The sequence below is a fragment of the Aotus nancymaae genome, unplaced genomic scaffold (genome assembly GCF_030222135.1).
Source record: "Aotus nancymaae isolate 86718 unplaced genomic scaffold, 86718_ANA_hifiasm-v0.15.2.pri h1tg000016l, whole genome shotgun sequence".
Classification (NCBI taxonomy): Eukaryota; Metazoa; Chordata; class Mammalia; order Primates; family Aotidae; genus Aotus; species Aotus nancymaae.
Genome location: NW_026988428.1, coordinates 49,657,710 through 49,801,888, shown reverse-complemented (window position 1 = coordinate 49,801,888; position 144,179 = coordinate 49,657,710). Strand labels below are relative to the sequence as shown.

The window sequence follows — 144,179 nt, the reverse complement described above, 5'->3', positions numbered from 1 at the left end:
CTACATTTACTACAGACCTCAGCTTAACTGTGTGACAAATGTCACACTTACTGTCCTCTTTGTTTCAAAACCCAGTGGATACTTTTCAGCCTTTGTTTCACCTGACCTCTCACAGTATTTGATACTGATAACTATTTTCTTCTTGTAGCATTCTGCTGCCTGGGCTTTTGTGACTTGCCTTCTCAGATTTTTCTCTTTCTTCTCTATTTACAGTCTTGGACTCCTCTGCTTGCCTCCTAAGTACTGGTATTCTCCAAGCCTCCATCCTAAGCATCTTCTTGCTCTATAATCCTTTCCTCAGTCATCCTTCACCTACATGCTAATGACTCAGCCTAATCTGATCTCCAAACCATTCAAGTAACTGCCTAAAACATTGCCAGTCACTGCTGGATGCCCCTGACTCAGCATATCTAAACTGCAACTTATCAGCTTCCCAAATCTGGGTCACTTATGTGTATATACATGGGATATTCTTGCTACCAACATGTTGACTTGGACACAAGACTCGACTAGATATCTAGATGTTTCTTCTTCTTCTTTTTTTTTTTTCTTTTTGAAGACGAAGTTTCACTGTTGCTCAAGCAGGTCTTGACCTCCTAAATTCAAGTGATCCTCCTGCCTCGGCCTACCAAAGTGCTAGGATTACGGGCACGAACCACCACACACAGCACAGATGTTAAACTCCCCCTACTTTTTTTTTGAGACAGGTGGTGCCATCGCAGCTCACTGAAGCCTCAACTCCCAGCAGGCTCAAGTGATCCTCCCACATCAGCCTCTCAAGTAGCAGGGACCACAGGCACCACTGTATCTGGCTAATTTTTTTTTGTGTGTGTATGTATATGGTGAAGCAACGGGGCTTCACCATATTGTCCAGGCTGGTTTCAAACTCCTGAACTCAAGTGATCTGCTGGCCTTGGCCTCCCAAAGTGCTGAGATTACAGGCATGAGCCACTGCGCCCAGCCACTAGATGTTCCGCTTCTGTTCATATAGTTCAATTGCATTTTATTGGATAGTGTAGGCAGAAGTTTAGGACGGTAAGAATCTTACTTCTTCACTTACTGTTTTCTCATTCTTTAAAAAAAGTTAACAATTCTGGCTTTCTGGATACCATTTTTACCATGCACAGTAAGCACTGGTACTCAAACCTGGCTGTGCATCAAAATCACTTGGGATGTGTTCTAAAATTGAGATCCCTGGATCTATCCTGAAGCTATAATTCCCAAAACACAAAACAACATAGACATAGGTTATCTACTGTCTGATTCTTGTAACAGCAAATGATTGGAAATAGCAGAGATGTTCAACAGCAAGAGACTAATGAAATAAATTGTAGTACATCTGTATAAGGGAGTATTCTTCAGCTAATTTTTATTAAAAAAAAAAGATTGCTACAAATTGGTAGGGAACAGTTTCCAAGATACTGTATTAAATAAGAGAAAGCAAGATGTAAAACAATGCATATCATTTTATTTGTATGTGTGAGTGTTGGGGGAAAAAAAAGCACAGGAAATATAAACCAGAAGTTAATGAAAATAGCCAGGAATGGGGATTCGTGCCTCTAATTCTAGCACTTTGAGAGGCTGAGGTAGGAGGATTGCTTGAGCCTAGGAGTTTCAGACCAGGTTGAGCAACATAGCAAGACTGTGTCTCAAAAAATAATAATAAATTAGCCAGGCACAGTGGCATGTGCCTGTAGTCCAGCCACCTTGGAGGCTGATATGAGAGGATTGTGTGAGCGCAGGAGACTGAGACTACAGTGACTCATCATCATAAGAAGAAGAAACTGATGAAAATAGTTACTCACAGAAGGGATGAAAACAGGATAGGATGGACAGGGGCTAGGAATGAGATCTCTGAGATTAACCTATTATATAGTTTGACTTCTGAATCATGTGTCTTACACATTCAAAAAATAAATAAAAGAAACAAAAGCAAAACAGAAAATTGAACACAAACAAACAAATCTATTAAATGAATTGCATAACCACTAAGAGACAATGATTATTTCAAGTTATGTTTGAATACTTTGGATAAATATTTTAAGTTACTCTAACAATATACCCCTAGTAGTTATACTCTGAAGACAAAAGATCTACAAAATGATCTTAAATTTCACTCATTATGATTAATGTTTGTTGTAATATTGTTATTGTAATTTTGAAATTATATATTGTAGGATAAAGAAAATAAGTAAATATATCATATTTTATCAAAGGTTCTAAATGTACATGGAAAGAAACACAAATATAAAATAAAATAAGTTGGAAAAAACCTCCTACAACATTAAACTGGAATTGAAAATATCAGTATGGGCTTGTGATTTCTTAAAATGTATTTTCTAGTTCTGTGTACCAAAAGGACCTGAAAGCAATGTCACCCCAGGAACTCTGATCATACCCACCATCTCAATTTTGTTTGTTTGTTTATTAGACAGGGTTGTGCTGGAATTCAATGTCACAATCATAGCTCACTGTGAACTTGAACTCCTGGCCTCAAGTGATCTTTCTGCCTTCCCTTTCCCAAAGTGTTGGGATTACAGCTCACTGCACTCAGTCTAATTTTGGTTTTGGAATCTGGGTGATTTTGTGTTTTCTAAAGCAAGGACCAGCCAGGCGTAGTGGCTCACGCCTTTAATCCCAGCACTTTGGGAGGCTGAGGTGGGCAGATCATTTGAGGTCAGGAGTTTGAAACCAGCCTGGCTAACATGGCAAAACCCCGTCTCTACTAAAAATATAAAAATTAGCCGGGTATGGTGGTGTGAGCCTGTAATCCCAGCTACTTCGGAGGCTAGGTCAGGAGAATTGCTTGAACCGGGGATATGGAGGTTGCAGTGAGCCAAGATGGTACCACTACACTCCGGCAAAAATAAATAAATAAATAAATAAACATGAGGAAAATTTTAATATCAAAAGGAATAATGACTGCACTTGATTATAACATACTGAGTAAATAAAATTGATGTGTTAATTGTGAGAGTTAAAAAAAGAATGAAATGCCAGTTAATAGAAATAATTTTTAAGAAGAAATTCTAAAAATAGAAACAGCATTTTCAAAAACCAGCATTTTGCAACCCCCAGTATAATAACTGATTCAAGCAAGTATCACCAAAGGATACGAGCACCATTGGGGAACTGATAGTCTCGTGGCAGTAGTAGATTATGAATTGCAAAGGGAAAAATGTACCTATACAGTAAAGGTACTTATCACTCACCCCTTAATCAAGTTATCAAACACAGTATCAATAATGAGACACAGCTGATACGTATTTCATGCTGTGATGCAATAAGATATACATAAGATTAGCTATTAAGTATTCTTACCAAAAGTATTTAACCTGATTTTAATCAAGACTCTAGATCAGTAGTTTGATAGAGATATAATATGAACCACATATGTAATTTAAAAGCATCTAGTGGCCACATTGAAAAAAGAAACAGGTGACATTTTAATGATACATTTTATTTACTCCAACATATTCAAAATATTGTTTCAAGGTGGTAATCAACATAAAAATTATTAACAAAATATTTTACATTTTTTCATCCTAAGTCTATAAAATCTGGTCTGTATGTTACCCTATAGCACACTTCAATTTGAACTAGTCACATTTCAAGTGCTCAAAATCCATGTGTCAAGTGACTACTATTTTGGAGAGCACAGTTGTAGACCTAATTTCCGATTTGCCCCAAATCCAAGGAAGTGAGGTACCAACTAAATGATACCATAAGGAAACAGAAAGATCTACAACAAAGGTGAGAAACCTTTCTTTTTCAAAGGGACGGATAGTAAATATTTCAGGCTTTGCATGCTATATATGGTCTCCATCACTCCTCCACTTCCTCCTTCCTTCTCTTCCTCTTCTTTTTTAATAATCCTTTAAATATGTAAAGGCTATTCTTAGCTCTACAGCTGTACAAAAACAGGCTGTAGTTTGCCCACTCCTGATCTAGAAATATGGGACATTCTACAAGACAATTGACCTGGACATTCCAAAAAGTCAATGTCATAGAGAAATAAGTTGGGAAAGAAGTTAGATTCCAGGATTGCTGGTGGCCAGTGAGTGAAGTTGAAGGTATAAGGAATGGGTGAGACGAGGCTAGTAGGAAGTGGGTGACAGCCAGAACTAGCAGTGTTTCAGGAGGCCACGACAACGTCGGCAAGATGCTACTAGAGGTTTTAAACAGAAGCTTAACCATTTTCTCCTCAAAACATGACTGTTCATCTCACATAAACTAAACTCTCACTGCAATGCCCCCATGAAAGTTATCCTAGGAAACGGTTATTAAATAAATCAATTAATCTGAATCATGAAGCAATATCTTTCAGTATCTCATACATAATCCTTCTCACTTGGAAGATTTTTTTCCCTTTGTTATATAACGTGTTTTCTAGTCATGTCTGAAATACATTTGTTTTAATGTGCCTGGCTGGCATCAAGGCAAGTAACACACTGTGAAGTGATCATTAGTAAAACCTAAACATTGTTTTGGGGGAATGGGGAGGGAATAAGGTTTAGTGATCTGTTTAATTACTGTGATGAGGCAAAGGATGCAATTAAGGTGCAGTCATGATGATGACAGTTTGACAGTTATGCTGAAAGCTCTACAAATTAATTTATCCTGATAAATGTTTAAACTAGTATTTTGTCTGTTTTGTTTGTAAAAGTGGGGTCCAAAGGGGTATGATAGAGTTAAGACAATAAATGAGTCAATAATACAGTACCATAGAGACACAATTATATACAGAGTAGAAATTATAATAAAGACATGTTAGATTTCATTGAGTCAATACATGTGCATACGAACAGCATGCAGTACTAGAATCCACTGATACTGAACGGCATGTAGTACGAGTATCCACCGTGTTCTTTCTAGGCACACAGTAGGGCTGGACTTCCCCATCTATTTGAAATTCATTATGACCATCTGACTTGCTTTGGCCAGCAGTGAGTCATTATATAATGGACAACTTCCCTGGAGAGTTATGTGAACCACAGTAGATTTTGAAAAAATGAGAGTAAATCTTTGTTGTATTAATGCACTTAATCCACAAAGGTTGTGGAATTGTTTCTTATGTCATCAGAACCTAGCCTATCCTTCCTGACATAATACTGATCATGCAATAGTTGTGTTTGGTGGATACAGTTGAAAGACATAAGGAAACAGTAATGGCCCTTCCTAGAAAGTTTCTATAATTTAATTGAGAAGCCATGTATAATGAAAGTTAATTAAACCAGGGACTGGATAACTGCGTTGATTCAGAGGAGCTTTGAGTGCTAAAACACTGTGATAGTATTGTGCAGTACTAAAAGGGATATAAGGAGGCAGAAAGCCCTAGTCACAAAAAGCTGACATCTACAGTCATGTGTGGCTGAGTGCAATGGCTCATGTCTATAATCCCAGCACTTTGGGAGGCTGAAGAGGGAGGATTGCTTGAGCCCGGGAGCTGAAGATCAGCCTAGGCAACATGGCAGAACTCTGTCTCTACAAAAATTAGCCAGGCATGGTGGCGTGCACCTGTGGTCCCAGCTACTGGGAGGTGAAAGGTGGGAAGTCAAAGCATTGCTTGAGCCCAGGAGGTTGAGATTGCAGTGAGCTGAGATCACATGATTGCACTCCAGCCTGGGCGACAGAATAAGAACCTGTCTCAACAAAACAAAACAATACAGTCATGTGTCACTTAAAGATCGGGGTACATTCTCAGAAATGTATCCTTAGGTGATTTCATCATTGTGCAAACATCATAGAGTGTACTTACACAAACATAGCTCTATAACCTGCTACACCCCTAGGTCATGTGGGATAGCCTATCATTCCTGGGCTATAAACCTGTACAGCATGTTACTGTACTGAATCCTGTAGGCAATCGTAGGTCAATGGTATTTGTGTATCTAGATATGAAAAAGGTACAGTAAAAATATATTATTATAATCTTATGAAAACCACTATTAATGCAGTCCATCATTGACCAAAACATTGTTATATGTGGTGTATAACTTTCCATAATTCTCTAACTGGGCATACAGATTCCTAGCAGTAAGTGGTGATATACCTGAAGGAACAAAAAGACTCAAGATAAAAGCTTTCTGGTGTCCAGTTGACTTATACTGTATTATTCAATACATTGTTGTTGTTTTTTTGAGATGGAGTTTCGCTCTTGTCACCCAGGCTAGAGTGCAATGGCGCGATCTCAGCTCACTGCAACCTCTGCCTCTGGGGTTCAAGAAATTCCCCTGCCTCAGCCTCCTGAGTAGCTGGGATTACAGATGCCCGCCACCACACCTGGCTACTTTAAGTATTTTTTTTTTTAGTAGAGATGGGGTTTCTCCATATTGGCCAAACTGGTCTGGAACTCTTGACCTCAGGTGATCCACCCATCTCAGCCTCCCAATGTGCTGAGATTACAGGCATGAGACACCATGTCCTGCCAATACATTGTTTTTATATTAAAACAAGTAAGGATATATTGTGTAAAATGAAAAACTGACATGGATATTAAGGTAAAAAATAAAACTTAAAAGTAAGTCCACCTTTGAGAAGACAGATTGGTTGGGCAATACTTCATGATTCCATAGGGCATTCATGCCTTCTTCTTGGACATATGTATGTTTCAGTGGAAATGTTGATATAATTAATTGGCACTGATGTTAAGCTTTTGCCTTTAAATGTTACAAAGTAATGACCCCAATCCTCTCAATTACAATTCATTTTACATTATTACATATGTTTTTACCCATGCTAGAATATTTGTAGGGCTAAATTCATGTCTTTATATGCATATGAGTTTGTAAGTTGTAGGACAGTATGTTCATTAAAAATTACTACCTTGGCCGGGTGCAGTGGCTCATGCCTGTAATCCCAGCTACTAGGGAGGCTGTGGCAGGAGAATTGCTTGGAGGCGGAGGTTGCAGTGAGCTGAGATCACGCCATTGCACTTCAGCCTGGGTAACAGTGAGCTGAGATTATGCCACTGCACTCCAGCCTGGGCGACAGAGTGACACTCCGTCTCAAAAAGTAAAAATAAATTACTGCCCGCCAATGAGCATGGTGGCTCACAATAGTAATTCCAGAGCTTCAGGAGGCTGAAGTAGGACTGCTTGAGGCCAGGAGTTTGAAACCACCCTGAGCAACATAGCAAGACCACATCATCACACACACACACACACACACACACACACACACACACACACACACACAATAATAAGCTGGGTATGGTGGTGCAAATCTATAGTCCTAGCTACTTTGGAGGCTGAGGCAGCAGGATTGCTTGAACCCAGAAGTATAAGGCTTTATTGAGCTGGGATTGTGCCACTGCACTCCAGCCTGAGTGACACGGTGAGACCCTAATTCAAAAAGTAAATAAAAGAAAGAAAGAGGCCGGGCGCGGTGGCTCACGCCTGTAATCCCAGCACTTTGGGAGGCTGAGGCGGGTGGATCACGAGGTCAAGAGATCGAGACTATCCTGGTCAACACGGTGAAACCCCGTCTCTACTAAAAATACAAAAAATTAGCTGGGCATGGTGGCGCGTGCCTGTAATCCCAGCTACTCAGGAGGCTGAGGCAGGAGAATTGCCTGAACCCAGGAGGCGGAGTTTGCGGTGAGCCGAGATCGCGCCATTGCACTCCAGCCTGGGTAACGAGAGTGAAACTCCATCTCAAAAAAAAAAAAAAAAGAAAGAAAGAAAAGAAAGGAAAAAACTTACTGCCTTTCTAAATACATTTTCTGGAAGCTCCTTTCCTAACAAACATGCCATGGTTAAAGTGAGCACTGAAACAAAAACACATCAACTCTGCCGCCACGAAGAGATGGAGCTGGCCATCAATTTCTAGTTGATCATATTGGTCTTTATTAGGCATTTTATGAAAATTATTTATCTCATCTTATATGATAAGTGCAATTTTTTAAAAAGCAAACATCAGGAAAGTATTATTAAGAAGTAGATGACTACAATTCCTTTATTCAGTCAATTCATATTTTAGGATAGTTACTGTTCTGGGCACTGGAGAATAACAGTAAACAAAACAGACCAAGCCCATGTACATCCTAAGAAGAGGAGATAGCCAGGGAGCAAGTAAATATAAATATCAAGTGATGCTGAGGACTAGAAGGAAATATAAAAGAGAGAAAGGGGATAGAGTGTGCTATGGTTTGAATATTTGTCCCCTCCAAAATTCATGTTGAGGGCTAGGCGGCGTGGCTCATGCCTGTAATCCCAGCACTTTGAGAGGCTGAGATGGGTGGATCACTTGAGATCAGGAGTTCCAGGTCAGCCTGGCCAACATGGTGAAACCTCATCTCTACTAAAAATATAAAAAGTTAGCCAGATGTGGTGGCACACACCTGTAATCCCAGCTATGAGGAAACTGAAGCACGAGAATTGCTTGAACCCAGGAAGTGGAGGTTGCAGTGAGCTGAGATGGTGCCACTGCACTCTAGCTTGGGTGACAGAGCGAGACTCTATCTCAAGAAAAAAAAAATCATGTTGAAACTTAATCCCCAATGTGGCAGCATTGAAAGGTGAAGACTTTAAGAGGTGATTGGGTCATGAGGTATCTTCCCTCATGACTAGATTAATCCATTCATGGATTAGTGGGTCAATGGATTAATGGGTTATCATGAGAGTGGAACTGGTGGAACTTGAGAGCTTGTTTGGAGGTTCTAGCAGGGGAGTGCAGCTACTCGTATACCCTTAACCAAGACCAGTTCTCCTCTGTTGGGGATGGTTGTCCTCTTCGACCGAGCACGCAGCTCTGGGAGGGACATGCATAGAGTAGTGAGGGCGGAAGCAGACACCTGCCTAGCCAGCCAGATCAGCAGAATCAACGGGGTGACAGATGTTGCAGACAGATTGCCCTCACATCCAGGAGTGGTGGCTTTATAAGAAGAGGAAGAGAGACCTGAACTAACATGTTCAGCCCCCTCACCATGTGATGCCCCGTGCTGCTCCACCAGCAAGAAGGCTTTCACCAGATACGGCCTCTCTACTTCAGACTTTCCAACCTCCATAACTGTAAGTTATAAACAAACTCCTTATCTCTATAAATTATCCAGTTTTAAGTATTCTGTTACAAGCAGCAGGAAATGAACTAACAGAGTCTGACTGTAGTGAGGTTTTGCCATTTCAGATAGAATGATGGATTGAAACCAAGGCAGAGATATTAAAAATTGACAATGATGAGATATTGTGTTATATTGGCTATGGAATGAATTATTGAATAGAAGGAATGCAAATCAGGAAACATGTGAAAAGGCCTATGCTGATGCAATCTATAATCATCAATAAATGAAGACTGACTTTCTGGAATAGAAATATATTTGAGCATTCCACAGTTACTCTTGTTGCAAAAGAGAGACTGCATTCAGGTCAGCAAGTCTGTTTCCTGGATTTATTTTAAATGGCTGAAAATTTCCTCCATTTGTGACAAGATTTCATATGCAACATCCGCTTCTGGCCAAGAAGGGAGAAAATCATCTGGCAATGGAGAAAAGCAAGATATGAAGAACTAGGTTGGAATGATCATGAGCAAAAAGGGAAAGAATGACTGAAAGAGAGACAGGAAGGAGAATGCGGAAAGTTGATGTGATGAAGATATGGGAAGCAGATGCTGGGGAGTTTGAAAAGAATTGGAAAATTCTCCTTTAAAAAACAAAGCCATAATGCAGTAATAACTCATGTTACACAATGGCAGAATTCAAAAACCTCTGAAATTTTATTTTTGATGAAAGAAAACACAGACTGAGTGTGGTGGCTCATGCCTGTAATCCCAGCACTTTGGGAGGCTGAGGCATGTGAATCACCTGAAATCAGGAGTTCAAGACCAGCCTGACCAACATGGTGAAACCCCATCTCTACTAAAAATACAAAAAAATTAGCCAGGCGTGGTAGCATGTGCCTGTAATCTCAGCTACTCAGGAGGCTGAGGCAGGAGAATTGTTTGAAGCCAGGAGGTGGAGGTTGCTGTGAGCTGAGATGGCACCACTATACTCCAGCCTAGGCAACAGAGTGAGACAGGAGAAATGAATGCTCTTTACCTCTTTCCTGGGTGGCTCAGTTTTAGAGAGATTATTGTTGGCTGACATTTTTTCCATAATATTTGGCCATAAGTTTATATTTTGAGGGAAACTACTTTTGTCCAAGTCTTCAAAAAGCTCCACCTATGATCTCTTTGCTACATAAAATCATTGTTGAGTATGACATTACGTAAGCACAAGATTTAAGTCTTTCTGATTTAAGCACTACTCCCTGAATTGTGTTTATTTTTCTTATTTTTTTGAAATATCTTTTTGAGGGTCAGGCACGCTGACTCATGTCTGTAATCCCAGTATTTTGGGAGGCTGAGGTGGGTGGAACACCTGAAGTCAGGCATTCAAGCTGACTGGCCAACATGGTAAAACCCTGTCTCTACTAAAAATATAAAAATTACAAAAATCAGCCAGGTGTGGTGGCGAGTGCCTGTAATCCCAGCTACTCAGGAGGCTGAGGCAGGAGAATTGCTTGAACCCAGGAGGCGGAGGTTGCAGTGAGCTGAGATTGTACCAAGGCATTCCAGCCTGGGCGACAGAGCAAGGCTCTGTCTCAAATAAAAAAAGAATGAAATATCTCCCTTTGTGTGCCCTTTCATTACGATGTCACATTCAGGGCCAACCCTGGGGATATTTTGCAGGGGCCCTATCATATAAACAGCTTAAGCCACTCCAGATGTACATGTCACTATCATTTCAATAGCTCAAGTGCACACAAGCCTATAAATAAATAAGACAGATAGATGATAGATAGATAGATAGATAGATAGATAGATAGATAGATAGATAGATATTATATTACTCAGTAGAAGTGAGGTAACCCTTGCCAGGTCACCCTTCCAAAACCTGGGCCAGGCCAGAGAACACCAGAATGACTGCATAGGCAGCAGTCATGGAACTCTTCAGGGTATCTGGTGGATCTCATCCATGGGACAGAGGGTTAGAGAGCACCCCAAATGGAAGACGAACAGGGATGGGGGCCTACAAAGGGTTCCAATCCAAGTTTGAGACACCCACTCAGATGGTGCTGCCAATCTCAGCTTGTCCCAAGTACTAGAGGAGGTCTTAGAAGATTTGAGGAAAGCACTTCAAAGAATGGGGTTCCCTGAGGCCAGGTTAAGAACCCTGCTTACCCCAGTGTGAGAGTCATACCAACACTTGACTCTACACCTTTCTTCCCTGACTTACTGTGACTTCCTCCTGATTGGCCACACAACTTCTATATTCTTTCTTTTTGTATCAATCAACTTCATAGTACAAATGTATCATTAATATTATTAATACATCACTAACTTACATTGCACCGTGTTCCTTCTTATTGATTTTATCAAACATAACCTCCTCTGCTGTAGTCCTCATTTAGATATGGTCTAGACCCAATCCCCTCTCATCTACTCAAGGATGCAATTCTCCCTTCTTTCTTATATTATTTACTTTTCTCTTTTGAATTATTTCCATCAGCACACAAAAATACAGTTGCATTCATCATCTCAAAAAAATCCTTTCTTTGGGAGGCTGAGACAGGCAGATCACTTGAGGTCAGGAGTTCAAGACCAGCCTGATGAACACGGCAAAACCCCATCTCTACTAAAAACACAAAAATTAGGCCAGGCACAATGGCTCACACCTGTAATCCCAGCACTTTGGGAGACCAAGGCAGGCAGATCACCTGAATTCAGGAGTTCAAGACCAGCCTGGCCAACATAGTGAAATCCCATTTCTACTAAAGATACAAAAAATTAGGCAGGCATGGTGCCATGGGTCTGTAGTCCCAGCTACTTGGGAGGCTGAGGCAGGAGAATTGCTTGAACCCAGGAGGCAGAGGTTGCAGTGAGCTGAGCTTGCACCACTGCAAGCCAGCCTGGGCAACAGGGTGAGACTCTGTCTCAAAACCAGCAATCAATAAAAATAAATAAATACATAAATACACAAAAATTAGCCAGACGTGATGGCACACACCTGTAGTCCCAGCTACTTGGGAGGCTAAGGCTGGAGAATCAGTCAAACTCAGGAGCAGAGGTTGCAGTGAACTGAGCTGCCACTGCACTCCAGCCTGAGTGACAAAATGAGACTCTGTCTCAAAAAAAATACCCTTTCTTTGCCCTCCCCTCCCCATCAGCTACCTTCTCATTTCCTTGCTCCTGCAGCAAAACCACCTGAAAGAGTTGTCTGTACACATTATCTGCTGCTCCTCTCGTTCAGTGCTGACTTGGCTTGAGTTCTGGTTGTACTCTGCACAGAGGCATTTGGTAGAGAGAGGGCACAGGTACAGACTAATATCCACTCCATTCTCTGCTTGCCAGGCAGAAAGCTTGACATAAGACTTTGTCATCCTTGGAGAAGAAACATTTGAACTTGGTCTATCCAGAAGCACCACCTTTTTTTGTCAGCCCGAAGCAGGCCCATCTTTTCTGATTCTAGAAAATGTCCTGCATGTGTTTAGGATAGACTTGGTCTCCTGGTCTTTGTTAGCCCATATCAGTGAGGCTTCCAACCCACACATCCCTGAAATTCCTCTGGTGCAAGGTTACCAGTGACCTCCACATGGTTAAATGCAGTGGTTAGTACATTAGCTTCCTATTGCTGCTATAACAGATTACCCCAAACCCAGTGGTTTAAAACAACACACATTTTTTTATCCCACAGTTCTTACGGTCAGAAGTTTAAAATGAGGCAGCAGGGCTGCTTTCCTTCTGGAGGCTCCAGGGGACAATCATTCCTTGCTACATTCCTCAGACCTCTGTTTCCACCGTCACATTGCTTTCTCTGACTTCGACTCTGAATCTCTTGCTTCCCTCTTATGAGGACCCTTGTAATTACAGTGGCCCACGTGGACAATCCAGAATAATCTCCCCATCTCCAGATCCACATTGACCACATCTCCAAAGTTCTTTTTGCCGCGTAAGATAAAGTCACAGGTTCTGGGGATTGGGATGTGGACATCTTTGTGGAGGTGGTAGGACATTACTCAGCCTACCAGTTAGTTCTCAGTTGTTCTCTTATTGACCTGTCAGCAGTATTTGATGTCCCTGATCTGTCCTTCTGCTTTAATACATTTGTATCTCTTGGTTTCGGGCATGCCGCAGTCTCTTGGTTATCTCCCTCCCTCATGGCTGCTCTGTCTGTGTAGCCTCCGTGGCCTTCCTTACTTTCCATGACCACTCGGTCCTTAGTCTTCTCTGTCCAAACTCCATTTATTCTTATGGCCTTGATTGTTATCTATATTCTGTGGTCCTTAAATTTGTATCATTGACTATACATCACTTTTTCCTCTCTTCTTTTTTAGATGGAGTCTCGTTTTGTCACCCAGGCTAGAGTGCAGTGGCACAATCTTGGCTCACCGCAATCTCTGCCTCCTGGGTTCAGGCAATTCTCCTGCTTCCGCCTCCTGAATAGCTGGGATTATAGGTACATGCCACAGTGCCCAGCTAATTTTTGTATTTTTAGTAGAGACAGGGTTTCACCATGTTGTCCAGGCTGGTCTTGAACTCCTGACCTCAAGTGATCCACCTGCCTCAGCCTCCCAAAGTGCTGGGATTACAGACGTGAGTCACTGAGCCTGGCCTTATACATCACTTTTAAACTACAAACTTGTATTTCCAACTGCCTGCTTAACATCACCAGTCAGATCTCTTTTAAAATTTGGCATGGCCAAACAGGAATTCCTGACCATTCTGCCTCCCCAAATCTGCTCTATCTACAGTCTTCCCCATCTCAGTTAATGGTAACTTCATCCTTTGGTTGCTCCAGCCAAACTCTTTGGAGTCAATTCTGACTCTTCTCTATTTCCTACATCCCATGTACAATCCATCACCAAATCTCATTGGCTCTACCTTCAAAACATAAACATACCCAGAATCCAACCACTTCTCACCACCTCTGCTGCTCCCACCCTGGTCTCAGCTGCTTCCCTTTCTGTTCTGGCTTACTGCAATAATCTCCCAACTGGTCTCCTGGTTCCAATTTTGCTTCCTACAGCATTTTTTTTTCCAATGGAGCTGCTATAATGATCCTTTTACAACAGGTCAGATTGTATTACTCCTTTGCTCAAAACCCTGCAAGAGCTCCACGTTACACTCATGGTAAAAGCAAAGCCTATTAGGCCCTACATGCTATTTATTTATTCATTTATTTACTTATTTATAGTTGGAACCTCACTCTGTCACCCAGCTGGTGTGCAGTAGCACAATCTGAGCTTACTGCAAGCTCCATCTCCCAGGATCAAGCAATTTTCCTGCCTCAGCCTCCTGAGTAGCTGGGATTACAGGCACACACCACCATACCTGGCTAATTTTTGTATTTTTAATAGAGACAGGGTTTCACCATGTTGGCCAGGCTGGTCTTAAATTCCCAACCTCAAATGATCTGCCTGCCTCAAACTCCCAAAGTGCTGGGATTACAGGTGTGAGCCACCATGCCCGGTCCCATTTCCTCTTTGACTGAGGCTCCTTCTCAATTCTCTGGTCTCAGTAAGTCTCACATCCTCAGAGAGATTTTCCCTGGCATCTTAAACTGAAAGGCAACTCTCCCGCTGCCTGCCTTCTTCATGGTACTTACCACACTGGGCAGTGTTTCATCTGTTTGTCGCCTTTTTTATTATCTGACTCCTACCCCAGCCGGTAAGATCCTGGAGCACCAAGACTATGTTTTTTCCTTGTCTGTTGTACTTTTGGCACCTGGTAAACTGTCTGGCACTTTCTAGAAACCAAGTAAAATACTTGGTGAATGACTGACTCATCCTCCAAAGAGCTTCTGACATACAGCCCATTTCACAGATCAGGAAACAGGCTCAGCCAGGTCAGGTCACTTACACAAGGCCCCCAGCTAGTGCCACGGATGACCTGGAATCTAGCTGGGCCAAGGCACAGCCTGACTCTAATGTCCTTTCCACTCCCCTCCCCTAGCCCTGTCCCCTTCCAATTAAAATGAGTATGTCCAGTCTGGGCAACATAGGGAGATCCTGTCTCTACCCAAAAACTTTTCTTTTAATTAGCCAGGCATGGTTGTATGCACCTGTAATCCCAGTTACTTGGGAGGCTGAGGCAAGAGAATCATTTGAATCTGGGTAGCGGAGGTTGTAGTGAGCCAAGATCGTACCACTGCACTGCAACCTGGGCAACAGAGAGAGACTCTGTCTCAAAAAAAAAAATTAAAATTAAATGAATACTGCTGTCAGATTAATCTTGTGTTTAACAGTTTTAAGTCATTCATTCTTTCCAAAATGTTTAATTCTCCAATGCCTAACATTACATCTATATGTCTAAGCTGGCCAGGCACAGTGGCCCACACATATCAGCCTAGCACTTGGGAGGCCAAGGTGGGTGGATCACCTGAGATCAGGAGTTTGAGACCAGCCTGCCCAACATGGTGAAACTTCATCTCTACTAAAAACACTAAAATTAGCTGGATGTGGTGGTGCACGCCTGTAATCTCAGCTACTCGGGATGTTGAGGCAGGAGAATTGCTTGAACCTGGGAGGAGGAGGTTGCAGTGAGCCAAGCTAGTGCCAGTGCACTCCAGCCTTGGTGACAGAGTGAGACTCCATCTCAGATAATAATAAATGATAAATAAATGTCTAAGCTTTCCTGCCACCACAGTGTGGCCTTACTGCTCCCTCATATGCAGTGCTTTTCCCCTGGCTCCTTTCATTCTCTTCACTTTCTTCTCCTTCCAGATGTTCATACACCCAGTCTCCCTACCTGGGAAATCACAGCCTCATTAACAGCTCAGCTATCGTAAGTTCTGTTTCCTCATGAAGTCGAACTCAACTGCTGCAACCTCCAAAAAGCAATTTAAATCAGCTTCAGCATAACTGTTTTTCTCCTTGTTTCCTGTGTTAGTATTATGTCACCAACTTTGTGGGAATGAGGCCATATGCCCCCTAGAGCATATCATAATGATGGAACATCTTTAGCTATATAACCACCTAGATCCCAGCCTCAGGCTACCGAGTAGCTGGGACTACAGGTGCTTGACACTGCCTCCGGCTAATTGTTTTTTTTTTTAGTAGAGACGGTGTTTCTCCATGTTGGTTAGGCTGATCTCAAACTCCTGATCCTCCTGCCTTGGCCTCCCAAAGTGCTGGGAATACAGGCATAAGCCACCATGCCTGGCCTCTTTTAGCTATTTTATAATATACAATACATTATTGTTTACCATTATCACTCTGTTGTACTATCAACTACTACATCTTATTCTTTCTAACTGTATTTTTGTACCCATTAATTATTCCTGTGCACTCCCTCCAGCCCACTACTCTCCCCAGCCTCTGGTAACCATCATTCTACTCTCTATCTCCGTAAGTTCAATTGTTTTTATTTTTAGCACCCACAAATGACTGGGAGCATGCAAAATTAGTCTTTCTGTGTCTGGCTTATTTTAGTTAACATAGTGATCTCCAGAGCTGGGTGGATCACTTGAGGTCAGGAGTTCAAGACCACTCTGGCCAACATGGTGAAACCCTGTCTCTACTAAAAATACACAAGTTAGCTGAGCATGCTGGTGCATGCCTATAATCCCCGCTACTTGGGAGGCTGAGGCAGAAGAATTGCTTGAAACCATGAGGCAGAGGTTGCAGTGAGCCAAGATCTCATGCCACTGCAGTCCAGTTTGTGCAACAGAGCAAGATTCTGTCTCAAAAAATAAATAAATAAGTAAATAAAACCATAAGGAAGACACATTTATTGTATATTTACATGCCTGGTATTACGTGAAGCACTGTAGCATGTTATCAAATCTTTGAGATAGATCTTCAGTTCTCACAACCACAAAAGAGCATACTAAGGCTCAGACAGGATAAGCTGACCTCATGATCTGCCCGCCTTGGCCTCCCAAAGTGCTGGGATTACAGGCATGAGCCACCATGCCTGACCTAATACCGAATTTAACAAAGCAGATAAAGAGAAACAATTAGTTAAAAAGAAAAACAATATTAATTAAATCCCCAAGATCCAGGGCTTTGCAATAAATATGTAAATAAATCCCCAATATCCATGCTGAAAGTTTAAAAGAAATGCTAACCGATAATTTAAGAGATACAACTTTTCCTTAGCTTTGCAATAATCTAGAAACAAAGAATGTTTCTCATATTTAGACAGACACTACAAGATGAACAGTGACTCCACTGTGTAAACACTCATGAACAAAGTATTACAGGACTTTTCCAGTTTAGACATATCATATTTTCTTTCAGATAATTCTTCAATGTGTTTACGTAGATCAGTGATATGATCATTCCATTTCTCTGAAAATTTAGCAAAGATTGATTGTCAATAATATGTCCCTATATCAGAGCAACATTAACATATGATGACTTTTATTTCCTGTATTTTACATCTCAACAGTCCATATCATTTTACTGCTTTTGAAAAAATTTTTCCCTTTTTTGGTGGTTCTTATAATTAGTTTAATTGGACACTGTAAGAGAAGTTTTAAAGTCTAGTACCTCTTTTTATCCTTTTAATTTCTGAAAAGGAGGAGGGCAGAAAAGATCAATCAAATTAAATAAGACAACAAGGAGGCCACAATGAGAATGTCTCCAAGGGTCTTTTAGCAAACTTCCTAAAACGTGTCTCAGCTGTGTGGAAATAAGACTTTACAGCAGCCAGCGAGGTCATGCAGGCCTGTAATCCTAGCACTTAGGGAGCAGAGTTAAGTGGATCGCTTTGAGCTGAGGGCAACATAGCAGAAACTTCTGTCCCCTCCCCCACCTTCCACTACCCCCTCCATTTCCCCATCTCCTCCAAAAATACAAAACTTAGCCAGACATGGTGGCAGGCACCTGTAGTCCCAGCTATTCAGGAGGTTGAGGTAGAAGAATCACTTGAACCCAGGAGACAAATGTTGCAGGGAACGGAGACTGCAGCCAGCCTGTGCAAAAGAGCAAGACTCCATCTCAAAAAAGAAAGAAACAAGTTTAAGAGGAACCCCAAAGCAAAAATCCCAACCCTTTTTCTCCCAATCACTGAAACACCAGGAAGGTGTAATAGTTTTGCAGCATAGCTGTAATTGGCTGACAGTGACCCCCCAAGATGCTCATAACCTAATCCCAGGAACCGGGGAACATGACCTCATATGGTAAAAGGGACTTTGCAGATATAATGAAGTTAAGGATTTTTGGCAAGGAAGATTATTCTGGCTTGTCACAGTGGGGTTGATGTACTCACCCAGATCCTTATCAGAGCAGAGCAGGTGATGGAGAGTGATGGGAAGTGTAGTGATGGAAGCAGGAACCTCGAGTCATTCAAGAAGGGCAGCACAGCTGGGAGTGCAGGATGCCTCCAGGGCCAGGAAACTCATTCTCCTACAGAGCCTCAGAAGATATCTGCCCTGCTCCCACCTTGAGTCAGTGGGACTGACTTTAGAATTCTGGCCTTCAGAACTGTAAGGGAATACATCTGTGTTGCTTTTTTTTGAGACAGAGTTACACTCTTTTTACCCAGGCTGGAATGCGATGGCACGATCTCAGCTTACTGCAACCTCCGCCTTCCAGGTTGAAGCAATTCTCCTGCCTCAGCCTACTGAGTAGCTGGGATTACAGGCATGCACTACCACGCCCAGCTATTTTTGTATTTTTGGTAGAGATGGAGTTTCTCCATGTTGGTCAGGCTGGTCTCGAACTCCCAACCTCAGGTGATCCGCCCACCTCACCCTCCCAAAGTGCTGGATTACAGGCGTAAGCCACCACGCCCAGCTACCTCTATGTTGTTTTAAGCCCTAATTGTGTGGTAATTTGTTGTAACAGAAACAGGAAACTAGTATCGTAGTGAAGCCTCAAAACCCACCTGAAGGGGCTGGGTGCAGTGGTTCATGCCTGTAATCCCAGCATTTTGGGAGGTCAAAGTGGGTAGATCACTTGAGGTCAGAAGTTCGAGACCAGCCTGGTCAACATGGTGAAACCCCATCTCTGCAAAAAAACTAGCTGGTGTGGTGGCACATGCCTGTAATCTCAGCTACTTAGGAGGCTAAGACACGGGAACTATTTGAACCTGAAGAGGGGGAGGCAGAGGTTGTAGTGAGCCAAAGTTGTGCCACTGCACTCCAGCCTGGGTGAGAGAGCCAGACTCCATCTCAAAACAAACAAACAACCCCACCTGAAGAAAGTTTCCAGTTCTGTCAGCAGTCCCCCACCCAACCCCCAGAAGTAGACATTTCTTCTACAGGGTTTTCTTTTCTTTTCTTTTTTTTTTTTTGAGATGGAGTCTCACTCTGTTGCCCAAGCTAGAGTGCAGTGGCATGATCTTGGCTCCCTGCAACCTCTGCCTGCCTGGATCAAGCCATTCTCCTGTCTCAGCCTCCTGAGTAGCTGGGATTAGAGGCAAGTGCCACCACACCTGGCTAATTTTTGTGTTTTTAGTAGAGACGCGGTTTTGCCATGTTGCCCAGGCTCTACTCAAACTCCTGGCCTCAAGTGATCTACCTGTCTCAGCTTCCCAAAGTGCTGGGATTACAGGTGTGAGCCATGGCACTCAGCACTCACCAAGGCCTTTGATAGCATGCTTTTCCAGGTGATCAGTCCTTGTCTGGTCTGGCTCTGCCACACTCTCCACCACACCAAGGTGGAATCCTTAGCTACTTTTCAGAAGAGGAGAGTGTGTACTATAATCCCAGCTCGGTATGGTTCAGGTCTGCATTTAACTCATGGAACCTGGCTGCTCCCCAGACCCTGGAGAAAAAAAGGGTCTCTCTGTGGGTATGATACAGGATGAGCCAAGATCATGCCACTGCACTCCAGCCTGGGCTACAACAGCGAGACTCCATCTCAAAAAAACGAAAACAAAACAAAACAAAACAAAACAGACTCCATCTAAAAGAAAAACAAAGACAAAACAAAAACAAATGTGGCATGGCAAAGAAAATAATTACTGTGTTCAAGACAGTTTCACAGAAAATAAAAGACAATACAATAAGCTGTCTTTTTAGATTAGTATAATTGTTATTCTTATTTTACAGTTAAAAAAATGAGCTCAGGGCAAGTGTGGTGGCTCACACCTGTAATCACAGCATTTTGGGGGGCTAAGGCAGGTGGATCATGAGGTCAAGAGATCAAGACAATCCTTGCTAAAATGGTGAAACCCCATCTCTACTAAAAATACAAAAATTAGCTGGATGTGGTGGCATGTGCCTGTAGTCCAAGCTACTCAGGAGGCTGAGGCAGGAGAATTGCTGGAACCCAAGAGGTGGAGGTTGCAGTGATCCAAGATGACACCACTGCAAAGGAGCAAGACCCCGTCTCTAAAAAATAAAAAATAAATAAAATAAGTAAAAGAGAAACAGGCTCAGAGAATGTTATTTGATTGGACCATGTTGCATCTCTGGACAGTGAAGCTGAGATCAGACTTCATGTGTAACTCCCCTAGCCTACCAGGGTACCTCTCATAAAGGGAAGACATATAAATTTGGCCTAATATACAAAGATGCTGGAACAGTCAATTCTACATACAGTACTTCCATGTTCATCAAGGGAAACCTTAAGGGAAGGTGAAATGCTTCTAGAAGGGCCTGGATACCAGTGCCCTTCCTTGTTGCCTTTGTGCTCTTCCTCCAAGGGTAACAGTGACAAATTACTGACTGTTCCAATCAATGGGAAAAAATGGTACCAAGGTCACCAACATCAGCCAAATTCACTTGAGGACCTATCTGTGTGCTTTGACAGACAAAACTGCTTTTGTAAAGAACACTGTATTTCAGAAAAACAGAATCACATTAACAACTAATAACACTGTAAAATGCTGATGTGTTGAATGTTACTTTAGAAAAATATGCTCAAATGTAGGAAAAAATTCTGATAGAAAACTACGTATCAATTATCTAGCTAGCTATCTAGAGACATGGTCTCATTCTTTTGCTCAGGATGGAGAGCAGTGGGATGATCCTAACTCACTGCAGACCTGCTCCTGGCTTCAGGTGATCCCCCTGCCTCAGCATCCTAAGTGGCTGGGGCCACAGGTGGACACAGTTACACCTGTCTTTTTTTCACTACATTGCCCAGGCTGGTCTCAAACTCTGGAGTCTCGCTCTGTCACCCGGGCTAGGGTTCAGTGATGTGATCTCGACTAACTGCAACCTCTGCCTCCTGGGTTCAAACAATTCTCCCATCTCAGCCTCCCAAGTAGCTGGGACTACAGGCATGTGCCACCATATGCGGCTCATTTTTGTAAAAACTGGGTTTCATCATGTTGGCTACACTGATCTCAAACTCCTGACCTCAGGTGATCCACCTGCCTTGGCCTCCCAAAGTGCTGGAATTACAGGTGTGAGCCACCAAGCCGAGCCACGGACTTTGTAATTAAATAGCCTAACCCAAGTGGGGTGCCGTGGCTCACACCTTGAATCCCAACAACTCTGAAGGCCAAAGTGAGAAGATGGCTTGTACTCAGGAGTTCGAGACTGGCCTGGGCAACATGGGGGCAAGACTCCCCCCCGAATCTCTACAAAAAAATACAAAATATTAGGTCAGGCATGCACTGTGCCTGGCTAATTTTTGTATCTTTTGTAGAGACGGGGTTTTGTCATGTTGCTCAGGCAGGTCTCACACTCCTGATTCCAAGCCATCCTCCTGCCTCAGCCTCCCAAAGCGCTGGGATTACAGGGCCCAGGCAGCCTCAATTTTTCTGTAAGCAGTCCCCCAATGTCGCACGCTTGAACAGTTTTTTTTTTTAGTTTTTAAGACAGAGTTTACCTCAGTCTCGCAGGCTGGAGTGCTGTGGTAGGATCACAGCTCATTGCAGTCTTGAACCTTGGGGGTTCAAGTAGCTGGGAGGCTGAGGTGGGGCTACAGAAATGGGGGTCACACCACTTTGCCAGGCTGCCCTTGAACTCCTGGCCTGAAGGAAACTTCCCACCTCCCCAGCGTCCGGACACACTTTTTCTATTTTTGACCCACATAAACACTATGCTGGGTCGGAGTTTGTTACCTACCCTTCTCCAGCCAGCAGCACACAGGACGCAGCAGGAGGTGGAGGTTACCAGGCTCTGCTCTGCGGAGAAGACAACCCAGCTACTAGACGACACACCTCCGCGTGAAGTCGCCAACGGTCCGCCTCCAGTGACGTCGCAGCTCCCAGCAAGGGAGGGGGTGTGTCCGAGCTCCCCCGTGAGGGAGGGGCTGTGTCCGAGCTCCCCCGTGAGGGAAGGGGGTGTGTCTGAGCTTCCGGCGAGGGAGGGGGTGAGGGAGGGGGTGTGTCCAAGCTTCCAGCGAGGGAGGGGGTGTGTCCAAGCTCCCGGCGAGGGAGGGAGTGTCTCCCAGCTTCCCGACAGGGAGGGGGTGTGTCCGAGCTCCTGGCAAAGGAGGGGGTGTGTCCGAGCTCCTGGCAAGGGAGGGGGTGTGTCCGAGCTCCCCGCGAGGGAGGGGGGGTGTGTCTGAGCTCCCCGCGAGGGAGGGGGTGTGTCCGAACTCCCCGAGAGGGAGGGGGTGTGTCTGAGCTCCCCGCAAGGGAGGGGTTGCATCTGAGGGGATGCGTCCTCATCTCTACCAAAAAAAAAACAAAACTACACAACAAAATTAGGCATGGTTGTGCATGCCTGTAGTCCCAGCTATTTGGGAGGCTGAGGTGGGAGGATTACTTGAGCCTGGAAGTTGAGGCTGCAATGAGCCAAGATGATGCCACTGCACTTCAGCCTGGGTGACAGGGGGAGATCCCCATATCTTTAAAAAAAATGGCCCGGCGCACACCTGTAATCCCAGCACTTTGGGAGGCCAAGATGGGTGGATCACTTGAGGTCAGGAGTTCAAGACCAACCTGGCCAACATGGTGAAACCCCATCTCTACTAAAAATACCACAAAAAATTAGCTGGGCTTGGTGGCAGACACCTGTAATCCTAGCCTCTCAGGAGGCTGAGGCAGGAGAATTGCTTGAACCCGGGAGGCAGAGGTTGCAGTGAGAGGAGATCCTGCCATTACACTCCAGGCTGGGCAACAGAGTGAGACTGTGTCTCAAAAATAAAAATAAAAATAGGCAGGGTGTGGTGGCTCACCCTTGTAATCCCAGCACTTTAGGAGGCTGAGGTGGGTGGATCACAAGGTCAGGAGATCGAGACCATCCTGGCTAACATGGTGAAACCCCATCTCTACTCAAAATGCAAAAATTAGCCAGGTGTGGTGGCATGTGCCTGTAGTCTCAGCTACCTGGGAGGCTTAGGCAGGAGAATACCCTGAACCCAGGAGGTGAAGGTTGCAGTGAGCTGAGATTGCACCACTGCACTCCAGCTTGGGCGACAGAGCGAGACTCCATCTCAAAAAAAATAAAAAAATAAAAATAAAAAAGGGAACCAGTTGTATACTCAGGTGTGTACTGCATGTTACTATTTTGGTTAGGTTAAAACTTGCAGCTGTGGCATGTGTCTGTCGACATGTGGTAAAAATCTAAAGATGTGTCGGGGATGAGGGTGTAGGTGCAGATAGAATTATTTGCAATATTTTCTTTCTTATAAAAAGAGCATTCTGGAGCAAACATGAGAAAATGCAAACATTTCCTTATTTGTAGTCTTCAGGGACATTTATTTTTTGGTTTGATCTTTTCATTTTTACTTTTTTTGAAGCAGGGTCTCACTCTGTCACCCAGCCTTGAATGCAGTGGTGTAACCTCGGCTCACTCCAACCTCCACCTCCTGGGCTCAAGTGATCCTCCCACCTCAGCCTCCCAAGTAGCTAGGACCACAGGCACACACTACCACACCCGGCTAATTTTTCTATTTTTGTAGAGAAGGGGTCTCACCATGTTGACCAGGCTAGTCTCAAACTCCTGGGCTCAAGTGCTCCTCCCACCTCGGCCTCTCAATGTGCTGGGATTACAGGCATGAGTCACCATACCTGGCCTTCACAATTAAAAATTAAATAAACTTGTGTAAATGAACTTCCCATTTCAGGTGATATATTAGATTTTCAGAAGTAGAATTTATGGGGATGAGGTCCTGAGATTTTTGTTTTTATGAGGCAACGTCTCACTCTTGCCTGGGCTGGAGTGCAGTGGAGTGATCATAGCTCACTGCAGCCTCCAGCTCCTGGGTTCAAGTGATCCTCCTGTCTCAGCTTCCCAAGTAGCTGGGACTACAGGCACGCTACCACACATGGCTAATTTGTAATATATTTTGTAGAGGTAGGGTCTTGCTATTTTACCCAGGCTGGTCCCAAATTCCTGGCCCCAAGCAATTCTCCTGCCTTGGCCTCCCAAAGTGCTTGGATGAGGTGTGAGCCACCGTGCCCAGCCCCAAGATCCTGAGACTTAAGGCTTCATTGGGTCTTTCCAGGTCATGATGGCCCAGGCCCCAGGAGACAGTCCGAGGCCAAGTGCTCCTGACATGGAGGACTTCGGCCTGGTGAAGCCACCTCATCCACCAGCCCATGTTGCTGTGAAGAGGAAGCGAGTCCTTTGGGAGAGCCAAGAGGAATCCCAGGACCTCACACCAACTGCGCCCTGGCAGGAGATCTTGGGGCAGCCTCCCACCCTGGGAACCACCCAGGTAAGGTGCACGGCTGTGACACAATCTGTCTCTGAGGACTCTGCTGCACAGCCCAGGGAGCCCGAGACATGTCCTGACCCCTCGGGAGGCTGCTTTTGAGAAAGTTGCTGCAGGCATTTGTGTCTCACCACTTGCACGTTGGCTGTGCACACCAGCATGTATTTTACACGTAGGCACATCCCTGTTCAGATTTTTCGCCTTTCAGGCGCTCAGCAGCCCTGTGTGGCTAGTGCTGCTCTAGAACTGAGCCTGGCACGTGGCAGGTATATAAAACGTTTGCTGTTGCTGTCCTGGTCAAGGCTGGTCCCTCATGGGCCTCCACTGCCTGACCTGGGAAGGTACACCTAGGCCTTTTTGCCACTGAAGAGAAAGGCAGGGGCTGGCAAGTCGCAGGCCAGGGCGTGCTGAGGAGTCTTGACCTCAGAGCCAAAAGGACCTGAATTCGAATCCCAGCTGTCTACCCAGGGCCCTTGTGTATAAAATGGGCTAGTCCTCTGAAATCCCAAAACCAGGAATAATTAAATGGGTAGCTCTGGCTGGGCACCATAGCTCACACCTGTAATCCCAGAACTTTGTGAGGCCGAGGTGGGCGGATCACTTGAGGTCAGGAGTTCAAGACCAGCCTGGCCAATATGGAGAAACCCCATCGCTACTAAAAGTACAAAAATTAGTCAGGCTTGTAGGTGCACACCTGTAATCCCAGCTGAGGTAGGGGAATCGCTGGAACTGGGGAGGTGGAGGTTACAGCGAGCTGAGATCACACCATTGCACTTAGCCTGGGGTGGCAAAGCAAGACTCTGTCTCAAAAAAAAAAAAAAAAAAAAAAAAAGAGGCAGGTAGCTCCAGGCCAGTTAGCATCAGCGGGATGCTTGTCAAAAACCCAGCTGCCTGGGAATTTGAGTTTTTTAGCAAATGGCCTCTGATGACTCTCATGCCTGGCCAGGTGGCCCTGTGTCAGGAGCCTGGAAGGTAAAAGAGGCCGCACTGGGCTGACCCTGCAGAGGAAGCCGCCATTTCTTACCTCTCTGCCCTTAGGTCTCGGAGGCCACGTTGCAGGAGATGCTGCCGGAGGTCCTCAGCACCGACTTGGATGCGATGCTCAGCTGCCCTGAACAGCTGCGGCTCTTCCTCCTAGCCCAGCAGGAGGTGCCCTCTAGGCTCAAGAAGCTGGTGGGATCCGTCAACCTATTTTCGGATGAGAATGTTCCCAGGTGTGAGGGAGGTGGGTGGATTTGCCCTCCCTGGGGCCGTGGGACTGCATCTGGCCAAGCCCAGATTGGCCATGTGGCCTGGGGGTGCCCCGGCTGCTCTTGGCACCCTGGCCCTTGCCGGTGAGGCAAGCATTCCCTGAGTCTCCTGTCCCCCACAGGCTGGTGAACGTGCTGAAGATGGCAGCCTCCTCCGTGAAGAAGGAGCGTAAGCTACCCGCCGTCACTCTGGAGCTGCTCTGCCTGGCACTCAAGGAAGACAAGTTTCTGAGGTTCTGGAAGAGGGTGGTGGAACAGGGGCTGCTGAAGCTGCAGTTCTGGCCAGCCAGGTGCGTGCGGCACGTGGCCTCTCTCGGCCCCCTTCCCTGTCTGTGAAGTGGGGCTGGGCCACCAGTCCTGAGGTCCCTGCAGGGGGGCCAAGGGCTCTGACCATGCTCTGTCCCACACCTCCTCTTAGCTACCTGTGTTTCTGCCTGCTGGGTGCCACCCTGCCCCTGCTCACTGCTCAGCCCTAGGTCACGTGTCACTCAGTGACTAACACGGTCCTTGGTCCATCCCTGTGTTCTCCTGACACGTGTGAGCGGTGCCCTGGAGCTGAGGTCCATCCTAACCCTTGACAGTCTCCAGTGGGGCTGTGTGTATGTGTGAGGGGGGTGGGGACAGTGGCAGCACCTGTGGCAGGGGACACCCACCCAGTCCTTGGAGGTGCAGTGTACCTGGGAGTTTGTCAGGCTGGGAGGCCTTGGGGAGTGCAGAAAGGGGAAAGAGCAACCCGATGCGAGGCGGTCAGACCTTCAGCTGGGAGGTCAGGCGAGGCGTGAGGCCACAGGCCCCTGTACCCTCACAGGCCCTGACCCTCGTGGGGCTGGGGCCACAGAGGCATTTTCAGCAGGAGCATCGGCGTGGGGAAGGCTGTGGGTCTGGGAGGCGATGGCAGGCCGGGGAGAGCCAGGCAGGCGCCAGGTGCAGACCTGCCTTCAGGGCTCAGGTGCTGGTTAGTTGAAGGCCTGGGCTCCTGGGCACTGTGCGGATGGTCTGCAGGGCGGGGGGTGTGACTGGCGGTCATCCTCCGCTCAGCCCCAGGCCACACCTTCTCAGACAGTTCTGCCAGCGTGCGTGGACAGTGTCGCTCATTGAGCATCCTGCCTCTCGTCCCCACTCTGTCCCGGCCTTGCAGGCCACATAGGGTTCTGAGCACAGAACCCTCGCCTCGCTTTACAAAAGGCCTGGAGGCCACTGCCCCATGAGGGATGAGTATGGACAGGAGAGGTGCGCCAGGTGGGTGGTTGGCCCTGGTGCAGACCCCCTTGGGGAGCTGTTCTGTTCTCCCCTGGGTTGCCCCCTCGCCCAAGCATGCCAAGCCCACATAGCTCCCAAGCAACCTGCAGGCGGCCCTGCCTTCCTCGGTGGCCTCGGTCACGTCTGTCTTCCAGGTCTGTTTCCTCACCTGTAATGTGGGACTTGCTTGGCGCTGCTTGGCAGAGCGGGGTGGACCGAGAGTGTTCTGACCAGCTCTTGTCCTCACCACCCACAGGCACCACCTGTGCCGTGGCCGTCGCTACTGCCACAACTTGGGTGACCGCGTCGAGGCCCTGCATGGCCAGGTGGCGCGGCTGGTGGAGCAGGCTGGCCGCCAACCTGACTCCTCCACCACCCTCTACCACTTCAATGCCTCCCTCTACCTGCTCCAGGTCTTGAAGGGCAGCACTGCCGAGGGGCGGGTGCACGAGATGCAGGAGGAGCTTGAGGCTGGCACCGACCCCAGCCCACCGCCTGAGGGCCCATAGGTGAGCAAGGCCTGGCCCAGGCGGAGCCCACGCACTTCACACTTCCCCAGGACCCAACCCTCCGCCGTCCGAAGCTAGCCCAGTCTCTGCTCCCATCCCAGAGGCCCTCTCCTGGCCTCAGCCAGTTCTCTCACCTGGCCTAGGCTGCCGCTGTCTGGACTTGAACCTCGCAATGCGCATCTACTCGTCAGCACTGAGTTCCTTCCTGACCAAGTGCCATAGCCCCCTCACGGTCCCCATGTTCCTCAGCCTCTTCTCCCGGCACCCGGTGAGTGTCGGGGCCCACCTTGCCCACTTAGGGTCCCTGCTCAGCCCCACCCATGCCTCACAGCCCTCCCCTCCCTGCCAGGTGCTCTGTAAGAGCCTGCTCCCCGTCCTGGTCCAGTGCATCACAGGCCCAGGGCAGCCCCACCAGCAGGTTAGAGACTCCCCGGCTCCCAGCCCAGGGCCTGTGTGAATTAACCCGCTTAACCCGCTTCCTGGTGAGCTGCTGCCCTGGTGAACACGGGCACAGCCGTCCCTGCCACGCCATGAGCACAGAGGCGCTGAGTGGGCAGGGCCAGCCTCACTCCTGCAGCCACCGCTGCCCATCTGGCCACACAGGACACCCCGGTAGTGTCTGCTCAGGTGCCAGGGCTGCTGGGGGCAGACTGAATGAAGATGGCATTAGCCAGGAATGGGTAGGAATTGTCCCACCTGTGGTCCCACCTCTGTCCAGCTGGGAGGCCTTGGTGCCCCCATCTGTACACGAAGGCATGAGAGCAGGTGGTCACGGAGCCAAGAGCAACAGGCGGCCTCGCACGCCGCCCACACCCATGCCTGGCAGGCCCCTTCGCCCCCCTCAGCCTCTTGCACCAGATGTGCTAAGGCTCCAGGCACCCACCTTCAGTCAACCACAGGTACAAGCCTGCCTGCTGCTCCAGAAGACCCTGTCCGTGCGGGAGGTGAGGTCGTGCTTCCAGGAACCCGAGTCGAAGCAGCTGATAGGCCAGGTTCAGACAAAGGTCACGGAGGTAACAGCTGGGGGACGCCCCTCCTCCCCACCTGCTCGGGATTGGTTCTCTGGGAGAGTACCAGCCAGGATTGGAGCCTGAGCCTTCTGGAGTGTAGGGGGTGGGGGGACAGGGAATTGGGATTGTCCCAGGAGATGGTCCCTGCCTCTGGGCTTTAGTCCCTGCTGGGAAACAAAGGCTTTGACAGCTCTCTGGAGTGCCTCAGCCTGGCCACCCCTCCCCAGAACCTGCACACACTGGGGGAGGCACAGACCAAGGCGGAGCACCAGCAGGTGCTGTCCTCCCTGGAGCTGCTCAATACTGTCTTCAGAACCTGCAAACATGAGGTGAGGTGGGGCCCGGCCCGGGGCAGTGTAAAGTTCCTCCTGGGGCCCTCGGGGCCTCCCGGGCAGCAATGCCATTCCCCGGGCCGGACCTCGGGGGCGGGGGTCATATGGGGAAGGTTCTCAGTGCCTTGGTCGGGGCTCTGGGCTGTCATTTGGGTAGTTACAGAGCTGTGGATGGGCGAGTGACTAGGGAAGGGACTGTGCCACCCTTTCCTGCAGGGCGGGGTGCAAGGGTGTGGTGCTGCCATGTCCAGTGAGAAAGCTGAGAAGGGGTTGGCAGGGCTGGAGACAGTGAAGGGTGGGAGAAGACTCAGGGTGGGAGAAGACTCAGGGTGGACATACGTTAGGGAGGCCTGGTGCAGGGTGTGGGCGGGCAGAATATGACATGTTGGGCAGCCACAGGGCAGGGCCGGGAGGCAGCTGTACGTGGCCATCTTGGTCCCCTAGTGTGGCCCAGAGAGCAAGGTTTGGGAGGCCTCAGCATAGGTGCCAGGCAGCCCTTATGGAGGGAGAGCTTGCCAAGGCTGCGCCAGTGGGCAGAGTTGGGGCCCAGGATGGGGCCTTGCAAAACTGGGTGATAGCAAGGAAGCCAGGAGAGCGGGGCTCCTGGAAGCCAGCAGATTCCAACAGTAACCCATTCAGGATGTGCAGGGAGGCTGGGGGGAAGGGCGTTGGCAGCCCCACAGTGATGGAGTGGTGGGGATGGCCCTCCTGGAGGTGAGCGCGCCAGGGCCACGGCGGAGAGTCTGAGACCAGGCCTGTGGCTGTGGGGAGGAGGAGAACCAACACCCGGGCACATGTTTCCTCCAATGGTGAGAGAGACACAGATGCCTTAACAACAGGCAGAAGGAGAGGCTGAGGCCCAGGAGAGTGCAGGGGTCGCTGGCGAGACAGCAGCGGGGCCAGGGTGGGAAGACCACCGGGAGCCCCAGAGAAGCCTGCCCCCTGCGGCCACCACCGCTCTGCCTTACCACCCTCTGCAGAAGCTGACCTTGGACCTGGCGGTGCTCCTGGGCATGCTGCAGGTGCAGCAGCAGGGCCTGCGGCAGGGGGCGCACTCCACCGGCTCCAGCCGCCTGCTCGACCTCTACTGGCAGGCCATGAAAACCCTGGGGAGTCCAGTAGGTTCTGGGCGGGGCTAGGATCGCCCTCACACTGCTGCGCACACTCAGATGTGGGAGCCCTGGGCCTCTGGGGCCCCACGGGACCCGGGTGGAGGTGACCGCTGCCCTCGCTGGGCACCTTCTTACCTGCTCACTCCCCTTCGGGCACCCCAAGTTGGAGAAGAAGGATACCAAGGAGATCCCCAGCACCACCCAGAGCCCCATCAGCAGGAAGCAGAAGAAAAAGGGATTCTTGCCAGAGACAAAGGAGTGCAAGAAACACATGTCGGAGGATGGCATGCTTGCAGCCACCAGCGGGAGCCAGCCCCTCAGCACAGGCAGGAAGAGGAACAGGACGAAGGCCAAGATCCCGGCCTGGGCCAATGGGATGCATACCACCAAGGGCCCAGCCCCTGGCGCCCCCACCTTGGCACCCCTGCCAAGTCCCCAAAACTGCAGAAGAAAAACCAGAAGCTGTCCCAGGTGAATGGAGCTCCCGGGTCCCCCACAAAGCCTGCAGGCCAAAAGCAGCACCACGAGGTTCTTCCCAAAAAGGGGGTCTTAGACAAATCACCACCATCCACACTGGCACGGAAAAACGTAAGGCTGCCTTTGGTCATCAGGAGCCCCAGCCTGCTCCAGAGTGGGGCCAAGAAGAAGAACGTGCAGCTGAGGAAGGCAGGGAAGCCCTGAGTGCAGGCCACCCTCAGCCTCCATTGGCCCAAGACTCCTGTTTTTCCACCATGATTTGAATATGCAAGCCACTTCTAAGTCTTTGTCCCCAGGGAGGGTGTCACTGCCTGCCCAGGCATCCTGCTCTGGTAAGCACAACCCAAGCCGTTCCTGCAGGGGTCCCAGGATGCAGAGACCCCCCTGGTTCTAGGCTGGGACTGTGGCGTCAGGGCCCTGTGGGCCGGGTCCAGGCCTCTGGGGTTCGCCTGGGTGGGTACAGGGTGACATGCTGGCTGCAGGCTGGGTACACGTGTGACCATCTCTCGCACCCCCCTCCCCAGGCTTTTTCACTGAGGAAGCCACAGGGGGTGATTTAAATAGGTTTATTTCTTCATTTACAAGAGGAATATATTTGGCTTCTCTCTTAAGACTCTGAGATTCACAATCAGCAGCTCTAAAAAATAAAGGAGCAGTTTGGCTTCCAGAAGGAAGAGGAGGCAACACTTGGACCTGGTTCTTGTACAACAAGAAAACATCGCTGGGGCCCTGGCTGAAGCTGGGGTAGAGGCCGGGCTTCGGGGGTACTACCCCCACCCCACCCTTGTCAGGCCTCCCCGGGTACCCCAGAGCTCGGTGGGTGGGTATTCCACTAGCTTACACCCACTGAAGCCACAGCCAGCCAGTAACTAAGGGGTGGGAAGAGCACTGTCCAAGCCAGCTTGGGGTCTCCTACTGGCCACAGGGGCCCCCCACACCAGCACCACCTTGATGGCAGCAAATGTGCAGGGAGAGTGTGACACAGGGGCTAAGCTCCCCTAAAGGGGTTTGGGGCTGGTGTGATGTTGGCAGCCGCATCCTGGTGTGCGCACAGGCGTGAGTGGGGTGATCAAAGCCAGGGTGAAGGCCTGACCTCAGGGGTCATTTGTGTGATAGGGGCTGGCCTCTCCCAGTGCCTCAGCCCATACAGGAAGCTTTGTGGAGAGCTGCTTCCTCCAGCAGCGGAGCCCTGGTGGCTGCCCCGTGGATTCTGGGAATGGTCTCCTGGGCCCTGGCCCTGGCTAAGGCTGAGCCCAGCCTCTGGAGGGAGTGGGTTCCTGGCTTGGGGTGGTGGCAGGGAAGGGCTAGACAGCAGAAATATTCCCGGGGCCACCAGGGGCCCTGCAGAGGTGGGCTGGTGTGTGAACCCCTGAGACCACAAGCCTGGGGCCCAGTGGTGCGCCGCTGCAGCCAGGGCCTTCACCCCTGGTGATGCCAGCTTGTCAGAACAGTCCCCGCCTGGGAGCTCCAGGCCAGTGGCCAACCCAAGATAGTGAGACAGTGGCCTCGAGAGAGACCAGCCCGGCCGGGGGTGCCTAGCTTCATCTGCCAGGTTGAGTCTGATGTCCCCAAGGTCAGAGGCCAGCTGAGAAGCAGCAGTCCTGCATGCTGGCCCTCACCTGGGCCTCAAAGCTGGGACTGCCACCCCAAGGCATGGGCCGTTCTCTCTCCGTATGGCCCAGGGCCTGGTGAGTCTTCAAAGCTGCGGATCATGCTTTGCCCAGCAAATTGCCTGGGAGAGTCCAGCCCCTCTGGCCCTTCGTTCTAGGGAGGGCAGGGACTTGCCCAGGATCACATAGGCTGGTGGCAGGCCAGGCTCTCGCCGGACATCCACTTCGGACTGCCTTCTTCCTTGGCCCCAGGGGCCCAGCAGCCCAAACCTAGGGCCGGGAATCTGTCCAACCTCACGGCTCCAACACATACAGCCTTCCGGAGTGACTAAGGACACCGCCTCTTCCTGAAGTCAGGGCCACTTAGCAGGCCCCGGCCAGAGCGGGTGGGCACCTAGCTGTGCATCACACAGAAAGCCGGTGGGCAGCCCAGGCAGTCCCGGACGCTGTAGGATACCTTCCAGACTAGGTGGGAGTGTGGGTTCTTCATTGTCCCAGTGGCACCTGGGGAAAGGGGCATCAGGTCAGAAACGGGGTCAGTGGGGCCCTCTGTCAGGCTGCCCTCCCTCCTCCACTTGCCGTTGGAGCAGCAGGCCTCCCCCTGGGCTTGGGGCTGTGACCCTGGTTCTCATGCTACTGGGAAGCTCTAGCTCCCACAGGGAAGGTCCGAGGAGCCAGACCCTCGTACATCCAGGAGGACCCGGGAGGGCGGAAGTCTGGATAGAGTGGGGAGTTCTGGTCAGGCCCCACCCAGCCCTAGGAAGGAAGGAAGGAAGGAAGGAAGGAAGGGAGGGGGAGCTATTTACTGGAGGCAGGAGCCCTGACCCATGGCTCCATCAGTGAATTCTCGCAACATCAGAGTCCAAGCCCAGGGTTGATGGGAGGTGCTGGGGCAGGAGGGGACTCGGGAGGAAGAGTGCTCCCTGTCACCTAGCCCTGGCCTTCCCCCTTCCCGAGGGCCTCTCTGCCTGCACTCACCACCTCAGACTTTCACAGATTCGGGCGGCATCACCAGCTGGTTCACCCTGGGGGAGAGACGGGCGGGGGTCAGGGTGGCGCATCAGCAGGGGCCCGGGCACTGCTCTGGCACATCGCGTTGTGGGGGCCAGCTGACCGGAGGTGCTGGGCAGGGACCTCGTCAGCCCCAAGGGGAGGTGGGAGAGCCCAGGGGTGGGGAGAGGAGAGAGAGGAGTAAAGAGGAAAGGAGAAAGAAGTCAGAAGGTGAGAGGAAAAGGAATGGGGAGGGGTCCCAGCTTCGAAAACCACCAAGTCCAAGCCTGGACCCACCAGACACCCCTGTGGCCCCCCACAGCTCCAGGCCAATGCTGGCACTGAGCCCCACAGGTGCGGGGAGGCCCGGGGCCTGGACCCCAGCAACCAGGCCACCCACTGGGTGCACCCACGTCTCCCCTCCGCCACCCCCGAGCAGGGCTCCCCAGCAGGCCTCCCCTCAGCCCCACTCACTGCTGCTCAGCCTTGGCACGGTCGCTGAGGAAGAAGAGCACCATGGCGAGGAAGAACATGCCCCCCAGGACCACGACGAAGGGGCAGAGCATGAGCGCATAGCCCAGGCTCAGGAACTCCCAGAGCGAGGAGTCCTTGGTGCTCTGGAAGATCAGGTCTGAGATCTTCGAGGATGTGGGGGTGGGTGTCAGGGCACAGCCCCCGAAGCCCCCAGCCTCCTCAGGCCAGCCCCCACCCAGGGCGACTCACAAAGCCAATGAGGTAGGGGCTCCCGGTGTCCCCCAGCAGGTGGGAGGTGAAGCTCTGCAAGGCCACAGCCGTGGCACACCGGGTGGGGATGACCACGTACTGCGGGAGAGGCGGGCAGGTCAGCGGCCCCAGGAGACGGCCCCAGCCCAGGGCCTGGCACCTCCGAAGCCCCACACCCTCAGACTCACTCCTCTCTCCCCTGGACTCTGCCCTCCTCCCCGCCAGCCTGGCTGCTCTTTCCCGTCAGCCACCCCTCTCCTCCCTGAGCCCCTCCACCCACACACAGCTTCAGTCACCCCCTCAGCCCCAGGGGCTTCCCCACCTCCAGCCCAGACCAGTGCCACCTGCCCCAGACCGAAAGCGTTATTGGCCTTAAACCTGATGTGCCCCCGGGACGCCCCTCAGAAATGGGAATCTTCACCTCCCTCCCAGCTACTTGCAGCCAAAGGAAGGTAATTTGGGGGCTGCCCAGGTGCCAGTCACTAGAGGCCATTAGCCCAGAGCCCTCCGAGCCTCACAGGACCTGGGCCGTCGGGAATGGCCACACCGCCACCTCCCCTGCTTGGCTCTCGCTCTGTTCCTGAGACCAGGCTGCCATGGCTTCTGCCCTTGGCCCATAGTCACCGGGACACTGAGGCCCATAGTCACCGGGACACTGAGGCCCAGAGAGGCACACGTTCCAGCAGAACCCAAACCCCAGCTGGGGCCGTTTGTCCTCACTCCCATCAAGCTAAAGACCCATCTTGGTTCCCCTCCCTGAGGACCAAGTAAGGCCTGACGCCTGGGACGGGAGCTGGTGAGACAGGCCCCTGGCTGGAAGAGCCTCTGCTCACACCCGTGGACACCTCAGCACTGAATGCCAGGCAGGCCCCTATCAGACCAAGCAGGCCCGAGCCACAGGAGGCGCACTTCAGAGCTGGGCAGGCCAGAGTCGGGAGGGGCTGAGGCGGGGTCGGGACAGGCACGGCCATCTCTGTGGGTGCCCCGAGCCCCTGTGCCCTGAGCTCCAGCTGCCTCACCTCTTCGGAGTGCCAGCCTTAGTGGGCATCAGCAGCCAGCACCCATGAGCACCCCGTTGCAGGAGAGGTGGGGGCGGGTGGAAAAAGGCCTGAATCTGGTTAAATGGAGTGGCCCCATTTCCAGCAGGAGTAAACAGACACTGAATAAACTGGGACACAATTTCCCTAGGACCTTGACCCTGCCGGCAGCCGTCAGGGGCTCCCCCGGGGGTGGTGGAGGCAGGGGAGGAGGGGTCCTGGCCAGCACCAAGGGCACTTGATCTGCACAGACTCACTCCTCCCTTCACGCTGGGCCTGAGCAGCAACCCCAGCCCACCCCTGCCACTGCCTGGCTCCATGCTGAGGATCAAAGCCGCATCAGACCTCCCCACCACTACCCCAGCCCATGGACTCAGAGGGACAGAGAGAGACAGCCCAGGGGAAGCGGATTCACCAGGCTCAGGGTGGGCAAGGCAGGCTTCCCAAAGCACAGGAGCCAGCAGGGGCCGCGGTGCCTGGCAGACTCATCTCCTGGGCTATCCCATGCTGGGCACCAGACCCCGAGCACCCTGAAGGCCCACTCATGAGTCCTTCCTCTGTCTGCCCCAGAGCCTGCCCTGACACCTCCCAGACACACTCCCCTGTCCCCTGCTGACCCTGGCCAGGCTGATCCCTGGGCACGGGACCAAGTGTCACACCCTTGCCACCCCCAGATGGCCATGAGTTCTTAGTCCCCTCCTGGCTTCTCCCAGGGTGCTCCTGTCCCCGCCCAGGGACACAAGCCCCTGCTGGCCGCTGAGACGGCCCTTTGTCCCCGGCTGGCTGGTCTGGAGCCCATTGTTGGCCCCATGAAGATGGCCTCTGTCAGCCGGCCCCAGCCACAGGCACTTGGGCAGGGGCGCCTGAGAGCCAGCCTGAGCAGGGAGGGGCAGAGCCCATGAACACTCAGACCCGGGGGGAGGAGTGCTGGCAAGCAGCAGTACCTCAGTGCCAGCCTGGCACTGCCAGCCTCCCAGACACTAACCTGAGCCTTGAGACACCCCTCCCCACCCAGTCCCCACATCTCGCTCTGCCTGCCCAGCCCTCTGCTTCCTGGCCCTATTCAGACGCAGACCCAAAACTCTGATCCCCTCCCTGCCTTTGGCTTCACCTTCCTGGGAGGCCTGCCTTCCTGCCCACCCGCTACCAGCTCTTCCGCCTTTCCCAGCCGCCCCTGTGAGGTCAAGGCCTGGGTCAGTTGCACAAGGTGACCTTGGCCTGCCTGGCTCACCATGAGGATGTCGACGGTGATGGTCCAGTTGGAAAACAGCAGTGTCTCCCCGACGAAGATACAGATCTGCCCAGGAAAGAGCAAAGCAATCATCAGGGGACCCTCCCCCTGCAGTGGCCACAGGCTGCTCCCTACACACTGGCTGCTGGCAGAGAGCCCACAAAACCTCATCCCCACTCCCAGGCCCGCATCCATTCGTGGGCAGTCCAGAGACTTCAAGCCATGCCCACTGTCCCGAGGCACCCAGAGGCCCCAACAGGCCAGGGATGCGCACAGGCAGCCAGAGAACAGGAGCCTCCCGAGGGAAGGGACCGTCCCACAAGTCAGATGGAATTTCCCATTCCAGACCCTTCCGTGGTCCAGGCCCAGCTCCCCCAGCACCCCTCCCCACAACGCACTCACATAGGCCCTTATGATGCTGCCCTTGGCAGCCACGAAGATCAGGCAGATGAAGATGGCAGAGCCCAGCATGCCCACGGCACACACCAGGGGGTTGGCCCGCTGGGTCCTCAGGCGGCACCAGTGTGTGGCTCCCGGACCTGTGACCACGCCCAGGAAGCCCGTAAAGAAAGGGGATGGCCCCGAAGATGAGACTGTGGGGACAGAGAATGGGGGCATGAGTTGAGGGGGGTCAGGGCTCAGGCTGAGGGCCCCTCCTGTCCGATGTCCCATCTCAAGGGGCCCCACCTGTCCTTGGCCCCGCAGGGTGGGCTGCTGCACAACTCCGCCGTCTTCTGCACGACTTGTGCGCGGTGCAGGTAGAGTGGGATCCACATGCCCAGGGCCCCTGTGGCGAAGGAAACAGCCGATGTGGCCAGCGAGGAGAAGACGTAGCTGCAGCTAGGGAGAGGCCAAGCAGTGGCGCTGAGCTGAGGGACCTCCTCCAGCTCCCACGGGCAGCCCCGTGCATTGGGGGGACAGAATGCCCCAAATGCCTCATCTTACAGGCCCCAGGGGTGAGGGTTCAGGCTGCAGGAATAATAGTTTCTTGGGGCCAAATGTCCCTCCCATCACTGAGACAACAGAGCTGGCGGATGACCGGCTGAGGGTGTCGGGGGCTGCCTTGCAGGGAGAGCCCCTCACCTCAGCACTCCTCTCCCTGCCCGCCAGGCCCTTCCCAGCCGTACTCACTTTCGGATCAGAGCCTTCATATCTCGGAGCCATGAGGTCCGGGCCTTGAGCTGGTCCCCAAGCTGGTGGGCATGGCCTCTCTTGGTGGCCGGGACCAGGATGAGGATAAGCGTTCCTGTGATCATGCCCAGGACAGGGGACACCTGTCAGGGAGCAGGAAGTTAGGACACCAGGGCCTGGCCAGCCTTGTCTCTGCTGCAGAAGGGGGGTCTCAGGCAAACCGCGCCTTCTCCAGGCCACAAGCTTCTCCTCTGAGCTGGGGTCTGCCCAGCCTTCCTAACTGGGCTGCTGAGAAAAGCTGGGGCTGAGGTCAGTCAAGGAGCTAGGGGCTTGAGATGGACCTTCCAGACCAGGGGCAGGACCGGAGCGGGGAAGGTGCAGGGAAGCCAGACAGACTGGGGGAAGAAGAAGGGGTGGGTAAGTGGAGCAGTGTGTGGATGGACAGAGGAGGAGAGATGGCTGAAGAGATGGATGGAGAACGGAAGGAGGGATGGAGGGAGGGAGGGAGGGATAGAGGGATGAATCAATATATGGATGTATGGACAGATGGATGGATGGATGGATGAATGGATGGACAGACAGATGGACGAATGAGAGAAGTAGATAGCCAGATGGGATGATGACTTTGAGGGAGGGAAGAATTCCTGAGGCAGGTTCCCAACACGGGTTCCTCAGCCACAGCGCACTGGGAAGGTGCTGTCTGGGCATGGAGCATCTGACTGACAGACCAGGTGGGCTGGCATTTAGGGGGGTGGCCCATACAGGCCCCACAAGAAGAGGCTCACTGGCCCTTTTGGGTCTTCCCTGTGTCCAGCACATTTTCCAGAAGAGAACCTCCAAGGCCCCAGGTTTCTCTCCTGATGGGAGGGTGACATCCTGGCAGCCTGGATTCCATCCCACCGGCCCCTCAAAACAGTCTCCGCTCGTGCCTCCAGGACTGGGAGCCCCTGGGTTGCGGAGTTCCTCTGCATGCCACCTCCCTCTTGCCCCCCCATTAAGAAATTCCACGGAGGCTGCTTCCTTCCTGCTTTTAGGAAAAAACACTTTGTCATAAGCTTCCGCTCCTCCGAGAGACTGGGGGCCTCTGTTTCCTCTGATTGCACTGTCCTGGGGCCTCGGTAACTTGCCCCAAACCCAGTGAGACAGGAAGTGACTCCAGACCCTGGGGCCTCCATGCAGAGGTCTTGTCCGAGCCTTACCCTAGCACAGCGCCAGGACTTGAAGCAGGAAGCAACACCATGGACCTGGAATTTCTCGACATGGTGGGAGAATCCTTGGTTCTCAACCTGGGACTCCCGGGCGGGAGATTCCAACCCTCAGCCTGGGGGCCCTGAGGGTGGTGGGACTGTGTCCGGCTCCCTGCATGCCTGAGCATTCTGACCTCCATCTGCACTAATCTGGAAGGGCAGGGATTTCAGGGTCCAGGCAGCTGGGGAGGAATCCTGGAGGCCGATGTCCTAGCCTGGGCTCCATCTCTGGGCAACCCTGGGGCGAGGTCTGGACTGGGGGATGTCCTTGTGGAGGGAAGGGACGTAGGTCTTACCCACAAGGCCCAGTGCCAGTCTCCAGCTGCCTGCTTCACGCTGGAGCCAGTGATGTAGCCCAGGCCGCTACAGAGAAGAGACACATGTCAGGCTGAGCAGAGACGGGCTGGGGACAGGGAGTGCCTGCTGGTCTGCAAGGAGGCTGCCCACCCTCACCACCCAGCCAGCTGGCCAGGGAGCGGGTCCAGGTGTTTCTCAAAGGCTGACCATCCACCTGTGGAGTTCCCTGAGGGTGCAGGGAACCTTTCCGAGATCCTCAGCCAGACCCTGGTGTCTCGGCTCTCACCTGCCCAGCGGGATGGCAAAGTAGAAGACGGACAGCATGAGCGTGTGCGTGTTCTTGGTGAAGAAGTCGCCGATGATGGTGGGCGCGATGGTGGAGTAGCTGGCCTCACCGATGCCCACCAGCCCCCGGGACAGGACCAGCAGCCAGAAGCCACAAGCGAGGCAGGGCCGTGGCAGGTCATCTCCAGGACCCAGACCAGGGACTGTCACGATTTGGGTGTTGGGTGGACAGAAGAATGGGTGGAGTCAGGAGGAGGCAGGAGGGTCCCCATCCATAGGCCAAGGGAGGGACATGGGTCTGCATGACTGCAGGTTCCGTTTCTGGGAGGGAGGCCATATCAAATAGCCATTATGGGCCGGGTGCAGTGGCTCATGCCTGTAATCCCAGCACTCTGGGAGGCCAAGGCAGGTGGATCACCTGAGGTCAGGAGTTCAAGTCCAGCCTGGCCAACATGGTGAAACTCCATCTCTACTAAAAATACAAAAAATTAGCTGGGCGTGGTGGCAGGTGCCTGTAGTCCCAGCTACTTGGGAAGCTGAGGCAGGAGTATCGCTTGAACCCGGGAGGCAGAGATTGCAGCGAGCCGAGATCACACCACTGCACTCCAGCCTGGGTGACAGAGTGAAACTCTGTCTCAAAAATATATATATATAGCCATCATGACCATGTCCTGTGTGCACAACAAATCAAAACACTCTCATTTCCTCCCTGCAGCACATCTCAGCCATCCAACTGCACACTTCCCCACCCTATGACTTCAAGGTCCAACATTTGCCTCTGCCTCCAGGAAGCCTCCCCTGACTTCCTTTACCACATAGAGCTCCTGGTAGAGGGAGAAACATTCCTCCACATCCAGATGGGGCATCTAAGGTCTCTGGGAAGTCCTGGGCAGTTCCCAGGACACAGGAAGCTGTGGATAACATGGCCTGTCCCCACCCTACCACTCCCCAGAGCCTGGCCTTGGGTCCAAGGCCAAGCTCCAGGAAAAAGACCAGAGAGAGCCTTCCCAGGGAGCAGGGCTTCCTGCAGGCTGTGAGGCCCAAGGTCAGACCCGGTCTCAGCCTTTCTGGCTTGCTTTCCCTCTTCCAGGCCTGGAAGTGGCCTCAGCCACAGGAGGGTGAGATCCCACTGGCCGCTGGCACGGGAAGCATGTGTCACAGCAGCTCGGCTGTCGCCTCCGATTTTCCTCTGGGCTCCAGTACCCTCCCTTCTTCACCACAGCCTTATTTTCAGCCTCTTTCCTGGAGGCTGAGGTTTGGTGGGTCACAGGATGGGCCTCACGCCCAGGAGCAGCCTCCCACAGCTCAGGCCAAGCCCACCTCACCAGCCCCGGAACAGGCAAGGTGGGGTTCCCACCCCAGATGCAGACCTCAGCCATCACAGCCACAGTGCGGTCCTCTCCAGGCGGCACCCCAAATCTACAGCCAGAATCGTCCCCTGGCCCCAGGGTCCTCATCGCCCAAGAAAATGGGAGGGCCTGAGTCTTCTCATCCACTGACAACAGTTACGCACCTCCCAAGTCCCAGGAGGTGTCACCTCCTGTCTGAGGCCAGTGTCCCCTACTCTGGGCCAACTGTCTCTCTCACCTGGCAGGGATGCGGCGCTGGGCCACTCCTTGGCTTGGGCCGGTGCGTTCAGCCTCTCCCTGCCTTTCAGCTCCTGCACAGTGGCCCACACACATGCCCACACCTCCCTCGTCCTGGTAGTGAGAACAGCTGTCTTGTCCCCTCTGCCAGCGGCTCCTTCCCTCTCCTCCTTTCACAGGTGATGGTATTTGTTGTCGCTTTGAGACAGGGTCTTGCTCTCTGACCCAGGCTAAGGTGCAGTGACACAATCACAGCTCACTGCAGCCTCGGCCTTTTGGGCTCCAGCCATCCTCTTGCCTCACCCTCCTGAGTAGCTGGGACCACAGGCGTGTACCGAGTGTTCTTAAGAACACTCGGCTGAGACGTTCTTAAGAGTTCTTTCCCCTTCCCAACTCAATATCCTCACCCACTTTCCTCCTCTGAAACCAGCCACTTCCTGGAGACTCAAGCCCCAGATGCTCTCATCCCCGTTTCCCAGACCCCTGACTCTGATTCCCCAGTTCACCACTGGGTCCCCATTCCCTGAAACACTGCAGGACCCTGAGAGTCAGCTGCAACATCCCCCGACTCTCTCCACCCCATGAGCGTGTCCCATTTATTCTCCATCTGCTTCGTCACCCAGCCTCCTCCCTGGGCTCCCTGCCTCCGGCCCCTGCCATCTGGCCAGCTGGCCTCCAGCCCCTGCCTCCCTCCTGCTGCCTGACCTCACAAGCTCTTATGAATCTCCTACTGGGTTCTAGGTCCTGGCCTGGGGCTCCAGAGGCCACAAGAGCGTTCCTGGACTCAAGGAGCTAGTGCTGTGGCCCACTGGCTGTCACCTCTGGCCAGGCCTCAGAATCGCCCATCAGTCCTTCAGGGTCCACTGGCCCACGCCCCGGTTCAGTAATGGTACCGACAACAAGGATAACACACACATCCATGGGTATCGGCCAACTACTTTATGCCAGGCGCTCTTCCACGGGCACGGTTGCCCACTCACACAGAGCTGCCCAGACTTCTAGTGTTTGAGGTCTCCACAATCTGGCCCTAAGCCAGCTCTTCTCCCAGCCACAGTGCCCACCACAGACACACACGCAGCCCCTGACTCCAGGCCAAGGGGAGCGCCACTAGCCATGACTCTCCACCTCCCTGGACCCCTCCTTCTTCCTGTGAAATGCAGAGACCAGGCAGATCAGTGGCTCCAAACTTGCCTGAGAAGCCCAGTCACCTCTAGGGAGGGTGCTTATTAAATACAGCTTCCTGGGGCCCACCCCAAGCCCGTGGAGCCACCCTCTCTAGATGTGGGACCCAGGTATCTATAAACTCACTGGCCGGGTGATTGGAAACCCTGGCCCGGCTGCTCGGAGCTCCCTGGGGAACCACACAGCACAGGCTGCAGGCGTACCCTCTTCCTAAGACAGTCATCTCTAGCCATTAACAGCTGTCTCGCCCTCTAGGGCCCAGACCCAAGGTCACGTCTGTCAGGACACCTGCTCTCTCTCCTCCGAGGCTCTTGGTGAAGTGGTGCCCGTAACAGCAAGGGCACCCCTAGAACTGGATGAACTCTGGCCCTGACTTACTCAGCAGCGGGTCCCAGACAGTCACAGTGATTCCCCATTACTGCTAGGCCCTCCGTGGCCCCCAGAGGAGTCAAGCCCAGATTCCAGGACTCCTGGCCGCCGCCTCCCTCCTCCAGCCAGGCCCAATCTGCTGACATCACAGAGCCCTCGAAAGGCCCAGGTGTAAGGGGAAGCCCACACTGACCTCGAGAACCCTCGGCTGAGGCCAGCCTCAAATGCAAGATGCCAACAGTGTGACCCTGAGGTGTCTTCCTTCCTAGGCAGCCCAGACAGGCCATCTGGTGGTCAAGCTTGTCCCCGCGTGCCCCCTGCTTTCCCCAAGCACGGTCAATATCACCCCACCTTCACCCTGCCCAAGCCTCTCAGCAACAGCGGCTTACCTGAGTCCTCAAGAGCATGGGCTCTAGAACTGGAGCATCTGGGTTTAAGTCCTGGTTTTCCCACTTTCCTGCTGTGTGACCTTGGGCAAATGACATAACCTCTCTGTGCCCATTTCCTCCTCTGTAAAACAGCTCCATTTGAAGACCTGCTTCATTTCATATGGTTGGGGTGAGGTTTAAGTCGCTTAATCCACGTACCGTGTTTAGAACAGTGCCTGGCACACAGTAGGTACTCAACAAATGTCATAAATGTCAACCGCCCCAGGGCCTAGGGATCTGAAGGGATGGGCCCTCATGCTCCTGGTGAGTCCCTGTCAGAGGGACCTGGGTCCCCGTGTGGAGGTCTCAGTGCTGGCTCACGCGGGGAGTCTTTCTCCTGCTCCGGCTCAGCTCGGCTTAGCTCCCACCCCGGTAATTACAGGGGCCTGGGAGCCTGGCTCTGCTGACCTGGCGCTGGATGGCTAAGGCTGGGAAGCCACAGCATGGCCCCACCCCACCAGCCTAGGGACCGGGCCAAGGCCGTCCCTGAGCCAGCGCCCTGCACTCGGGCACACTCACTCCTACCCATCCCCAGACTTCCACAGGGCAGGATCCTGCCCCCATCTGCCCGAGAGGAGGCTACATGACCTTCAGGAGCAGCTGGCCCCTACTCTGAGCCTCAGGTTGTCCATTTGAGAAGTGGCCCAGAATCCCAAGACATCCCTGCTGGGTTCATTTCTGAATCTCAGTCGGGTTTGTTCTATGTGTGCCAGTCCCCTGCCCCCATGCCACCTTGCAAATCTGGGTCATTAATGGCAGAGCAGCTTAGTGACCATCTCTGCAGGGACCACGAGGATGAGGCCCCCAGCCCAGAGCCTTGACCCTTCAAAGAAACACCCCTCCCCACCCAAAAGTCCTGCCCACAGACCCCACCAGCCCTAGAGAGACACCACCCCCGGAGCCCAGAGCACCCCCCTCCTCCCTGCTGTGTCTCTATGCCCAGAGTGGGCGGGGCCGGGCGGCCGGGCCTCTGGCCTGTGGTTCTAGTCTATCATTTGGGGCCAGCTTTACTGGAAGCAGGCACTGCCTTAGCAATTTGGGGGCTTTGCACAGCCACTCCTTGCCCAGCTCAGCCTCCCCAGCCCTGTCCTGGCCCAGGGACTCCAAAGACCACCAGGGGCCAGGGACAAGGTGGCCCCAGCCTTATTGTGACCCATGGGGGTGTGGGCTGTGTGCCCACAGACACAGGCTAAGCTAGGGGCCTGGGGAAGAGGGTGGGGAAGAGATAAGAGACCTCCGAACAGCTCCCCTTGAACCCACAAACCCTCAGCCTTCTCCCGCATGCTGCTTCAGTCACCAAGGAGGCCGGGACTGCTGCTCCCCACCTCAGATGGAAACTGAGATGCAGAGGCTGCAGGAGCGAGGCCGGACTGGCCCCCAGGCTCCCACATCTGGCCTATATTCCCCACCTGCACCCTAACACCCCCCAAAAGGCTGCAACCAGTCTCCCCTCAACATCCACGCTAGTCATCCTCACATGGGTGCTAGAAACAGTTGAGCGACAAGTAAGCCCACCCCTCCCCAGGCACAGCCCTTTTCAGTTTACAAAGCCTCATCCTGCTGTTTGCCTCCTGGAAGCCTCCTTCAGAAACCCCAGGCGTGACAGTGAAGGAATCCCGAAGACCTCGCAGCTCTAGGAGCGGAAGTGGGGAGACCCTAGCCAGGGCTCCAAGAGGGCAGAGGAAAGTGGGAGGCAGGACCAGCCCCTGTCCGCAGCCTCCAAGCTCTGGGTGGTGCAGCATTCCAGGTTTGTTCCTCCCTCTGATACTGATGCTCACCCTCATCTCCCCCATGGCCCCGTTCACCAACCTCCCAGCCAGCAGGCAAGGACCAGGCCCAGAGAAGACCAGCGCTCTGCTTCACACGGCCTCCCTGTGTGACCTGGGCCAGCCCTTTGCCTCGAGTGCCCTATCTGCAGAAGAGACGGGGCAAAGCTGCCGTCTCCCATCAGAATTCCTCCCTTCCACTTGACACAAAACTCCATTCAGCAGAGGGGGAGACTGAGGCCTGGAGAAGGGCACCAGGTGGCGTGTGGTTTATGCCAGGGCTCTCTTCTCTCAACTGCCACAAAGTTCTCTTAGAGTCTGTCCAAAATAAATCCTTCTCTCTCTCTCTCCTCTGCCCTCTCTCTCTCTCTCTCTCTCTTTCTCTGTTGTGTGTGTATTTGGTAGCTCCAGATTTCACTAGGCTATAGTTAGGCAGGTTCTGGGCCAGCATGCCAGGCACACAGTACTGCTCTCCTCCTGCAGGGAGCCCCTACCTATGCCAGTCTGGCCAGAGTCCTTCCCTCTCAAGGCACCACCATTCCCAACCAGTAGCAGCTCAGTCTAGGGCAAATTCCTACCCCTAGACCCACCCCTAAGAGCTGGGGAGGGGAGCCAGCAGAAGGAAATTCCAGAACCACGTGCATCCCCCCAAAAGCCCAAGGATCAATCAACTCACAAATGGGCAAAGAGACCTAAACACACACTGAGACTGGCCCAAGGTCACACAGCAAGCACATTAGGAGCAAATCTGGGACTAGAACCCAATCCCGATCCCAATCCCGTCACCAAGGCTGATTCCCAGAGATGCTCCCTGAGGATGAGGCTCGAGGTCTCTGGTTCCAGAGGCCTGCGCCCTACCCTGCGCCCCACCCTGCGCCCCACCCTGCGCCCCAAGTGCTATGGAGCAGGGGGAGGCGTCTTCAGGCCTCTGTACGGGGCCAGCTGCAAACCGCAACCCCGGTCCCCAGGCGCTGCGGACCCGCCCCGCCCCTCCCTCCGCTCCCCGCAGCCGAGAGCCTTTGTCAGCCACGCGCTCACACGCTCTCACACACAACCGGGCCGCCACGCGCGCACACACCCGTCTCCCTAGCGCACACCCGCAAGGGGCGCGAGCACTCGCCGCACGCACGCTGTGGGGTGGAGGCGGCGGAGAAAGGAACTGACGGGCCATGGACGGACAGATGGCCTGGGCTGGGGGAAGGGAAGGAGGCCCGGGAACCTGCGGCTGGGGTGGGAGGGGCGCAGAGAGACGCAGAGGAGACTTGGAGAAGAGGACAACGGATAGGCCGCCAAGGGCTGGCGAGGACGCGCGGGCTGCTCCGGGGTGGGGACTCCTCCAACACCTGGCCCCCCGGGTGGGTATTAGCGCGGAGGCTTACCTTGCCCAGTTGTGCCTGAGCAGAGGGCCCGTGGGGACCTCACGTAGGGCCTGGAGCTAGGAGGCTGGGGACGACAGCTCTCTGGGGTCCCCCGAGGCGGGAGTGGGCTGGGTGGGGTCCTGGCCCCCGGGCGGGGTGGGGCCCTCGCTCACCTGCCACGGTGTACCTGTCCAGGTAGTTGAGCACGTTGCCCAGGCTGAGGATGGTGGCGGCTGCCCCCGGCCCGCGGCCCAAGCTGGCCGGTTTGGGCTGCTGCGCGCCCGGGTCCTTGGCAGCAGCTGCGCAGCCGGGGGAGGGGGGGCCGGGGGCTGCGGCCGGGGCCCGCCTCACGCTGCCCGACAGGGTCTGCACCTCATCGTCCGCGGCCGAGACTCTAGCGCCGCCCGCGCCGCGCGACCCGCAGCAGCCGCCACCGCCAGCCCCGCGCTGCGCCCCCCGGCGCCGCCGCCGCAGCTCCGCGTCCGTCTCCTTCTCCTCCTCGTCGCCCGCCGCCGCCGAGGCGCACTCCAGGCACATCATGCCGGCCGGGATCGGGGCGGTGGGGGGCGCGGGGGGCCTGTTATGGCCAACAGTGGGGGCTGGGAGGCATCCCACAGAAGGCAGGGACAGACCAAGCCAGGGTCAGGGGGTGCGCAGGAGTCTCAGTCACTGCTCTGCCTGCAGCTGCTGGGAGACAGGCACAGCTTGGCACAGCGAAGGTGGCCATCAGTGAGTGAGCAAGTGATCGCCTGGCTGGGCACCAGGGGAGGCGGAAAGAACAGGAGAACAAGCCTCCTCACTGCTGCCCGCCTGGAAGCTGTCGATCTCCCGCAGGGCCCGCTGAGCCCAGCGGCTCATGCGTGTAATCCCAGCACTTTGGGAGGCCAAGGCAGGCGGATCACTCAAGCCCGGGAGTTCAAGAGCAGCCTGGGTAACATAGTGAAACCCCGTCTCTACAAAAGAATACAGAAATTAGCTGAGCGTGGTGACTCGCACCTGTAGTCCCAGCCACTCAGGAGGCTGAGGTGGGAGGATCCACTTGAGCCCAGGAGGTCCAGGATGCAGTGAGCTGAGATCGCACCACTGCACTCCAGCCTGGGTGACAGAGCGAGACCCTGTCTTAGAAAACAGGTCCGAGGTGGGGCACCGTGGCTCATGCCTGTCATCCTAGCACTTTGGGAGGCTGAGGCGGGCAGATCACCAGAGGCCAGGAGTTCAAGACCAGTCTGGCCAACATGGTGAGACTCTGTCTCTACCAACAACACAAAATTAGCCGGGCTTGGTGCAAGAGGGGCCTGTAATCCCAGTTACTCGTGAGGCGGAGGTTTCAGTGAGCTGAGATTATGCCATTGTCCTCCAGCCTGGGCAGCAAGAGCAAAACTCCATCTCAAAAAAAAAAAAGAAAGAAAAAAAGAAAACAGGTCCCGTTGAACGTCCTAAGAAGCACCTCAATTTAACATGTCTAAAATGAACTCTCCACAATGAATCGGCCTGCCCCTCCCTCAGTCTTCCCGCCCCTGGAAGGGGCAAGTCCATGCTTCTAGCTGCTCAGGGCAAAAACCTTGAAGCCACCCTGCACCCCTCCCTTTCTTTCACACTTCACACCCGGTCTGTCAGGAGATCCTGTAATTCTACTTCCAAAATACACCCAGAATCTGACCACTTCTCCACACTTCCTCCATAACTACCCTGGCCCAAGCCATCACTATCAACTGCCTAGATTACTAGAAAACCTCCTGAGTGATTGCTTTGTTTCTGCCTTTGTCCTTTTTTTTTTTTAATTTCTGTGTTTTTTTGTTTGTTTGTTTTTTGAGATGGAGTTTCGCTCTTGTTGCCCAGGCTGGAGTGCAGTGGCATAATCTCGGCTTACCACAACCTCTGCCTCCCGGGATCAGGTGATTCTCTTGCCTTAGCCTCCCGAGTAGCTGGGATTACAGGCGTGCGCCACTAAGCCCAGCTAATTTTGTATTTTTAGTAGACACATGTTTTCTCCATGTTGGTCAGGCTGGTCTTGAACTCCTGACCTCGCGATCTGCCTGCCTTGGCCTTCCAAAGTGCTAGGATTACAGGTGTGAGACACCGTGCCCGGCATCTTTTTTTTTTTTTTTAATTTCTTTTTTGTTTGTTTTTTAATGTTTTCTCTCTATGTGGCCCAGACTGGTCTCAAACTCCTGAGCTTAAACTCAAGTGATTCTCCAACCTCAGTCGCCCAAAGTGCTAGGATGGCAGGTGTGAGTCTCCATGCCCAGCCTGTCCTCTTTCATTCTATTCTCAGTGTGGTGCCAGAGAGTGCCTGTTAAACCACGTGGTCCACAGCTACAAAATGGCCCCAAATTAATCAGGCCTCTTGACATTCACACCTTTGTATGAAGGCCCCTGCCATGGTAAATGGGCTGGCGTTATACCTTGCTTTGACCAATAAAATCAGGTGGAAGTGGCCGGGTGCGGTGGCTCACCCTGTCATCTCAGCACTTTGGGAGGCCGAGGCGGGTGGATCACTTGAAGTCAGGAGTCTGAGACCAGCTTGGCAAATATGGTGAAACCCCGTCTCTACTAAAAATACAAAAATTAGCCAGGCATGGTGGCTACTGTAATCCCAGCTACTCGGGAGGTTGAGGCAGGAGAATCACTTAAACCAGAGAGGTGGAGGTTGCAGTGAGCGGAGATCACACCCCTGCACTCCAGCCTGGGTTACAGAGTGAGACCCTGTCTAAAACAGATAGATGGATGGGTAGATAGATAGATAGGTAGATGATAGACAAATAAAATCAGGTGGAAGTGATGCTTTTCAAGCTCCTGGCCTGGGGGTAACAGACATTGCAACTCCCACTTCTGCTTTCTTAGAGCATTGCCCTGAGATGGTCATATAAGGAAGCTGATCTAGCCTAGTGGAGGATGAAGGGCCACACGGAGAAGAATGAAGGGGACCCAGGGGACAGCCAGAGGGGGGCAAGGTCGGCATGGATCTTCCAGTCCAGCAATTGTCCAGGTGAAAGCAGCTGCATGAGTGGGCATGGGCAAAGCAGCAGGAAGCGTTCAGCCAAGCCACTGAATTGGAAATAACTGGGCATTGTTTTTTGTTTGTTTGTTTGTTTTTGTTTTTTTTGTTTGTTTGCAATTCTCCTGCCTCAGCCTCCTGGGTAGCTGGGACTATAGGCGCATGCCACCAGGCCCAGCTAATTTTTTTATTTTTTATTTTTAGTAGAGACGGGGTTTCACCATGTTGGCCAGGATGGTCTCGATCTCTTGACCTTGTGATCCACCCGCCTCGGCCTCCCAAAGTGCCCGAATTACAGGCTTGAGCCACCGTGCCCGGCCTGGGCATTGCTTTAAGCCACTAAGTTTTGGGGTGATTTTTTTTATCACCCCTAAGTCAGAGCCTCTCACCTCTGCGCTGGGCACTTTCTGGTGGCTTCCCATTTCACTGGCATTGCAAGCCAGAGGGAATATATGTACAAGGACCTCTGTAATCCCCACCCTCACTCCCCCATCAGAGATCACGGTCTGCTACTGCTCCCTGGTTAACCCCATTCCAGTCACATTTCCCCAACACAGCAGCCAGGCGTTCTCCCTTAGGGCCTCTGCACAGGCTGCTCCCCACACAGGGACCACCCTTCCCTGCCCCAACCCACACCCACATGGCTCCTTCCCACACTCACTTCTGGAGTGCCACCGTCTCAACAAGGCCTCCCCTGGCCGCTTGCATTGCCCTGTCACTCCCTTTGTCCCCTTTCCCTGATGTTGCTCTCCACAGAACTCGTCCCCATCTAACATGCTATGGTATTTATTTTATTTTTATTTATTTATTTTTTGAGCAGGAGTCTCACTCTGTCACCCAGGCTGGAGTGCAGTGGCGCGATCTTGGCTCACTACAACCTCCACCTCCTGGGTTCCAGCGGTTCTCCTGCCTCAGCCTCCCGAGTAGCTGGGATTACAGGTGTGAGACACCACGCCCGGTTAACTTGTATTTTTAGTACAGTCTGGGTTTCCTCATGTTGACCAGGCTGGTTTCAAACTCCTGACCTCAAGTGATCCTCTTGTTTCGACCTCCCAAAGGCCTGGGATTACAGGCATGAGCTACTGCACCAGGTCTTTGCACACAGCGTTTTTTTTTTTTTTTTTTTTTGAGACAGTCTTATTCTGTCACCCAGGCTGGAGTGCAAAGGTGCAATCTCAGCTCACTGCAACCTCTGCCTCCCGGGTTCAAGAGATTCTCCTGCCTCAGCTTCTTGAGTAGCTGGAATTACAGGTGCTCACCACCACGCCCAGCTGATTTTTGTATTTTTAGTAGAGACAGGGTTTCACCATGTTAGCCAGGATGGTCTCAAACTCCTGACCTCGTGATCTGCCTGCCTTGGCCTCCCAAAATGCTGGGATTACAGGCATGAGCCCCCGCACCTGGCCTTCTTTTTTGTTTTTAGTTTTTTGATTTTTTTTTTTTTTTTTGAGATGGAGTCTTGCTCCCTCACCCAGGCTAGAGTGCATTGGCAGTGATCCCGGCTCACTGAAACCTCTGCCTCCTGGGTTCAAGTAATTCTCCCACCTCAGCCTCGCCAGTCGCTGAGATTACAGACACCTGCCATCATGCCAGGATAATTTTCATATTTATGTAGAGATGGCGTTTCACCATGTTGGCTAGGCTGATCTTGAACTCCTGATCTCAGGTAATCCGCCTGCCTTGGCCTCCCAAAGGGCTGGGATCACAGGTATGAGCCACCGTGCCCAGCCTAGAGTTCATTTATTTGTCCCATTACTTGGAGCAGGAAGTAGTTGTGCTCAGGTTTAAAAACAAGAAAAAAGTGAATGCAATAGAATGCAGAGAATGAAGTTACATTCCTGGTAACTTTCAAGGGTAGGTCATAAAAGGCAATACAGTTCCACTTGGCCCTCTGTCTCAGGACATTAGTCCTTGTTTAACCCAGACACCATGTTGTGAGGAAGCCCAGACCACACAGAGAGGCCACAGATAGGAGTTCTAGCCCACAGCTTCTGCTGAGTTCTCAGTCAATAGCTGCATCCTCTGCCAGGCAGGCCCCACCCCTTCGGTGATCCAGCCCCTCACCCTCGTCCTGCCTAGCTAATACCAGGTGGAAAAGAGATATCAGCCTCCTTGCTCTCAAACCTGGCCCAAACTGCACATTTGTGCGCAAAATTAATGTTGCTGTCATTTTTAAGACATTATGTTTTGTGGCATCGCCATAGCAATTAGAACAGGCTCCAAAGTTCACTTACCTCTTTAATGAAACCGAGAGGTAAGGAGTAGCACTCCCATTCTATTGCTAAGAAAACTGAGGCTCAGCAGGCCGGGCGCGGTGGCTCACACCTGTAATCCTAGCACTATGGGAGGCTGAGGCGGGCGGATCACGAGGTCAAGAGATCGAGACCGTCCTGGTCAACATGGTGAAACGCTGTCTCCACTAAAAATACAAAAATTAGCCGGGCATGGTGGTGCACACCTGTAGTACCAGCTACTTGGGAGGCTGAGGCAGGAGAATTGCTTGAACCCGGGAGGCAGAGGTTGCAGTGAGCTGAGATCGCACCACTGCACTCTAGCCTGGGCAAGAAGAGCGAAACTCCGTCTCAAAAAAAAAAAAAAGGAAAAGAAAATTGAGGCTCAGCAAGGTCCAGATCTTGCCCTAGGTCACATAAGTCACACAGCGGGTAAGGGAAGAAGAAGGAATGATGTCTTTCAGGTCTTTCAGGCACCTCATTGTGTGCCTTCTCCCATGCCCCACTCCTGCCCCTCCACCTTGACCACAGAGCCCACTTGAGGGGGACCGCCAATGTGCACTCACATCCTCCAGCCACCAGGTCAGTGACAGTGGAGCCCCTGCCTTGGGCTGAGTCCCTCCTCTGAGCACAAACGCCTTCTCCTCTGAAGGGCAGCAGCTCTGGGAAGAAGGCCAAGGAAGGTGGTGTGAGCCAGGACCTGCTGTGTGTGTGTCTGGACCCTAATTAACAGCCGGGAAGTCCACTTCCCTTGCCAAGAGGCCTGGAAAGATGGAACACTCTGTTTCTGTAGGTGGCCACAGGGCGTGAGCACCCCCAGGGAAGGCCCCAGATCGGACTTTATATTCTCAGAAAAACTCATTTCCATGAAACCAGCAGCAGGATTTGGCCCTACTTCAGGAAATCTGGGAGCAGACACACGGTACCACCAAAAATCAGCCTGCCCACACAGTGCAGTTACAGCCACCAAGTAGCAAGAGAAAAGCTATACTTAGCTGCAGGCACACATGTGCACACAGGCACATCCCACACAGTTATCTGCATGTCCTGACGTGGGTGTGCACACCCAGGCACAGACCAGCGTACAAAACAACACACAGACACACTCGCACATACACACCACACACACACACATACACACAAATTAAAACATAGTCATATGTACAATATACATTTAGCATTTTTATTCATGCTAAATTTAAATGTACATTCATGCAAAATGTATATCGTATGTATAAGTATATTCTCTTTTTTTCTTTTTTTGAGATGGAGGCTCACTCTGTCGCCCAGGCTGGAGTGCAGCGGCACAATTTCAGCTCGCTCAAACCTCCACCTCCTGGGTTCAAGCGATTCTCCTGTCTCAGCCTCCAGAGTAGCTGGGATTACAGATGCCCACTGCCACACCCAGCTAATTTTTAAAAATATATTTTGAGTGGAGACGGGGCATGGGAGAAAGCATGTCACTCAGGCTGATCTCGAACTTGTGACCTCAGTGATTCGCCCACCTTTGCCTCACAGGTGTGAGCCATCATGCCCAGCTAGTATATTCATGTCTTTTGGTTTTTCTGAGACAGAGTCTTGTTCTGTTGCCCAAGCTAGAGTGCAGTGGTGTTATCTCAGTTCACTGCAACCTCTGCCTCCTGGGTTCAAGCAATTCTCCTGCCTCAGCCTCCTGAGTAGCTGAGATTACAGGCACATGCCACCACACCCAGCTAATTTTTGTATTTTTAGTAGAGATGGGGTTTCGCCATGTTGGCCAGGCTGGACTTGAACTCCTGACCTCAAGTGATCCACCTACCTCGGCCTCCTAAAGTGCTGGGATTATAGGCGTGAACCACTGTGCCCTGCTAGTATGTTCATTTTAATGTATATACACAAGAATGAACATGCACACACTCATATTAGATGCATGCACACACTAGCACACAGGCCCATCTTCCCATGGGCCCTTCCCAAGAAGAGTTTAGAGCCTATCTGCCCAGGACCTACTCCTTCAACAGCAGAAATCCTGCAGGAAGGACTTTGGTTCCTGCAATCTGAGAAGCGAAGTGGTGGGTGGGTGGGTGGATGGATGGATGGACTCATTCCTTCCTGGAATTCATCAGGAAATTCTGATAGCTCTACCTTCAAAATATGTATGTAATCCAACTTCCTCTCACCACCTCCATTGCTGCCACTCTGGTCCAAGCCCCATCATCTCACCTGCATTCTAGCAATAGGCTCCTCACTCCTCTCTGCTTCTGCCCTTGCCCCCAGAGTAGACAGATTCTACTCAACATAAGCCAGCCAGATGGGGTGGCTCTCTCCTATAATCCCAGCACTTAGGGAGGTGAGGCTGAGGCTGAAGGATTGCTTGAAGCCAGGAGCTCCAGCCTGGGAAACAAAGCCAGACCCTATGTCAAAAAAAAAAAAAAGCAAATAATAGAGAAAAATCGATGAAACCAAAAGTTGGTTCTTTGAAAAGATCAGCAAGATGGACAAACCTTTAGATAAACTGACTGAACAAAAAGACTCAAATTATTAAAATTAGGAATGAAACGGGGACATTACTACCGACTTTATAGAAATTAAAAGAATTAGAAGGAACTGTTGTATACACTATTGTGTGCCAACAAATTAGATTAACCTAGAATAAATGGACAAATTCCTAAAAAGATAAAAACTACTGAAACAACTCAAGAAGAAATAGAAAATTCGAATGACCTATAACAAGTAAATATTGAGTCAGAGTAAATCTTGGATTAGGCATTGGTTGCTTTGATGTGATATCGAAAACATAAATAACAAAAGAAAAATGGAGAAATTGAACTTCATCAAAATTTAAAACTTTTGTACTTCAATGGACATCAAGAAAATGAAGACAACTCATTGGAAACAAGATGTAGGGCCCCAACACAGACACTGAGTGGAATGACGTCTTACACAAAAAGGGCATCTTGCCTCCCCAAGGAAAGTCTGAAAGAATTGGAAAACAAGGCAGAAGAGGAGCAGCGTGTCCTCCCACAGTCAGTGTTGAAAACATGAAGATTTGACTTTGGAAGAGCTGGAAGATCATGAAGACGAATTTAGTGAGGAGGATGAAAGCGCTATTGAAATATACAGACAGTAGAGACGGGCTGAGTGGAAACCAGCTAAACTGAAGAATACATCTGGAGAAGTTTTGGAGATCTCAGGAAAGGATTATGTTCAAGAAGTTACCAAAGCTGGTGAGAGTTTGTGGGTAATTCTGCGCCTTTACAAACAAGGAATTTCCTCTCTGTGCCCTGTTAAATCAGCACCTCGGCGGACTTGCCAAGAAATTTCCTGATGTCAAATTTATCCAAAGTCATTTCAACAACCTGCATACCCAATTATGCTGATAGGAATCTGCTCATGATACTTGTTTACCTGGAAGGAGATATCAAGGCTTAGCTTGTCGGTCCTCCGGTGTTTGGCGGCATGAACCTGATGAGAGATGAGTTAGAGTGGAAACTGAATCTGGAGCAATTAAGACAGACCTGGAGGAAAACCCTAAGAAACCGACTGAAACTGTGTTGCTGTTCTCAGTGCAGCACTCTATCCTCAGGAGGAGGGACAGCAAGCCCCAGTGTGACAGGCTGCAACTGCTGTAACTTGCAGAACTTTTTTTATGACAAATTGTCTGGATTTTTTTAAAAGGGAAAAGGCAAAAAGGAAGGTTTTTAGTTTTGTATAAATTATGTTTCAGATCTTTATATTTCAGAAATAATCATTGCTAGAAATTCTGTTAAAATTTTTGGAACTTTAAAAAATTATAGTACTTCCTTTAAAAAAATTAAAACCAGTTATTGGCATGGCAAAAAAAAAAAAGAAAGAAAGAAAATGAAGACAACTCAGAAAAAAAATTTGCAAATCATATATCAGATAGGGGACTAGTATTCAGAATATATAAAGAACTATTACAACTAAACAATAAAAAGACAAACAACCCAATTTTTAAATTTAAATTTTTAAATTCAAATAGCCATTTTTCCAAAGATGACATACAAATGAACAACAATCACATAAAACAATGTTCAATGTCATTAATCAGGGAAATGCAAATCAAAACTATAAGATGCCATTTCATACCCAAAGATTGGTTATATTTTAAAATGAAACACAGAAAATAACAAATATTGGCAAGGAAGTAGAGAAATTGGAACCCTCATACATTGTTGATGGGCTTGCAAAAGGGTGCAACTGCTTTGAAAACAGTTCAGCAATTTCTCAAAATGTTAAACTTAGAGTTACCATATGACTCAGCAATTTCACTCTGAGTTATATATCCAAGATAATTGAAAACATATCCACACAAAAATCTGTACACGAATGTTCATAGCAGTATTATTCACAATAGCCAAAAGCTGGAAACACCCCAAATACTCATCAATGGATAAGTGGATAAAGTATTATATCCATACAACATAATATTATTCAGCAATAAAAAGGAATGAAGTATTGATACATGCTACAACATGGATGAACCTTGAAAACATATTACGTGAAAGAAGGCAGTCACAAAACACCACATATTGTATTAAACATTTATATGAAACACCCAGAATAGTCAAATCTCTAGAGACAGGCAGTAGGTTAGTAGTTGGCTAAGGCTGAGAAGTGGGTATGGTTTTGGGGAAATGAAGAGTTAATGGGTATAGAGTTACTTTAGGGGTAATACAAATAAAATAAAAATAAAAATTGATGGCTGGGCGCGGTGGCTCATGACTGTAATCCTAACACTTTGGGAGGCTGAGGTGGGTGGATAACTTGAGGTCAGGAGTTTGAGAACAGCCTGGTCAACATGGTGAAACCCCATCTCTACTAAAAATATAAAAATTAGCCAGGTGTGGTGGGTGGTATGCACCTGTAATCTCAGCTGCTCTGGAAGCTGAGGCAGGATAATTGATTGGTGGGAGGCAGAGGCTGCAGAGAGCCGAGAATGTGTCACTGTACTCCAGCATGGGTGACAGAGCAAAACTCCATCTCAAAAAACAAACAAACAAATAAACAAAAAAACAAATAAAATTGATTATGGTGATGATTGCACAACTCTGTTAATATACTAGAAAACATTGAATTGTAAACTTTAGTGAATTGTTTAGTGTGTGAATTATATCTCGATAAACCTGCTAAAAATTGAGTTTTTTGTAACAAAAGGAATAGGTTATCATAAGTCATGTAATATTTTCATTTGGGGTGAACATGAAGATTTTGATTTAAAAGGGACTTGTGGGACTTCTCAGATGTTAACAACATGCTATTTTGGGGTATGAATGGTAGTTACATGGGTGTTTTTTTTTGTGTGTGATAATTTAAGCTGTACCCTCATGCTATTCATGCAGCTTCTGTATGTATGTTTATTTCACCAGGAAAAGTTTATGAAAGTATACCAAAATATTGATTTTAAACAAATTTAAATTTAAAACAAGTCTAATGGAATGGGTTAATGATTTTATTTTGTCTTTACATGTCTACCATTTACCAGTGGCGTGAACTTGGCAAGGCAGCCAACCTCTAGAAGCCTCAGTTTCTTCTCCCATTAAAAGGGGACGGACCCTATTATGTCTGTATAATAGGCTGAATCTGTAATTGTTAGAAACCACCTGCTTTTTGCCCAGATCAGTATAGGCTTTTGACATCATCTAAAAACATAAAAAGTTATCTGAGAAAATGCCCATTTTCTGGGCACAAGGTGAACCTACCTGGTCAGTGTGGCACAAAGAAAGCCTCAGTAGCATGGAGGAATGGGAGAAAAATCAAGTCTAGGTGAGTTAGGACACGGGCAGAAAGGCGGCAAAATGGGGATAAGGAAGAATGCTCTCTGGTGGGTACAGGTGTAGAGGCTTCTCAGCTGAGACCAAAGAGAGACTAGATTAGGGCTGGCAGTCAAACACCAATGGGCATGCATCTACCTCTGAGCAGGAGAAATATGTGTTCCCAAATCCTCAGGCCTTCAGGGATTGACCTATCTGTTAAGATCCAAACAAAATAACTCAGTCCTCCCTCTCATATAATTGCAGAAAGTCCAGTATCTCTACAATGTTCATCAGGGTAGAGGGAGAGGGGGAAGCTTTGTCGTTAGTGCTTATTACCTCTTACTGTGCTCAGTTCCCCATCCCTGCAGCTGTCTTGTTTCCTGTCTGCTGCTGTCTTTTCTCTTTACCCTAAGCTAAGGCACAGCTGTCCCTCTTTCCCAAAGCACTGATAATGTAAACCTGCTCCATCTGGTGGTACCTAAGGCTTTATCAAAGACTTGGAGATAAGGGGTCAAAGAAGCGCAAAACAAGAAACTATTTAAATTACCATCAGGCAACACTATCATTACAATGTCTTTTCCTTCCTCAATGCAGGATAGTATAAGAGTAGCCTCATACTGACTGTGCCTCCCTGAATGAGTTACTTAACTCATTCAGTCTTGGTTTCCTCATCTGTAAAATGGGGATAATCCTATTGCTTCCTAGGGTTCATCTGAGGATCACATAAATAGTACATTTGAAAACAGAATAGCTCTTCACATAGTAAATGATTCCAGTAGTAGTAGAAGAAGGAAAACGAGTAATAGTGTTGGATCTCTCACTTGGTGATGTATTTTAGAGGCCCATTCCTCCCCACAGAGTCCCTTTTCACAACTATTCTCTTCCCTGCTTCTAGAATTCCAAATCTCAAGTTTCTTGGGCTGCAAAAGAAAATAGCTAACATTTCTGTTTCTTTATTATGTAGAACATTTTGGCTACCTTTTGCTCAATCCCATCTATCCAGCATAATCCAAGACCTTTTCTTGCCATTCCAAAACTCTCCCAAACACAGAACCCTAAGTCAGGCACAGTGACTCACACCTGTAATCTCAGAACCTTGGGAGTCTGAGGCGGGTGGATCACTTGAGTTCAGGAGTTCGAGACCAGCCTGGGCAACATGGAAAAACCCCATCTCTACTAAAAATACAGAAAATTAGCCAGGTGTGGTGGCATACACCTGTCATCCCAGCTGCTTGGGAGGCTGAGGTGGGAGGATCCCCTGAGTTGGGGAGGTCAAGGCTGCAGTGAGCCCAAATCATGCCACCGCACTCCAGCCTGAGGACGGGAGTGAGACCCTGTCTCAAAAACAAACAAACAAATCCTAGACTCTAGACCCTAGAGCTCTGCCTTGAAAGATTTAGTAGAAACTGATTGGAGCAGTGGCTCACTCCTGTAATCCCAGCACTTTGGGAGGCCAGGGCGGGTGGATCACCTGAGGTCAGGAGTTCGAGACCAGCCTGGCCAGCCTGGCCAACATGGTGAAACCCCCCATCTCTTAAAAATACAAAAAAACTACCTGGGTGTGGTGGTGTGTGTCTGTAATCCCAGCTACTCAGGAGATTGAGGCAGGAGAATCGCTTGAACCCAGGAGGCGGAGGTTGCAGTGAGCCGAGATCGTGTTACTGCACTCCGGCCTGGGCAGTAAGAGTGAAACTCTGTCTCAAAAAAAAAAAAAAAAAAAAAAAGAATTTAATAGAAACTGAAGATAGAGTTTTTTTCTCTAAGCAGAACTCAAAGTCAGAGGACCTCTGCTCACCTTTCTCATAAGTTTCACGGAGAAGAAAGGTTGCCATACATTTGTTCTCTCTTTTGCCCAAACAATTCATCAGTGTGGCAGCTTAAATAATTATCTACTCATCCTTTAGGACATTTATATCATATCTGCATTGATTTATTCAACAAATCTTTCTTGAATGCTTATTTCATGTTAGACACTCTGCTAGGTACAGGTGAGCAGAGACACACCTGGAGCTCTCTTGGAGCTTTCAACTGAGTCTGGGGCACAGATATTCAATAATTACCGGAAACGCAATGCAAAGTGCAACAGTGATAAGTGCTACAAAGGAGAAGTGTCCAGAGGTAAAAGAGCACCTAAAACAGAGCTTCAACCTAATCTGAGAGGTCAGAGAAGGTTTTCTCGGAGGAAAGGATAGAGCCCAAACCTGTAGTCACCCTTCTGTTAATATCCAGAAAAGTGGAAGAGTTTGTGGCATTGTGGGTAGGTAGAGCGTCCAGATAGAGGTCACAGAAATGGCTTCCAACTATGTGAGAAAATCCGTGCTTTAGGGAGTCATCACGGAGCTCATGCAGATCATAATTGCTCCAAGAATTATTTCCAAAATTGGCACAGATATGGGCAGAAAACCAAGGTGAAAACCAGGCATTGTGGCTAACACTTGTAATCCCAGTGTTTTGGGAGGCTGAGGTGGGCAGATCACCTTAGGTCAGGAGTTTGAGACCAGCCTTGCCAACATGGCGAAACCCCGTCTCTGCTAAAAATACAAAAATTAGCTGGGTGTGGCAGTAGGTACCTATAATCCCAGCTACTCATGAGGCTGAGGCAGGAGAATCACTTGAATCTGGGAGGCGGAGGTTGCCATGAGCCAAGATCAAGCCACTGCACTCCAGCCTGAGTGACAGAGTGAAACTCCATCTCAAAAAATAATAATAAAATAAAACCAAGGTGAAGAAGCAAGGCCTTCTTCCAGTTTAGTGAATGTTGAGGTTGTGCCAAAGTAGTAAGAGCATCTCTAATACCAAAATCTCTGTGCACTATGCTCACACACACTGCGTTTACTTAACGTAGATGGAGTTTCCCTGACATACTGTGGAGAAATGGCCCAACAGGAGGCTTCTGTTTGCCTAAAGCATATAGGAAATATCCCTTGCAACCCATTGGGCCAGGAAACCATCCTTACGTAATTCCTCCTATGCTCCCGTAGCACCTGTTACATCTTCTGTCCATGCACTTACCTCATGGTATTTCATCATTTGTTGATATCTCTGTGTGTCTTAAAAGTTTGACAGGGCATGTAGCTTAGTGTTCAACCATTTACTATGCTATTATATGTTCAATGTTGCTAAGAACAATATTTTTCCTTAAAGACAGAAACTTGATACCTTGGCTGCTTGGCCAGTCAAGAATCTTGCATTTAAGGAAGTAACCGAAATATTAAAACATTGTGTCTGTGTTAAATGTCTTTGTATTGCATTTTAGCGGCTATTAATTGCTAGTAAAATCACTTTCTCTCTCTTCAGCTCACCTTATTAAAATCTCTGTGATATTAGGCAGATCAAGATGATCAGTAAGAATACATTATTAATTTTGCAACTGAAATTAAATGAAAATAAGTAGAAAAGAAATAAAGGTTTAGAACAGATGTTTGGGATAATTTAGAAACATGTTTGAAATGAACTAATTAAATATTAACCTTCTCTAAAGTTATTAAGCTAAAAATAGGAAAGTACCTTTCATATAAATTCGGTGATCTGAATTATTAATATGCAAAATTAAATGCCATGTTCAATTTCAGTTTTTTTACACAAACATGAATATTGACATTATCCATAAAACCAGAAAGAGTTAGCAATCATACGGTGCTTCCAGGCGTGTACGACATGGCAGAATTTCGGTTCCCATTAAATAAACAAATGACTTTAAAAATTTTAAAAAGCTGAATTTTTCAGAGAATTGATTTGCTAAGTGCCTGCGCTATTTCTTCCTGGAATGTAGAGAAAGTGACCTCTAGTGGAATTCTGATGAAGCATTTCTCCAGCATTGTTCACTTATTTAGTCAATCAACAGATGCTGCCTGGCTGGGCTCTGGGGCCAAAAACATGATTGAAAGTGAAGTTTAGGATGTTAGTTGAGAAGCAAGCATTTGTAGGAAAGATTGATCAGAGCCATGAGAGAGAATGGAAGTAGTTAACTTGGCAATGGGCTGGAGGAGAGGTAGTTGGGGTGGCTGGACAGAGGAGGGTAGAAGTGAGAAGGGCCGTTCACACAGCGAGCCTGAGCAGCTTGGTGCCTCCCGGAAACTGCCACTAGTTTCATTCACGAGGAATGAGCACTTGTAGGAGAACGGAAGGGCTTAGAAAAGTAGGCAGGGACCACACCATGACACACAACAGGGTCTGGCCTTTTTTCTGTTGGATGATGTCCCCCAAACACTGTTCCCGGGATATTAACAGAAGTAACAAACACTGCCCAAACCCATTCAGAATGCTAGTATGAACCAGGGCTCACACAGATCCGAGAGACTGTTTAAGAATGGGCTTCTTTAACTATTTGCAGCCCTCCAAAAGATCATGTCAAATAGACTAGAAGAGTTTTTAAGTCAGGGAGCAAAGGCAGAACTGGGAAGTGGCTTAGGCATGAGAGGAACTAGAGAATAAGCAACAGCTTAAAATGCTGTGATTGTGGATGGAAAGAGGTGCCAGTGGGCCCAAGCGGTTCTAAAGTAAATACTCCCAGCTGATGGGAGGCAGCATGTGTGGCTGAGATCTTACGAATACCCAGCAGGGCTGGAGTGGCAGTGACCTTCAAACAGCACCTCTGTTCTCAGCAGCGGCAGCATATTGAGTCATCTGTATGTGCCAGGACTGTGCTTTCTCTGTACTATTTTCATCTTCCCCAAAAGCCCATCAGTATTAGTCCCACTGTACAGGAGTGGAAACTGAGACTTACAAAGTTTCACTGAGTTTCCGAAGTTCACTTGGCTGGCAGGTGGTGTGGCTGATCCAGGCTGAACCCAATATGCGACTCCAGTTCAGTGGGCCAGGAGCCCAGCATTTTGGGAGTCATAAGGAGAGAGAAGGTGGTTAAAGGCACGAGAATCAATGAGTTCATCAAGGGAAACCATGAAGATGAGAAGAGGAGGGGCAGAGGTATTGGGTTGGTACAAAAGTAATTGCAGTTTTTGTTATTACCTTACCTTTTAGGTAATGGGGTAAAACCCATAACTTTAATGACAAAAATTGCAATTACTTCTGCACCAACCTAATAGAAACCCAGAGAATGGCAACCTTTGAGGAAACAGAGGAAAGGGAACTGAAAGAAGGCAGAGGGGGAAGGGACAAAGTGATAGAAATAGAACCAAGGGACAGCCATCTCCTAGAACGGGAGGGAGAGAGAGAGAGACTTTCCAGAAAGTATTCAGCAATGTCAGATGCCGCAGAGAAACTGAGTGAGGTGAAGCCTAAATATTGATCATTATGCTTGGCAGCCAGGAGGCCATCGGTTGTCTGAGAGAGAGAAACAGTAATGGATGGAGGGCAAACCCTTTATTAGGAGCTGAGAAACAAAAAGGAAGTGAAAGAAGGAGCAACCCAGCACTTGCTTTATCAAAGAACCTGGCTAAGAAGAAGCGGAAGTTAGATGAAGATACATGATGAAAGAAGAGGTTTTCCTCCTAAATATTGAAAAAGCTATGTTTATGGGTTCAGGAGAAGCAGACGTGAAAAATAGGTGGCTGAAGATAAAATAGGAAAGATGATTGGTTGAGTAAAGGACAGAAAAGGGATCAAGAGCATAGAAGAAAACGTTTGGATTGGCCAAGAAGATAAGGAAGGGAGGCAGGAGGGAGGAATGCATGCTCTGTGGATCTGTCTATAAACAAGGGCAGGAATGAAGAGTTCAGCCCAATACTTGCTATTTTTTTCTCTGCATTTGAAAGCAGAGGCAATGTCTGAGAGCCAGAGGGATAGAAAAGGCAAGGAGGCTTGAAGAGAAGCCTTCTAACAACTGCTGTGGAGTAAGGGGTGATGAATGACTTGGGACAAGCAAAAAAACCCCTAAGCAGCAGAAAGAAACTGACCCAAGGGGAGCCCATGAATATGTAGTGGCATGTGTCTGCTGAGTGCTGCGGTGACTTTAACAGAGCTCAGGCACAGGAACAGAAGAAGCAGATCCCAGGGCCAGCATTTTGCAGATCAGATAAGGCAGAAAAGAAATAGAATGCTGCTAAGATTTTTTAAAAATACAAAATTTAGGGATGTAAAGCCTGGGGGTGGAGGTGAGGATGGTGTCCTGATAAACTAACAGAAAATGGAGACATGGAGGGGCCAGGGGTCTTAGTGTTGGAGGTCAGTTCTGATGGGAGCAAGAGACTCAGAGCCCAGAGACAGGAGTTTGTGATTGAAGAGGAAAGTGCTAGCCATCTGTTGAGAACATCTTAAGTGCCTGGCACCATGCAAAGCACATCGTCCATAGAATTTTATTTAATCCTTACAGAAAACCTATAAAGTCAATATGATTATGCTCCTTGCTTTACAGATGAAGGAACTGAAGCTCCAATACTGCAGCGAGCTTGTGTGGTATCACACAGCTGGCTGATTTACCCAAACCTTCACATTTCCTCCCAGCGCTAAGGGTGAGAGGCGGAGCTGCTGGGTGATAAAAAGGTTAAGGGCGGCTTACAGGAGGGGATTGTTCTTCCAGAGTGGATTTCCAGGTCAGTAAAACAGAGAGGTAGTTTGTTTGTTCGATTGATTGATTGCTTGTTTTGCTTTGCTTTGTTTTTAGAGAGCTAGTTTTGTACATGCACTGGCACATTGATAATGGATGAGTAAACTACAGTAGCTGGCAGTGGGGATAAGGACTCTTGCCAAGGGAGTAGATTGTATGTCCAGAAGCAAGAGTACTGAGCAGAGATAGGGTGAAATTGCCAGAGAGAATGAGCCCTAAAAGTGGTGACCTTTTTCTATGGGACTGGACAGGACGGCCTATGTAATTTGATGGGCCCAGTGCAAAACAAAAATGTAGGAGCCTAAATATAGTGCTGTTAAAGGTACTGAAATATGAAGCTGCTTCCTTTTGCACTCTTTCTCTCTCTTGACCTGTCATCGTGTTTTTGATATTTCATGTCTTGTTCCCTGAGACATGGGGATACTTGCAGAGAGGGTGCAGACTCCCAGAGACGCCCAGTGGGGCCTCTGTTCCCTGACTCAGCGCATGGCCCACGGGCTTCTGAGTTCTACCTCCCCTGAAGTGCTGTACCCCGGCTGGAGACAGGGAAATCCATCTCCCCATTCCCACAGCCTGCCACCCGCACCCACAGCAGAAGGGGAAGAACCAAGGAATGGCAACCTGCACATCAGGATGCCCTTGGGACCTGGATCAGGGGTGGCAAGAGTCTATGTCTGTTTTGAGTGAAGTGTTTTGAGTTTTTCTAGCAACTTGGCTGGTAGCTACTGTTTCTAGTAGCCATCAGTGGCCCAGACAGAAGCACGTCAGTAGTTGTAGCACACAGAAGCACACCTGTACACATCTCGGGGTCACCATCAGGGGTTGCAGGCAAGCTTCAGTGACACAACCACCATGTGAAAGGTTAAGAGTTTTTAGTGCATTCAGCCCCTGAGGGATACACAGCATGCCTGAAGGACACACACACACACACACACACACACACACACACACACACACACGGTCAGTAAGCTCAGGCCGAGAGAGAAGGGACCCAGGGGCCAACAACTTTACTGGGTCCAGGGTATTATCCAAACAGATTTCCTGCAGGGAGTTTTAATTGGTGGGTTTAAAGCAAGCAGGTACTAGTTCCAGGAGGTCACGCTGTGATTGAGAGGCGGTCACTTTGGGTTTGAGGGTCAATGTCTGAATGGTCTGTCATTTGCAGGAACTTGGATGGAAGTGGAAGTCATTATGTTAAGTGAAATAAGCCAGGCACAGAATGATGAATATTGCATGTTCTCACTTATGTGTGGGAGCTAAAATAGTTGATCTCATGGAGACAGTAGAAGGTTGGTTCCCAGAGGCTGGGAAGGGTGTGCATGTAGGGAACAGGGTAGGGGAATAAAGAGAGATTGGTTGATGGGTGCAAACGTGCAGTTAGATGGAAGGAATGAGTTCTGGTGTTCAATATCACAGTAGGGTAACAATATAGTGCATATTTCAAAATACCAAGAAAATAAAGAATGTGGAATATTTGAAATACGTGTATACAATGTGTGAATATTTGAACTACATGTATACAGTGAATCATCCATCACACATTATATACATGGATTAATATATTACATGCATTTCATAAAAATGTATAATATTATGTATCAATAAAAAGGAGAATGAACGTTTTGTTTAAAGGAAACAGTGGGAAAGCTGGGAGCCCAGCCTGCTGGGTGAGAGAGATTCTTCCATGTTCTTATCTCTGGCCACCAGCTGGAACCATTTGGGTAAGAAATAATATTGGAAACTGTGTCAAGCTTGACTGAGCCCTGCTTCTGGAATGAAAAAGTTAAACTTGTATTTAACAACGGAGTTACAGGCACTCACTACATTTACCCCTGAAGAGTTGCCCACAAACACACTGTGGCACTGCCATGTTGGAGGGGAGATGGTGCTGCCATGCCCCACCTGAAGCTGCCACCAGGGATGCTCACTCAACCTCTGCCCTACTTGCACCTGTGTCCAGTCTCCCACCAGGAGCAGAGGGCAATGGTGGAACACAGGTGGGCTTGTTCCACCCGCATGACCTGGTCACTGCCTGGGGATCTGACAGAAAGAAGAAGCCTGGCAGGACCCAGGGAGCAGGGAACCAGAGGTCAAGAACCTGACCTGGAAAGGTGGAGAGGCAGCAAGGGGCAGGACCCCACGTGAGCCAAGGCTTCCAGTCCCTGGTGCATGCTCCAGGGTCCCATCAGACTTCACTGATAAAACACACAAATTGTTGTTTTCATTTTCAAGGGCCATCATAACAAAGTACCACAGGCTGGGTGGCTTAAACAGCAGAAATCTATTTCTGGAGGCTAGACATCTGAGGTCAAGGTTTTGTTTCTCCTGAGGCCTCTCTCCTTGGTTTGTAAATGGCCATCCCTATCTGTCTTTACATGGTCTTACCCGCGTCTGTCTGTGTCTTAACCTTTTATCATAAGGATATCGATCCTTTTGGATTGGAGCCCACCCCCAATGACCTTATTTAACCTTAATTGCCTCTTAAAGGCCCAAACTTCAAATTAAGTCACTGTATTTTGAGGTACTAAGGGTTAAGACCTTATAAGAATTTTGGAGGAGACATGAATCAGCCTATAAAAATTGTTAAGAGTTTCAAGATGGCAACTGCATAGTATGAAACCCCAAGCATGGGGCATCTGTGCACTAGGTCCTGTGTAAATGCACTAGACACATGCCCATGAGGCCAGCACTGTGAGGTCAGTGGTGCAGGAGCAACAGTGTGGAGCTGGGAGGCTCTGGCTCCCTCCTCCCAGACCTAGAGGTGTTGGGCTCATGGAAGAATGAGCACTCTTTGCTGGGCAGAGTGGTAAAGGAAGCCAAGCAGTGTCCTTGGATGAAAGCCAGATTTTGTTAAGACAACAGAGAGGGTAAATGCCTTTTATTTTTTTTTGAGATGGAGTCTCATTCTATCTCCAAGGCTGGAGTGCAATGGTGCGATCTCTGCTTACTGCAATCTCCTTCTCCCAGGTTCAAATGATTCTCCTGCCTCATTCTCCCATGTAGCAGGCAGGCACCACCATGAACTGGCCAATTTTTGTACTTTTACTAGAGATAGGGTTTAGCCATGTTGGCCAGGCTGGTCTCGAACTCCTGACCTCAGGTCATCCACCTGCCTCGGCCTTCCAAAGTGCTGGGATTACAGGCATGAGCCACTGTGCTTGGCCAGAAAAATGCCCTTAAACAGCTTGAGAATGATATGAAGTTTCTTTGCAAGCAGAACATTCCCCTGGACAGAGTAAAAGTGTCTGGGAGAAAGGTCAGCAGTGAGCGAATGAACTCCAAAGGGAAGAGACGTCTATGAGGATGAGAATAGGAGAGCATACACAGAACCAATGGACTTTACATTTCATTACTTTTAACGACACTTTAATTTCTAAATTCCTTGAACTTACAAATTAAATTAACACTTAATTGAACTTTAATTAAATGTTAACATTCCTTGATCTAACTGCTCCTGCACTTCACATACAAGCATGGTGTTACTGACTGACTGCTAGAAGGATATTTCATGCTGATCTACCCTTGTTCTCCTGTGGTCTCGTTCCAATCAATACAACATTAGGAGAGGACGGACTATGAAGAGGTACCTTCTGTAGCTTTAGGGTACTGCCTATTCTTCCACATGGGAAACAAAATCATAATAGATATCACATTATGGTAGTACAAATGAAGCTTAGTCCCTTGAATATTTGCTTGGGGGACGTTATCTTCAATATCTTATAAACATCTCTTCCAGTAAACAACAACAAAAGTCTTGTCTGCATTTATATGAATAGAAATACAGGTGATTAGTAAGTTTAAAGAACTGCAGCAGTAGAATATTACTACAGGAAATTAATAACATGTAAAGTAGAGATAAAATGACTTCCTTATACAGAGCAACATAATGAAAATATCGATATATTGTTGCATATAGTTTTTGTTTCCTATTAAACTATCATTAAGATTATAAGAATTGATTTTTCATCATACTAATAATAGCAATCATTAAACAAAGAAATACATGTTCATTGCAGAAACTTTAGAAAATACCAGTTGAGCATCATCAGTCCAAAGATGTGAAATGCTCGAAAATCCAAAACCTTTAGAGTGGTGACATGTTCATTGAAGTATTTCAGATTTTGGGTTTTCAGATAAGGGATACTCAACCTCTATAGAAAAACAAAAAAGAATCCCAGCACTTTGGGAGGCTGGGGCAGGAGGATCACTTGAGCCCAGGAGTTCAAAACCAGCAGGTGCAAAATAGAGAGACCCTGTCTCTACAAAAAATATTTTAAAAATAGCCTGGCATAGTGGTGCATGCCTGTAGTCCCAGCTACTTGAGAGGCTGAGGTGAGAGGATTCCTTGAGCTCAGCGTATCATGGCTGCAGTAAGCCATGATCGCACGACTGCTCTCCAGCCTGGGTGACAGAGAAAAAACTAGTCTTAAAAAATAAAAAAGAAAGAAAGAAAAGAAAAAAAAGGAGGCTATCACTATAGTCCTAACACAACTTTCTTTTAGATATTTTTATTTTTTCTAGTCTTTTTTCTATGATTATGTATCCATAAACTTTGTCTGCAAAAAGGAGAATCCTATTTTACAGTGTTTAGTAATCTGCCTTTTACCACTTAATAACATATGATGAACAGTGCTGTGTAACATCATGTTAGTGACTGATTTTAGTTATAATTTATTTAACAAATTTCCTGTTGTTAGACATTTGGGTTTTTTAAAGAAAAAACTATTTACTGTCATAAACAATGCAGCAATGAACATCTGTCTAGCTGTAAACTTTTATACCTCTATGATAATTTTCATAGGATAGATTCATAGACATGTCATTAAGGTATAAAAGTATATGCTTATTTTTAAGCCTTTTTAAAAAATTTAAACAGATAGAAAAAGTGAACAACTAGTTTGAATAATTATTAAGTATTTCCATGTAGAATAGTATAAAGGAAATAAGACCAGGGTTGAATTTCTGCCTCTTCTATTGACAATTTGATTAGTTGCTCAGCCCCTTTAAGCCTTGTTGTCATTAAATAGGGTTGACAATGAGGTGTAAATATAATTGTTCTTGGAGTTTAATTAAATTCTTACACAATAAATGTGACTAGGAACAAACCAGGAGAGCATCCATTAATATATGAATGGGAATAATGGGAACTTGATTATGAATATAACAATCATCAGATATTTAGTGACATTCCTTTGGATCCTGCTTGGGCAGAGAGATGTTGGTTGACCACAACTGCACAGGAAAGGGAGTGTTAGCAACCAAGTTGAAGGTGATCCTCTAGGACCTGTCCATGGAGTGGCAGTCTTGGCTAAGCAACCTCAAACATTATGGTTTCCTTGGAGAGCTTATTTCTCTAATGCAGGAGGTGGTCTCAAGCTCCTTTATTGAGAAATACTTAAAATCAAGTAATTCTTCTGTCCCATATCATATCACTTGATATATAGCTTGCCTACAGGGAAATAATGCACTAATAGATTGACTTGAGAATTTCAGTTTTCTGAATAGTTAAATTCACCATTAGAAAGGAGAGGTCTTAGTCCATTTGTTCTGCTACAACAAAATACCACAGACTGGGTAATATACAAACAATAACAACCCGTTTCTCACAGTTTTGGAGGCTGCAAAGTCCACAGTCAAGGAACCAGCAGATTCAGTGTCTGGTGAGAACTATTGTCGGCTTCCAAGATGGCATCTTGTTGCTGTGTCCTCACATGGTAGAAGGTGGAAGAGCAAAAAGGCTAGCTAGCTTCCTGGAGCCCTTTGATAAGCGCACCTCATCCCATTCATGAGGTTGGAGCCACCATACTTAATCATGTCCTAAAGGCCCCACCTCTTAACACTATCGTAGTAGGGTCTCAACATGAATTTTGGAGGGGACACAAACATTTAAACCATAGCAATAGAAAACAGGTATTCTGGTTTTTACTCATCTACATGAACCTGGTCAATGCAAATCTATCATTGAGAGGTAAGCCCATTCCAATGAAATGGAGGAATTCTGGCTTCTGAGATAGCAAGTGTAAGATGGATCCCACAAAACTCATCAAGGTGAATGCCACCTTGATGGAAGCCAGTCAGGGATATCACTCAGTACCATTGGGTGTGGCCTGCTCTCATTAAACTACAGCAAACAATGAACAAAATATTTATTTATTTATTTATTTATTTATTTATTTATTTTTTGAGACGGAGTTTCACTCTTGTTACTCAGACTGGAGTGCAATGGCACGATCTCGGCTCACCGCAACCTCCGCCTCCTGGGTTCAGGCAATTCTCCTGTCTCAGCCTCCTGAGTAGCTGTGAACAAAATATTTCATCATGTTTTTCTTTTATTCAATAGTTAAAGGGGTATCTAAGTTCACAGCCTGGAGGAGATAAAAGTTTCATCACTGGAAAGAGACCCATAAATCATATGGTAATGATAACAAAACAATAGCCAAAATACTAAAGAAACATCGAAATTACTGAGGGAGACCAAGAAAGGGTGTGACTAATCACTTAAAGAAGTTTGTGAAGGATTTATGGAGGACGTGTCATTTATGCTACATCAAGGATAGATCCATCTGTCTGGAGGTGCGGGTGGGGAGAGGAGGCATTCTAAGTAGCCAGAACATTGTGTGCTAAGGCAGTGGTCCCCAACCTTTTTCACATCAGGGATGGGTTTCGTGGAAGACAATTCTTCAACAGACTGGGAAGTAAGGGGATGGTTGTGGGATGAAACTGTTCCACCTCAGATCATCAGGCATTAGATTCTCATAAGGAGCACACAGCTTAGATCCCTCAACTGTGCAGCTCACAATAGGGTTTGCACTCCTATGAGAATCTAATGCAGCCACTGATCTGATAGGAGGCAGGGCTCAAGTGGTAATGCCCACTTACCAGCTGCTTACCTCCTGCTGTGCAGCCCAGTTCCTATGGACTGGTACTGGTCCACAGCTGGGGAATTTCTTCCTCTCTTCTCAAAATAATGCTCTCCCAGGGATTTTTTCTAGCATATCCTGGATGAGAATTCTTCAAAAGTCCTTCTGTAGAGGATATCTGCTTTAATCAAAAGTTGTACAAGGTAACTTTTATGTGCCTATCATTCCTAATATTTTATTTAATTGATTAAAATGATTAAAGTCTTCCTCTCAGATGAAGTGCAAATTATTCAACGTGTTATTCAAAGGGCTCTGTGAAATACCAGATCTTACCTCTCCAAATTATTCACTACTATTTTCTAATTGCTCTTCATCAGTTCAGGCTCATTTACATGCTTGTCTGTGGTTTCCACACTGTTCCATTCTGCCAAAGCCTACTTGGAATTTCCCTTGCCCTTCCATCCTTTATGCCAACAGCGTAATACCTATTGAATGCTTTGTGTTCATAGACTCCTCCCAAGAACAGTAAGAAATACGAAAGTGTACAAGACAATACTTTTCAAAACAACTCGGTGCCAGATTCATTGCCAGAACCATTACGTCTGGTGTAGTGGGTACTAGGTGGCCATGGCAACAGGAATAAAATTATGTGTGGGCTTCTCTGCATCAAAGCTGATGTGGTTATCACTGTGACCAAGTGCTTGAGCCGCCAACAGCAGAAGTCAATGCTGAGCTTGTAACTTAGCACCACTCCTCAGGGGAACTGGCCTACTAATTTTTGGTGACAGGTTGACTGCAGGGGGTCCTTCTACCGTGGAGGGAGCAGTGATTTGTCTTTACCAGATTTGATTCTTAGTCTGGATATGGATTTGCCTTTCCTGCCCACAGTGCCTCTGTCAGGACTTCGGTTGGTAGATTTATAGTATTTTTTTAAACATGAATTGGATGGAGAACTCATTTTATAATAAAATAGGTGAGGCAGCTGGGCATGGTGGCTCACGTGTATAATCCCAGCATTTTGGGAGGCCGAAGCAGGTAGATTGCTTGAGCCCAGGAGTTTGAGACCAGCCTGGGCAACATATTGAGATGCTCGTCTCTGCAAAAAACTAAAAAATTAAAAATTAGCTGGGTATGGTGGCACATGCCTGTAGTCCCAGCTACTCTGGAGGCTAAGGTGGGAAGATCACTTGAACCAAGGCAGAGGTTGCAGTGAGCTGAGATCACACCACTGCACTCTACCTTGGGTGACAGAGTGAAATCCTGTCTCAAAAATAAAATAAAATATAAAATATAAAGTAAAAGAATAAGGCAATGGGGCTTGTACCTGTGGAATTCTGCTGGTCTTACCGCATACTTCATAAAGCAGTTGGCTTTAGAGAACTTTCAAATGGCCTGCTGAGAGCTCAGCTATGTGTCAGCTGGGGAACAACACTCTGTGAGGCTGGATGAACACAGGCTTTGAACCAAAGATGAATACAGGATGGTATTTTATTCACAGCCAGAATACAGAGGTCTAGAGACCAAAGGGTGAAGTCAAAATGGCTCTTCTCACTTTTACTTCCAGGTACCCACTCATGTTCGGTTTTTGTTTTCTGTTTTTGGCTTTTTATCTCTTCAGCTCTGAGTTCTGCTAAAGGTCTTGGATCTCAAGTGAGAAACGATTCCATGTGAACCCAACAGGGTTTATGTACCAGGGAATTGAGACACTGTCATTTTGGGTTCTTCATGCCACTGAACTAAGAAGAAAGAAAGAAGTATTTCCATGGCTCTGTGTACCGATTGCAGCTATCAAGGGGAAATCATGAACACAATGAGAGCAGGGAGGCTTAGGTCTGGAATCCAGGCACCTCTGGTTGCTAATGCTTCTGCATCTGGGAGTGAAAGTTGATGTAAAATAATAACACTCCAGAAAAGGCAGGATCACTAAGGACTTAGATCCTTCAGGAATGTAGGTGTGGTGCCTGCCATCAGGGAAGGAAGCCTAAACAACAGTGATGGTTAGTTTTATATGTCGACTTGACTTGGGTAGTGGGTAATCTATGATATCTGGGTGTTTCCATGAGGGTGCTCCTGGAAGAGATTAGCATTTGAATTGGTACACAGAGTAAAGAAGCCCTTGTCAGGCAGCTGGCCATCACCCAAGCTCTTGAGGGCCCAGATAGACAAAAGGCAGAGGAAGGGAGAATTCACTTTCTCTCCTTGAGCTGGAACATCCATCTTCTCCTGCCCTTGGACATCAGAGCTCTTGATTATCAGGTCCCTGAAACCAGGGCCCCAGTACCCACTTCTCAGGTCTTTGGACTGGACAGAAGTGCCCCACTGGCTTTCTTGGTTCTTCAGTGTGAAGATGGCAGATTGTGAAATTTCTTAGCCTCTATAACTGCGAGAATCAATTCCCATAATGAATCTCCTCTTACCCATCTCTATATATCCTACTGACTCTGTTTCTCTAGAGACAACGCTGACTAATATGATAACCAATATGCCATTTGAGAGCAACAGAAACATGGGAAAATAGTGGAAGAAGCACATTATAAATATAAATCACACTTTTAATAGAAATCATAGAAACAGAGGCTCTAGCAGCCATGCATATTTTTGTTTTACATATATTTTGAATATACTAACCAGTTATTTTTCTCTCTCCTTTTCCCTATATTATATAAGAAATGTTGGTGATTACCTTTATTTTATAAAAGTCAGGTGGAGTATAACTAAACTGGAAGAAAAATTAAGATCACCAAGAGACAGAAAGAAGTGAGAATTTGTGTCACATCTTTCAGGAGAGTGACAGTATTTAAGGCCCACAACACTGTTATCGTTACTGGAAGTTGAAATATCTGGTAGAAGGGTGAGAACAGATGCTAGATAGCCAAGGGTAGGACTTGTCTGTTGCAGCTTAGCTCCATCCTTGCCCTTCTGTGCTTTCCTCTGTAATTCAGTTAAAACTATAGTTTCTAGATGACCTTGCCAGCCCACTTTTCGTTATGGAATATGGAAAGACTTGAGCAGGTTTTCCTTCTCTGCTTTTCACTGGGTTGCTGGCAGTGACAGCAGCAGCAGCCGCCGCAGCACAGGCCACAGATCAGTCCCTGCTTTCCTTCTTGCCAGCAGCCTTCCAGGAGCATCAGCAGCACGTTCTCAGCAGCCCCAGCGGCATGGTGGTCATGAGTTCTTGAATAACATTTTCCCTTATTTTTCTCTTTCATTCGTAAGAATAAGAATGGCTTCCTGTAGTGTCTCTGGATAACATCATATTTTCCTTTTTTTTTTTTCTCTTCTAGCCTTTTCAACAATTTGATAACCAGTTTTCAATATTAAATTCCCTCTGCCTGAGATACTTATTAGGGCTTCTACTTCTCCATAAGTACAACCCATGATACAGACAAACCCATGGCCCAGCCCAGGCAAAGGAAAACATAGAATAGATGGGGAGGAAGAGGACGATGGTTGATAGGCCAGGAAAAAAATGTACGGATCAGATAATAGGATCTTCATGAGGTCATAAAACATACTATTTTTGTTTATGGAAAATATTATGATTTCTAATGTGTAACAGTTGCAGGTGGTGATAGGGTCTAGAGTGTGGCCTTGGAGAGAGGCTAAAGTGAAATGAAGGTGTAGTTTTACTGTAATTGATGAGATCTTTTAAACAGGAAGCAGTGATGCTACTTGGTTCATTCAACTGCTTTTGAAATTAGGAATGACAATACTAGGATATGAGATGGGGGAAAGATGGAGACATGTCAGAATATGTCTTCTAAAATACAGTGATCATTTTTTATTAGGGAAATACATTTTAATGGCCAAGATAGGCTATTCATAATCACATGAATTATTTCCCCTCTTCAAGCTGCTAGACAAATGCATAATGAAAATGTCAGAGATTGCTCTGCCTGCTGTCTCAAGTAATAACCTTAGAGCTGCCAGCAGTGAGTTAATATAAACATTCATATTTGGCTTTGTAAGCATGTTAGAATCTTAAATTTTCCTCTAGGACATACAAAATAAAAACAATAAAAGGTCATAGATTTGTATTTACCCTTGGCTGAAGTGATTGTAGCTCTTTTTTTAAAATCCTGGGTTATAAGCATAAGAAAAAGAAATATCATAATACCCAACGTTTAACGGTCCGGAAACTGTGCTGTAATTAGCCTGTACACATTTAGAATGACATGAAATTATAATTAGTGAATAATGGGATTAAGAACATTAAGAAGATCACTAGAGTAGCCTCACTGTAATGTGCTATTTAGAAATGATCCCATTTTACACTATATGTATTAGATTTCCTAAATTGCTGAACTCTTTGCTGTGAGGGTACAGTTAGTATCAGTTGGCATTTTTCTTCCAGAAAACACAAAGTAGCATCAAAACATTCATTTGGTATCAAAAAAAAAATGTTGTGGCTGTTTTTGTGTGTGTGTGTGTGTGTGGCTGTTTAATGCTCTTAAAAACCTAGCACTCATTTATCTTTTAGCTGGATCTGCCTAGGAACTGTTTTAAAATCATATTTACACAGTTTTGTAACTTAGTTATGTGCACAAAACAGTCCCCCTCAGCTAGAACTCATTAGACTTACTATTTTACCCTGGAGTGTACTTTGCTATTTCCCTTTATAATTAATGCATTGTAAATCCCATTAGCTTTGTTAGATAAGTTCCAGCTCTACCTGCTATAGAAAAACACTGTATTCAGTCAAATTTCCTCTGCACTGTTGCAAGTTTCATTTCCAACTAATAACTACAGCACGATAAAAATTTTATGTAAACTGAAAATGGATAGTGGGGTACACGTCTGGAGAATGAATACTTTGTGGTGGAAAATTTATCTCCCCAAAGATCTTCTCACTTAACTATAGATAACTCCTTGAAGTAGGGATTTGTGTATAAATCTTACGGGTAATTTGAAAAAAGATTTTAGCAAAATCAACTAATATTTAATTACAAAACACTCGCCGTTGTGTACTGTGATCCGTACTCTGCTCTTCTGTATTTCAGCTTATCTGATTTTTGCCTCCTGCATTGCTCTGTCACATGCCCTCTCAAAACCTGTTACTTAAGGGATACTGGACAAATCCATTTCGTAGCTTCAGTTACTAAGGTAGGAAGATAAAAATAATAATGAGCAATGGAACAGAAACATTATTACTAGTTAGTAGTTGCCACCAAGGGCACAACTAAGCAAAGAGCCAGGTAAATGTAGAAATATAGAGAATGACTATTTTTTTCCAAAATTTTTATTCTTTTCTAATAAAAATTATATATGTTCATTATAAAAGTTTCAAATACATAACAGTCTGAAGAATGTAAAGATAACCCACCTACCACAGCCCATAAAAAAAAAATCCTTAACATTTGGTGAAGATCTCTCTATGAAACATGTATTATCTTAAAATATTCAATGTTATAAATGAGCTCACATTAAACATATATTCTGTCATCTGCTTTTTGATTCAATAATATTTTGGGAACACATTTCCATAGCAATAAACATACATCTAAATATTTTTTAATGACAACTGCATGGAGTTTATTTAATCCATCTTCTACTGAAGGATATTTAAGTTATTTCCAATATTTTAATATCATAAACATAATGAAGTATACTTTTGGGCTCACGTTTACAGACTTGGACAACTGTATTCATTAGGATAAATTCCTAAGCAAACTGCTGGGTAAAGGTGTATCAACATTTAGGTTTTTGACGCATGTTGCCAAATTGCCTTCTAGAAAGATTCTACCGATTTTCACTCCTGCCAGTAGTGAACGAGAATGCCATTTTTGTTAGTTGCTTTAATCTTTGCCACTATGAGAGAACAAACTTAATAATAATTAAAATAAAACACACATATCTTTATTAGCTGTTTTCATGTTCAAATAGGGGACACTTTTAATTTTTAAGTTACCCTTTTCCGAGGCAGATATTTCCTGGACTTGAATAAAGTAGTTTGCTTTGTATTCTCATTCCATCAGTAGTGTGACTTAGGGCAAGAGCCAACTCCTTTAAGCCTCATTTTCTTTGATCTAATAGATCAAGGAAATGGAAACCGGCTCAATAGGTTGTTTAAAGCTTAAGAGATGTGTGAATGCACCTAGCAGTCACTAGACACAACAATGAGCCTGCATTTCCTGCAAGTAAGCAGTTATTACTTCCTTACCCCCCATTTCAATTATGTTGGTCTAAGAGAATATTTTAAAATTCAAGAGCCAATGTAAAAACTCAATGGAAATATTATCTTGCTATTTATAGAGATGACCAGAAAAGTTTGCAATGATGCAGATGACATCCATAATGAGTCTCTTAAATGAAGGTTTGGCAGGAAATACAGTTCTTTGGAATAAAAATGCTTCCCAGGAAAATACTTGCAAGTCAAGTCCATGGACCATCAAATATATATAAATGATTTGGAACAGGAAGACAGATATAAAACACCACAAACATCAGTCTATTCTCTGCCAGAACACTGGTTTATCATTGCTTAGACATGGTTTGGGAATATTTTCCACCATAGAGAAAATTTATAAGCAATACATACAATGACTTATCTTCTTTTCAAAGATATCTCAGATACTAGTATTTAAAATTAACAGTTTTTATTCAAGAATGGTGAAATGGAACAATTTCAGCAATGATTGATTACATTCTGAATACTAGAAAGATAAACTTTGGGTGCAATCTAGAGGACATTCTTGATTCTGAAGATTTTTGAGGGACTATTTGATTCATCCCTTTTACAAATATTTGTTGAACCATACTATGTACCAGGTACTGTGCCAGCCATTAGGGATCCAAAAAATGAGCAGGACATAGACCTTGCCCTCAGAAAAGCTGCAGTTCTGTGGAAGAAGAAAGATAATTTAACAGGCAACTCCAGTATCATGTGCTAGTGAGCTGAGGTTTGTTAGGTGCCTCAGACCCCATGGAAGATGCCATCAGTAGCCAAACACATGCCCCGAAGAAACCATATACCAATAGAAGGAAAGACTCTGTCACGACTGCCGGCCACAAAGCACACCATAGACTACTTAGTGCATATGAATAGCAAAGTGAGGGCCACCATGGGATTATCAGTTACACAACAGGACAAGGAGAAAACCTCTCTGAACCCATTTGGAAGAGCTGGCAGAGGAGCCGGGACCTATGACAGGAGAATCCTCTGAGATTTATTTACTCACATGTAAGCTCCATAAGGGTGGTGAGCTTTGCTGGTTTTGATCTGCACAGTAGCCCCAGCTCCTAGAATAGTGCCTGACACAAAGGAAGCCACTGATACATATTTATACAATGAATGGAAGCTTGGATGGATGGATTTATTTAACTTCTATCAAGTAACTGCAGAGGTGGGTACCTGTAGCAGAGAAGTTGTAGCAGAGGAGTAGGATGGTGAAAAAGGCAGGAGACATGGTACCTACTTAGTCTGTAGAATCAACAAATGACTTTTCTCATCCATCCCTTTTCATAGGAACTTGAACTGGCAGTGGTTCCATTGTGCAATGTGGAACACAAGAAAAAGCATGGGCTTTGAAGTCAGACAAATGTGAGTTCAAATCCTGGCTCCTCCAGATCTGAGAGGACCTGATGGAAGGACTGGGAGGACTTGATTTCAGCAAGTTAATTTCCCGACTCAGTGTCCTCACCTATAAGATGGGATTCACACCTTCAGGGTGACTCTGAGGGTTAACAAGGAAAATACATGCAAAGTTCCAGACCCAGTTCCCTTTACTCATACCCCATTTTTCTGGCCCCAAGGATGTTCTGCAGAGCTGCTGTGGACCCCCAATTCCTTGAATAACCATCCTGAGTACTTCTTCAGTGCTCTTTTCTATTTCTCTTAATTCCTTATCTCTTTCGCCAGGAAGCCTTCTTCACCTTCTTCTCACCCTTCCAGCATGTACTTTCGGCTCCATTGGTGTGTGATTCAAATAGCAGATGCCGCTGAACAGCTGACTTGGGTAGATGCCCTATTTTTCTTACTAAACTGTTTGCATCTTTCTTGGTAACCTAGTAGCTAATGCAGTGCTTTGATTCTAGCAGATGCTTAATAAATGCTACTCATGTAAACCTCACTTCCTATACTCATCAGTACTCAGGTCGTAAAAGTTGTTTTACACAGGGTGATGCACCACCCTGTAAAACTACAATATTATGCAGTGATTCACAGATCATTACAACTCTCAAGAAGTCAATAAAATTGATTATGTCAGAAATCCCATACCTATTTTCAAAAACAACAAAATATTTTCTCCATGTGTTTGGGCATTATAAAATAGGATAAAAACCTGAAGAAGCTTAGTAAATAGGATCTGCCTGGAGGATTGCCCATGTGCATTACAAAGATGAGAATAAGTAAAATTATGAATTCATGTTTGTTGATCAGAGGGAACATCCAGAGGCTCATTCTTTGTTCCTTATGTATCTTAGTCTCCACATCATGAAACCATAAAACTATCCTCTTATTACCCAAGAAAGGTGCAACATTTAATTCATATCAACTAACACTTATTAACACACCCATTATAAGGGAAGTCTAGTCAGGAGGACTGGATCACTCAACAGAAGATATTTCCCAACCACAGTGGCATCTGCTTACCACAACATTAATCAGGTCACTGCCAGCTTATCTGACTTCATCTTCAAGATGTCCAAAATAGTTGTACTCTAGAAAGATGATCTTAGTCAATAAGATTATTGGTCAACAATCTTTCTAGAGCTTCTACTCTGTGCTAACCAACATCCCAGGTAATAGGATGAATTTAATAGAATGAAAAGAAATGATCCTTTTCTCAAAAAAACATACCAGCAGATGGAAAGGTAGGATCTACCAATCTATAACAATTTGAGAGCACTTTAAGGAAGTGGTTTTCACTGATGTGAAGAGTGGGCTTCACATCAGTGGCATCAGCATCACCTGGGAACTTACTAGAAAGCAAAATTTCTAACCCCAGACCTATTACATCAGAAACTGGGTGGACCCAGCAATCCATGTTTTTAATCAGCTTTCCAAGTCATTTTGATGCACACCGTAGTTTGAGGAACCCTGCTTTAAGTTGGCTCAGCAAGTTCAAATCAACATAATACTAACAGATTATATGTGCTGAGTAATTGCATGGGCCTAGTGTTAATCAGAGCTTCCTCAATGACCCTTCATTGAATGTATTGGTGGGGGTCCATATTCTAAGCGAAAAACAGTTGTTAACACAGAGTCAATTCCTGTTGATCTCTTTTGTGAATTATTAGTGGAAACTTCACATGATTCCAGGCTAATTTTCCCAATTCAGCCAATATAATCTCAGATTATATCTGTAAATTAAGCTAAATCAGCCTCAGAATGGTTTGCAATACATAGGCCAAATGTCAACGACTTTTGCTGCTTCCTTCCATTAACGTGTGGAATCAGGAGTTGCCAAACTAGGATAGGTCACAGGAATAAAAGTTATATGAAGTTTAGTCCAACCTTTTCACATGTCTGGTGATCAGAGGAGGGCAGAGAGCTCTGGGCAGCCAGGTACCTCACAAAGCAGCAGTGGGCATGGGCTCTCTCAACTGCTTATGCAGGGCCTGTATAAAGCTTGTCAAACAGATTAAGACTTATCAAGTTTTTAGTCTCACTTTGTGCCTTTCTGGAGAATTGTAACTCCATATTTCTGACCTTCATCTGTTAATCTGACCATGATTCCTGATGATTTTCTGCTTTGATTAGTTGTTCTTGAACATGGAATTGAATGTGAGTACAATTAACCCAACCACACTGACTCACCAAAAAAATAAAAGACATGATGAGCCTCTGCTGGACAAGAAGCTGGAGGTTTACCCTTCTATTACAAGCTTCCTGGAGAGGAAGATTCAGTAAATCCTCTGAAAATGGTTTTCTTCAGTGTTTCTATCCATCATCATAGTCATTATCCTTCTTTTTTAAGTTACTCAACAATGTTTTTTATGGTTGAATTATTGATTATGTGGGTTTGTAGGAGTAATTTAATTCAACTTCATTTATAAGGAAACACCTGCTCTTTGTAGGATGACACGTTAGGCTTTGAAGAGACAGCACTTACACACTCAGGGAGTATGACAGACAGAGTAATGGCCCCCCAAAAAAGTCCATGTCCCAATTCCAGAAACCTGTGAATACATTACTTTATACGAGACAACGGACTTTGCAGGTATAATTAAATAAAGAATCTGAGACACAGATATTTTCCTGGCTTATCTGAGTGGGCCCAGTGAAATCACAAAGGTCTTTATAAAAGACAGGCAGGGGGGTCAGAGTGAGAGGAAGAGGGTAGTGAAGATGCGGTGAGACAGAGAGAGAGAGATCTGAAACGCCACATTGCTGGCTTTGAAGATGGAGGAATAGGCCACGAGCCAAAGAATGCAGGTGGCCTCTAGAAGCTGGAAAAGGCATGACAGTGAGTTCTCCCAGACAGCTTCCAGAAGGAATGACCTCCAGAACTGCAAAATAATTAATTTATGCTACTTTAAGTCACAAAATTTCTGATAATTTGTTACAAAAACAATAGAAAACTAATATAGGGAGTTTACAACCTAGTAAAAGAGATGAGACAAGTAGCTTTGATATCATTCTGAAAGTGACAAGTATAAAATAGAAATACAAAAAAATTGCTCTTGAAATACTGATAAAGGGAGTACTTCTGGTTGTAGAGATTAGGAAAGCTTCCTGGAGGCTGGCAGTTTTGTAGAGCTCTGATGATTGGGTAGGATTTCAAAAGAGGGAGATCCAGGAAACAGCAGGAGTGAAGGCCCAGAGTTGGAAGGTATAGACCAAACAAAAAGCTGACCTAAGTCCTTGACCAGCCATTTTCTCAGGAACAAAAATTACTTGATGGAAATTTCATCTAATCTACTTAGGTTATAATAGGTTACTAAGTATGTTTTCAAAAATTTGTAATAATAGTCAATGCTTACATTATATATAGTATACATGATAAGCTGTCCTAAGAGTTTAGGATGGATCTTGGGAAGAAATCCCCTCTCTACACAGAACATGCCATAGCCAAGGGTGAACCTGGCTCATTTTCAGACAAGCAGGCTAGTCAGGGATTAACGGGAAAACATGAGGGGTCAATCAGAATAGCAAGGTGATTCTTTCCAAAGGTATCTACTAACATTTACAAATCAGACATTTCCTACAACCCTTGCAAGCAACTAAACCAAACAATGGATTCAAACTGAATGTTCTTGGCAGATGGAGGCTCTGAGGACTCACACTGAGGTTGATGGAGAAGACAGAATCCAGTCCTTTTCTGGTAGGTTTTGATTGTTTTGTTTGGCTAAAGTCAGAACCAATGATCTTAAGGAATTTTGAATGGCTCTAATTGAGCGTGGGTTTGGTCATGAGGCAATTATCCTGATAAAACAATTTTTTAAGGCACTCTGTTTGAGGGTTTGGGAAAGAAGAAATGGAATTGTCCAGATTGTTTATCTGCATCACCCAAACTCACCACTGATCATTCTCTTGGCATTGCTTATAGAGCCAATGTCTTCCCAAGGTCTTTCCTATACTCAGGTGCCTACACAACACTTGCTTTTTTCTTTATCTTCTGGTGGAATTTATTCCTTTTTGTTCTGTTCATATTCATCCCAGGAAAATTTGGAGAAATGGCTGGTCTCCACTGGCCAGCTCCTGCGAGAATGGCCTGGAGCTTCTGAAGAAGGATCCATATTTACCTCATAGGCCCTTAAGTCCTGGGATGGAACTATATGCTTTGGGAACCAACTTTCTTCACAAGAAGAACTCGGCATATTGCAAGCTTCATCATTTCTCTTGCTCCCTGGCTTTTGGTCCAAGCTCAGAAACATAACCTCAGACTGGCTGCATTCAAAAGGAGTTTTCGGAGTCATTCTGTCTATCCTCAAGCTTTCATCAGAAGGCAGTAAATGGTTATTCTGGCTTTCATCATCTTCCACTGGAATACTTGGTACATTGTCCAGGAATAGAGGAGATGGACACCTGATGGACTTCAGTGACGTGGGAGGATCTTCAGCAAAGTATAAGCTGGCTTGAGTACTTTCAAGAGTATTTAGAACCTAATTAACAAAGAAGCAAACAGACATTGAATTAAGTTTGAACAACCTTTCTTTTTACCCTTTTTCTCTCTACCAATAAAGAATATTCTTTCATTTTCATGAAATTAGCTCAACCATAGAATTTCAAATTAGAATGGATCTTAAAGATTAGCTAAAACTCTTTATTTTGAGGAGTAAATTAAGTGACTTAAAACAAGGTATAAAAGAAACTACACTGAAGTAAATACCAAGAAACCTGACTTAAGCCTCAGATTTGCCATCAACTAGCTTTGTGAACTTGGGCAAGTCTCCACATTTTTTACTTCAACCATAATATGTGGAGGATTGGAAGGGAAGGAGGAAATGGGGGGCCCGACCTGTAATTCTTAAATGCCAGAAGTTTTAGGGAGCTCTTTTAAAGTGTACGTCCCTTGGTCCCAATCTAGAGACTGTTATTCAAAAAATAAGGTGACCAGGGTCCAGGAATCTGTATTTTAGAAGCCTCAGATGATTTGTGTACAGCCAGATATGATAATCCTTGATCTAATGAATAGACCATACAACATGCCTTCATATACACATACACACACGTAATTAAAAAAAATACATAGAGAGAGCTTTAACATTTACAAAGTGCTTCCACATATATTATCTCATTTAACCTGCACAAACAACATTAATTCTTCTCATTTGATAGATGATAAAACTGAGGCTCAGAAAGGGGAATCAGTATCGTCAGTCAGTAAGGTACAGACCTGTTGTTTGACACCAGATCTCCAGGCTTCCAGTTCCCTGTCCCTGCATGATACATCTCATAGCTTCTTCCTGAGTTCTTGGCTCCACACAACTTACTGGTGGGGTCAGGCCTGAAATACAGCTCTCCTGACTCTCAGGCCAGCGCTCTTTATATTCTCATTATGTCAACTCCTAGTTTAAAACCCTTGCATGGCTCTATGATAGACTCAGGATAAAATTTAAATTCCTAGAATGGAATTCATGTCCCTCTGCCATGGAAGCTTCTATTATCTTAACCACTCCAGTCTTTCCCTCACGGCCCCCCTCCATGGTCTTAGCACCATGGGCTCCACCACCTTGGAGTTTTGCAGGTGTTCACTCTCTCTGCCTAGAATGTCTTTCCATCCTTACTGCTGCCTAAATCCAACCTGTTCTTCAGATACTAGCTAAGCTGTCGTATTTATCAAGAAGCTTCCTTAACTTCCACAGGCTGATGTATTCTGAGTCCATGCTCCACAGCAACCTGGCCTTCTGTATATCATTGTGTTTCTTCTGCTGGACCAACATTCTATGTTTACTGATCTGACTCCTCTGAACAGTGAGCTTGAGGGTAGTCATCGCAACTTAATCACTGTTGTATTCCCAGCACCCAGTACAAAGTCTGGCACACACAGAGTGGGCATTAAATAACTATTTGTTTGTTTGTGCAAATAAATAAATAAATGGGTGATTAAGTCTATGGATAGATTAATAATTTTTAAAAAATGGATAAGCAAAATATATGCTGCATTTATAATGAGCTGGATCTCTTAATGAAAACTGAACACTTTAGGAGGCCGAGTTGGGCTGATCACTTGAGGTCAGTGTTCGAGACCAGCCTGGCCAACATGGTGAAACCCTGTCTCTACTAAAAATAAAAAAGTTAGCCAGGCATGGTGACTCATACCTATAATCCCAGCTACTTAGGAGGCTGAGGCAGGAGATTCACTTGAACAGGGGAGGCAGAGGTTGCAGTGGGCCAAGATAGTGCCACTGCACTCCAGCCTGGGCGACAGAGCAAGACTCTGTCTCAAAAACAAAAAAATCAATAAAATATTCCCTGTAAACTGCTCACTTATGTCTTTACATTGAATTTTTTGTGGTGTGATCTTGGTTCCACCTAGAAATGACCTCTACCAGAGTACCAAATAATGTGGCTTTTTGACCTAGAAATGCTAAAACTATTAGGTTGGAATTCTCTGTTAGAGGCTGGATTTGTCTCGTTGACAAAGAATTCACTTAGATACACAATTTGTCTAGTTTAGATTTTCCATGGTCCTGTGGGCTCAATTTTGAATAAAACCATGTACATACTCACTTCATCCATTGATGGTCTTAATTTTGCCCGTGTTGCAGCACATTGCCCTGCCAAACAGAATAGCTTGGCAGAGAAATTCCGAGGGCAGGGAGGCACTTTCTTATCCAGAAATGAGAGACATGAATCCAGGCCTCTCTTCTCCATCAATTCTATAAGGAGATCCCGCTTGGAAGAGAAGTAGACAATTTTATCACAGAGAACTTGATCAGAAAATGACCAAGAGATAGGTGCCAGAATGAAGACAATTCTTACCAGCTGGATATGTTTTGGATCATCTAACACTACTGTACATCCTGTCAGAACTTCCATTATTACCTACAAGGAATATATAGAAAGTCAGCTACATATCTTAAAAATATACACACAATTTGTTGCAACTATTAACCATGACTATGAATATAGTTCATTCTAATTAATGACTTTATATTTTATTAATTGCTTGATTATACAAAATTAAAGTATAAGATGGGCTAACAGGAAATCAATGAGTCTAAAAGTTAAAACTCTTAAAAATTCTTAGAATCTAGAACATTCTTAGCAATAAACTCTCCTCCTTTGTTAACTGGTAGTTGGTACTCACAATTCCAAAGCTGTAGATGTCTGTTTTAATGGAAAGTTTCCCCTGTCTGATGTATTCTTCCGGCATGTACCACAGATGTTTACTGCTGCTGCTGGTCGTATTTATGGTACAACTCTGATGTTCTAGGTGGGGCCGGAAGTGTGCCATGGCAAAATCAGTTAGTTTGGGTTGAAACTGATCATCCAAAAGGATGTTTGCACTAAAATTGTGATCAGGGACAAACAAGACAAAATATCATAAAGGCACTTCAGTGTAAACATGCTAAGCTCACCTTTTTCATTTCTGATTAATTCAAAACGCTGTCAAAATAAAGCCAAACAATTTTCCATGAACTACAGAACATTCTTTCATTTTTCCTAATGTATAAATCCAAGTATTTTCTGCAACCTAGAATAAAAACCTGACCTAGGAACAGTGGGTATTTCAAACTTAAAGATACATATGTGAAGTTGCTGGATAAAGCTGATGCTTTCTCACTAAGAGGAACTGAAGTTAACCAAAACAGCTTTCCTTACACTTAAGGAGAACACGAACTGAGTTTTAATCAGCTGATTATGTATCTGTTATGTGCAAGAGCTGTGCTGTGAAATGCTTGGCATATGAGCACAGAGCCACTAACTTGGAATGATTTCAGGAATCTTTGGTAGTCCTGCCCTCATGACTGCCCTATCCCATGGTTTTATCTCTATGGTTTTTTTGGTCTTTGAGTCTTATTTAAAATACCAATGCTTGCAGAGACAAAGGCAAAGTACTTATAGTCAATTTAAACAGTTGTCACATTAAAACCTTAAGCATCATCTGACATTTTGGCTGTGGGTAGGCATCAGATTACTTTTACCTTCAAAGGGCTGTCAAAGCAGGGATGGGAAAGGATAAGCCAAGAGAGAGATCCATTTCCCACAACGTACAGTCAGGAGCTCTGCCTTTCCCTGGCTCCATTACCACCCACAGGTTCCTTCACCGTGTAAGCCTCAGTGCACTCTCTCCTCCCATGTGAAATGAGAAAAGAATTCTGGCAGGGGGAAAATGAAGTGCATAGCATCCTCCCCAGCACTTGGTAATGCTCAAAAAACTGCAGGTAGGAGAAAGATTAGTAACCAATTCTAAGAGAGCAGATGGACATTGAGAAGGAGGTGGGGCAATGAAGAGAAAGCCATGCACTTCTTGGCTTTGCTTAGGGCTCTTCAGAATTTGCTATTTATCCCCTGAAACCAAAGCATCTAAGAGTAGACCTGCCCATCCAAAATGCCAAGAGGTATATTTGCAGTACGACATGTTGTTACTAAAAGTGCTACAGCAACAGCTATGGGATATCAAGAAGTTCTTAATTCTGAACAAATTTTGGATCTTACAAAACTCCAGAAGTTTTTGCTATCCCTATACAAGCAGGTCAACAGGCATGCCCTAGTTCCACAGGTCAGAACTGCAGGTGTTCTTACTGTTCAGAGGACTCAGAGTCCTACTAATAAGAGAGTTTGGGGGAAACAGTCCAATGTATGAAGCTAAGGCCTCAAAGAGTCTAGTCTAGACCTTGTCTAGGACTGAGTTGACAATAGAAAAACAAAGGGACTTCCTGTGGTCTTTTGAGGATAAAGAAAGACACATTTTAAACTTTATTTCACTCCTTCTTCTGCTAAGGGTGGCAAGGGAATTGTAAAATCCAAAGAGCCCACCTTATGGGCTCTAGGGCCTCTTATCGGCTGTGTGTTCTCAGTATTTACGGAAGGAAAGTCAAAGAGGCCCAGTTCCCAAGGCTCTCATCAATGAGCACAGCTGTCATTTCTCCCCTTGCCTTCTCCTTTCTCCCTGGAGAACCCAGCAGCTGCTAAAGCCAGCCCAGGCTTCACACAGCCCCATCTGTCACACCTCACCCACTCTTTTACTTTCTCATTTGGAGAACCGTTGACTATCCTGACATACCTCAGATGAGGAACAGACTAGAGTCAGATCCAACTTCTCTCCAGCTCTAGATAAGAAGAGACTGTCAGTTCATAATCACTTCTTCCCTAGGTTGACTCTTCAATGGATCAGATCAAGTCTGAGGCTCCCAGAGGTGCCCTGAGGGTTTAGAGTGCTGGGAGCATTTGAATGCAGGAGTTTGCCAGGTGGGCCAGGAGGCGAGGTGAGAAAAAGTTTCCCCAACCTTCATTTCCAGGACGTCACCTTCTGCCCCTCAATTTCAGAGTCACTTCTGCATGCCCCACTTCATTTCAGCACAGGGGGAGGGCAGGAAAGATCTGAATGGCAGATATTCAATGTCAAACATCTAAACATCTTCTTCCTCTACCCCAGCTCTAAAAAAGGCATCGAATTATAATTGACAATGCCAGAATCATGAGAATCCAAAATCTGAATTTGTGAAACGCTAAAAAAAAAAAAAAAAAATCCCTGAATCTTTTCTAAGTACAAAAAGGGAGAAAAAAACAACAATAATAACAACAAAACCTTCACTCTAATTTATTTATTTGACTCGTAGCAAAGCTGATGGGATGCTTTCAGCAAATGATGAGTCAGCTTCTGTGAAAGTTGGGCAGAAGGGAGTTGAGTAACCACAAACAATGCTTCCACCATAAAACCCACAGAGGACTTTGGGTCAGTGAAAGGCCGTCAAGAAGATGTGAAACTATTCTAGGGTACTGAATTTATAGTTTGAATAATGACATTCGGTGAAAAGACAAGTCGTTTTCCAGCTGACTTTAGTGTATAACATAAATTTTGAGTCCAGTGATTTATTCTGTTCTAAATAAAGGTTAATGGTAGCTGAGGAAGAAGGATGTTCTGTTTTAGGAAAGCGGAAATTGCAAAAGGCCCTTCAACAATCAATTTCTACCTTAATTCTTTTCCCCTGCCTCAACCTTAAATAGACTGTTCAAACACAAAGTGCCTTCAGCTGCCATGCAGGTCAGCTGAGTAAGTCTAGCCTGTGTGGCAAAAACAAAATAACAAAATAAAGAACCTAAAATAACTAAAATCATAGCAATAGCATGCAAGAGGGCAACTTGCAAGCAACTGTGGCCACCAAAGAGATAGACAAAAGACATCTTTGACCCATAGCCAAGGTCCGTGTCCTCAATTTCGTGTTCCTGCAATCTATTTTTTCTACTCTTTAGTACAAAGCTATTTACCTTAACAGAGAGGCCATTCGCCTCTCCAGATAGAATGCCATGATCATTGGTTACACACTGAGGAAGTATGGAGAATCCTATACAGGTTAGGAGTTTGTAACCTGACACTAGGATGTTACTTAATCTATTAGTAGGGGTCTCTAGGACAATATTTGGGGGCCCTGAATCCCCCAAACAAATGCTACTTTGTAATGAGAATTGCTTTCTTTGCTCACCAGTTTATCTCCTAATTAAGTTCAATCCCTTGGGCCTTAAACATAAGGCAAGATGCTCCACCTAGGTCATAACTCAGGATTTGAATTCAAGTGCAAATACCATATTTGGCATGAAAGAGCATGATTGGGTTTTTAAAGATCTATATATTTAGGGGACATATATATATATATATATGGGTCCAGCAGTCCAACTCCTGGGTGCCTGCAAACTCTCAGGAAAGGCCAGGACTCCACCCAAAGAAGGATCTAGAGAAGAGGGAGTAGGGAGCCACAGATTGGCCCCAGAGATAAAAAGGACCCAATGGCCTCTCTGGGGCAGCCTGAGGCAACAGCACACATGTGCTGTCTGTGTGATGGCTGTTGCATCACTGAGACACCCCTCATCAAATGCCCTGCTTCCCCTAACCAGATGAGGCAAGACTCAGTTTCTCCAAGAACCTGCAAGCTATTAGAAAAGTTGTGCACCCCACCCCAACTTAAATGTGCACTGCATCTTGCCTGGAATGGTACAAATCTGAAACCCTTTATTCCCCTGTGGGACCACAGAGCTTTCTCTTTCATCCCTGTTGAACCTAGGCAGGTCTGAGAGACACAGTAGTCAAGCTTTTGCCTTATTGGTGCCTTCCGAGTCTAGGCACTCTGTGCAAAGGCCTTGTAAGAGGTGTTCCTTCTTTAACTGTGAAACTCTGACTCTACCCAAACTAGCACAACCCCCCTAAGCCTGTTTCCTTGTTGGTATAAAGATCTGATAATGCTTACTTCACGGGGTTCTTACCAGGATTAAATGAGAAAACGTAAGGAGAGTATCTGACACTCACAGAGGGTCTCAGAATATGCTTTAAAGAATGTTGACTGACCATTGTCCATCCTACGTCCATCACTTTACCTTAAAATCCCAAAAGGCTTGGTTACAGATCTCTAGAAGAAGCCCAAAGACACCAACTTAAGGAACAAAAATACAGGGGGTTGCAGGATGTCCCTGGAGACCTGAGGACCCTTCGGTTAGTCGATTTCACAAAATCGGCTGAGTTTCAAATAGTTCCAGAGAAGCTCTGGGGAAACCTAACTAAAATCAGGTTTCCAGACATTTTAAGAAAGTGGAGAGACAGAAAAAAACTGGCCTGTATTGTGTGTACATATATGTATCTATGTGTATAAGTAAATGAATGTTGGACTTAGAGTGGTGGCAAATAGAATTAATAGAGGAAGTTTTAATTTATGTCATATTTAATTGTTTTGGCATCCCTTAGAAGAAATGATCAAATTTGAATATTTTAGAAGAGGGGAGGCACTGGGGGAAAATAGGAAAATCTGAGGAAAAATAATTAAATATATCTAAAATGTGTCTGAAAGATAAAAATAGGCTTTTTGAGGGGGAAAGAGGGACAGGGAGGAGACTGATTAATTAAAGAATATATTAGTCAAACCAAGAAAAAGACTTTGCATTCCCTGTAGGCTTTGATATCCCTGTTAAACACTGAGCTGAGCTCCAACCTTCCGGTCTAGGGATAAAGGCAGGAAGTGCCTGGGTCTTCAGGGAAGTGTGTCCTGGTCGCAGGAAGGGGCCAATCTGTGGCCCCCTATGCCCTCTTCCCAAACACTCAGTTTTTCTAGTCCCTTGGAAAGGAAATTATCCATGCACTCACTCACTCTGACCTTACATCTCTGATAAATTTCCATTTAAAAACATATCCATTTTGAAGCACATGGCTTCTTCCTGCTTTTTTTTCCTAGACCACTTCCCTGGTATGAAAGACTGTTTTACTTGGCAGGAGACAAATGGCAATACTGATTAAAGAACATGATTTTATAGGAAACTTTAGAAACGTTCACTGAGATTATCTCTTTGCTTTAGAAACATTAGCAAGAATGAACGTCTGGGATGGAAAATGCTGAGGATAAAATGCATTTCCATTTAAAATCGTTCATAAATGAGAAAACAATTAAGCTCGCTAAGGGATAGGAGGGAAATAACAAGGAATTTTACTGCTTTCAGATGCTTTTAAGTGATCCTGTCATTCAAAAACATCTTCGTTTCTCCAATAAAAATGTGAGGGTCTTTGGCCAAGAATACAGGCTGCAACTTTTCAAGATTCTTTTCTTTAGATCCTTTCCTTCTCAAATTCCACCACCTGGAAGCAGATTCTGTTTTTATAACATTCTCTTTGAAGAGTTCAAATATTAAGACATTTTTTAGCTAAATAAACCATGAGACTTGTTGAAAACACCTTGGAAACATGGGCATTGCTTCTCCTGTGGGTGTTTCTGAGCTGTGTCTTTGACAACTTCTTCCTTGGAAAGCTATCTACTCTCACCACTCTCCAGGCCCAATCTCCCCTTCAATGCTCGCTGCTACTGACATTTTCCCCAGGAGTCCAATGCCAGCGTTTCCAAACTTCTGCACAGGAATTATGCTCTCCTCTCCTTCCAATTTCCCTGTCTCTGCCAATGACGCCATGCTCCCAGTAATCCCAGACTTTTAATTCCCTAAAAAGAACATGATGATTGGACTCACACAAACATGCAATGCAACCTCCCTTTCCCCTTCTGCAGCCATGAGACAGAAGCCAGTCACTAACCTCTGTAAGCCGCAGCTTTCTCCTCTATCAGACGGAGATAATATAACTATGATACCTGAACTCAGGCTTGCTGGGAGGATTACTAACAAGTTATTCAGCAGGCATTGATGTCAGATGAAAAGTCTCCGGCTCTCATTGAGCTCCCTCATCCGATTGCAGCCTATCTGCTACCCTTAAGGTATTAGTACCTACCATGCAGTAGACTAAACCGTGCTTTCTGTTGTCTTGGGCTCTCTTCATTTTGTTCCCCTCATCTTGAAAACACTCTCCCCTCCTTTATTTTTATCCAAATCCTCTCTGCAGCCAAAAGATTCACTTCCTCCAAGAACTTTTCACTCGACTGCTCTGAATTCCAGTGCTCCTCCTTTCTCCAAATTCCTACTGTACAGCCCCAGCTACATCATTTGGCACTTACAGGGAGACCTGATGTTTACTTGAGCATAATGTCGGGTCTGTAGAAGATACTAAGTAAATATTTGTTGGTATAATCAATCACATAAAGAGGATTTGAAACTGAGGGTAGCCTTAGACTACTCAGTATAGGAATGGTGAATATTTGACTCAAATGCTGCCAGTACATTTATTGTCCCAAACATTCTCTGTATTCTTGGCAGACATTAAAAATTTAGTTCAGAAAGCACCCACCATAGATTCTCTTTCAACCCTGCACAGGGGAAATCATTACCAATCAATCAGACATGAGACAACACTGACTTGTCATCACTGCTATGGAATCTTGCAGATGAGGTAAATGAGGCCCACAGGGTTGACGTGACTTGTTCCATGCAAAACCGCTTAATGGCAGGGCCGGAACTAACACCTAGCCCCACTCTTTTTCTGTTTGGTGCTCTTTTGATTTACTACAGTTAACTGAAGACAACATCTTTTTTTTCAGCTACTCATAAAAGACTAAGAGACTATTGGTTTCAAAGAGAAATGAAATGAGCTTTTATCTCCTTTTCCTTTAGCTGTATATAATTCCAGTGGCAAAATAAACTAATGTGCAAGTCACAAGATTTTAGGTCCACAGAAAAGAACTCTGAATAATGAGAGCTGGACCTAAATGGAGCTGGACCCCTATAACATGCTGGGCCCACCATATAGCAAGGGCTCAAGGACAGGTTGGATGAAGCACTTTGGGAGGCAGAAGAGTCTCACAGCGGGGAGGAGGTAATTACGGCTCATTGCCAAGCCTGGGCTGTGCTTTGAGTCTATCACCTCACTTCCTCCTCACAACCCTGGGAGGAGAGGCAGCACCATCACCCCAGTTCCAGATGAGGTAGGAGACCGAGCCTCAGGGGATTAAGCAACTTGCCCAACATCACAGTGCTAGAAAGTAACAGAGTCAGGATTTGTACTGAGATCTATGTGACCCAGGCAACACTCTAAACCCGTGATAAGAGACAGGGACAACAACGAGACTCTGTCTCAAAAAAAAAAGAAAAAAAAAGAAAAAGAAAAAAAAGAAATCTGGGTTCAGACCCAGATACTGCCTTTCTGTGGCCAGAGAGTGGCCAAAGGTTTTCTCACTTGCACATTCAGAGCCAACCAAGACAGTCTTAAGTTGACCTCTTGTTGCTTTCAAATTCTTTGACATTATACTTACCTATTTTTTGTACTGTGCTCTATACTCACAAGTCTAGGGACTGTTACAGGAGAATGTGACCCTGTATTCTCTTAAATCCTGGCCAAGCTTTACCCTGATCAGCTTCCAAATTAGGATGAGGTCAGATATGCTTAGGGAGGCACCTCCAGCGACCTGCCCACTATGAAGCAGGCTTTAGTCAAAGTTCTGAAATGCCTGTTTTTCTGGAACACCCTCTCCCCAGTCTTTTATCTGTCCTTCCCCTTCTTTACCTGCTACCCCAGCAATCTCATTGCAACCTCTACATCTTGGGTTTAAGCGATTTTCCTGTCTCAGCCTCTGGAGTATGTGGGACTATAGACACATGCTATGCCTGGCTGATTTTTTTTTTTTTTTTTGTATTTTTAGTAGAGATGAGATTTCACCATGTTGGCCAGGCTGTTCTCAAACTCCTGACCTCAAGTGATCCAGACACCTCAGCCTCCCAAAGTGCTAGGATTGTAAGTGCGCGCCACCACACCTGACCTGAACCCAGATTTCTGGTGCTCTTCCCACATCCGTATCCTCCCTCCTCCCAGCTGAAGACATGAGCACCATTTTACTTTGCTTTAGACAAAAGATGTTATTCACACTTTGGGCACCAGGCTGCTGAACAATAAACCTTCCAACTTTCATTTTAAAAACTATTTTAAAACCATGAAAATGACAAATTATCAAGCTTCTTTACTGATAGAATTAATGACAGAGAATGATTGAACTGATAACTTAAGGGTTTCATTTAATAACTTGAAATATCTTTTGAAACTTTTTCCAATTATTTGGCTTGAGATAGAAAGGTCTAATGCCAAGTTATTTTTTTATGTTTATGTTAGAGTACATTTTGTGTTATTGTTAGAGTAGAACATACTTCTTTAAATACAATCTAAAGAATATAAAGAAGTAAAAAAATAAGCCAATGAAAAATAAGCCACAGTTACTCCATCCAAATAAAGCGTTGTTGATATTTTGGTGTGTTTTACTTGTAATATTTTTTAATGCATGAATTTGTAGTTACACAAAGCTCTAATTATATATTATATGCTAGTTTAATTTGCTTTTTCCACTTAATCTCACTTTATATACATTGTTCCATGTTACTTCATACTATTAAAAACATAATTTAATAATGTCAAAGATTTAGGATAAAGTCTTCTGTCACTCATCAGTCTGAAGCCCAAATACGGAAAAGAAAATCAAGGTAACACCATCTTCCATTGTTCACTCCTCCAACAAAAACAGCCCTGAATTACTCAGGGAAAAGATCACTGTTTAACACAGATTTTGAGATGTCCTTTTCTGAGCCAATTATCAGAGCTGTGCAATAAAACTGCATCCCTCCTAGAAGCTGTCTTCCCTTACATAGATTTAGAAAATTATTATGACAAAGTCAGAAGAGGCAGGGATTTCAGACAGCTCAGTCCTAAAATCGCTGAGCTACACACAGAGGTACCAAGAATCAGGGAGGCCCAGGTTTAAAGCACAGTGGAGGATCCATTTTAAAGAGATTCAGGAGAATAATCTAGGTCAGCCAATCACATCTGGCTGAGCCTGCTGGGGACTGACTGTCATTACCATCTGACAGGTGTTCAGTGGCCCAAATGAACAGAGTTGGTCTCATTCCAGCTTCTAGAGAACAGGTGTGCACATCACCAAACACAAGGGGAAAATCTACTGTTATAGTTAGCACCAATTAACATCTTGCCTGGCAGGCTCAGCAGAAAGGCCAAGAGTTCAATGGCTGTGGAAGGGACTGATTTGCTATGGAACAGGCGGGGACACACTGATGAGCCTTGTGAAACCACAGTTCTCAAACGAATGTCCACAGTCATGGACCTCCATACCCTGACACATGCCTGTGTGGGCACATTCTATGGATGGTTTATAGTTAAGTCCTTGAACTCTTTGGAACACTCAGAAAGGTAACAATTGTCAGCAGCCCCATCACCAAGTAAAATATAAAATACATTGCTAGATGCATTTCAAGCCCTGTCTCTTCCATAACATTCTTGTCTCTGATCAGATCTCTCTGGGTACTCTGTATCTTTGTTACCTGTTGGGCATTCTGTCTAGCAGTGTTACTTCAGTGATTTTTATAGTTCTGCACATCCAGAAAAGTTCCTAGGATAGTGACCTGGAAGAACTGGCCTCCTGTTAAGTTGTGAGACCACCTAAGAGACTTTAGAACCTTTCGGTTTCCACCTATATCCTAGACAAGCTGCAGACTCTCACTAGAGCCCAGCTGGTCAAACCTATTTCTTCAGCCTCGTCAGCATCCCAGGCTCCATTCCAGTCCCTACTCACCACAGTCCTTATTCTTCTCTAGTATCACCTCACCTTATTTTCCAACCTTGTCTTTTCTTTTCCAACCAACCGACTTCTCTTGCTTTTGCTATATACTTGGCAATTCTTTACTCCGTTCCCCTGAACACATTATTGCCTCTACCAGGAATATTCTCTCCCCTTCTTTCAATCAATCCACTGCCCTGACCCACTTTTTCTAAGACTTGGCTTGGAACTCTCTAATGAGAAAAGCCCCTTTAGAACTAAGTAAAACCTAGAGTCTTTTCATATGAAGTTCATTTTATCAGAAAAACAAACAAGTAAGCTATCAGCTCCTCTTCTGCCCAAGTCAAAAGCATACTACAACTTTTTTTTTTTCAAGACACTGGGAAATGGTTCAGAAGCAGCAGCAACCTTTTAAATTCAGTCTTCCTTGATATTCAGCAAAGGTGTATTCATGTACTTTTGGACGGGTTCAAGATAAAGGGCAAATAGAAAAAAAAAATCACCACAGGGGGTTTGCTACAAGGGTATCTACTCTGTGTGAATGATTCTTTATGTCTAGAAGAAGAAATACAGGAGATGTTGCTTGTAACTCTCTCATGTCTCAAAATGAACACTGGGGTTGCTGCTCAGCTTGTCACAGGTTAATATATAAAGTTATGAGACAGCAGGCTCAGTAGCATGAGCAAGGCACTGGAGTCTCAAGGACAAAGAATTTTCATCGCTATTTACTACTGTCAGCTTGCTAGGAATCCCTAAGTTGCTTAATTTTTCTTTAAACTTCAGTTTTAAAAGAAAGTGAGATAAATACAGGTTCATTTCACAAAGTGCCATTAATAATTACTAAAATACAGATGCTTCTCAACTTATGAGGTGACATCCTGACAAACCCATGGTAAGTTGAAAATGCATTTAATATACCTAACCTACCAAACATCCTAGCTTAGCCCAGCTTACATTAAATGTGCTCAGAACACTTATATTAGCCTACAGCTAGGCAAAGTCATCTAGTGCAAAGGCTATTTTATAATAAAGTGTTGAGTACCTCATGCAATTTATCGCATACTGTACTGAAAGTGAAAAACAGAATGACTACATGGGGATACTCAAAGTTTGATTTCTACTTAGTACGTATCACTTTTGTGCCATTGTAAAGTCAAAAAAAAAAACATTTAGTTGAATCATCATAAATTGGGACCATCTGTACACAGAACTGTCTATCTTACATTGTTCATTAGTAATTCCCCAAAATAATGTAAACTCTCCTTTTGGCAACGTACATATAGCTTTTTAAATTTGGTAGACACATTTTCATTAATAAAAATGTAAGATTTTTAAATACCTAGATGAGAGTTCTTAACACACACACATACACACCAGGAGAACTACAACACACAATAGTGTGAAGTATGACTTACGTGTGAGGATAAAATAAGCTTTCAGGTATAACCTAAAGCTCTGGAATCATTTACCTTGATATGCTGCCACAGATGACCGAGCATGGTTGAATGTTGTGCAGGTAGTGAACGGCTTTGGATACTCCTATTAATATGCTGATTCGAATGTGCCAAGGGAGTGGGGCTGTACCACCCTAAAACGACAACAGCAATCGGTTTGGTTGCACTTTCTGAGTAAAAACTACCTATGTATTCATATGCAGACATACGCCAGAATAGAACCAGAAAGCAAGCTGGGGTCAGATGGGTGAATCAGTGCTTGGTTTTTCCAAAACCCATTTTTAATTCCAGATGGGTTTCCTTCTGCTACTGATGACAGTTCTAGGCCTCTTTATAGACAATGAAAATACTCAATACTTCTTAATATTAGCTTAATCAAAACATAGCTAGTAAGGTAACACTGCTTAAAAGTTCATTAAGTAAGATTTTTGAATTACTTGTGGTATGATAGTGTGAATAATTGAGATAATCTGCTTTTATTCTCATCCTAATTAAAACTTAACCTATTTGGAATCAATTTTTAAAATTAACCTCCAGAAACATCTTATGAGGGATCGTGGCATTTATTCAACTCCCTTCTCAATCTCTCTCCCCACCTCTCTCTTTTTTTTTTAGACAAGGTCTCACTTTGTGTCACCCAGGCTGGAGTACAGTGGCACAATCATAGCTCACGATAGCCTCCATCTCCCTGGGCTCAAGCAATCCTCCTGCCTCCACCTCTCAAGTAGCTGGGACAGGCATGTGCCACCATGCCCAGCAATTTACTTATTTATTTTTTTTAGTAGAGACCAGATCTTGCTATGCTGTCCAGCCTGCCTCTTCAGGGTCTGTGTCACTGTTATGGCTATCCTTTGTATTGAAGGATACTTTGTATAAAGTTATATAAATTAAAATAATCTAAGGAATAAGAGCAGTTGATGCCAACTCACTGGAGGTACAGAATCTAATATAATATAACATAGTTGCTAAAAGATGCTGGGTTCTTACTGTATAATGAGTAAAAACTCAACATGGTTGCACAAAACACTTTAACTCAGGTATTTACTCAGTCTTCTAAAAGTAAGAAATTAATCCAAGAAGTACTGCTTCCTTGGGAAACCCATCCTTGGCTTTCCCCTCATGCAAACACATCTTGCCTCCCAGCTCTCCCAGAAGGTTTCAGCAGCTCCCGCAGGGCTACAGGGGGTCAGAGGATCAGAGAGAATAATAGATAGAACTTACTACACACTGCAATCTGTCAAAAAGTGTTCCATTTCTCATGTATGGATAAACCAGACAGAACTTCTCAATCTCTGTGAAATATGTGGCCAACTCTAGTATGTTTGGATGGTGAAACCTTGAAACAAAAAATGGTTTAAAGCCATCAAATTGCTTATTCAGACAGGAAATGAACAACACTCTGGTGTGGGGGTAGTAAGGTGGGGTGGATAATAGGCCTAAAGCAGAATATAAATTCAGCCAGACACACTGGGCATAGGACACAGATTTGCTTTCCAAATTGGTCTAAAGAGTTCTAATGGATGGGCACAGTGGCTCACACCTGTGAGCCCAGCACTTTGGGAGGCTGAGGCTGGCGGATCACTTGAGGTCAGGAGTTTGAGACCAGCCTGGCCAACATGATGAAACCCCGTTTCTACTAAAGATACAAAAGTTAGCTGGGCATGGTGGCGAACGCCTGGTTACCTCAGCTACTCTGGAGGCTGAGGCAGGAGAATTGATTGAACTGGGAGGTGGAGGTTGCAGTGAGCCGAGGTCACACCACTGCACTCCAGCCTGGGTGACAAGAGAGATACTCCGCCTCAAAAAAAAAAAGTTCTGGCAAATACTAGTTACTCTTTTTGATAGACTGTAATCATGTAAATATAGATAAAATATCCAAATATGAGGCAGAAAATTATAGAAAATAAAGATTTGTGATGTTGGAAACTTTATAAAAGATAGACAACACTATTCAATATCAACATATTTTTATCAATATGAAAGACAACATGACTTATTTATTAAGTAAAAACAGTGCAACTAAAATTGTTCGTTTGATTTATTTGAGTATATAAGTTAAAGTCACCAAAACATAAGAATAAAGACCATTTTCATTCATCCTTTTATTGAGCACTACTATGTCAGGTACTGTGCCAGGTACCAGTTACATAGCTGAAAAGAGACATCAGTGTCTTCGCAAAGCTTGCATTATTATCTAAATCCATATGACTAGTAATGTTTGCTGTTGAGAACATATCATTGATTTTAAATCACAGATTTCTATGTCAGTGTAGTATACATTTCTCAGGCTTTTTTTTCTCTAATAATCATTTATTAGCTTATTAACAAAAACTCAATTCCTCGATTATATGTGCCATCACTATGAACCCAAGTAACAACAATGAAATATAAAACGTGCAATTCATACATACCGTGAACTCAGTTTAATTCAAAAATTATTTATGGAATACCTACTATGTTCTGGGCAGGCTTGGGGACATTAAAATAAATCTGTAAAAAAGATTCTATTTATAAAAGCCTGTTATTAATTTCTGCAGTAGCAAAATTTTCCTATAAACATACACACTCTCATATATATATATATAGTGTTTATGTTGTGGAGGGGATGGAAGAGTTCTATTTCCTTTTATTCTTTTTACTTCAAGGAAGTAAGCGTGTGTCTGTGTGTGTGTGTACATATAAATATACACACAGAGAGAAGATTTTATTTTTAAATATATCAAAGTCTTCGGTGAAACAAGATCACTACACCTATTATGATTCTGACCATATCTATAAAATGAAAAGCAATGGATTGAAAGGAAATTGAGTTAGTGTATTTAACAGCTGTGTGCACCTGGTTGGTTCTCTTGCAACTTAGAACAATTCAGAGAGATGAATCTTTTGGAAGGCAGTAGATAGTGGACATCAGATGGATACAGCCATGGCCTGGTGCTCTACTTTCTTGCTCAGAGAGGAGAAAAGACCATGTGCTTATTTTTAAGTATTACTGATCAAGCACAAAAACAGATACTTTAGAGGTCTAAGGTATGGAACATGGAGATACCCTGGAGAAAGTTTGCTGGTTTTGTGCCTACGGACTCATGCCACCCAACCTTTTGCTACAAAATTTTAAATCAGTAGGGTTTTAGATTATATACATCAGAAGGTTAACAGATCTGATACCTTCTAAAATCAGTTCAGCAAACATTCTGAGTGCCTTGTGCAGACAAAGTGATGCACGCCCCATGGTGTGGTAGAGTAAACAGACTTGAACAACTAACCTGGGTTAGACTCTCTGGTCATTTTACTGGCTGTGTTAACTTGGGCAAGTTATTTAAGTGCACTGAGACTGTTCCTTTAACTGTAATCAGTAATTAGAACTACCTATTTCCAAGGTTCTGCAGAAAATTAAATTACTGCTGTAGGTCTTTTAGTACACTTAGGAAAAAAAAAAAAAAGAAAATTAAATAAAAGGTTAAGCCAAAAACCAGGTCCTCAAAAATTATTAGCTTTTTCCCATTCCCTTGAGAAAGAAGAGAAAAAAGAAATGAGAAGGCATATTCTATGGAGTTTACAATTCTGTTTAAGGTAATTCCCTTAACATTAAACTAAAGAAACCTCATCCTTCAGGTCTCAGCTTAGATATTGCTTCTACCAAGAAACCCATTCTGCTACCCATCCCCCAAGTTATCATTTCCTCCTCTGTGCCCTGTGTTTCCTCATCTTATCACTTAATTAGTCTATTGAAATTGTCTGTTTACTTAGGGACTTCTATCCCAATCCCATTTCTGATAGTACATTCTTTTTTTTTTTTTATTGCATTTTAGGTTTTGGGGTACATGTGGAAAACATGCAAGGTTGTTGCATATGTGCATATGTGGCAGTGTGATTTGCTGCCTTCCTCCCCTTCACCTATGTCTGGCATTTCTCCCCATGCTATCCCTCCCCAACTCCCCACGCCCCCTCGCTGTCCCCCCACTCCCCCCAACAGACCCCAGTGTATAGTGCTCCCCTCCCTGTGTCCATGTGTTCTCATTGTTCAACACCCTCCTATGAGTGAGAACATGTGGTGTTTGATTTTGTGTTCTTGTGTCAGTTTGCTGAGAATGATGGTTTCCAGGTTCATCCATGCCCCTATAAAGGACGCAAACTCATCGTTTTTGATGGCTGCATAATATTCCATGGTGTATATGTGCCACATTTTTCCTGTCCAGTCTATCATCGATGGGCATTTGGGTTGGTTCCAGGTCTTTGCTATTGTAAACAGTGCTGCAGTGAACATTCGTGTGCATGTGTCCTTATAATAGAACGATCTATAATCCTTTGGATATATGCCCAGTAATGGGATTGCTGGGTCAAATGGAATTTCTATTTCTAGGTCCTTGAGGAATCGCCACACTGTCTTCCACAATGGTTGAACTAATTTACACTCCCACCAACAGTGTAAAAGTGTTCCTATTTCTCCACATCCTCTCCAGCATCTGTTGTCTCCAGATTTTTTAATGATCACCATTCTAACTGGCGTGAGATGGTATCTCAACGTAGTTTTGATTTGCATTTCTCTAATGACCAGTGATGATGAGCATTTTTTCATATGCTTGTTGGCCTCATGTATGTCTTCTTTTGTAAAGTATCTGTTCATATCCTTCGCCCATTTTTGAATGGGCTTCTTTGTTTTTTTCTTGTAAATCTGTTTTAGCTCGTTGTAATTTCTGGATATTAGCCCTTTGTCAGACAGGTAGGCTGCAAAAATTTTTTCCCATTCTGTTGGTTGCCGATTCACTCTATTGACTGTTTCTTTTGCCGTGCAGAAGCTGTGGAGTTTGATTAGGTCCCATTTGTCTATTTTGGCTTTTGTTGCCAATGCTTTTGGTGTTTTGGTCATAAAGTCCTTGCCTACGCCTATGTCCTGAATGGTTTTGCCTAGGTTTCCTTCTAGTGTTTTTATGGTGTTAGGTCTTATGTTTAAGTCTTTAATCCATCTGGAGTCAATTTTAGTGTAAGGTGTCAGGAAGGGGTCGAGTTTCTGCTTTCTGCATATGGCTAGCCAGTTTTCCCACCACTTATTGAACAGGGAATCCTTTCCCCATTGCTTGTTTTTGTCAGGTTTGTCAAAGATCGGGTGGTTGTAGATATGTTGTGCCGTCGCCTCCGATGCCTCTGTTCTGTTCCATTGGTCTATATCTCTGTTTTGGTACCAGTACCATGCTGTTTTGATTACTGTAGCCTTGTAGTAGAGTTTGATGTCCGGTAGGATTCATTCCGGGGATGCAAGGCTGGTTCAATATATGCAAGTCTATAAATGTAATTCACCACATAAACAGAACCAAAGACAAAAACCACATGATTATCCCAATTGATGCAGAGAAGTCCTTCGACAAAATTCAGCAGCCCTTTATGCTAAAAACTCTCAATAAACTCGGTATCGATGGGACGTATCTCAAAATAATAAAAGCTATTTATGACAAACTGACAGCCAATATCATAATGAATGGGCAAAAACTGGAAGCATTCCCTTTGAAATCGGGCACTAGACAAGGATGCCCTCTCTCACCACACCTATTCAATATAGTACTGGAAGTTCTAGCCAGAGCAATCAGGCAAGAAAAAGAAATAAAGGGTATTCAATTAGGAAAGGAGGAAGTCAAATTGTCTCTATTTGCAGACGACATGATTGTATATCTAGAAGACCCCATTATCTCAGCCCAAAATCTCCTGAAACTGATAAGCAACTTCAGCAAAGTCTCAGGATACAAAATCAATGTGCAAAAATCACAAGCATTCCTATACACCAATAACAGACTTAAAGAGAACCAAATGAAGAACGAACTGCCATTCACAATTGCTACAAAGAGAATAAAATACCTAGGAATACAACTAACAAGGAACGTAAAGGACCTCTTCAAGGAGAACTACAAACCACTGCTCAATGAAATAAGAGAGGACACAAACAGATGGAGAAACATTCCATGTTCATGGTTAGGAAGAATTAATATCGTGAAAATGGCCATACTGCCCAAAGTAATTTACAGATTCAACGCTATCCCCATGAAGCTACCAATGACCTTCTTCACAGAACTGGAAAAAACCACCTTAAACTTCATATGGAACCAAAAGAGAGCCCGCATAGTCAAGTCAATTCTAAGCAAAAAGAACAAAGCGGGAGGCATCACACTACCGGACATCAAACTCTGACAGTACATTCTAAGAGGAGAAAGCTACATCTGCCTTAGTCATATCTGAGAAGATGATTTAGAAAATAACTTGCATCTTATGGAAAAAGTAGGATCTATCTCAGTTTCCTCTTCTGCAAAATGGAGATAATAGAAGAATTTATCTCACTGGATGGTCATGAGGATTAATGAATTAACACACGTAAAGCACTTGAAATAGTGCCTAACACAAAATAAACAGTACCAAAATAAATAATGATACCCCAGGAATAGTCAAAATTATAAAATTGTTAATTCTCTCTAGATTAATCTATAAAGTTATTAAAATTCCATTAAAAATACCAATAGAGTTTTTTAAGTCCAGACAAGTTGTTGTTGTGTTTCATAGAAAATACCTCACCAGACAAACAAATGGATCAGATAAATAAATGTAAAAAAATGAAACCATGAAACTATTGGAAAAAAATGGAAGAATTATTTTATTAGGTTGCTGCAAAAATTATCACAGTTTTGGCCATTAAATGTAATGTTTACATTACTTTTAACATTGATAAACTCTGATAAACTTAACTATAGTAAAACCATTTCTACATGTCAAAACTGTAATAAGCAAAGACGAAGTGACAGTATGGTAAAAAATTATTTGTATCTCATAACATAAAAACAGGCAGATTTTCTAATGGGAATTATAAAATGTTCAAACCATTAAGAAAAAGACCAACAGCCTAATTTTTAAAAATAGGTGAGAAATATTATCAGATACTTCATAGAAAATAAAATATATCTCATCAGATACTTCATTGGAAATAAAATATATCTCTTAAATGTATAAAAGCATTATTAATATCACTCAGAAAAATTGATATTATGAGACTTGTTTTTTTGAGAGGCCATAAATAAATAAAATGTAAATGAAAAAGGAGACATTACAAATGATACTACAGAAACACGAAAGATCACAAGAGACTATTAGGAACTATTGTATGCCAACACTCTGGAAAACTTAGAAGAAATGGATTGATTCCTAGAAACATACAATCTGCTATGACTGAATCATGAAGAAATAGAAAACTTAAACAGACTATTAACAATTAAGGAGATTGATTCAATAATCAAAAGCCTTCCAACAAAGAAAAGTCCAGGACCATAGAGCTTCTGGGTAACCTCTAACAAGCATTTTAAAAAGAATTAATACTAATCCTTGTCAAACTCTTTTACAAAATTAAAGAGGAGGGAACACTGTCGAACTTATTTTATTAGGCCAGCATTACCCTCATACCAAAGCCAGATAAGACACAATGAGAAAAAGTTATAGGCCAATATCCCTGATGACCATAGATACAAAAATCCTCAACAAAATACTAGCAAGGCAAATTCAACAGAACACTTTTTATTTGTTTGTTTTTGGAGATCAAATCTTGCTCTGCCACCCAGTCTGGAGTGCAGTGGTGTGATCTCAGCTCATTGCAACCTCTTCCTCCCAGGTACAAGCAATTCGTGTGCCTCAGCTTCTCTAGTAGCTAGGATTACCAGCGTGTGCCACCACACTCAGCTAATTTTTACATATTTAGTTACAGATGGGTTTCATCATGTTGACCAGACTGGTCTTGAACTCCTGACCTCAGGTGATCTGCCCTCCCTGGCCTCCCAAAGTGCTGGGATTACAAGCGTGAGCCACTGTGCCCAGCCTTCAACAGAACATTAATAGGATGATATTCCATAGTCAAACAGGACTTCTCCCTTGAGAAGCAAGGATGGTTCAACATGTACAAATCTATAATGATACACCATATTAACAGACTGAAGGATAAAAATCATATAATCATCTCGACAAATGCAAAAGCATTTGACAAAATTCAACACCTTTCCTAATAAAAACTCTCAACAAATTAGGTATAGAAGGAATGTATCTCAACATAATAAATGCCATATATGACAAACCCACAGCTAACATTGTACCTAACAGTGTAAAGCTGAATATTTTTCCTCTAAGATCAGAAAAAAGACAAGGGTGCCCACTCTTGACATTTCTATTTAACATAGAGCTGGAAGTCCTAGCCAGAGCAATTAGGCAATAAAAAGAAATAAACGGCATCCTAATTGGAAAGGTGGAATTTAAATTGGCTCTGTCTGCAGATGACATGATGAAATCCCAAAAGACTTCACCAAAAAACTGTTAGAACTAATAAACAAATTCAGAACAGTTGCATAATACAAAATCAACATATAAAAATCAATTACATGTCTATAGGCTAACAATGAACAATCTGAAAAGGAAATTAAGAAAATGATCTTATTTACAACAACATTAAAAAGAACAAGACTCTTAGAAATAAATTTAATCAAGGAGGTGAAAATTCTGTGCACTAACAAACTATAAGACATTGATGCAAGAAACTGAAGAAGACATAAATAAATGGAAAGATACCTTACATACATATTAATCTTCCAATTCAAAAAACATTACATACATGAATTGGAAGAAAATAATATTGTTAAAATGTCCATACTACTCAAAGTGATCTACACATTCAGTGCAATTTCTATCAAAATTCCAATGAAGTTCTTCACAGAAATAGAAGAAAAAATGCCAAAATTTATATAGAACCACAAAAGACTCAAAACAGTAAAAGTGAGTTTAAGAAAGAAGAACAAAGCCAGACACATTCACTTCCTAATTTCAAACTATATTATAAAGCTACAGTAATCAAAACAGTATGGCACTGTCATAAAAACAGACTCTGACCAATGGAATAGAATTTTAAAAAAAAACACAGAAATAAACCTACATATGTATCATCAGCTAATCTTTGAAAAGGGCACCAAGAATATACAATGGAAAAAGAAAAGTATCTTCAATAAATGGTGTTGGGAAAACAATATAAAATTGGACCTTTGTCTTATACCATATACAAAAATTAACTCAAAATGGATTAAAGACTTAAATGTAAGATCTGAAACCATACAAATCTAGAAGAAAACACAGGGAAAATTTTCCTTGACATTGGTCTTGGCAATAATTTTTTGGCTATGACACCAAAAGCATAGGAAACAAAAGCAAAAATAAACAAGTGGAACTACATCAAACTAAAAAGCTTCTGCACAGCAAAGGAAACAATCAACAAAATGAAAAGGCAACCTATAGAAAGGGAAAAAATATTTGCAAACCATATATCTAATAAGGGGTTAATATACAAAATATATAAGGAACTCATACAACTTAATAGCAAAAAAAAAAAAAAGCAAATAACCTGATAAAAATGGGCAAATGACCCAAAGAGATAGTTTTTCAAAGAAGACATACCAACGACTAACAAGTATATGAAAAGATGCTCAACATCAATAATCATCAGAAAAATGCAAGTCAAAACCACAGTGAGATATCACCTCACACTTGTTAGGATGGCTGTTATCAAAAAGACAAGTGATACAAGAGTTGGCGAGGGTATGGAGAAAAAGAGGTGCTTGTCTCCTATTGGTGGGAATGTAAAGTGGTACAGCTATGGTGGAGGTTCCTTAAAAAACTAAAAATACAACAACCATATGATCCAACAATCCCACTTCTGGGCATGGATTAGTCCATTTTCATGATGCTATTAAAGACATATCTGAGACTGGGAAATTTATAAGAGGTTTAATGGACTTACAGCTCCATATGGTTGGGGATGCCCCACAATCATGGTGGAAGGCAAAAAACACATCTCACAAGGCAGCAGACAAAAGAATAGAGCATCTGCAGGTTAACTCCCCTTTTAAAAACCATCGGATTTCGTGAGACTTACTCAGTATCACAAGAACAGTATGGGAGAAACTGCCCCCATGACTCAATTATCTCCCACAAGGTCCCTCCCACAACACATGAGAACTATGGGAGTATATTTAAGATGAGATTTGGGTGGGGACACAAAGCCAAATCATACCAGGATAAGTATGTAAAAGAAATAAAATCAAGGTCAAGAGATCGAGACCATCCTGGTCAACATGGTGAAACCCCGTCTCTACTAATACAAAAAATTAGCTGGGCACGGTGGCGCGTGCCTGTAATCCCAGCTACACAGGAGGCTGAGGCAGGAGAATTGCCTGAATCCAGGAGGCGGAGGTTGCGGTGAGCCGAGATCGCGCCATTGCACTCCAGCCTGGGTATCATGAGCGAAACTCCGTCTCAAAAAAAAAAAAAAAAAAAAAAAAAAAAAAAAAAAAAAGAAATAAAATCAGTATCTCAAAGAGATATGTGTACTTTCATATTTAATGCAACATTATTCACAGTAGCCAAGACATAGACACAACTTAAATGTCCATTGACAGATGAATGGATAAAGAATAAAGCAAGTGTGATACACGCGCGTGCACGCACATATACACAAATATTATTCAGCCATAAAAAGAAGAAAATCCTGCCATTTCCAACAACATGGATGAACCTGGAGGACATTATGCTAAGTGAAATAAGCCAGACACAGAAGACAAATACTGCATGATCTCACTCATATGTGGAATCTAAAATAGCCAAACATAGAGAAGCAGAGAGTAGAACAATGGTTACTAAGGGCTGGCGGTAGGGGGGTGGGGGCGGGGAAATAGAGAGATGTTGATCAAAGCAGACAAATTTTCCATTGCACAATGAACACGTTCTGGGGATCTAAAGTACAGCATGGGTGATGATGGATGTATTAATTAATTTGATTGTGGTAATCATTAGACAATGTGTATATACCGTATATCAAATCATCACATTGTACATATTAATATATACAATTTATATTTGTCAATTAAATATTTTTTCAAAAGCCACACTGATAAACTATTTCCACCTATCAGATTGGCAAAAATTAAGAGGTAAGAATAAATACTAGGTTGGCAACAATGGGAAACCAGGAACTCATATATGACTGCTTTGAAAGTAAATTGGTATAACTTATATTGGAGGAAAATTTGGTACGATAAAATGCACATAACCATTTGATACTATAATTTTATTTATGATATTTATTTTACAGATATACTCAAGTATAAAATAACATATATACAAGATTTTCTTGTTGCAATATTATCTTCAAATAATAAAATATTAAAACAAATCTAAGAAACCATCAACAGGGGAATGGTTCCGTAAACTATAACATGAACAATGTGTTCATGCTACCTCTTGTGTTAAAGGAGCAAAATGAGAAAACAAAATATGTATTTGCCTACACACAAAATATCTCTGGAAATATATACAAGAAACTGATAATACTGTTGCCTTGGAAAGATCAGCTGGGTGGCTAGATGATAATCGTGGGAGAAAATCTTTTCTTGGTCTATCCTTTTGCGCTTTTCAAATTTTGCAATGTTTGAATCTTACTTTCATAAGCAAATAAATAAAACTTACATGTAAAAACTTTTTTTTTTTGAGACGGAGTTTCGCTCTTGTTACCCAGGCTGGAGTGCAATGGCGCAATCTCGGCTCACCGCGACCTCCGCCTCCTGGGTTCAAGCAATTCTCCTGCCTCAGCCTCCCGACATGTAAAAACTTTTTACTACTACAATTTTAGATTTCATTTTTTTATTGACTAAGTGATATGTAAGCTTTTATGATTAGCCTCTACTATTTTGATTTCTGGTCTTCGGTATAAAAGAAAATGGACTGAGTATAATGCCTTATTTTGTCACCTTCCTCCCTGCCTCTCCACTTCACATCTTGGTTAAGAAAAGACCTGAAAAGAATGTTTCCTATTTGTAAAGGGTGACAAGTGAACTCTACAGGGTTAGAGGCCTTTGATGAGGAAGGCTACACAGCTGCAGATAGGACTATATATGAAAATGAAGTCATTTCAATTTGTCTCCAAAGACTCTCAGACTTAAGAGTGAATTTCCAGAAAATAATATGCACAGCAAAAGGTCTTGATTTCTTTGTCTAAAACTCTCTTCCTAAATAGAGTTATACTGATGAAACAGCTTCTAGACTGGAATGTCTCTAAGGAAGAGGGAAAATGGTGAAATATAGACCATTCTAATGCTCTAAGAATTACTATTCAGCCATGTTAGTCACACATGATTTAACCCACTTCCTTGTGACAGTTTCCTCTTAAAATATGTTCAAGTGAATTATGTAAATGATCTATTTTAGAATGTACTTTAAGGAATATACTAAAGCAGATGTCAAAATTTATCCAAAGTTCTAACATCCGACCCAGATTTATTACATGTCACGCCAAGCACTGTGCTGTAAAATTAAAGATGAACAGAGATGAAACCCAGGCACGAGGAAGAGGAAATTCCAGAGAAAACATACTCACAGCAGTAAAACTTCAAGCTCAGATAAAAATCTCTTCCAATGCTTCTTACATTGCATTTTTTTCTCCTAAATATACAGAAAGACAACAATAAAACTAAGAAAAGGATCTCCGTCTCTGGGATTCTTAACCCTATTCTTAAATATAGGGGTCTATAGTCTCCCTAAATTAGATGAACTTTTTGGTGTAAATGCATATAAAAACTTTTCTGGGGAGAGCATCTTTACATCAGATTTTCAAAAGTCCGTTAGCCCCCCAAAAAATCTAGAACCACTGTTCTTGAATTAAAAGTTTTTCATGCAATGGATCACCTTGCTAAACTCTTTCATCATATTTTGCACACATCTACACAGATTCAAAAACATTCAATGTATTCAAAGACAGTCCCATAACATTTAGAACCTCCCCACTTGATCTGATAAAGAATCCGATTTGTGTTATTTCTATTCTGCTGTAAAATTTCACTAATTTGGTGTTTATGACTTGGGTTATTTGGATAGGTCAGTTCAAGTTTACCTTTGCATTAATTTTGAAAAGATGGGCTTACTAAGCAAATAAAAATATAACTCCTTACTTCCAAGAAGCTTTAGAAGACAGCCCAGAGCCTGACACATGAATACTGGATAAATTAATAAAATTGAATAAATTAGTTTGATAATATTGTACAGAGCATCTACTCTGTTCCTGGCACCGTTCTTGATGCCTTCATACATCTTTGGTCATTGCATGTCTCTGCATCTCAGGTTTCTAACTTCTACCAATAAAAGAGTTACATTAAGTATGCTCCTAGGTCTCACCAGTTGTAACATTCTATCATTTGCAAATTGCTAGAGAAAGGGGAGTTTCGGAGGTCTGCCCTCAGGAATAAAAAGAGGGAAATTCAATAGGAATTTTGGAAACTATTTTCCAAATTGAGCCAGGAAGTCAGAAACAATAAATCAGCCTAAAAAACATTTTCAATGACCATTTTATCAGAATTTACATTTTACAAGACCATTGTTCCAGGAGCTAGGTGGGTTAGATTTTCGGCCCATCTCTAACACTTGCTTTTTGTGACTCTTTATCAGTCACTTAACCTAAGGTCATAGTTTTCTAGTGTGAAAATGAAGGAGTTGCTTTTTGTGTTTATGCTAAGGTAGCACTCTAATACCCTGTTGCTTGAAGTGTGGCCTATGAACAAAAAAATCTCAGCTTCACTAGGAGCTGCTGAGAAATGACGAATCCAGGGCTCCTATCGAATCTGCTGAATCAGAAAATGCACTGTAAGATAATTCTCAGGTGATTACAGTTAGAGAAGCACAGATCTAACACATCTGGTACAATTTCCCACTTCAGTCCCTCTAAGAAAGGTAATTGGTAATGAATCAATGTCACAAAACTGCATGTCTTTTGTGTTCTGTGGCTAAGGCTAAATTAAATGTTCTCATTTTTTTACTAGTAAGCTTGTGTGTGTGTGTACAGAAGTGTTGGGCTTAAAAAGGGGGCAGAGATAAAAGCAGAAGGGAGAAGTCCAGCCATACTTCCATTTACCACCCTAAGAGAAAGTTAAAATGTATGTAGAGATAGTAAGATTTTGTACAGACCTTGGTAATCTCAGGTATTTTTACTCATAACTAGCAACTAAATTGTTGAAAAGGGTATGTATGCTTCATTCAATTTATCCAGCAAATATTTGCTGAGCAACTACTATGGGCCAGGCCCTGTAATAAGGCACTAGGATACAAAGACAAATAAGAGGTCTTCAAAGAAAGCTGCCTAGTCCTTGGAGAGAGGGGAGAGAGGTGGGTGAAGAACATAATGCTTTGATGCTGTCACTACACATAGGAATGGTTTTCCTGGCTCAACTTGGAAACCCAAACCACACTTCAGGGGTCACAGACAATCAGGGAAATAACACCTGTCTTTAAGAAAGAAAGCGAAGGGGATCTAGAGGCACTAATACCCCATTGAGACTCATGGAAAGAAAACTCTCAAAAGGGAGTGTGATTTGGTGGCAGCTGCAGAGAGAACAGGAAAGTGGCCTAGACAGACCCTTGGAGATGGGGCCCTGGGGCTCAACCACAAGAGAGTGTACAAATAGGGACCAAGGACACATGGGCACTAAGAAACAGACTTTAGCTTGGCCACCTCTAGAGCGACCACATTCTATTTGTTGAATGGTTGTGCCAGCTGGTTGTTTCTTTAGTCAACTGTTCATCTTTGCAGGAATTTTGAGATGTCTATGTACAAGTAAGTAGTACTAAATGCAATTTGGAGAAATGGAGAAATCAGGTAAATAATTTTTTAAAAGGTTCTGGAATGCAAGCTGCAAACTAGGAATCACCTTGGAACCCTCCTTTTTCCTCCTTTCCCAGTCCTATCCAGCAGATAACCAGATGTGGTCCACTTCACCTCGTCTCTTAGACATACTTCTTCCTCTGCATCCTCACTGACTTTGCCCTGGCTAACAGCATTAGTTCTCATCACTGGCTACACATGTGAACCATCTTGGGACCTTTTAAAAAGTACTAGTGCCTGCCGTTTTTTTAAAAGCTCATTTTTTTAAAGGCTCATTTTTTTTTAAAAAAGTTCCCTATGTAATTCTAATATACAGTCTGGGTTGGGAACACCGGTTTACATCCTGTCCGTTTCTTGGTTTGCACATCTGAAATATCCCTCTACCAGGTCTTTCTGCCTCCAGTCTAGTTCTTTCATTCATTTATTTATTTATTTATTTATTTATTTTTGAGACAGGGTCTTACTCTGTTGCCCAGACTGGAATGCAGTAGTGCAATCTTGTCTCACTGCAACCTCTACCTCCTGGGTTCAAGGAATTCTCCCACCTCAGCCTCCTGAGTAGCTGGAACTACAGGCATGTACCACCACGTCCAGCTTTTTTTTTTTATTTATTTTTATTTTTTGGTAGAGACAAGGTTTCACTATGTTGGTCAGTCTGGTCTTGAACTACTGACTTCAAGTGATCCAAGCACCTCAGCCTCCCAAAGTGCTGGGATTACAGGTGTAAGCCACCATGCCCGGCCTGCCTCCAGTCTAGCTCTTGCCATTTTTCCCCCAATTCTTCTGCCAACTTCCAGTCTACTATCTAAACTAGAATCATATTTTAATAACACAAATCTAAGTCTTTTGTTCTCCTACTTAAAAATCACCCACAGACTTAACATCTTTCCAGCATCCTCTTCTCACTATCTTCCCTACAGCCACTCCACTGTGCTGAATGAAATGCTATTCATGAGTAAGACCTATACTTTTATACATACACCTCCAGGCCCCTGCAACGGCTATTTGTTCCACTTGGAATGTACTTCCCCTCCTTCACTACCTGCCAAAATTCTATTCACCCTTCAAAATCCAGCTGGAAGGTTACTTCCTTTCATCTACTTTTCCATTTGTTTTCGAGGACAGTTTACTGAGTGGTTACTTTGGCCAGATACTCTTCTGGGTGCCAGACACTCTTCTGGGTGCCAGACACATCCCTCCTCTGTGGAGAGAGTTGCTATCTTTTTTTTTTTTTAATTAGTAGACTTTATTTTTTAGAGCAGACTTAGGTTCGCAAAAAATTGAAATGAAAGTAAGGTGTTCCCACACACACACACACAGCTTCCCAATTATTAACGTCTTGCACCAGTGAGTTACAATTGTTAAAATCAACGAACCTATGTTGACATATCATTATCATCGTAGTTTACATTAGGGTTCACTCATAGAGTGGTATATTCTATGGGTTTTTGACAAATATATGATAATATGTATTCACCATTACAGTATCTGACAGAATAGTTTCACTGCCCTAAAAAACTTCTGTGCTCTGCCTGTTCATCAACCTCTTACCAAACACCCAGAAACCATCTTTTTACTGTATATATTGTTCTTCCTTTCCCAAAGTGTCATATAATTGGAATCATAAGGTATGTAACCTTTTCAGATAGACTTCTGATATGGTGTGGCTGTGTCCCCACCCAAATTCATCTTGAATTATAGCTTCCACAATTCCTATATGTTGTGGGAGAGATCCAGTGGGAGGCAATTGAATCATGGGGGTGGGTCTTTCTGGTGCTGTTCTCATGATAGTGAATAAGTCTCACAAGATCTGATGGTTTTAAAAATAGGAGTTTCCCTGCACAAGTCCTCTCTTGTCTGCCGTCAAGTAAGACATGCCTCTTGCCTTCTGCCATGATTGTGAGGCCTCCCCAGCCATGTGAAACTGTGAGTCCATTAAACTTTGTCTTTTTGTCTTTTTTTCTTTTTTACTTATTTATTTATTTTTTAATTTTACTTTAAGTTCTGGGATACATGTGCTGAACATGCAGGTTTGTTACATAGGTATACATGTGCCGTGGTGGTTTGCTGCACCTATCAATCCATCATTTAGGTTTTAAGACCTGCATGCATTAGGTATTTGTCCTAATGCTCTCCCTCCCCTTTCCCAAAATGCCCCTGACAGGTCCTAGTGTGTGATGTTCCCCTCTCTGTGTTCACGTGTTCTCATTGTTCAACTCCTACTTATAAGTAAGAACATGCAGTGTTTGATTTTCTGTTCCTGTGTTAATTTGCTGAGGATGATGGTTTCCAGCTTCACCCATGTCCCTGCAAAGGACAAGACTCATTTTTTTATGACTGTGAGAATTGCTATCTTTTATGTGCTCCTGTGATCTTTTGTATAATTCTCTGCTAAAGTACCTCTTTCACAACAGTTTAATCTTTTGTTTACCTGGCTGTTTCCCCAGAGAGACTATGAGCTCCCTGAGAACAGAACTATGACTTATTCATTTCTACATGCTTAGCACTCAGTCCATGTAAGAGTTCAGTAAATGTTTATTTATTGTTGACCAACTACGAAGAAAATGAAGAGCAGCTTCTGTGTATGTGTGTGGACCTATCTCTGACTGACTCCTGAGCTTGATCCTGTAATTCCCTTTCTGCTTCTCTGGCTGTAGTTATTCAGCCATCTTCTGACCTCCTATTCTGCATGTTGGTTTGTTGCTCCTACTTGAAAGCCTCTTCTCTGAGTTGTAATAACAGACAATTTATAAAGCATATGCCAAACTGGCTTAGCCAGTGAAGCTGCCTGGAGAAGACTTGGCTCATCCTAAAAATCCAGGAAAACTGGGGCAGACTGGCACAACCTGACCCTCTTTAGCAAAGTCCTAGGAGACTTTTCAAAAGTCTTTTTTTTGGGGGGTTGGGGGTGGGGGGATGGTGTCACTCTGTCACCCAAGCTGGAGTGCAGTGGTGCAATCTCAGCTCACTGCAGCCTCTTCTTCCTGAGCTCAAGTGATTCTCCTGCCTCGGCCTCCCCAGTAGCTGGGACTACAGGAGCATACCACCATGCCTAGCTAATTTTGTATTTTTAGTAGAGAGAGGGTTTTACCCTATTAATCAGGCTGGTCTCAAACTCCTGACCTCAGTGATCTACCCGACTTGGCCTCCCAAAGTGCTAGGAATACAGGTGTGGACCACCACACCCAGCCTAGAAAAGTCTTCCATGCAATACATCTGGGAATGGGAAGCATTTAACCTCCACATTCTTGCAAGACAGGCCTTCATTTCTCTAGTCACCTGAAATCATATCTCTTATTTCCACTTATAAAATGTTACTTTCAAATACTCCTTTCAACATTGATGAAAAATGATACATTTTAATACTAAAGATGAGCAAATAAATGGAACTGATGTCCTGTGACAGTAATTCTTTACAAACCTGTTTAAATAATTTGGCAGCATATGTTTGGTTTTGAATCTCCACTCTGTATACCTCAAAAATCTCTCCTTCTCCAATTAGGAAGTCTTTGTGGAAATGTCTAGTTCCTTCTATGATGTTTTGAAAGCTGATGGAAGGTTTAAGCAATATTCCTTAGGAAGGAAAGTAGGGGAAAGATAAATTATCTTTTCTCTTTTTAAGGATGAACGTCACCATTATAACCAAAACTTGTATATTAAAAACAAATCAGAGTTCAGTAGAAGGTCAGTAGAGAAAGGCCCAGGAGCCATAGCCGAAGCCCACCATGTGCTCTGCACATGTACGTGAATCTAGTTCCCACCATCCCACAGAGCAAAGGGTTTCTTAGAACAGCAGCATTACGATTTTACTGCCTCTGAAAAGAGATCAGCCAGAGCTTAGTGCAAGAAACTCTTCCAAGATTCAATTTCCTGGTCAATATGTTGCTGTTGACCCACTATGAACCTAAAACTACTAAATAATTATGAAAGTGGAAATCTTGACATGACTAAGCAACATTCTCCAAGCACGACTGATAGAAACGCTTTTCATGTGCCAAATCCTCTAATTGCCTAATTTATTTCCTCAGAGTAAATTAGAAAGATGATTTAGGCTTTTAAAAACTCACTCAAAGCTGGAGATTGGGAGAACACATGCAAAGAGTAATTAAATACAAATTGAAAAGGAAAAGTTTGGCTATGTCCTTCAGAACCCAATTTTGGCTATATTTCCATAGCTAAAACAAAATCCTCTCAGAGGACACTTAATGTTTGATTTAGACCTTATTGTTGAAGAGCCAAAGTCTTATCTAACTTTTCTAGTTCTTTTTTCAACAAAAGAAGTATGAGATCTAGTGGCAAAGGTTAGGCAATGCAGCCTTAAATAGTCTTTAAAATGTAACAGAATGATCCCAGGTGGGACTAAATTATTCTTCCTACCAATAAAGTAAGAAAGTTGATTTGGAAAATAACTGGATTTTCATATTGACCTTCAGCATTGCTCTACAAACATCTTGAAAGATTTCTGCAATTGCTGTGAGCATTTCTATATAAAACTCAACATAATTTTAGAAATGTTTTCCCATGACACACAACCATAGCAAATTTTACTAATGAAAACTAAAACATATCCCTGTGTGAAGAGACCACAATTGCATTCTTCATTAGCCAACGGAGCCTTAACATAACAATATGTCATCTATTAGAACTATAAATGTCAATCAAATTGAAATTATTTTAATATCTATGAATTTTATACCGAATCTGAATATAAATAGTTATTGTGCTTATTGGGTATTTCTCCCTCTTAATTCACTTAAATGAAAGTATGATTTTAAAAAAATTGTTGGGAAAAAACTGTGTTTTTCTTACCTTTTTCAGTATGTTCAGGAATAAGAACATTATCCGCTGTGACTTTGGCTGTTTCCTAAGAGAAGAAATACAAACTAAAGTAATTCCATTTCATAAGTCTAGAAAGAACAGCCCCTCAACGGAAATCCAAAGCTCCCTGGAGACTACGCAGTGCAACCTAATCTAGGAGAAAGCCAGCAGAAATCAAAGTTATTTCACTCTATTTAATAGCATTCATTGCCATATATATTTAAGGCTTTCATACCAACAGGAAAAACTCAAGTTTCAACGCCACAGTCAGTTAGAGTCAATTTTAAATTACTTCTAATGCTATAAAAATGATCACTGCTAGTTTGCTGTAATAAAAACTAACAGCAACATATAAAACACCAACCAAAAAAGGAAAATTAAAAGCTGAGTTAAGACAAATGTATAAATCACAGCATTCTTAGTAATTTTCAGTCTCATCTCTGATAGATCGTTGAGAGGAGAAAGTTCTTAATTTTTCAAATATTTATAAATTTCTAATTTCCTAAATCCTCAACTAAATAAAGAATAATGAGAGAACCAGAGCAATTCTGGTTTTAAAAAGTACCTGCAAATCCAGCATTTTTCTGATGGTTAATTTCATTCCTTATGCTCAATTATACGTGCAACAAATTCAAGGCTCATTTTCCATGCACACATACTCTACCTTGAATGATATGTTTGGAAATCCACCTTCTTGATAACTCTTCTCTGAAGGACTCAAGACTGCTCCTGAAAGAGAAATATGAGACAGTAGATACAAAACAATTGTATGTCCCTAATAAACATGTTTTCTGACTCTGAAAATAAATATCTTGATAGCCGTCTCCATTTCTAGTTTCATTCCCAGGGAATACTTAAAATAAACTTGTAAAAGTATTATTTGTGAAGTATTATATTTGTGAGATAGCTTTCTAATGAACAAATATTATACAAACATACTTTTGTTCACTTAAAACATAATTGCCTTAATTTATTATTAATATAATAATAGCTTGAAATAATTTAAATAATTAAATAATAAACAAGTAAGTAATACATAAATTATTGTTAGACATTAAAAATATTAAAGTACAAAGAAGAGAATTTTTACAAAAACAACATTATTATCATCTTTTTTTTCTTTCCAGATGGAGTTTCACTCTGTCACCCAGGCTGGATTGCAGTGGCCCGATCTCAGCTCATCGAAATCTCTGCCTCCTAGGTTCAAGTGATTCTCCTGCCTCAGCCTCCCAAGTGGCCAAGATTACAGGCACCTGCCACCACGCCTGGCTAATTTTTTTTGCATTTTTAGTAGAGACGGGGTTTCACCACATTGGCCAGGCTAGTCTTGAACTCCTGGCCTCAAGAGATCTGCCCACCTCAGCCCAAAGTGTAATCCCAAAGTCCTGGGATTACAGGCATAAGCCACAGCACCTGGTTTTGTTATCAGCTTTCTTGCACATATATTTTTTAATGTTACAATTATGATATTATATCTTCCTCAGTTTATTTTTTTTATATTATCTTGTGCCATAAAGTATTAGAGATGCTGTGTGTGTGTGTGTGTGTGTGTGTGTGTGTGTGAGAATCACAAATACTTACCACCCCAAATGTTGACTATAACTTCTATCTGGTAGAGGGCGGTCTGAATTGAGGTAATTTATGTAGCTTCCTACAAAAGATTAAAATCCTGCCATATTTTGTTGTCATTTCTAACATTTTGGCTCAGACTAGAAAACTTTCATTTTATCTTTTAGCTTTCTTCTTTCAAGATTATCTTCTAATGTTTCTTAAATAATTTTGCTTAGAAAACTAGCAAAAAACCATAACCAATTAATAACAAACTTCCTTGATAACACTATAAACCAACTAGACTTAACAGACATCTATAGAACATTCCATCCAAAAACAAAATACACGCGTATTTCCCAAGTGTACACTGAACATTCTCCAGAACAGACCTGACCTGAGGCAATTAAATGAACCTCAGATACATGTGTAAGGATGAAATCATACAAAGTATATTTTCTGATCATATTGTAATATAAGTAGAAATCAGCAAGAGAAGAAAATTTGGGAAATTCACAGATATCTGGAAATTAAACAACAAAATCATAGACAACCAATGAGTTAAAAAAGAAGTCATGAGATAAATTATTAAATACCTTGAGATGAATGAAAATGAAATCACAACATGCCAAAAGTTATGGGATGCAGAAAAAGCCATGCTTAGAGGGAAATTTATACCTGCAAATGCCTACCTTAAAAAAGAAGAAAGGCATCAAATCAGTAAACTAAACTTTCACCTTAAGGAACCAGAAAAAGAAGCACAACCTAAACTGAAGCAAGCAAAAGGAAGGAAATGATTAAGATCAGAGTGGAAATAAATGAAATAGAGGATTTTATTTTATTTTGGAGACGGAGTCTCACTCTGTTGCCCAGGCTGGAGTGCAATGGTGCAACCTTGGTTCATTGCAACCTCTGCCTCCCAGGTTCAAACAATTCTCCTGCCTCAGCCTCCCAAGTAGCTGAGACTACAGGTGCACACCACCACACCCAGCTAATTTTTTTGTATTTTAGTAGAGATGGGGTTTCATCGAGTTGCCTAGGCTGGCCTCAAACTCCTGAACTGGGCAATCTGCCCGCCTCAGCTTCCCAAAGTGCTAGGATTACAGGCAAGAGCTACTGTACCTGGCCAAAATAAAGGATTTTTTAAAAAGAAAAAAATCAATGGAACCAAAGTTGTTTCTTTAAAAAGATCGATAAAATTGACAATCTTTTAGCTTAACTGACCAAGAAAGAGAAAAGACTCAAATTACTAAAATCAAGAACAAAAGACGGGACATCAATCTGACCTCACAGAAATAAATAGAATTATAAAGGAATATTATGAACCATCATATGCCAAAAATCAGATAACTTAGGTGATATGGGCAGATTTCTAAGAAGACACAAACTATTGAAACTAACTCAAGTAAAAATAAACAACATACGTGGACTCATAACAAGAGATTGAATTTGTACTTTAAAACTTCCCACAAAGAAAAGTCGAGGTTCAGATGGCTTCGCAAGTGAATTCTACCAAACATTTAAAGAAGATTAACACCAGTCCTTCACAAACTATTCCAGAATAGAAAAGGACAGAACAATTCCCAAATCATTTTATGAGGTCAATATTATTCTGATACCAATACCAGATAAAGACATTACAAGAAAACAACAGACCAACACCTATTACAAATATAGATGCAAAAATCCTCAATAAAATACTGGCAAACTGAAACCAGAAGCGTGTAAGGATTAGATGCAATGACCAAATGGGATTGATCCCAGGAATCCAGTATTTGTTTAATATCTGAAAATCATTCAGTGTAATACACCACATTAACAGAATGAAGGACAAAAACCACATGTTCATCTCAATAGATGACAAAAAAGCATCTAACAAAATCCAACACCCTATCATGATAAAAATCCTACCAATAGAAAAAAAAGTCCTCAATTTGATAAGGGACATCTATAAAAGCCAACACTTAACATCACTAATGGTGAAAGACTGACTGTTTTCCCCTTAAGATCAGGAACAAGATAAGGATGTCTGGTCTTGCCGCTTCTACTCAACATACTAAAGGTTCTAGCCAGAGCAACTAAGCAAGAAGAAGAAATAACAAACATACTGAATTTGTGTAGAGAAAAATGTGAAATCTGGGGGCTGTATGGGCACTAAAAGTCATTATTCTTTTGCTGTTTGTGAAAAGAGAGATAATACTTCATTGTCATATAAAATGAAAGACTGAAAATGGCTCTCTTAAGAAGCCAGTAGAGAGCTGTGGATTTTGTGTCAAAACTGGAAGACAACTGCTGATCATTGAAATATAAATGCAAAATGTGATTCATAAGGACATGCATGCCAGAAATATAATTACAATAAACAGAGATTCTAGTCTTTTGAACAATTTTGGTTATGTCCTGAGATCTGAGAGAATGCTTTATTGATATGAAGAAACCACCTAGCAGCAACCTGAATCACAGGAATAACACCTGGGAGGAAAAAAAAGGCCCATTTCAATAAGACTAAGAAAATCCAAATCTACAAAGTGATGCCTGGAGGCTGGAATATAAAAGTCCCAAATTCCTCTAAAATGAAAATAGTTCCACAAAACAGAATGAAATTGCAAGGAAAGGAGGCTAATAACTGATTATTTAGATCACTGATAAATCTGTCCATGGTAACAGCACATAAACACTAAATCATTTTATGCATCTTCAGTTAGGATCTCCAACTCCTAATTTAGCGAGTAGCTATAATAGGAAGCTCCTGTTTAGCAAGCCACACATATGCTTCCAACGAATCATCACATTTCCCTTTTAACAACCTACATAATCAACCTTTTCAAAATTATTATTTAATTCAAAAAAACAACTCCATCGATTACAATTAAATAATGCTATTTTATTTAGTAAAGAAGTAAGGTCTATCCTCCTCTTCACCTCAGATTTACCTATCTCTTTGTACTAGGGCAGTAAATAATTGTCTTTTTACCAATCAGCTAATCTCACATCAAAAAAAAATCAATGTTGCATGTGCAACAGACTAAGAGTCAACCAAGAATGTGGAATTTTTGTCTACCTACAGTCCAAATTATTCTCTGCTGCATAAATAAACAACCTAGAGAGGGAAAATATACTCTGAAATTTATTCCAGAATACTGAAGTATAAAACATACCTGTGTGTCCTATTAAACTGGCTTAAGTTTATATTGTGAACAACAAGCTATGTGGATGGTTTCAGTAGTTGGGAAAGCCCCAGATAATGAAAAGGATTATATTTACAGTTCCTAGGGACTCACTGAAGGTCACTTGCTCAGTCAACTTCACAGTGAAGTATTCTGCTGCACTGAACTAAGTGAAGAAACATGTGCAAAGACAAAGGTGATTAGCCAAGTTATGTAAATAATATCATGGTGAAAGTCTATTCGGAACTAATATCCCATTAATAGGAAAAATCAAAATAAAAGTCAATGTGAAGCTACAGTTTTCTGGTACAATATCTCAGGATTCCTTGTGTGTGTGCAAGGGCTCATGTGCACTAAATATATTACCAAAGAACATGTGTGCAAATACACAAAACTAAAAACATGACCATAGGAAAAGAGCCGAAGAATAAAGATGGTGATTCAAAAGAGTTTCCAACCTACGAGCCTCGGGTCTGTAAAGTAAGACCCAAGATCATTATTGTCGAAATGAATATATCTAAGTGAAACAAGCAGAACAGGTGATGTTAGATTATTTCACTGACAAAGAATAAATGGAGAAAACTTCATAAGCTTTATTGATCAGGTTGTTCTAAATATAAGGCCATGACACAGCATCAGAAAGAGAGAAGATAGACAAAGGGAAGAATTAGGCTACTGTGAAATGAGTAGTAAACAAGTAAGGCAGGGTTAAAGCCTGTGGTGTAAAAACAGCAGTGAAGATAAAAAGGATAAAAGAAACATCCAAGATTATTCTGGAGGTATAATATAAAATATTAAATACGGGGGAAATGCAATTATGTTTTTAACTTATATAGTAAAACAAAGAATAGTATGGTCTGTGTCTTAAATACTGTGATTCCAATTATGTTTATGACTCAAAGAGTTTCAGAGTTTTTGACAGAGAGCTGATTCTATTAACTGATAAAAGTGAAACATTTTTAAAAGTGTAGTTTGTAAGTAAAAGTAAATAAAAAAAGACAAAACTATAAAGTGGTAGAAAGAAATACGTTGTATAAGTTAAGTGATAAGGGAAGAAAGTGTCACAAGAAAATGTGAAGCTGGAAAGTCCCTTCCGGATAAAAGCCACAGGTAGGGAATCACTGACACACAGCGTGAGTCAATGTCTTGGATAAAATGCAATATTCAAATTTACAAATTACAGTTCCTATTACAGATTAAGAGCCACATTATAAGAATCAGCATTTACCATGGTTTGTGATTAAATGAATAGCTCGATGATGCCCCATCTCCTGGAGGACCTGTAAAAGGTCACCGATGGTCTTGTTTTTCTGTGCCCAGGACCAAAGTAATTCTCTTGTTCCACTTTTACCTTGGTCTACATATTTTTCAATATGACGAACATCCAGCCAGCTGCTTGAAAGTCGCTCTGCTGTGGAAATTGAAATATAAAGAAACAAAGGATTGTTTACTGTACTTTTATTGAAATACTTGTTTTTGCGTACCTTATGTTTTATTTCCTCTTATTTATAACTTTAACTTTCCTCTAATTTATAACTTTTATTTTGAACTCATTTGGCATATACTCACCTGCCTTCTGCTAATGCTGACATCTTACCACAATACAATGATCAGAATCGGTGATCACTGCAAACCTTACTCTAACTTCACAAGTTTTTCCACTAATGCCCGTTTTTTGTTTTAAGATCCTATCCAATTTTCCATCTTATATTTAATTGTTCCTTCTACTATATCTCCTCCAATCTGTGAAGGTCCTTCAGTCTTCCCTTGTCCTTTCAGGATAGTAAATTATATTGTCTTTATCAGCACATAATATCAAGAGGTTTAGGATAGGAATGTCTTATCAAAAATAATGTTTATTTTGATCACTTGGTGAAGGGAGTGTCTTCAGGGTCTCTACTATAAAATTATCTTTCCCTTTATAATTAATAAATATTTGGGGGGAGATACTTTGAGATTATGAAAATACCCTGCTTCTCCTTGGATTTGAGTCACTAATATTTGCATCCACCAGTGGATCTTATTTATCACAGTTATTACTACAATGTTTGCTTAATAGTGATTTTTCTATTTTCCCTTGTTCCTTCTATGCTCATGAACTCTTCTGTAAGAAACAGCTGTCCTTTCTCCTACATTTATTTATTTATTTATCCAGTTGTTTATTTATATCTGTGGGCTCATGGATATTTATTTTATCCTACAGGTTAAAATCCAGTACTATCATTAACAATTTTGTTGCTAAAATTGTTCTAGCTTTGTCCATTTAGGTTGGCTCTTGTGTTCTTTTTTTTTTTTCCCCATTTTCTTTTTTCTTTTTCTTTCTTTTTTTTGAGACAGGATCTCTCTCTGTCACCCAGGTCGGAGTGCAGTGGGGCAATCTCAGCTCACTGTAGCCTCCATCTCCCAGGCTCAAGCAATTCTCCCACCTCAGCCTTCTGAATAGCTGCAACTATAGGTGTGCACTGCACCATCATGCCCAGCAAATTTTTGTATTTGTGTGTGTGTGTGTGTGTTTTCTTTTTTGGTAGAGATGGGTTTTGCCACATTGCCCCAACTGGTCTCAAGTTCCTGGGTTCAAGCTCAAGCAATCTACCTTCCTTGGCCTTCCAAAGTGCTGGGATTACATGTGTGAACTACCACAGCAGGCCTCTTGTGTTCTTTTGACAAGCTCTATCTTTTTTGAGTATCTCCTTGTTTTCTGATGCTACAAGGTGCTCCAGGCTCATTTAGTATTTCTCCCTTCCCATGACTAGAATTATTTGTCTAATGATCTCTGGTGTCTTTGTTGGACAATGGTGTATAGAAGCTCAATCCCGGTGCTAGAATTGCTCACTGTGGCCAGGGTTCCATTGCTTCTAAGCACTCCAAGAAAACGGAGCAAGGAAATACAGTTATGTACACCAATCCATGGATCTCTCTTTCTCTATCTGTATGTGCATATGTTAAATAACAAGAATTTATTCTGATGCTTCTGATTCTAATCCAACATCACAAGGTATATTTCAATCTTTCCTAATTTGTAACTTTATTCTTGAACAATAATATTATTGATAATATATTTACTTGTTTACAATGCAGATAAAGTACTTTCAGAATTGCCAACCCATACCCCTGTGAGAAACACATTAACAAAATTAGAACACAATAATTATTTCTGTCCTTAGCATAAAAGCACATACAGTTAAGATGCTGTGTGTTCCAAAGTGACTTAGATTAATTCTTTTCTTCCTCACCCCTTCAGTGTAGTTATTATTCATTTGAAATACAGTTAGATTCAGTTGTTGAAGGTTTGAGGAATGGTGTCTTGTTCCCCCTTGTCTTGGTGTTGAACATTTTTGAGAAATTAAAAGCTAATATCTGGGAAAAATCAGGGAAATGTTTTACTAGGATACTAGGCTTTAAATAATTCAATTACGGTTTTGCATAAACATCTTAAAGCTGTACTGAAAGTATATGAGTGTTTGTTTGTGGTGCCTTGATTTAACAGGACTCTTCAAGTGAAAATTTATATTGCCTTTCTGCACAACTTCCAAATTTTAAAGTGTACTTTGAGGCAAAGAGGGGAGAAAGAAAGCAAATGACAGAAAAGGTAGTCTTGTTCCTATGACAGTATTCCCAATCTGGAATATTGAGCACTAAAATTAACAATGTGTTTTTGGGCTACTGATGGTGACAGCAGCATCCTTTCATAACTTTACCTTCCAGAGAACTAAAAAATGTAGGATGCTGGATACAGGTCTGTGGATAAAATCCCACTGTTATCTGAGGGTGGTCATGGGGGACCCCTGACATGCCACCATAACCAGTTTTAGGAGCTCAGCACCCTTTCATCCTGCCACACACCAATATGTGGAAGCTGACCTCCAGCAGTAACCAAGGTGACCTCATATATCGACTTTATCTTCCCTTGTTTGATAGATAATTACAAATGCTGCTACTCTCTTTAACTCTGTTCTGGTATAGATTGTAACAGAGTAACAAAATTCAAGATATGACCTTGTGTATATCAGTCAGGATAGACTAAGCTATGCTGCAGTAACAAGAACCACCAAAATCTCAGTGGTTTCACATAGCAGAAGTTTACTTTTTGCTCCCAGGAAGGGCACTGAGAGTTTGGCAAACTGTGCTCCATGTGGTGGCTCAGTATTTCAGACTGCTTTGATCTTGAGGCAGCCCCCTGTCAACACGTGGTGAATTGTGCCTTGGCTTTTCGGTGTTTCTGGCTGGAAGAGACACAGAGGGGCGTCTAACCTGAAAGGGCAGGGAAATGGAATCCTCTATAATGGAATAGAGGGTTAGAAGTATTGGTGGCACTAATAATGTCTACCACGTCAATTTTTAGCTCACAGAAAGTGGACTGCTAATGGTTTCATATTGTGAACACTTTCAACTTTCAGGATTTACTCATAGCCTCAATGGGACCATAAAATTGATGTAAATTGAATATTCCAGCAAAGGCCTCTAGAACCAGAAGTGGGCAGGGGGGATGCCATATTAAAGCAGAAGATATTGCCTTTCTGCTGGCTTGATTTCAAATATTATAATGGGTGTAGCAACTCCCTAAGAAATTAATAACCTTTGAACTCTGAAACAGACTTTTTTTTTGGAAACAGAGTCTCACTCTGTTTGCCAGACTGGAGTACAATGGCATGATCTCAGCTCGCTGCAACCCCCACCTCCTCAGTTCAAGTGGTTTTCCCACCTTAGCCTCCTGAGGAGCTGGGACTACAGGTGCATGCCACCATACCTGGCTAATTTTTGTATTTTTTTAGTAGAGATGGAGTTTCGCCATGTTGGCCAGGCTGGTCTCAAACTCCTGACCTCAAGTGATCCTCCTGCCTCGGCCTCCCAAAGTGCTAGAATTACAGTTCTATTTGAATGCATGCTTAGGCTGTAAGGAAAGAAAAATAGCTAGAATAAAACATCTGACATCACTGAGTTGGAATGTCTTTGCCCTTCCTCCGTATTTCAAGTTCTGGCAAGAATATATTCATTCCTCATCTCTTTGAAGAGATGATTTTCACAAAGAGGCAAAGACTATCCAAATGCCAATATATGTTTTAGATAGCTTATCATTTTAAAAGAGAAGCTTTTAAAAAGAAAAATATTAGCCAGATGTGGTAATGTTATTTTAATATATTTCTTTCTGATGAGATAGTCTACCTATTTGGTTGAGGCACATTTTTAAAAAACACTTTATTTAGCTGTTTCTACAAGCTCTTAAGAGAAATAATGCAAATCAGTGCTGTTCAAACATTTGTTGAGTATCTACTATGGGCCAGAAATACAGTAATTGTATGTTCCAAGTGTGGGTTGAGCATGAAGACAGGCCTCTAACTAAAGAAGAGAACACCAGGGAAGCCTTTCTGGAGGAGTAGTTTCAGGAGCCTGAGCCATGCCATGTCTAAAGCCGAGTACTTCTAAAGAGAGGCCAATTTTAAAGAAGTATTGGATAGAGTACAGTATCCTGGGGAGGAAAAAATAATGACTAGAGTTTCAGATTGAAAACGAGATAAATGAATGACTCAGAACCCTGTAGACTGTCCTGTTCTCCAAGGAGAAAAGTTCTTAGTCAAAACAGAGCATTACCATGGGCCTCTGGGTGAATACAGGAACACGTGTATTTAGCAGTGGCATTGCCATTGACCTATGACACAACTCCAGGCAAAACAGCCTCACCGAACAATCTCAAACTTCTCAAAAACGAATGTCCCTGTAGTCTCACCTAAAACATATGATAAATCTTCTTGCTCTTTCCTGGGCCTGCTAATTAATTATAACACCTCTAATCTTTAAAACACTTCCTATTCTCAAAATGAACATTCCAACAAGAGAACTCTAAATATCAAATTTCAGCAAAGGGAAAGTTTAGGTTTCTACTTTTTCTGTTAGAAAATTAACTGAGGCTGAGTGCAGTGGCTCACACCTGTAATCCCAGCACTTTGGGAAACCAAGGGAGGAGAACCGCTTGAGCCCAGGAGTTTAAGACCAGTCTGGGCAACATGGCAAAACCCCATCTCTACGAAAAATTTAAAATTTAGCCAGGCTTGGTGGTGTACATGCACCTGTAGTCCTAACTACTTGGGTGGCTGAGGTGGGAGGATAGCTTGAGCCCAGGAGGTTAAGGCTACTGTGAGCCGAGACTGCACCACTGCACTCTAGCCTGGGTGACAGAGTGAGGCTCTGCCTCCAAAAACAAAAAGGAGAAAGAAAAGAAAATTAATTGGCTAATATTTACAGAGTATTAAGCATAATGTATCATATAAATTCACAGTAATGAGTATTTAAAGAACAGGCTTCTTCCTTTTTCTTTTGTAAAATAAAATCGCTCCCTCTACTCTTTGAAATTTTGGGATAAGACATATGCACATAATTGAACAACGGTGATGAGGGAAAATGATTTTTTGGACTACCACAGTCGGGGAAGGAAAGGGGTAACCCAATACCACCTAGCTTTGCAACAGAAGGGGCTTGGGGCAAGGTTTCGCTAGGCTAAATGAATAGAAAAGGGTCTGTCAAATGCGGAATTGTTTAAGAAACAGTGAAGGGGACATGAGAGGGCTAAAGGGACACGAGAATGCTTGGAGCCAAGCATTCATGTTAAAAAAAAAAAAAAAAGGCGAACAAGCTCCAGGAGGTCAAGGATATGTTACCTTGTATCTCCAGAAACATGCTTAGCCACATAGTACATGTTCAGTACATTTTTGCTGATTGACAGACAGAGGCCCTGAGTGTTAACATGAGAACTGAACTTTGTTCTGAAAGCAACGGGACCAATCAAGATTTCTGAAAAGGTGATGCAAAGATTGAAGCTTCACCTTTTGGAAGATCCATCTGGTGTCTAGTAGTAGGAGTGTCAGATAAAATATTTACACATAAAAAGGTATAAACATGTTCTAGCTCGCAACAATTCCCACAGTAGGAAAGGCACAGTTTATAGCAATTAAGGAAATCCAGAGTTAACATTTCAAGTCCCAGGGAATGTCAGCTTTTCATTCCATACTTTCCATAAATTCCATTCTCCGTTTTTCTTTTTTTAGTTTCTCAATTTCCCTTTTAAAAGTGCAGCAGGCCATGACTCTGTGCTGTTTCGTCCTATGACTTGGTTGAGAAACTGCCAATATCAGATGCTCTCCCTAAGGCACATTTCTGAGATTCAGCTGGAATATGAATGAACGGATACCAAATGAACTGGGGTTTTAAGTTCTCTAACACTGACGGAGGCAGATAGATAGTTCTCTGTTTGTACCAAATCGAAGGAAAGCTAGATTAGTCAAAGGCATCTTTCTAATGGCAGATCATGGTAAAAAAAAAACTGACCCAGATTGTTAAAATGAATACTGCCTACATGCATGGATTGCTTCCGGACTGGAAACGAAATGTTTTCTTTTTTTTCCAACTGGTGATTCACACTGCAACCTTAATAGCTTTTCTCTAATGATGATGCATTATGAATAGAAACATCACTAAAGAGTATTATTAGCATCCATAAAATGTATACTTCACTCAGATCCAGTTCTATAAAATAGCTCCAATCTGATACAATAGGTATGCAAACTCTTGACATGTTAATTACATTCTTCAATATTCATCATTTTCTTCAACTCTCCCTTACTTATTCCCTTTCAGAATATAGGACGTTCTTTACTCACCGTACATATCAAATAAAAATAAAGAGAAAAGTTCTCAATGACTAATCGTGTTGATAAAGTTAAAAGCATTCTAAACTGAAAACATAAATTAAGAAAAATATGCTGTTAGTTAAGCATCGTTTAAAACCATTTTTTTGGAACACAAATCTTTTGTTGAAAGTCATATTGGAGTCACATAAGCCAAAAAGTCAACCTAAGAAGTTCAGAAATCAGTTGCTCAAAGGTCCTTGAAGGCTGTTTTAAGAGTATAGCATTTTCTAGGTATTGCTAACCTCTGGGGGTTTCAGTTGCAGAAATCACGTCTCCATATGCAAATATGTCTCTGAAGGGGATTTTTCAAATAACGCAACACATCCGTATTTGGACTCTTTGTATTTGCATATAACCACATGCCAAAATCCCTGGAAAATTAAGACTGCATTCTCACAAAGCGTGTTTTTAGATATTGTAATAGAAAAAGGAAAGATGGCTCTTTCTTTCTACAAAGCATGCAAAAAATTAGGCAATTTTTTAAAAGAACTTTTAAGATTAAAGATATTTTTAAATTCAAAAAAGTAAAACAAAAGTCAAAATTATAAGTTAGATCTATTCTTCACACCAGACTGTAAGCATTAACACTTACTAGTTAATATATTTTATAAGAAATAGTTCTTATCCATACTTAAGCCCATGTGGACATTTTACTCCATGCCTGAGTAGGACTCATAACTGGGGAGGGCTGTGCGTGACTTCCCAGGTGCCCCTCTGTCTGTCCTGCTCTCTTAATCCTAGATACAGGTAGGAATCAAACATTAACTACCTCTGGGAGAGAATTCACCCTCAACATTAAGGTTTCAGTCAGAAGCTATGTAATTTCATTCCCAGGTGAATATCATTACTATTTCCCCACACATTCTTCCCTTGTTAAACTTTTATAGGTCTGTTGCCTATACTAAATTGGAAAATTCTTACATGCAGGGACTAGGACATTGTATTTACAGTGCTTTGTCAAAGATTCTGCCCAACAAGGTTTTGGATGTTTAATAGACATTTGTTGATTCATTAATTTATTCAAAATACATATATTTACTGAGTGCCTGCTCTGTGCTAAGTACAATTTTAGATGCTAAGAAAGTCATCAGGAAACAAAGAAAGTAAATATCCCTGTCCCCTTGAAGTTTATTTCTAGATGGAGAATAAACAAATAAACACATATGTGTTTATATATGTATATAGTTTATATTATACATACATAGAGATACTTACACATATGAAGTATGTGAGAGGTGGTAAATGATACAAAGAAAAATAAAGTGGAAAAGAGGCATAAGGGAGTGGGGGAGGTATCAATTTTAAAACAGTGGTCACAGCCAGGCACAGTGGCTCACACCTGTAATCCCAGCATTTTGGGAGGCTGAGGTGTGTGGATCACCTAAGGTCAGGAGTTCAAGACCAGCCTGGCCCACATGATGAAACCCAGTCTCTACTAAAAATACAAAAAATTAGCTGGGTGTGGTGGAAGACGCCTGTAATCCCAGCTACTTGGGAGGCTGAGGCAGGGCAATCGCTTGAACCCAGGAGGTGGAGGTTGCAGTGAGCTGAGATTGCATCATTCCACTCCAGCCTGTGCAACAAGAGCGAAACTCCATCTCAAAAAAACAAAAGAAAACAAAACAAAACAAAAGAGTGGTCAGAGTAGGTAACATTTAAACAAAACCATGAAGGAAGTGAAGAAGCAAGCCTACAGGTTACTGGCAGGAAGAATGTTCCTTGAGTGTTCAAGGAACAAGGAGGCTAATGTGGTTGGAGTCAAGCAAACAAGAGGGAGAAGAAAGTGAGAAAAGCCACGCAGGACTTCAGAGTTTGCTCTGAGTGGCCGAGGAAGCCGCCAGAGCGTTCTGAATAGAGCAATGATAGCATACGCTTTACATGCATCACAGGCTCGCCAACTGCTGGGCTGAAAAGACACTTGAGCAGGTCAAGGGCAGTAGCAGGGAGTCTGAGCCCAGTCAGCCAACTGTTAGAATAGTGCAGGTGGGATCTGATGGCGGTTGGCACCAGGATGGCTGTGGTGGCAGTGGTAAGAAGTGGTCAGATTATTAGATAGATCCTGAAGGCACAGTCAGCAGCATCATTTACTGAGAGATGGGATGTGGTTTGTGAGAGAAAGTTAAGTCACAAAAGGCTAATATTTTTGGCCTGAACAAATGAAGGATGGAGCTGCCATTATTGAGATGGGAAAACTTTGGGAGGGGTAGGGGGAGCATTTCTGAGCTGTTAAGTTGGAAATGTCTGTCAAATAGGCAAATAGATGGATGAAGATGATATTCCAGAGGGAGACCTGGGCTAGAAATTTGGGAATTAGTATATAGATGGAATTTATGTGATTTAGCAGGTAAACAGAAGAGATAAGGTCCATGGACTAAGCCGTCGAGGCACTCTAAGACATAGAGATAAATCTATAAGAGAAGAAAATAAGGAGCATGTAATTATTCTTTTTTTTTTGTTATTGTATTTGGGCTCTGGGGTATATGTGCACGTCCTACATCCTGCAGGACTGTTGCATAGGTACATACAGGTCATGGTGGTTTTCTGTCTCCATCCGCCCCACCTCTTTGTTTTTTTAGAGGAGTCTTGCTCTGTCACCCACGCTGGAGTGCAGTGGTGCAATCCCGGCTCACTACAACATTGGCACCCCAGGTTCAAGAATTCTCCTGCCTCAGCCCCCGAGTAACTGGGATTATAGGCACCCACCACCATGCCGGGCTAATTTTGTATTTTTAGTAGTGACGGGGTTTCACTATGTTGTCCAGGCTAGTCTCAAACTCCTGACCTCAAGCAATCTACCCGCCTGGGCCTCCCAAAGTGCTAGGATTACAGGCGTGAGCCACCGCGCCCGGCAGGAGCATGTAATGTTCTAGAGCAGAAAAAGTGCTTCAAGAAGGAAGGAGTGATCAACTACATCAAATAATATCAAAACTGAACCAACCATTGGATTTAGCCGTGGTGACTTCGGATCAGAGGAATTTTAATGAAGCAGTAGGAGGTGAAAGCCTGACTGGAGGGGTTCAAAAAAGAATGGAGGACCTGGAGTATAAATAGCCCTTTTGAGGAATTTTACCATAAAGAGGAACAGGGCAGTGGAGTGTTAACTTAGAGGAGTAGTGAGAGTTAGGCATAACATTGTAATGTGAGATAAATACACAGTGGTCAAAAAACCAGGCTTACCTGGGCACGGAGGCTCACACCTGTAATTCCAGCACTTTGGGAGACTAAAGCAGGAGGATTGCTTGAGCCCAGGAGTTTGAGACCAGCCTGGCCCCATCTCTACAAAAAATTAGCCAGCTGTGGTGGCACATGCCTGCAGTTCCAGCTATTTGGGAGGCTGAGGTGGGATGATCACTGGAGCCTGGGAGGTCGAGGCTGCAGTGAGTTGTGATCGTGCCACCGCACTTCAACCTGGATGAGAGAGTGACAACAACAACAACAACAGCAACACAAAAACGCAGGCTCTCCTGCATATGGTCATTTCCTTCCAAAAAGTACAAAACAGAAAGAGGGGAAATACAGTAATTTTACAGGGCAGATAGCTGACAGATACCACCTCAGCCTGGTTAACATCAGCAGTGGTTAATATCAGCAGTGATAACTCCTGTAAATAGTACCGAGTACTTTACGGTTTTCTGTCCCCAAATCCATAACCTCAGTCTGATCATGAGAAAAACATCGGACAAATCCCAAGTGAGGAACAGTCTACAAAATAGCAGATAAGTACCAACCAGTATTCCTCAAAACTGTCAAAGTCATCAAAAACGAGAAAAATCTGAGAAACCATCACAGCCAAGAGGATACAACAACTAAATATAACATGGTATCCTGGATGGGATCTTGGAACAGAGAAAGGACATCAGGTAAAAGCGAAGGCAGTCTGAATAAAACATGGACTTAATTAATAATGTGTCAATATTGTAATGAACGTAGCCCACGAATGCAAGATGTTAATAATGGGAAACTGGGTGTGGAGTGTATGCGAAGGATGCAGAGTACCCAGGAATTCTTCCTACTATCTTCTAAACTTTTCTACAAATTTAAAACTGTTCTTAAAAAAAACCACATCTATCTAAAATTTAAAAAGAAAAGAAAAGAAAAGACATAGACTATACAGTCTGATCATCTGGTTAGAATCTCAGTGTGCCATTTAGAGGACTGTGACTCAAGGCAAGTTACTTAAATTCACTGAGAATCAGTTCCCCTATCTATAAAATGGAAATAGGAAGAGTGTCTACCTCATAGAATTGTTGTGATAAGCAAATGAGATAATCCATGTAAAATGCTTACCACAGTGTCTGGCCAGTAGTAAGCCCTTGATAGGAGATAGCTTTATTATTATTACTACTAGTACTTTGAATCTTTATTGAATACACAAATGCACACTTAATGTGATTTTACATTTAATTTCTTTAAGTAATTAGTAATAATTTATATAGTAATTTCTCTTTCCTTTCTTGAGAGGAAGAAAATTGAATACAGCCTATTATATATTTATCTGCAAAAAGCATTTCTCAGTGCATCATAAGTGGTAAGAGGTTTTATGGTGTCAGCTGCTCTAAACAATTTAATTTAAATACAATCTATGGTAATGCAATCAGATTAGTTGTCTCCAGAGGTTCTGTATGTACGTTATCATGTCTGTAAGGTAAATAACATTTTCCAATTTAAGATTTTGGGCTTTTGCTTTCACTAAAAGCCATAAAGTCATCAATGATAACCACAGAATACATTATCTTGTGATTACATTATTTTTAATAACAATATTTGACAGAAGTGATTTGCAGAATAATATGTAGAATATGTTTAAAGATAAAAGTAATTAAATGAGGTAATGAAAGGCTGTAGTAAAATATTTGTTATGTGAAGACGCTGTTCAAGAAGAGAATTTGGCCTAAGCAATGGCTTCCCAATCAGGTGGTGCATCAGACTCACTCCTGGGGCTTGACAAAAATTGAAAGATGCTAGACCCTCAACCCAGACTTACCGAATCAGCAGCTCTAGGAGTGGGACCTGAGCATCTGTGTATTTAAAAGACTGCATAGGTGATTTGGGTTTGTGAATGATTGGCTTGCCTTATCCTGCACACACTGATCATATCATATAGGCTGCTGTATGAGCTGCCTTTGTAAACACAGCCTGATATTCACCATCATCAAGAATCACGATCAGCTCGAGAGAGCTTTACTTAGTACCATGACAGTTGTTTTCTATATTTAAACGTGGGCTCTCAGCTGTCCTGAGCTTACAAGGGTCTGCCTCTTTGATTCAGTCCTCCATCACTCTCCTTCCCCTAGTAAAGGTCAAGTTTTCCCTACTTCCACCTCTTCCCCTCTTTCTCCCTTCACTGTGCCCATAGGAAAAGAGCATGTTTAACACCGACAGTTGCCTCAACACCCTGAACTGGGCTAGCCTTGCCTTCTTGCTGAGCCAACAACTGTGAAGCACACGGTCAGGGCCAGTGGTTAGTAGGTATGACCACCTGCACAATGAGTTACAGCTGAAGTGTCATGGAGTAAACATTTTAGACCCCTTCCCTGTAAGAGAATGACACAAAGGGACAATGGCCAGCTTATATATAAAAATAGAACTCTGAAGGCAATGTGCATCAACCAGTCCAAGAAGCCAACCTACCGTCTACAGTATCCAACAAGTTCAACTGTCAGCAATTGTAAACTGTAGCAACTAGCCCAGGCAGCCAAACACAAACCCCTGTAGCAACCTGCCCCAAATGGCCAGGACTTGATTAATTACTGACAGCTTCCTCAATTTTTGCTTCTACTTCCTACTTAGGGCCAACCAGAGAAAGCCAATTATCTACTCCTAAACAAACACAAAGAATGACCCCCTTTTGGGTTGCTCAGCTACAGCTTCCCCATATCAACAGCCTCCAATCAGGACATAGCTGAAGCCTTCTCCCACCCTCCTCCATCCTCTGCCTGCTTTTGAGTCTCTGCCAAACTCAAGTATTAGTGGCTGACTGCCTTGCTTTGAATAAACAGGTTTTGTTTGTTCTCATTTGGGTGGTCCTCATTTATTTTCACCACTAGGAAAATGGGACTGCATGACTGAAATGGCTCACTGAATTGTTCTTTGATGCCAGAACTTTAGGGAGGCTGTAGACAAAAAGAGCACAGCAGTAAGGGGGGAAGTGTAGAGTGGCTGGGGTGAAGGACATAAGCCTTGGATCCAGACTGCCTTGGTCCAGATCCTGGCTCTATTCCACTTCCAGCTGGTGAACTTGAACAAGTTATTTAACCAATTTGTACCACAGTTTCCTGATCTGTTAAAAAAAAACCAAAACACTGGAGATGATAATAACTCACAGCGTGATTAGAGGGTTATATGAGATAAACCATGTAAAGTATGAATATCTGGATTTCAATGCTATCAACAGAGATGAGAGAAAGAGAGAGAGAATGAATAATCTGCCCCACTAATTTATGATACCCACCTGGCCCCATTCACTACTGGTGAACTGGACTAAAAACACTTTTCTTTCACAAAGTCAGTAACTCTAGGAAATCCACCGGTATAAATACTGCCCATGCCACTATCCATCTCAAGAAGATCTGATGCGGGAGTGACCTTATCCCTCAAAATCCTTCAAATGCACACTGGAAATCTGTTTTCCAGAAATCAGAGGACACTTTTCTGAGACTTTTTTTTTTTTTCTTAAGGACCATAACTTAAAATTACAGAGCTTAAAATATACAAACATTTTTTGTATAACTAGACGCCCATTGCTACAATTCGAAGACTGTGACCATACTGTTCATCAGTAACAAAGAAAACTCTCCTCCTAGGTCTTCTGCTATTCCTTTAAGAAAAATCCTATTTCAGACCATTAAAGGTATTTTGACATAATCATGATTCTTTTCATTAAACATTAAAAGTGACATTGTGGAATGTCAAATCTAACCAAAAATGCCTGTACTTAACAAAACAAAGATTTTTGTCTGAATTATCTCTGGCTACACTCAATACTTCCAGCGGGCAGTTGCTAAACTTTCCAAAGTCTGCATGAAATACAGTTTTGAAGCCAATGTTTTAGATTAAAATAAAAAGCCGCTCTCTAGCATAAACCTTCATTCCACAAATTGGGTAAATAAACAAGATAGATTTAATTAAGAAAACTAGAAGCCACGTTCACTGCAAATCGTATTTTACTTCAGCATTTCACTTGTAATTAAGTTAGGGGCTTAGGGATGCACTGAAAACACCAAAGGGATAAATATCTGAAAGTTCTAAAAACGTCTCAATACGAAAATCATACTCCGGGGCGATTTTGCAAGGACCAGAAGACATCACACATTGCGAACCCAGTGAGGGTGGCATCGCGGACGAACAGAAGACGCTTTTATGCGGGTTATCCGTCTTTCCCAGGCCTCGGCTCCCTTGACATTGCGGCGATACCCAAAACTCTTTGAAAGAAAAGGGAGGGCCGGCATCTGGGTCCCAGGGAGTCTCTGCGCCCTCCCCGGAAAAGGAGAGGGCCGGCTCCCCGGTGGGAACCTCCCCGAGGCCGCGCCAGCCCCGAGGGCGACTCGAGCCTTGCGGGGCGGCGCCGAGCGGGCCCCACGGCGCTGTGGGCTCCCCCGCCGCTCCCGGCCGGTCCCCGCCGACTCACCCAGGCCGCGCCAGCCCAGCGCGCCGTCGCAGCTGTCCAGGACCGCGCACAGCTCCCCCAGCAGCGCGGGCGGCAGGTCGAACAGCAGTGAGTGCGCCGATAGCGCGCGGCGGGCCCCGCAGTTCCCCGCCATGGCTCGGCGGCCAGAGCCCCGGGGACTAGGCGGAGCCCAGGGCCCTGCACGCCCGCGACCGGCGCTTACACAACCGCGGAAATCCTCCTTCCACGACGGCGGCGGTGCCCCTGGAACACGCCGTGCTTCGGCCCCGGCAGGGCGGTGCCGACGTGACGCAAGGCGCGCCTCGCCTGAGATGCCCCTGGGGTCGCCCGGCCGGGCCTGGGGGATCCCCGACCCGAGCTCTCCCTTCGCTGGCTTTGCTCCCCTTCTCGCCTCTGCGGTGGGGACCGGGCTGCAGAGACCAGCCGAGTGAGGGCTGGAGAAAGCCCAGAGCTCAGAGCTCCAGGGAGCCCACCGGCCCCCATGGGGGCAGTCTCCTCGCGTGGACTGTTAGAGGTGTCATTACTTCTTTCAAAACTTTATTTTTGAAAGTTTCTCCATGCCTTCTTTCATTCCTTTATTTTCTTCCTTTTTTCTTTGTTTTGAGTCAGGGTCATGCTCTGTTGCCAGACAGTGGCGCAGTGGAGCTATCTCAGCTCACTGGGGCCTCCACCTCCTGGGCTCAAGCGATCCTCCCACCTCAGCCTCCCGAGGAGCTGGGATCACAGGCGCGGGCCACCACGCCCGGCTAATTATTATTTTTCTTTTTTCGTAGAGAGAGAGTCTCGCTACGTTGCCCAGGATGGTTTCAAACTCCTGGCCTCAAGCGATGCTCCCACCTCGGGCCTCCTAAAGTCCTGCGTTTGAGGGCTTTAGCCACTGCGCCTGGTTTATTTCTTTTTTATTCTGTCAGAAAAGCGATCCATGTTCATCAAGGAACACTTGGAAAACCCAGAAAAAACTGAAAAAAGAAGATAATCACTCACAACCCCACTCAGCCCACGACAGTCTAAAAGTGTGTCACATTTTCCTCCCAACTTTTACTGCATTGAAACAGTTAAAATGTGCATATATGGAATGATTATTTGAAAAGATGAACGTAGATACCAACAACAGAAAAACAGAAAAGACACCAAATCAGAGTAAAATTATGTTTGTTTTCCTCACGAGGTGGCCCCTCCTCCATACACCTACTTGGTTTTAAGAAATTCTCTTCCTCGTGGGCTTCCCTGGTGAAACATTGTTCCATCATTTTATCCTTCCTCAAAGTGCTTCACAAAATCTTCCTTCTTGCCTTCAACATAGAGTGTTAAGTAAAATTGTTTTGAAATCATCTAGGTCACGTAAGGCATATTACCTCCCCTCCCCTCCCCCCACCTTTCCTCACTCTGTCACCCAGGCTGGAGTGCAGTGGTGCAATCTCAGCTCACTACAACCTCCATCTCCCGGGCTCAAGCCATCCTCCCACCTCAGCCTGGGACTACAGGCGCAGGCGACCACGGCAGGCTAACCTTTGTATTTTTTGTAGAGAGGGGGTTTTGCATTGTTGCCCAGTCTAGTCTCAAACACCTGGGCTCAAGTGATCTGTCCCCTCGGCCTCCCAGGGTGCTGGGATTACAGGCATAAGGCACTGCGCCTGGCCCTCTCTACACATCTTAAAGGGACTACTTGAACACACAGCAACAGAGTCAAGAGGCCATTAATTATTTGGTAACTTGAATTGCTGCTACAGGGTAGGCAAACTCACATACTCAGAGGAATCAGGAAATCACTGCAGATGAGGGAAGCAATCAGAAAGACCTGCCTTGCCGGATCTTGTAATTTACCAAGAAGCAAGGGTCCTATGTGAAAACTAGAGTATGTAAAATTTCCTGTGTTTTCAGTGTTGGCAGTTGTTCTCAGACCATGTTCCTCCCTATTCCTAAAACTGTCTTTGAGTTTTGATTTTTATATCATCAGATTATATCATCATGGTTGCTGTCAACTGCTGATTTCCCACACTCCAATTTCCTTCTCATCATTTTTAGACTCTAGTTCCTGGCTCATTGTCACTCTCTCCAGTACTAATCCTGTCTTAGTTCTCAGTGATTTAAAATATATGTAGAATAACTATTCATAATAGCAAAGACATGGAATCAAGCCAAATGCCCATCAATGATAGACTGAATAAAGAAAACATTGTATATATACACCATGGAATACTATGCAGTCATAAAAAGGAATGAGATCATGTCCTTTGCAGGGACATGGATGGAGCTGGAGGCTATTATCCTCAGCAAACTAACATAGGAAAAGAAAATCAAACATTGCATGTTCTCACTTATAAGTGGGAGCTGAACCATGAAACACATGGACACATGAGGGGACAATGCACACTGGAGCCTGTCAGGGGAGAGGGTGGGGGGAGGAAACGAATCAGAAAGAATAGCTAATAGATGCTGGGCTTAATACCTAGGTGGTGGGATGATCTGTGCAGCAAACCACCATGGCCCATGTTTTTACCTGTGTACCAAACCTGCACATCATGCACATGTACTCTGGAACTTAAAATAAAAATTGATTAAACAAAATAAAATTTTAAAAATAAATACATATACATATGTAGAATAGATGGTGATCTTTCCAATGCCCTGGCCTCTCAGTTCCTTGACTCCTCTCCTCCAGTGACATTGTGCTCCACCCAATGCTCCATTTTAGCCACTCACTCCCATGATCATCCCCTAGAATTTGTCATTATCAATAACTGCATCCCATCTATAATTTCTTTCATGAATCCACTCTCTGACCACATATCCTGTCCTTCTAGCACATTCCCTCTAGTATTCTGACCCCAGCAATCCTTTCCCTTCGCCAGATATCCAATCCAAAATCTTGCTACCTCTTTTCTGGCTCCACCCTCTTGACGTCCTCACTTTTCTGCTTATCCGTTAAGTCCATGGTCAATTATTACACTCACTCCCTTGCATATGCTCTTCATTCCCTTGCTCCTATCTCACTTTGTTGAGCTCTCTTGGCAAGTCTGCAATCCTGACTAAATACAATTTTCTAAGTTGGCTCTGCACCCATGCACCTGAGTATAGTTGGGGGAGGTGGGTGGAAAACCAAATCCTGTTAATTGAACTCAATTTAAAATCAAGGCCAAGACTCTCAAGAGAGTCCTTATGCCACTGGACAAACATACTGTGCACCTTTAGCCCATACATTCTTCTGGTCTCCTTGAAAGCTATGCTGTACTTTCTTTTTACTCAAGTCCCATTATCCTATGTCCACCAACGATCCTGAGAATATTTGTTGAGAATATTGATGCATCAGAAAAAAAACTTCCCTAGACTCTCACTACCACATAGAACTACCTACTAGCATCTGTGCCAACATACTCTTTCTTGTTGTTTTCCATGGATGAATTATCTGGGCTCCTATATAAATCATTAGACTTCATTTGTGTGCTGGATCCTATCCTATCACCAATTCAAAGGCATCAAGGGCACCTGCTTTCCCTAGTCCCTGCTACATGATCAGTTTTTCACTCTTTACCAGCTCAATTTCATCAGCATACAAATATGACGTTGTTTTTTTCAACTTAAAACAAACGAAATTTTCTGATGCCACTTCCCCCTTCTGTCTTTGGCCCCAATTCTTTGCTCCCCTTTATGATGTAGAGTTGAATATTCTCACTGTCTCCAATGTTCTCCTCCTATCTTCTCTTAAACCAATTCTAATTAGAGGCATCCCTCCCACCTTACTCCACTAAAACTACTCTCTTCAGGTTCATACATGTCCACAGCATTGCTAAGTAAAATAATTAATTTTCAGTCTTCACTTTAGTTTTGACACCGCTGATCACACCCTCCTTCTTGGAAACTTTCTTCATTTGACTTCTAACACCACATTCTCTTATATTTTCACTTACCTCATTGGTCACCCCTCAGCTTCCTTTGCTATTCCTCCTCTTCTCCCTGAACTCTAAATGTGGAGTGTTCCAGGGCTCAACCCATGATTCTTTTCTATCTACACCCGCTACCTTGTTGATCTCAATCAGTTTCAAGGCTTTAGGTACCATCTATATACCACAGACTACTAAAGTTATGTTTAGTCCAGACCTCTCTCTTAAATTCTAAAGTCATGTCCAAAACTGAATTCTTGATCATGCCTCTTAAACCTACTCTCCCCGCATTCCTCCCTGTCTAGGTTAACAGCAGCTCCACCAGCTGGGCACAGTGGCTCAGGCCTGTAATACCAGCACTTTGGGAGACTGAGGCAAGCAGATCACTTGAGCCCAGGAGCTTAAGACCAGCCTGAGCAACATGGCAAAATCCTGTCTCTACAAAAATATAATAAATTATTAGTAGCTGTGTGTGGTGGCATGCACCTGTAGTCCCAGCTACTTGGGAAGTTGAGGTGAGAGGATCACTTGATTCCAGGAAGCTGAGGCTGCAGTGAGCCATGATTGTGCTACTGGACTCCAGCCAAGGTGACAGAGTGAGACCCTGTCTCAAAACACACACACCACCACCACCACCACCACCACTACCAGTCAAACCCACCTCCCAGCAACTCCACCCTTCCAGTTGCTTGAACTAAGAACTATAGAGTCGAGGGCCGGCAGATCCAAGATGACCAAATAGGAACAGCTCTGGAGTGCAGTTCCCAGTGAGAACAACACAGAGGGTGAGTGATCACTGCATTTCTAAACGAGTTTTCACTGCCCACAGACAAGGAGATTCCCAGGCTGAAAAGCACCATGAGTTTCCAGCATGGCTGTTTCAGCCAGTACAGCAGGTCTCCACACAAAAACTCACACAAATCTGGACGGCCATTTCAACTGGTGCCTGGAATGCCTGGGAGACAGAGCCACCCATTCAACTGAAAAAAAGGGGGCTGAAACAGGGAGCCAGGTGATCTGGCTCAGCAGGTCCCTGCCCCACAAAGACCAGCAATCTGAAACCCTCTGGGTTGAGAGTTTTGCAGCAAGTGCAGCTGGACCCAGGATGGTCCAGCTCTGTGGGGAGAAGGGGGTCTGCCATGATGGAGGCAGTCCACCACTTCAGAGGCAGACTGCCATTAGCAAGGCAGTCCACCATTAATGAGGCAGTCTGCCATTACTGAGGCACACTGCCACTACTGAGGCAGTTTTAACTATAACTCTGTAAACAAAACTACAAAAAAGTTCACACAGCAGCTGGGCACAACCCACAGCAGCTGAGCAACACCTCTGCTGGCAGACTGTACAAGGCTACCTCCTTGCTGGGCAGGGCATCTCTGAAAAAAGTGCAGTAATACATCAGGAACTTACAAATAAAGCCCCACCTTCCCAGGACAGAACACCTGGGAAAAAAGGCAGTTATGAGTTTGGCTGCAGCAGACTTAAACGTACCTGCCCAGCAGCTCTGAACGGAACAATGGAGCTCACAGCTCAGCACTTGAGCTCCTATAAGGGACAGACTGTCTCCTCAAGCAGCTCCCCGACCCCCATATATCCAAAGAGACATCTCATAAAGGAGAGCTCAGCCTGACATCTGGCAGGCATCCATCTTGGTCTAAGATAACGGAAGAAGAAATTGGCAGCAAGCTTTACAGTTCTGCAGCCACCACAGGTGATCCCCAGGCAAGCAGGGTATGGAGTGGACCTCCAGTAGTCCTGCAGCAAAGAGGCCTGACTATTAGAATGACAACTAAAAAACAGAAAGAAATAAGTTCAACATCAACAAAAAGCATGTCCACTCAGAGACCCCATCTGAAAGTTACTTACTACAAAGCCCACAGGTAGATAAATCCACAAAGATGGGAAGAAACCAGTGCACAAAGGAAGAAAACAGCCAAAACCAGAACGCCTCTCCTCCTCCAAGGGATCACAACTCCTCACCAGCAAGGGAACAAAGATGGATAGAGAATGAATCTGATGAATTGACAGAAACAGGCTTCAGAAGGTGGGTAACAACAAACTTCTCTGAGCTAAAAGAACATGCTCTAACCCAATGCAAAGAAACTAAGAACCTTGAAAAAAGGTTTGACAAAATGCTAACAAGAATAAACAGCTTAGAGAAGAATATAAATGACCTGATGGAGCTGAAAAACACAACACGAGAACTTCGTGAAGCATACACAAGTTTCAATAGCTGAATCAACCAAGCAGAAGAAAGGATATCAGAGATTGAAGATCAACTTAATGAAATAAAACAAGAAGGCAAAATTAGAGAAAAAAGAGTGAAAAGAAATGAACAAAGCCTCCAAGAAATATGGGATTATGCGAAAAGACCTAATCTAAGTTTGATAGGTGTACCGGAATGTGATGGAGAGAATGAATTCAAGCTGGAAAACACTCTTCAGGATATTATCCAGGAGAACTTCTCCAACCTAGCAAAGCAGGCCAACATTCAAGTCCAGGAAATACAGAGAACACCACAAAGATATTCGTCTAGAAGGGCAACCCCAAGGCACATAATTGTCAGATTCACCAGGGTTGAAATGATGGAAAAAATGCTAAGGGCAGCCAGAGAGAAAGGTCAGATTACCCATGAAGCGAAGCCCATCAGACTCACAGCAGATCTCTTGGCAGAAACCCTAAAAGCCAGAAGAGAGTGGGGGACAATGTTCAACATCCTTAAAGAAAAGAACTTTCAACCTAGAATTTCATATCCAGCCAAACTAAGCTTCATAAGAAAGGAGAAATAAAATCCTTTAAGAACAAACAATTGCTGAGAGATTTCGTCACCACCAGGCCTGCCTTACAAGAGCTCCCGAAAGAAGCACTAAACATAGAAAGGAACAACCAGTACCAGCCACTCCAAAAATGTACCAAATGGTAAAGAGCATTGACACAATGAAGAAACTCCATCAACTAACGGGCAAAACAACCAGCTAGCATCAAAATGGCAGGATCAAATTCACACATAACAATATTGACCTTAAATGTAAATGGGCTAAATGCCCCAGTCAAAACATGCAGACTGGCAAGTTGGATAAAAAGTAAAAACCCATTGGTATGCTATATCCAGGAAATCCATCTCATGTGCAAGGACACACATAGGCTCAAAATAAAGGGATGGAGGAAAATTTACCAAGCAAATGGAGATCAAAAAAAGCAAGAGTTGCAATCCTAGTCTCTGATAAAATAGACTTTAAACCAGCAAAGATCTAAAGAGACAAAGAAGGGCATTACATAATGGTAAAATGATCAATGCGACAAGAAGAGCTAATTATCCTAAATATATATGCACACAATACAGGAGCACCCAGATACATAAAGCAAGTTCTTAACAATCTATAAAGAGATGTAGACTCCCACACAATAATAGTGGGAGACTTTAACACTCCACTGTCATTATTAGACAGATCAACGAGACAGAAAATTAACAAGGATATCCAGGACTTGAACTCAGATCTGGAACAAGCAAATTTAACAGACATCTACAGAACTCTCCACCCCAAATCCACAGAATATACATTCTCCTTAGCACCACATCACAAGTACTCTAAAATTGACCACATAATTGGAAGTAAATCACTCCTCAGCAAATGCAAAAGAACAGAAATCATAACAAGCAGTCTCAGGCCACAGTGCAATCAAGTTAGAACTCAGGATTAAGAAACTAACTCAGAACTGCACGACTTCATGTAAACTGAACAACTCGTTCCTGAATGTCAACTGGATAAACAATGAAATGAAGGCAGAAATAAAGATGTTCTTTGAAACCAACAAGAACAAAGATACAATGTACCAGAATCTCTGGGACACATTTAAAGTAGTGTCTAGAGGCAAATTTATAGCAATAAATGCCCACGTGAGAAGGAAGAAAAGATCTAAAATCGACACCCTATCATCAAAATTGAAAGAGCTAGAGGAGCAAGATCAAAAAAACTCAAAACCTAGCAAAAAACAAGAAATAACTAAAATCAGAGCGGAACTGAAGGAGACAGAAACACCAAAAAACCCTTCAAAAAATCAATAAATCCAGGAGCTGTTTTTTTGAAAAGATCAACAAAATAGACAGACTGCTAGCCAGATTAATAAAAAAGAAAAGAAAGAAGAATCAAATAGATGCAATAAAAAACGATAAAGGGATATCACCACTGATTCCACAGAAATACAAACTACCATCAGACATTACTACAAACAACACTATGCACATAATCCAGTAAACCTGGAAGAAATGGATAAATTCCTGGACAGTAGCCTCCTCCCAAGACTAAACCAGGAAGAAGTTGAAACCCTGAATAGACCAATAACAAGGGCTGAAGTTGAGGCAGCAATTAATAGACTACCAACCAAAAAAAGCCCAGGTCCAGATGGGTTCACAGGTGAATTCTACCAAAAATACAAAGAGGAGCTGGTACCACTCCTTCTGAAACTATTCCGAACAATCTAAAAAGAGGGAATACTTCCCAAATCATTTTATGAGACCAACATCATCCTGATACCAAAACCTGGCAGAGACTCAACAAAAAAAGAAAACTTCAGGTCAATATCCATGGTGAACATAGATGCAAATATCTTCAATAAAATACTGGCAAACAGATTGCAACAGCACATCAAAAAGCTTATCCACCACAATCAAGTGAGCTTCATCCCAGGGATGCAAGGCTGGTTCAACATATGCAAGTCTATAAATGTAATCCACCACATAAACAGAACCAAAGACAAAAACCACA

At 44.2% G+C, this 144,179-nt stretch overlaps 3 protein-coding genes, 1 long non-coding RNA gene and 1 pseudogene across 4 annotated transcripts in view; 3 read left to right on the top strand and 2 right to left on the bottom strand.

Annotated features, from left to right (window-relative positions):
- LOC135275274 (uncharacterized) overlaps positions 1 to 2,307 on the top strand; it is a 2,966-nt gene extending 659 nt beyond the window's left edge. The window contains exon 2 of the long non-coding RNA XR_010342918.1: positions 214 to 2,307. This is a non-coding gene — a long non-coding RNA (uncharacterized LOC135275274). The remainder of the gene's footprint in view (positions 1 to 213) is intronic.
- Positions 2,308 to 21,917: 19,610 nt separating this feature from the next.
- LOC105711967 (myb-binding protein 1A-like) lies at positions 21,918 to 30,615 on the top strand. Its single transcript, XM_064376795.1, is given in 13 exon segments — positions 21,918 to 22,190; positions 24,273 to 24,485; positions 25,521 to 25,696; positions 25,855 to 26,022; positions 26,151 to 26,201; positions 27,228 to 27,484; positions 27,624 to 27,748; positions 27,830 to 27,882; positions 28,370 to 28,493; positions 28,718 to 28,819; positions 29,803 to 29,935; positions 30,084 to 30,347; positions 30,350 to 30,615. Coding segments are annotated over 13 exon segments (2,205 nt in total).
- A 348-nt stretch (positions 30,616 to 30,963) lies between these two features.
- Positions 30,964 to 46,191, bottom strand: LOC110567248 (sphingosine-1-phosphate transporter SPNS2-like). Its single transcript, XM_064376794.1, is given in 13 exon segments — positions 30,964 to 32,525; positions 33,000 to 33,046; positions 33,486 to 33,649; positions 33,735 to 33,833; positions 36,003 to 36,068; positions 36,405 to 36,575; positions 36,577 to 36,595; positions 36,690 to 36,842; positions 37,134 to 37,276; positions 38,677 to 38,743; positions 38,964 to 39,165; positions 45,080 to 45,607; positions 45,825 to 46,191. Coding segments are annotated over 12 exon segments (2,022 nt in total). The 3' UTR covers positions 30,964 to 32,525; positions 33,000 to 33,003.
- A 7,568-nt stretch (positions 46,192 to 53,759) lies between these two features.
- LOC105711968 (phosducin-like protein 3) lies at positions 53,760 to 54,491 on the top strand (annotated as a pseudogene).
- A 20,731-nt stretch (positions 54,492 to 75,222) lies between these two features.
- Positions 75,223 to 135,665, bottom strand: IRAK3 (interleukin 1 receptor associated kinase 3). The gene is made up of 12 exons (XM_012444940.2): positions 135,533 to 135,665; positions 121,452 to 121,634; positions 116,173 to 116,237; positions 115,500 to 115,554; positions 114,112 to 114,263; positions 108,417 to 108,481; positions 97,205 to 97,319; positions 95,999 to 96,117; positions 84,701 to 84,899; positions 84,373 to 84,435; positions 84,121 to 84,285; positions 75,223 to 82,049 (listed from the first exon to the last, which is right to left on the bottom strand). The coding sequence occupies exons 1-12, from the start codon at positions 135,663 to 135,665 to the stop codon at positions 81,573 to 81,575; spliced, it is 1,791 nt and encodes a 596-aa protein (XP_012300363.2). The 3' UTR covers positions 75,223 to 81,572.
- Between the last annotated feature and the right edge of the window lie 8,514 nt (positions 135,666 to 144,179).

What these genes read in the sequence shown, in the direction of transcription:
- IRAK3 (XM_012444940.2), bottom strand. Translation starts at nt 135,665, where the DNA reads ATGGCGGGGAACTGCGGGGCCCGCCGCGCGCTATCGGCGCACTCACTG. An exon ending in ACATCTACAGCTTTGGAATT is followed by an intron (nt 84,436 to 84,700) that starts GTGAGTACCAAC and finishes TATTCCTTGTAG; the next exon opens with GTAATAATGGAAGTTCTGAC. An exon ending in TAAGACCATCAATGGATGAA is followed by an intron (nt 82,050 to 84,120) that starts GTGAGTATGTAC and finishes TTTGTTAATTAG; the next exon opens with GTTCTAAATACTCTTGAAAG.